The sequence below is a fragment of the Hyperoodon ampullatus genome (genome assembly GCF_949752795.1).
Source record: "Hyperoodon ampullatus genome assembly, chromosome: 19".
Taxonomy (NCBI): Eukaryota; Metazoa; Chordata; class Mammalia; order Artiodactyla; family Ziphiidae; genus Hyperoodon; species Hyperoodon ampullatus.
The window spans coordinates 23,729,073-23,865,276 of NC_136932.1; the positions used below are offsets into that span (position 1 = coordinate 23,729,073).

The 136,204-nt window shown below is 39.3% G+C and overlaps 1 protein-coding gene and 2 pseudogenes across 3 annotated transcripts; all 3 read left to right on the forward strand.

Moving 5' to 3' along the window:
• Window positions 1-35,806: 35,806 nt before the first annotated feature.
• ABCA5 (ATP binding cassette subfamily A member 5) lies at window positions 35,807-87,984 on the forward strand (the record flags this gene model as incomplete). Its single annotated transcript, XM_079726401.1, has 38 exons — window positions 35,807-35,911; window positions 36,987-37,191; window positions 38,982-39,143; window positions 40,041-40,129; window positions 41,883-42,112; window positions 44,030-44,171; window positions 45,509-45,697; window positions 47,125-47,272; window positions 49,162-49,330; window positions 50,694-50,752; window positions 51,957-52,067; window positions 53,453-53,628; window positions 54,149-54,268; window positions 55,327-55,465; window positions 56,660-56,750; window positions 56,939-57,078; window positions 58,023-58,142; window positions 60,897-61,098; window positions 63,554-63,723; window positions 66,046-66,173; window positions 66,567-66,704; window positions 69,378-69,491; window positions 70,848-71,018; window positions 71,995-72,108; window positions 72,495-72,629; window positions 74,048-74,122; window positions 74,896-74,987; window positions 80,634-80,760; window positions 81,067-81,196; window positions 81,286-81,377; window positions 82,165-82,340; window positions 82,711-82,786; window positions 83,373-83,467; window positions 84,191-84,310; window positions 85,403-85,552; window positions 85,942-86,021; window positions 87,298-87,353; window positions 87,877-87,984. Exons 1-38 carry the CDS (start codon window positions 35,810-35,812, stop codon window positions 87,982-87,984), a joined length of 4,941 nt encoding a protein of 1,646 aa, XP_079582527.1. The 5' UTR covers window positions 35,807-35,809.
• A 15,841-nt stretch (window positions 87,985-103,825) lies between these two features.
• On the forward strand, window positions 103,826-124,889 carry LOC307067887 (ATP-binding cassette sub-family A member 10-like; annotated as a pseudogene). The gene is made up of 17 exons: window positions 103,826-103,997; window positions 104,347-104,450; window positions 106,435-106,650; window positions 110,883-111,024; window positions 111,442-111,548; window positions 112,657-113,054; window positions 113,104-113,672; window positions 115,353-115,432; window positions 116,138-116,258; window positions 117,136-117,264; window positions 118,716-118,894; window positions 119,158-119,233; window positions 119,295-119,389; window positions 119,937-120,058; window positions 120,251-120,396; window positions 123,678-123,757; window positions 124,672-124,889. The product of its transcript is annotated as an ATP-binding cassette sub-family A member 10-like (transcript).
• Window positions 124,890-131,476: 6,587 nt separating this feature from the next.
• On the forward strand, window positions 131,477-133,010 carry LOC307067888 (SKA complex subunit 1-like; annotated as a pseudogene). Its single transcript has 3 exons — window positions 131,477-131,656; window positions 131,867-132,286; window positions 132,910-133,010. The product of its transcript is annotated as an SKA complex subunit 1-like (transcript).
• Window positions 133,011-136,204: the final 3,194 nt, after the last annotated feature.

A 136,204-nucleotide genomic window follows, 5' to 3' on the forward strand; every position in this document is an offset into this window, starting at 1 on the left:
TATCCAAAGACAATGATCAATTACATTTCCGTAGACACAATTTGCATGTGGACAAGACTCATTTGAATTACTATCAGTATTTTACATCTTGTGGAGTTACAAAATAGCTCAAGGAAATAACCTATATGGGAAAAGAGTCTGAAAAAGAATGGATATATGTGTGTGTATAACTGATTCACTTTGCTGTACACCTCAAACTAACACAACATTGTAAATCAACTATACTCCATAAAAAATAAAAATTAAATTTAAAAAAATAGCTCGAGGACAGTGAAAGTTAGAGATAACCCAGAAGGTTGTGCTAGACAGGTCACCCAATACTCTTCATCCATTTCAAAGCCTTTTACTATTGTTGTTTCAGTGTTTTCCTGCCAGCATGATTCCAACTTTGGAGGTTTTAGAACTCAATACATAGGAATAACAGATCAGTTTACTATAAATAAAATCTTCAAATTTTTGATAAACAAAAGATGATCTTTAAATAAAGCAAGTAATCACAGAATATTAGATCTGGATCAAACGTTGCAGATAAAACTTCACATTTTATACGTGAGAGAATCTGAGGTTAAATAATTTGCCTAAAGTCATAAAGTTGGGTGTTGGCAGGTCAAGAGAAGAACAGAGAAACCAGGACTTTCTCCTAGAGTATTATTAAAATAAAGAGAAACAAACAATTTTTAAAACCTTGTGTGTTAGAATTACCTTTAGATATATTACATTTAACAAATTACCCCTCAGGACTTCCCTGGTGGTGCAGTGGTTAAGACTCCACACTTCTACTGCAGGGGGCCCGGGTTCGATCCCTGGTCGGGGAGCTAAGATCCCACATGCTGCACCACACGGCCGAAAAAGAAAAATTACCCCCTCTATCATTACCAAGAGGAACTGGGGTCTGCTCGCCCATGGCACAGCAAAGCCAGTCTACTGACACTGGGCGGTGGTGAGTGAAAGTCCAGCGTTTATGGCAGGGCACCCAGAAAGGAGAACAGGCAGCTCATGCTCAAAAGACCCCAACTCCCTGATGGCTTTCACAGAAGGGTTTTTAAAGGCCATGTTTTCAGTTAGGGTTGCAGGGTGCATGACTTTCTTCTGACTGGTGGGTGGTGAGGTAACAGGGTGATGCTTCTGGAATCATCAACCTTCTGGTTCCACCCAGGGGGTCCATGTGCTTGTGGTCAGCATGCAGTCACCACCCTCCACCTGGGTAGGAGACTAATTTCTGCAGAACAACTCAAAGATAAGTGTCAGATTGTTATGTGTAGCCCTTGAGGGGTAAGTAGGGCTCTGCCTTATCACTGAACTGTTGTTTAAACCATCACTCCTTTTCTTGCTTGGCTGCTTTTCCTTTGTTTCTGCATTCCCTCACTTCCCTAATTAGTAACTGCTTGGGTCTGCTCTGTGGAACTCAGGGAAGGCCTAGAAGATTAAGCCTCTTTCTCCAAACAAGAAACAGGGGACATGGAGGACCTTTTGTACTCAGGAGGGCCCTGCAGGGTCCTGGTCAGTTTTAATCCCCCCTTTTCTCTGATATTCCTCAATCCTAGGGGGACCAGGGGTGGGACAAGAAAAGGAATACAGTTTTGGATAGAGAAGTTAATCATAAACGTGGCAGGGGAACTCGGTTTTAGGGGGACTCAGTTTCACTATGATAAAAATGAACTGAAGCAAATATCAGTTAGGAAAATTCCCTAAGGTCATAGTTCAGGATAAGATCAGGGACTGTGTTGGTATCAGAAAACCTATTTTCTCCCATCAGAGCAAAAGTGACAAACTCACACTGCCTGATGACACAAACGGTATGTTCATTTTAAGATTACAAATATTTTCTTTAACTGTAAGTTTTCACTGAACTGAGTCTTATTTCCTTGATTCAATATACCTGCCAGGAGACATTCTCTGAAAAGTCATGCTCATCAACTGACATTCTCTTTTTAATTAAGTCAAAGTATTCCCCTGCCTTAAGGACACATTATCAAAGAGATTACTTCAATTACAGACTTGAACACTGATTTAGTAAATTAAGGATGTACTTGACATTTAATCCAACAGAAAAGCAACCTGAGAGCTACAATATTTAAATTAAAAATCAAGTCATGTTCAGATTTTATTCATATATATGTACATATATATATATAAACAAATCAGTTTGTTACAGTGTTTCTTTGCTACTTAAGCTACTGAAATGCACATATAGGTAATCAATACAGCTTGATTTAACATACTTTCACAAGTGGGAAAGTCCTGGAGATCCATTGATCTGCTTATTCATATTGTAGTTGTCAAGACAGGCAGACCCTGTTCAGTTCCACTAAAATAAAGCGAATATTGGAATAAAACAAGTCACATGAATTTTTTTGGTTTCCAAGTACATATAAAAGTTATGTTTACACTATACTATAGTCTGTGAAGTATGCAATAAAATTATGTCTAAAAAGTAATATGGATAACAATTTAAAAATATTGCTGTTGGGTAAATGACACCAACAGATTTGATTGATGAAGGGTTGCCACAAACCTTCAATTTGTAAAAAAATACGTTATCTTTGAAGCGCAATAAAGCAAAGCACAATAAAACAAGCTCTGCCTGTATAATAGTAAGTAAACAGATGCAATAACTTTCTGTTGTGGGAAATAGGCAAAGGCTCCTGCATGGGAGTGAATCACATAACTGGTTTTTCTACTTAATCTATGTCCATTTTCCAAAACCATTCACTCTGACTTTGAGAAAGCAATCCTCTGACCAAAGTAGCAACTAATCAGTCAACATTAGTGTTGGAGAAAGATTGTTTAGGTCTTTTATGACCTAAAGGCTGGAGCACATCTGGTGAACAAGGAAAAAGTGTTGCAATCTCTTCTTTGGAATAGAGATCATCTGTCCTGGGCTAGTACATGCTTGGCTAAAAAAATGACTTGTGCTGGCAAAGGCATAAACGTTCCCAACATAATGAGATTTTCTCTTCAGGTACATCTTGCATTTGGAAAAATCAAAAATGTTGGAGGGACTGCTGTGAAATCTTTTCACTGTACTTGCAATTTTAATTGGTTCTCTTTCCAGCACCACGACGAGTTTTAGACACCATCATCTGAATGTTATATTGAACACTTTGGGTCTGTCGAAAACTTTATTAAAATTGCAAATTGGGATTTGAGTATACAGACTATAGAGGTTAAATGAAACTGGGATTTAATCTAGAGAAGAGAAAAATGATTTTTTTTTTTTTTTTTTTTTTTGCGGTATAGGGGCCTCTCACTGCTGTGGCCTCTCCCGTTGCGGAGCACAGGCTCCGGACGCGCAGGCTCAGCGGCCATGGCTCACGGGCCTAGCCGCTCCGCAGCATGTGTGATCCTCCCAGACCGGGGCACGAACCCATGTTCCCTGCATCGGCAGGCGGACTCTCAACCACTGCGCCACCAGGGAAGCCCAAGAAAAATGATTTTTAATCCTGAGTTAGTGATTCAGTAAATGCAGAGACCACCTGAGTTCCATGTTTAGTTGACGTAGACCGTACAGCCTCTCTTTTTCTCACGAACGCAGATCCAATTCATGAATAAATCTGTAGGCTCCACCTTCAACATTTATCCAGAAACGGACTTTTGTCATCACCTCCACCTCACCTTGGTCCAAGCCATTTTCCCACTAATTTATTACTATAACCAGTGATATCATAATGGAAGATACTGAATTTATCGGGGAACATTGAATTACTATTTCTTAAGAATTTTGGGACTTCCCTGGTGGCGCAGTGGTTAAGAATCCCCCACCAATGCAGGGGACACAGGTTCGAGCCCTGGTCCAGGAAGATCCCACATGCCATGGAGCAACAAAGACCGTGTGCCACAACTACTGAGCCTGCACTCTAGAGCCTGCAAGCTACAACTACTGAGCCCGTGTGCCACAACTACTGAAGCCCATGCCCTTAGAGCCTGTGCTCGGCAACAAGAGAAGCCACCGCAATGAGAAACCCACGCACCACAATAAAGAGTGGCCCCCGCTCGCTGCAACTAGAGAAAGCCCGTGCACAGCAACAAAGACCCAATGCAGCCAAAAATAAATAAATAAATAAATTTATTTTTAAAAAATGCATTTTGATTGTCTGTGTTCACTCTGAGTGTAAAACATTATCATCAGCAAAGGCATTAACGAATCTCCAGGCTTTTCTACCATATTTGATTTCTGAAATATTTATACTGATAACGGTTTACCTAGACATATTTAACCTAGGCTAGGCTGTGTGCACTTTCTACTTTGAAAAATATTCCTATGCAACTCTTACTATTGTAACACATCAAACAAACTTAACCGAATTATTTCTAGCATCTCTCTTTTCATAAAGTAAAAGCACAAACCTTTGTGCTTTTCCAGAGGCCCTCTAGGAAATCTCAGATGGTTTTATTATAAAAGATAGTCTGAAATTAAAAAGAAAATTCTATATAAAAAAATGTTATCAAAGGAAATTGGGGGACTTGATTAAGATAGGATAATGGGTGCCTGAGAAACTATTTAATCAAAGTGACAGTATAACACTTAAAAATAAGCATAGATGGGAATTCCTTGGCAGTCCAGTGGTTAGGACTTGGCACTACCACTGCACGGGGCATGGGTTTAATCCCTGGCTGGGGAACTAAAATCCCACATGCCACGTGATGTGGCTGAAAGAAAACAAAAATAAAAATAAGCATAGAAAATAAATGGCCATCTATGAACCAGGAAGTTGTCCCTCACCAAACGCAGAATCTGCCAGCACTCTGAACATGGGCTTCAGATCCAAGTCCCCAGAACTGTGAGAAATAAATTTCCATGGTTTATTAAATAATTATTTTTTTAAAAGCATAGAAATAGCATTATTGTACAGAACTTAGCTCTTTCATAAGCGAGGATCTTTGCTTTTCTTTTTCTTGAATAATCGAGTTCATAATAATGTCAATATAAAATGAAGAAAATTATTTAAGACACAGACTCTCTGCTTTGTAGGCAGATTACACATCAGGTAAACAATAAACTTTGATATCATAGGTGAAGGCAATAATTGGTAAACCAAGGAAGACAGCCCATCAGAATTGAGAAAATTTTGTTATAATTTTTAACATTTCATAGCTTTTATTGAGACTCAGGTATAATAAATCAAAGCAGATAAACTCAGTTTCAGAGTTTTGTGCTTAATTATGCTCTTTCATATTCTGGAACAAACTGACATTTTAGGACAATAGTTTCTTAGCGTATGATGTCAAAATTATACTAATATTAATACTAGGATGACATTAACTAAATATGCAGTATGTTCGTTATTCCTATCTTCAAACCAATCAAATAACTTTTCAGTTTTTCAATTTCCAAAACATTGCCTTGATATTTATAACTCACAGACAAAAGTTCTTTAGGATACTCAACAGGTCCTAAAAGTATAAAGTAACTCAGAGACTAAAAAGCCTAAAGATTGCTGCTTCAGAACAAAACTAGTCTTCCTTGAAAAGTGAAAGAACAGTGGTATTTCTCTGTCACTCTTTTTCTTGGTATAGTTTCAACCTCTTGTTTATAACCTTTAATGAAAGTGATGAGCTTCTGTCTCACAGAGAAAAGCAGGGAGTGGACAGTTGAGAACTATCAGACACAAGCCTTTTTTAACAGACTAGCAGCACTCATGAATACACATAACTTTCTGCAGCTGTATTATTATGGACTGAATGGTTGTGTCCCGCCACCCCAATCCACATATTGAAATCCTAACCCCCAATGTGATGATATTAGGAGATGGTACCTTTGGGAGGTGATTAGGTCATGAGGATGGAGCCCTCATGAATGGGATTAGTGCCCTTATAAAAGAGACCCCAGAGAGCTGTCTCACCCCATCACCCATGTGAGGACATGTCACTCATGTGAGGACACAGAGAGAAAATGCCCATCTATGATCCAGAAAGCAGGCTCTCTCCAGACAACAAATCTGCCGGCACCTTGATCCTAGGCTTCCTAGTCTCCAAAACTGTGAGAAATAAATGTTGTGGAACCCATCCAGTCCATGGTATTTTTGTTACATCAGCCTGAACAGGCTAAGACACACATACATCTCTTACATGGTCTTAAAATGGCAAAAAAAAAAAAAGAATACATTGATTAATATGACCCAAAGCTATAGCTTCTCTGTAGCACAGAAAAATAAAAAGCCAAAGTATATAATGATCATCTGTTATTTATAACTCAATTTAATGTCAACCCAAGGCTGAATGGGAAATGTGAGCTGGAGGAAGACCGGTGGATAAGACATAACAATCAAAGACAGCTTGGAGGTTCTGAATTTGGGTGGCTCCAGGGGCAGGAATGCGATGAAGAGAGATAAAGATCTCAGGGTGGTAAGCACCTTTCTCTGAAAGAGATGATTTCTGCTTGAGATGAAATGAGTTTGAGATGCCAAAACAATCAGAGGGAAATGAGCATCAAGCATTTGGCCATGCACCACTAGATTCACAAGATGTGTCAGGGCATTCATTTGCGCTGGGTCTTCAGGGTAACAGATTTGTGAATTGTCATTATTGAGGTCATGCAAATAGAGGAAATAGCCAAAGAGGAATTAAAGTTTTGATGAACACTTCAAGGAGGCTCAGAGAATTATGCCAGTTTCACCTTCCTTTTCCCTACTTGGAACTTCCTTCTGCATTGGTTTCCCTTTAGTTTGTGACTTACTTGAATTTTTAGCTCATTAATTTCTTGCTGTGCCTGACTTGAATTTTGCAACACTGTTCTGGTTTACATTGATGCCAACCTGGAAATCTAATGGGATTCTGCTTTTGCGACTAGCTCATGGTTTTTATTCAGGAGATGATATGCCCACCTTGCCTAGGTGCCCAGAGCACAACTGCCTGGTTTTCAACTCATGGTAAATCTAGTACAGCTTGTGGCTTGGTCACCACTATCTTTTCAAAATATTTCAGGAAATTTATAAACATTACAAAGTTATGTTATGAAAACCAATTGTATTTCTACCTTTTGCAATATACACATCAGTATTTAGGACAGTACGTGGCACACAATAGGTGCTCAATAAATAAATGTTGAATAAATGGGTGGGGGTCTTGGATAGGTAGTTAGGTAAGTTTGAGTTATTTACTGAGGTGGTTCTCATCCCCCGTAAGTTGCACTGTGAAATTTGAACTACTCATTATGCTGGGGGTAGAGATGGAACCATAAAATGTGTGGCATTTGACCTCGAAGATAAGCCCTTGAAATACACATGAGGAAATATTCTTGGAACTCTAGACTTTTCATCTTCAGAGCTGGGTTTTGGAAAGACGATAGTGTTTTGAGTTTCAAACATATGGACATTTAAAATTTAAGACTAATAAATGGGAGAGAGAGAGAATAGATAAACAGCCAAGGTATCCTTGTCCCCATCTTCAACTTGACCAAGTTTGCCCAAAGTGTGGAAGGAGTCTCTGTGGGTTGGGGGAGGAGGAGGGTCTGGTTTGAGTGAACTCTAAGGTCCTTTACCCTGTCTCCTCGTAACTGGTCCCAGAGGAGGTTATGAATGGTACAGTTCTGGGCTTGAACATCTGGGAGTAGAAAGGACCTACATGTCCTGCTTCCCAAGAAAGCCCAAGGATGTGGCAAGTCCATGAAAGAAGAATCTCCACCCAGCAGAGTTCAGTGGCAGTCAGGGAGGGGTGGTGCTGTGGCATCTCTGGACAGAGAAGGTCCAGTGTGGCTGTCTAAGTCTTACTTGACTCTGACATAGCCCAGGGGGCGTGGACTAAAATTTTCCATTCTCATTGATGGTCATCAAAATGGCAAAAGGAAGAAAGGTCGTGGAGCTGTCTGGGATGAAGATAACATGGGATGAACTTGAAGTCTGTAAGTGATGGGCCAGACTATGTGATGAGGTGATAGCAGGGGTGCAGCCCAAATCAATGACCTGAATTGACAAATTGCCTCTCTGTAGAGGCCAGTGGAAGAGAGAGGGTGATAGCAGACCCAAACTCTTCCCCTTCTGTAGGAGCCCCGCTAGCCTGCCACATCATTATACCCTGAGCCCTGAATCTGTGCTGGCGGTTAAGATGCCACGTCCTGAAGGGACTGACGGTGTTAAACCTGAATGCAGGGATAAACGACTGAAGTCTTTGACTTTATTTAGCAGCTATTAGATTGCCTTCTCAGCCAACAGACAAAATGGGGACTCTATAGGGATTAAGTATTCAGAAAAATAAATTATCATCACAAACACCTGCCTTTGGGGCTCTCTCCCCTGTGCTCTTCCTAATATGTGTATTTCTTTAAGAGTGAGCCCATGTACCTACTTGGTTACCAGACGACTTACAACTAAGTAATAAAGTAGCAAGACTTATTCTTAAATATTATAAGGGTAAAACATAAAATAGTTTGGAGGTATGTGCATTGATCACTTAGAGATGCAAATACTTATAAATTGTTTTTGAATGTGCTCCTCCAGAAAGACTCGAGGAGGTTGGGGGCAAAGGCAACCGATCCACAAGACCAAGAGTTGTATTTTTAGTGTCCAGCTGAAGTTTTTGTAATACTAATGAAAGTTTAATTTCGGAAGGGACTACATCCAACTGAAGGATAGGGAACAGGAAAGAGCTTTCTTCAGTAGCATAATGTCAGACGCGTTTTTGTTTCCACTGAAGCTTGAAATTCAACTGTGTTTAGAAAATTTCAGCACCCCAATGTTGGAAATAAGGCAAAGCATAAAGTGTTAGATGCAAAACAAAAAAATAAATGTTTGTGTGTTCCACTCAGCAGCCGCATCTGAGAGGAACATAAATTAGATTTACGTACTGTAATTTAAATAGTCCAATATGAGGGAATACATCAGATAGAGAAGCAGTTCTCCCTTATTTTCCTATCTGCAACATGTATACATGGGCAAAATGAGGAGGAAAATGCCCCTTTTGGGCTTACAAAAAAAGGGTAGACCCAAGTTATTTACATAAGATTTCATTATAAAATTCTTTAATTACTCTTATTAAGATAGTTGGTGAGCTTCCTAGATAATACACATTTAGCTCTCCTGTCTTTGCTTTACCCTACATTTACATATTTGTTGACTTTGAAAGAAGATTGTTATATTATCAGCAGTAATATATGCTTATTGTAGAAAATTTGAAAAGAATCGGCATAATCTTGCTACCCAGACATAATAACTTTTAATATTTTGTTATATATTCCTTAAGGATTTTCTCTATGCATCTATACATATATTTTCATAGTTGATATCATAGTACCTAAATAATTTTTCATCCTGTACTTTGTAAAATAAGTATTTTCTATGGATAGGAAAAACACTTTAACCCTTTCATTGACTGATTAATTTTCTGTCTTATGTTGTATCACAACATACTCAACTATTAATATTTTTTGAACAGTGTGTTTGTTTTCGTAGTCTAACATTATAAACAATACAAGGACTGTTTTTAAGTTTTCATATAGGGCTACATTCCAGTTACCATTCCCTGATCCACACCCTCACCTCACACGCAGTATAGGGTCCTGGAGTAAGTCTAACCCCACTGGACTATGGCTTTCTAAGAAAAGAAAGTGAGAGAAATCTTTCTCTCTCTCCACCACGTGTGCACATAGGGAGAGGGCAGCTGTCTGCAGGCCAGGAAGAGAGCTCTTACCGGAAACGGACCTGCTGTACCTTGATCTTGGACTTCTAGTCTCTGGACTGTGAAATATAAGTTTCTGTTATTTAAGTCACCCAGACTATGGTATTTTGTTATGGCAGGCTGAGCAGACTAACACATTTTAAAAGTTATTTATACATACTGATAAATTACTTTCCAGAAAGTTGTTACCAATATACATTTCTCCAGCAGTATGTAAGGAGCCCTATTGCCCTGTACTCTCACTAGCACATTCAAAACATTTTTAAATTTTATTCTTTCAAGATGTATCTATGTATCAGTCATTTATCTCTCTATCTATTCTTTCAAAGTTTTTTTTTTTTTTGGCCACGCCTCAGGTCTTGAGGGACCTTATTTTCCCAACCAGGGATCGAACCCGTGCCCTTGGCAGTGAAAGAGCAGAGTCCTAACCACTGGACCTCCAGGGAATTCCCTCTTTTAAAGTTTTCTGAAGCTTGTTCTTTTAAAGTTTTATTTCATCCAAATAGACGTAGCTTCTATGGCATTGCCCATGGATGTACCACTGTATTTTGAAGTTCTCGGTGTTAGTGGTATTTCATAGAGGTAAAAATGGCCACTCAGGAATCCTAAAGCAAACACATAAAAAAAAAAAAACTTTAAAAAAATTTCCATTATTTCATCATCTCCATTTTATATTCATGGAAAGGAAAAGCTAAGAACTAGGAACCTGAGATGGTTTCAGGGCAATTTGTTAATAGGATTGACAATCAAAGACCTGGGATGTAGGCTTTCTTCAATATGAAGGCCTCATCTAGCTTGCAATGAAAGATGTCATTTTTTTTTTCTTTTTGGCCGCGCCGTGGGGCATGTGCAATCTTAGTTCCCTGGCCAAGAGATCAAACCTTTGCCCCTGCAGTGGAAGCACGGATTCCTAACCACTGGACCACCAGGGAAGTCCCCAAAGACATCATTTTTGTTGGAAAACAGTAATGTAGAAAAATTGTCACATGCACAGAAAACATACTCTCCCTCAGTAACTTTTTATCATGCTCTTACATAAAGCCCTGGCTAGCAGAGCATTCTCCTTTCCTCACTATGCACCCTAGACTGTTTATGTTTCCTGAACGATAATTTTCTTTCCTTCGGCTTGCAATAGAAATCAGTAACTTAAGAGACAGCTTGGATCTGAGAGCTAAATTCCACTTTTCGTCTACTGTTATAGTAAGAACATCGTACCGTGCTCTGTGCAGAATGCAGATGTTCATAGCATAAATTAGTTTCCTATTAAACAGTAACAGAAATTTGCCAGTTATTGCCACTGACAGTTTATCTTGAGGATAAATTCACAATGGTGTGACTTGTGTCTGACTCACTTTTCCATTCTCCATTCTTAACTCACCTGTTCCATACAGTATTACTTTACAGTACACTGTGCACTGTTTTCCTAGCTTTGCCCTGAGCTGGCACCAAGTGAGTGGAGATGAAAATATCTTTCACGTCAGTCTGTCTTGCCTCATAACATTCTCAAGCTGTTTTCCCCATTGTACCATTTCAAGGGCAGTTCTGCCCTACTGGGTCCTCTTACAGCAGTTTGGATTTCCATGGAAGCGTTGCCTGCAGAGTTGATAATGGCACAGAGGAGAGAGAAAATTAAATTCACCTGGGTTGACCAAGTGGGCAAAAGAGAGCAATCCAAGGTCAAACAAAGGATATTTCAAGAGTCAATCTTAAGGGACTTTCATTTTATGGAAAACCCAGCCAGAAATGCCCTCAGCTCAGAAAGTTTTTCTTATGAGGTTTGAGTTTGCATCTTAATGTTATTTTTATAGCATCAGTACTGGTTTTCATCTACCATAAATAGAAACAACAACAACAATAACAACAAACCACTGAGTTGAGGAATTGAAATGATAATTTGAGCAGAGTGATGAATGGGTAGGGTACGGAGTAAAAATGCCAGTTCTTCATATAGAAAAATGTTCTATTTCAGAAAAAAAACCTCAAACTCTTGTGGTTCTTTAAAAAAGCCATTTCAGTGACGCTTGTTTTGTTCAACTTAGAAGTGCAGGTATAGCAATTCTAATTTCTTAAATATCGAATGCTCTTTAAATTGAACAGAAAAAGATGTAATTAAGTGTGTAATGTACTTGGAATGAAATTAGGCTCAAATTTAATTCTTCTTCTGTGCCCACTGTAGTGTGGGAGATGCCAGTTTTTTAACAGCCATATAGAAAAAGATGACTTTTTAATATTAGGATCTAATATAATTGAATGCATTCTGGAGAATAATACTCACATAGTTTCAATGGAGACTTTTAGAAAAGACTTGTGTCTAATTCAAAGAACATTTTGATTTTTGCAGAAAATCAGGTGGTGTTTCTCCTCTTTCTGTTGACATGCATGCCTCTGAGAGATGGGGTAACCAGGAGAGCTCAGCAATTCCACATCACTACAGTTCAGTTAAGATCCAGAGTTTTAAGTGTATTGGTATTCCCCCAGAAAAGGGAACTTTCTCTCATAATATACAAACATGCCATAAAATAGTAACTCATGGCTTTATCAAGACTGCCCCAAAATGGTATGTGGTCCTACACAAGTTTTAGACAAATTAGAAGTTACCAAGCCCTGATCTCAAAGAAAAAGAATAACCGTGTAGTGTGATTACTCTGTATGCTAAGTGTGTCACTTGTATTATATCATGTAATTCTCGTAGCAGTCCTCTGAAATAGTTACTATTATTATTCCCAAGTAACAGATGAAGAAACTGAGACTGAGACATGTCAAACTTATTCCCCCAAGACCCCACAGACAGTACGTGCTGGACCTGTGACCAGAATCTACATTTTGAAAAAAGCTACTTTACTCTGTTGCTCCTGATCCTACACAAAGTCTTCTTTTTAATTAATTAATTAATCAATTAATTTTTGGCTGTGTTGGGTCTTTGTTGCTGCGTGTCCACTTTCTCTAGTTGTGGCGAGTGGGGGCTACTCTTCGTTGCAGTGAGCAGGCTTCTCACTGCGGTGGCTTCTCTTATTGCGCAGCACGGGCTCTAGGCGCATGGGCTTCAGTAGTTGCAGCACATGGCTTCAGTAGTTGTGGCTTGCGGGCTCTAAAGCGCAGGCTCAGTAGTTGTGGCACATGGGCTTAGTTGCTCCGCGGCATGTGGGATCTTCCCAGACCAGAGCTCGAACCTGTGTCCCCTGCATTGGCAGGTGGACTCTTAACCACTGCGCCACCAGGGAAGCCCCTGATCCTACATAAAGTCTTGTAGGCCACAGGTGGTATGCTTGGGTTGGAGGATTTGGAATAAAATGTTTCTGCAACTACCACATTCTTAAAATGTTATGATAGTTTATGAACAAACTGGCTACAAATAAATTTTTAGCATTGCCTGTAAAGCAGCACAAAGTACACATTTGATATTTTGAAACCAGTACATGCTTAAGATTTCACAATACTTGATTTTTTAACTGGTAAGTGGTCTCATTTTCCCAAATGTAGCCCTGAATGGAAGGGCCCAGGGCCTCTCATTGTCTTTGAGCTAGTTTACAACTCAGAGTTGGAGTAATGCAGATGAATTTTGTGCAGAGGAATACAAAGGATCATTGCCCTGTAGATACCGCCCAATTTTGCATCCATGAGTAAATTTACTTCAGCATTCCTAATTGTGTGTGTGACTGTGTGTGTGTGTTTGAATTCTTCCTTGAACCAGTTGTAACGTCTGACTGACTTCCCCCATAATTTAATGAGTTAAATAAAATCTTTGATGTACGTTCACGTCGTATTTGTATATGACTCATGACTTCACCGTTACATTTGTTTTCTTTTTTTTTTTTTTTTGTGGTACGCGGGCCTCTTACTGCTGTGGCCTCTCCCGCCACGGAGCACAGGCTCCGGACGCGCAGGCCCAATGGCCATGGCCCACGGGCCCAGCCGCTCCATGGCACATGGGATCCTCCCGGACCGGGGCACGAACCCGTGTCCCCTGCATCGGCAGGTGGACTCTCAACCACTGTGCTACCAGGGAAGCCCTAAATTTTTTTTCTTTAACGCTTTATTTCTTCCTTCTATTTGAGCATCTATTACAGGGGCCAAATCTAACCCCAATCCTGTTTTTGTATAGCCTACTAGCCAAGAATGATGTTCACATTTTTAGCAATTTAAAAAAGAAAAAACAAAAGTAATATTTCGGGGCATGGGAAGATTGTACAAAATTCAAATTTTAGCATCCATAAATAAAGTTTGATTGGAGCACAGCCACGCTCATTTGTTTCTATATTGTCTATGGCTGCCTTCCTGCTACAACAGTTGCTCAGTTGCTACAGAGACCTGATCTAACCTTCTTGCCCTCTACCACCTTCCTTCTCGTTGCTGTATCTCATCGCAGCTCGTTCCTGGCCGCCACCCGCACCCCCCCTCCCCAACCAGACTCCCAGTGACTGGAAGGATTCCGATGCTACCTTAGTTCTCTGAGTACCGTGGAGCCCTTGAGAGCCCCTTTCGGGCTGCGGGTGTGGATGAGGCTCCCAGCGTCCGCTGCTGTGCGTTCCCTTGTTCTCTCCTCCCCCAAAGAACTGTCTCTGCTTCACTGATCCTCTGCTGGCCAAACCATTGCTGCCTGCCCGCTGCTGCCTCCTAATCCAGCCTGTAGTGTTACTAAAACATTGTATTCAGTTAGAATTCTTATATTTTGAACCCCATCAATTAAAAAATTGTGAAAATTTGTTTTCTCCCTGTTATAGAAGAGTCGATATAATATCCTAGATTTTGCCTCTTGGCCTGCAAGATAAAATACATATCTCTAGCCCTTTAAAGAAAAACTTTGCCTATCCCTGTTCTTTAATTGACAGGTACTCTCCTAGCCCCTGGGGATATTGCGGGGACCAAGAAAGAAGTAGTTCCTGCCCCTGTGGGGCTCATATTCTTAGAAGAAAGACTGAAGGTCAGCAAATTAATATGTCTGTATGTACAGGAGACTATCCTTGTTCTTAGGTAATACACACCATATTTAGGGGTAAAGGGGTTTGATGTGTGCAACTTACTCTCAGACGATTTGGATAATAACATCAATGTGTGTATCCACAGAGTTTTGAGGGGGAAAGAATGTTACCCAAGAATTCTGTGCCCAGCTAAATTATGATTCATGTGTTAAGGCAACAATATTGCATTATAAGCATCAAACTTGCTAAGAGACTAGATCTTAATTATTCCCACCAGAAAAAAAGAAATGATAATTATGGGATGGGATGTGAAGTGAAAGAGGTGCTAGCTAATGCTGCAATGGCAATTATACTGCAATATATAAATGTACCAAATCAACATGCTATACACCTTAAACTTACACAGTGTGTTAAATATATTTCGATTTAAAAAACAGGTTTTTGGATGACCATGATGCCAAGTTAGATTTAGTATCTACTGACATCATACTCTGTTTTACAGTTGGTTCTGTGCATGGATTTCTCCTTCACTATAATTAAGTTTCTTGAGGGCAGGAACTATGCTTTGCTATAGTAGAGTGCCTTGCACATGTCAGAGTAAGAACTCAGTGACCATTTGTAGAATTAAACTGAATAACGGCTGATATCTCTTGCCAGGTATAAGCATATCATTGTACCTTCTTTCCTATGCTGCAGCACTATACATACATACATATATATGTGTTACCTTATGATTTTGATGAGGTTGTGGATATTATAAATATTCATATTTAAGTTAATGGTATATAAGTTCACTTTTCTCCTAGCTAGATACAAGAATTGAGTGTAAGAGCACCACCTGAAAAAAAAAAACACACACACACACTAAAAGAAAATATAATTGAGTTGTTGAAAGCCCTAGGAATTGGTGGTGATATTTTTAAGCTTCAAAAACCTGGACCAGGAAAGGCAAATATGTGCTCCTCATATTATTTCTTCTCATTTCCAGTGGCTTTTAGCAGACTGCTAATAGATGAGGGTCCTCTTTCTTCACAAAGAGGATTGGGTTTAGACTCCTTCTTAACCTGGTGTCCTATTCAGCCACTACTGAGCCATGTGAGTCAGCATGTGAATGAAAAACTGGTTGTCCATTCTTGAAATAGAGGAGAAGGTAATCAAATCTAATTTTATAAATATCATTTCTTAATTCCCTTTAGTCCTTTCTTGCCTTCTGTTTGAGTGATTTTTTTCTTTCTCTTTTCCTCCCTTCTTTATTTGTGAGTTATATGTTTATCTCTATTTCTTAGTGGTATGTCAGTGGGGAATTATTGTGATGCAATGGTAGCTTCCAAGGCCACTACCAAGGGGTTAACTTGCAAAGGCTCACAGAACAAATTAAGATGCTGAAATCACACGGTAGCAAGAGACAAAGGAAAAGAGAGGGAGTAAGTTAATGGTGTTCTTAGGAAAGGCTGCAGTTGAGATGGAAGGACCAAGTTACCTGAATCCCGGAGAGGGAAACATTCATGTGTCCCAACCCCCGTTTTTCTGCACCAGCCTTTCTCTCTGACGCTGTGGCTGTGAGGACCAGCATTGAGGGTGAGCAGACAGAAGGTGTCTGGAGCCAGTTCATACTTTCTCTACCAGACTCAGGGACTGGGATGACTGGCTAGAGTTGTAACTCAACCCTGATAACTTGCCGAGCATCCATGGATTTTATCTAACTGGCTTGAGCAGAGGGCACACGGGGCCACAGTAAATCCTCATGAATTTTTGGTGTCTTGTATGTCTCATGAATGTACTAACCTGGTCTTCCCATCCCTTTCTGTCTGTATGTTCAGTATCCATATAGTCTGTTTTCTTTACCTATAGCAACATATCTGTGTATCTATTCATTGTTTCTTTCTTTCTTTTTCTATTACAGAATTGAATGTTCTTAAATGTTGCAGCAAACACACCACTGGTGATTACAAATTTTTAACATGCATACCTGATTTTACGATGTTCGAAATTAATCAATGATTGATTGTAGCCTCCTCTCAGAAAAACCATAATTTAGGAACACAAAATGTTTCAACTGTAACCTCTCCTTCTTTCATGTTACGATGTTTTAATTTTCTTGGTTAGAATGCATTATTATTACAACCAATACTCATTTAGTTTCCCCAAACATGTAAAATTGCACTCTCACAGACTAGGACTTTGAATTTCCATGGGAACCATTACCTTCCCTACTCAGCTGAGAGTGCTGAGCAGAGGATAAGCTTGGCAACTTCCTGAGCCTTCAGAAAGTGAAAATCTCTTCAGGGTCCTAATTTACACAGGGATTTCAGTTCAGCTTCTCATTAAGTGGCTCTAGGGCCACATCTTCATTGGGTTAAGACCTCAATTCCTGGGTCTTACTACTGTGACTTTGAATTTCACCTTTATTTCTGCCATCTGAAGCTTTTGCTTTCTCTATTTTGAGATCAGTTTTATATTTTAAAATAGTTACACAGTACCTGTCATTTCTATAAATTTGGAGTCTCATGCCACGACCGTCATTTCTAGGTAGAAAGACGATTTGGTTCCACAGTTCTTGCTAAACGAACTTCATCCAATTTATTCAAGAGACTATCAGGAAGAATCATCATCCCACTTCTGATTCTTAGAGTTTTTGGCAACAACGTATGGACATTATTCAAATCAACTCAATAAATAATATTGTGCTAAATATTTCAGGAAACATAAAGATGACTAAGATAGTCTCTGCACTCAAGAGGCAAACATTATACAGTACAGAGATGAAGAAATGTTCATAAATAATCATAAGGCAGAAAATCTTTACGTGCTAGAGAGATGCATATCGCTTTGCAATAATGCATGCTACATTTATTATTAAACAAAACAGTAAGCTCGTTAAAAGAAGGAAAAGGGAATGGAAAGAAAGCATTTTCTTGCAGTAACCGGAAGAGTTTCATGGGGGAGGTGCTAGTTGAAATGTGTCTTGAATAATGAGTGGGATTTCTAAAAGTATCAATAATAATGGAGGGGGAAGTATTGGAAGAGAGGAAGTGAGTCTTCCAGGTTGAGAGAAAAGCATCCGTTTAGATAAGGAGATGGGAGAGTGGAGGGCATAAATAAGGAACAGCAAGTAGTGCCATTTACCAGGTTAGGATGTTAGAAGAGAGTATTATTAGAATGTCAAAATAAAAGAAATGAAAATAAAGCTTGGGTCAGGATGAGGTGGGACAAGATGGGCACTAATTTAATTTAATTTAAAATTTCTTACCATCCTATTTATCTAAAAGGAAAGGAAGATGTTGGTTTTACCTTTTAAGGATAAACTTAAGGACCAGGATCACTTAAAATTTAGTTTGAGTGGTTTCCTCTTCTCAGTGTCCTGATAGCTTAGTTTCACTAGTTTCCGAGGTAAACTGAATCAGCATTTTTGTCTCTCAGGCATACAAGCTCCATCTAGTGGCCAAAGAAGGTAAGCACTGGAATGAAAATCGATATAGAAAACATTTATTTTTCACTTGTTTATATAATGATTAGCTAATAAAAGTGGGCCACACTCTAACTGGACAGGGAAATCAAGTGGTCTCAAACAACTTTCATCATTGATTTAAGAGAATATTGGATCAGATAAAAATGGATTATAGACCAAGGACTTCTTAAACGTGAAACCTTTGAAAATTTCCCATCAGGGACTTAACATCAAATTGTATTTTGGAATGAACCTTAAAGCAGGATCTAGTTGAGTTTCTAGAGAGAGTCAAGAAAAGGCAAGTCCATGTAAATGAGGAAGAGGCTGAAATACTGGAGGTAAAGGTATTCAACCAGAATATTCTCTTCTCCCCCGTGCCTAACTCCTACTTTGCCTTCAGATCTTAATTCAGATGTGACTTCCTCTGGACAGTGTTCCTTGACTTCTCAGGTCTGGATTAGATGAATCACTTAATGTCCTCCTAGCGACCACCATCTCCATGATGCCGTGACCACACTGCACTGTCACTTCCCGTTTTTGTCTATAGACCTCATTACAGTTTAAACTCCTCAACAGCTGGTACCATGCTATTGGTGTTTACTTTTCTATCCGTAATGCTTAGGGTAGTACCTGCCATCTAACAGGCACCCCACATATATTATTTACAAAATTAAGGGACAGATAAATGAAGAGAATAACTGTGATAGAAATGTCCAAGGAACACATATTGAAAGTTAATATCAGTAAAGCTTAAACGCAAAAAGAAAATATTTTCAGGAAAATTACTAGTAGAAGAAAAACATTTTTCTTCATTGTATGTTGATTCTGCGCATGAAGTCCATTTACTTATAATCTCTGGTGCTTTATCATTTTCAGAGTCCTTAGCTACTCTCTACCTTGGTGGGGGAAAAATAGTTTTTAAGATACTACTTGAAATAGTAAATACTTAAGTATTTTAAAAATAGTTAAGCACTAAATATTTTTAAATAGAGGAAAATAGCTCATGGTGTTACTGTAGAGATTAAACAAAAGGCTGCATATAAAGCCTATGGACCAGTGTGTAGCACATCATGTGTGTTTAATAGTTGGCACTTTTATTCTTTCACCACCTCATCTCATAAACTCCTTGAAGCCACCCAGAGAGTCAAAGGAGGCAGGTATTTCAAAAGTCTTTTTTAAAAATTTTTTTGCGGTACGCGGGCCTCTCACTGTTGTGGCCTCTCCCGTTGCGGAGCACAGGCTCCGGACACGCAGGCTCAGTGGCCATGGCTCACGGGCCCAGCCGCTCCGTGGCATGTGGGATCTTCCCGGACCGGGGCACAAACCCGTGTCCCCCGCATCAGCAGGCGGACTCTCAACCACTGCGCCACCAGGGAAGCCCCCTCAAAAGTCTTTTTTACAAATGAGAAAACTCATGATTATAGAGGCTAACCATATTATGGAGTTACATCAGTTATTACATTTTTGAATCCACACTAAGTAATATTCATCGTCCCTTCTTTGTCACCATGTTGCTTACCTAGAGGGAGAGAAGAAAATAAAGGAGGTTTGGATGCTACGTAATCACAGGGCCACCTTGCAGAGGATGAAACTAGCTTGTAAGGGGCGTATTATTTTTTTATTGCTGCTCTAACAAATTGCACAAACTTAGTGACTTAGAACAATACAAATGTATTAGCTTAGAGTCCTTGTAGGTCAGCAGTCCAACACAAAGTTTACTCTGGGATAAAACCACAGTGTTGGCAAGGCTGCGATCCCTTCTGGAGGCTCTGGGGGAGAATCAGCGTCCTGACCTTTTTCATTCCTTCTTGCCGCTTCACAGCCAGCAGTGGTGGGCAGACCTCAGGGTACAACCTGCTGACGACCTGTTCGCCCTCCTCTACTTTTAAGGGTCCTTGGGATTACTCTGGGCCCACCCGGATGATCCAGGAGAATCTCCCTGTCTTAAGGCCAGCTGATTAGCAAACGTAATCCTCTTTTTCCGTGTAAAGTAACATGTTCACAGGTTCCGGGGATCAGGATGTGGATATCTTTGGGCGCACGGTGGCATTATTCTGCCTATTCTAGAGGAACAGTGAATTCTGGCAAAGGGATCCCCAAAGGAAAGCAAGGGCTAGGTGACTGTGGGCATAGTGTTTTCAGATGGAAGGGTTAGAGGTATGACTGTCAGCTGCCTGAGTGGACTAGTAACTCCTATAGATCTGGGCAGACACTAAACCCTCTGCATGCTGTTTACATGGCTACCACCAGGACCTAGCCTATTTTGTATTTCTGCAGTTTTCTTTCCAACTTGAACAAATGTGGGGGTTGTTATATATTTCTGTTAAATTGTATCTTTTAGGTTTTAGCTCAGAGTTCAAATTGTTAAAATGAATTTTGTTTCCTGGTTCTGTCTTCAGTCATATTTTCTATGCTATATAGGTTTTATTTCATACTCTGATTTGACCAGAAAATGATTTCTATACCCTAACCTCTGTAAGTTATGAAAGATTATCAACAAAAATTTGGCTACAGTTACCCAGCTTTGAGTTTACCTAAGTATTATTATGTCAAGCCCTTATTTTAGAGTCTCATCCACAAACATCATAAAGGGCCAGATTAAATGCTTTGCTGAAATTAATTTCTATCATGACTATATAATTCCCATTTTTAATTCAAAGATTAAAAAAGAAGTATAGTATATAGCGTGACATCCTTAGTTTAGTGATTCTGGTTCTTAGTGACCACCAACCTCTCTTCTAAACGTTCATAAAATATATTGAATGATGGATTCTGGAGTTTTACTTTTCTGTTCTAAAGTTTTCAGTGTCTTTTAAACATTTTTTTAAAGCAGGTGATCTATTATCTTTTTCATTTTTTACAGTTTCTCTGAACTTACCAGCAATGCAGTAGGTCTTAGATTACCTATAAACAGCTGTGGGATGTAGTTTGTGCCCAGAAACATGAACTTATTTGAAATAGATAGGTGTTTGCGTACGGTCTCCTCAGCCATCTCAAGTTTCAGCTCTCTTCCTATGTTGTTTTGCCTTTACCACTTTCAAGTTCGTGTTCCTTAGTGAAGAAGGAAAGAACACACAGATTAAGCCGTCTCTTTTTTAGCCTATCTATTATTCTCTTAGGTAAATTAATAATCCTGTGTTTATAAAAACCCATGCAGGCTTATTTCTCTGTGCTCTCTGATACATTCTCCACTCTGGTTAAAGCATCCTCCCTGTCTTTCCCTCTTGAAGGTACCTGGTAACTCTAGACCTCAATGAATTCTCTGTGGTACTTTATAGTTTGCAGCACATAGTTTAACAGTGGAACAGGTATTATCTTCCATTAGATGCTCTTTAATTACTATTATTATTTTGTGGTCTTAGAGTAATTGTTGATTTCTTGACCTTTTTTTGGTTCCCCTGCACAGTGGGGCTTCTTGCTAAGCAAGACTACTAGGAACTCCATAGACATTTGTTGGTTGGTTGAGTTTTTAAGTATCAAATTTGGCTAGACATTCTTCAAATATTAATCTCCTTGAGTAATTTTTCCATTTGGGGAAACACAAAGAAAGAATATAATACTTGAAATTCTTTTTAGGGTAATGAAAACAGTAGTAATAATTAGTAGTAGTAACAGTATTAAATGCCAAACAAACTAAAAGTACCTTTGGAAGTCATTCCCTTCTCCAACCTTCCACCAATTATTAATCATTTCCCTAAGCCATTTGTTAACAATCTCAGCCACATTTGAGATGGTAGTTTGGAAATCTATTGTTAAAAACATGAGATTCTCTTTCAGCTTTGTTAGTCAAGGCTGTGTTTCTCGATTTGTCTTGCCTTATTCTAGAAAAAGGTACCAATTTGAACTTCTTTGAAGTTATAGCTCATTTAAACACTAAGTTTAGAAACCACATCACTCTCTTTGCACATTTTTTTAGCTTGTAGAAATGGTAAATGCTTAAAAACAAATAATAATAAATAGTGTTTAATAGTTATAGATTTTTTAAATGGTTTATATAATTTTCAGTGTATTGATAATCATGCAAAATAATGTACTGATTTGGCTGTAGAAAAACCATGCCCTAACAACTTAGCAATTTTGCTCTTAATTTTGGATAAAGTAGCATCAGAAAGCCATGAAGTAAGGCTTTGGTCTCTAGGAAGTAAAAAAGCAACACAAATAGAATCCATTGTTTGCCAGCAGGAGGTTAGGATGTAGGTTGGCGTTTAGAGTAGCAAGCAAGAAAAATTCTCTTTTTCTACGTTAAATACTGTGAAAATTCTGGTGCGTCCTCGTTTATTTTGTTCAACTAGGCAACTTGTTACATCTCAATCTACGACTTCTATGGTCTGTGTATTCCCATGTGATTTATTTGTCTAGAACTCTATTAATTGGATATGGGGATTTGGATTGCCACCATGACAACCAAGCAGTATAGCTTGTTTGCTTTTTCCTAGATACAGAAGCTTGGAAAGGAACATCTTTCCTGCAGCTGCTTATTTAGTACCGGGACCTGGTAACTATGGAAATTTAGATCGAGATTATGTGGCTAAATTGTTCACAAGGTACATGCAGTCTGCTAAGTAGCAGGCTCAAAGATACAGTAAAACATGTCATGGCCAGTTCATCACTTTGCAGCAGTCTTTTTATTAAAAAGGTCTTATTTAGTATTCTCTCTGTGATATGATTCCACAAACCATATTTTCATAACTTTGTCATCCATCCATAAGAAGAATTTAATATCTTTCTTTTATTAGGTAGATTTTGTTCAGTGCCTGGTGACCTCTTGGGGGGATAATAATGACAGTGTTTACATACTGTTGTACATGTGTTTTCTCATCAGCAGTGTATCCACAGCACTTACTGTGCACCATTATGATGCACAAGACCTGGACATTCAAATTGGTATAAGAAAAAGCACTTAATCTCAGACTCCTTACAATATGATTGAAGAGAGTATATAAGTAAAATCACGTGAACAAGATGGTAGTATGTGTGCAGTTGAGAGGAAAGTGAGATCATTTTGTCTGGGGTGATGAGGTTTTTTTTTTGGTTTTGGTCATGTTATCCTGAAGCAAGAGAAGTATAGGCAGACTGAATGACAGAGAACATTGCAAGGATAAGAAGCTCAGGAAACAAATGTCTAGAATAGTGGTAGAAATGATGCATAGACTTCTGAAGTTAAAGCGGCTGAGGCAACTAGTGAGAAGTACAATCGGAGAATTGGGGTGAATGTATATTTCAGTAACACATTTTCACAAGTAGATTTATTTTTGACCTCCATTTATTTACGTGCCCACAAATCCTAGGCCATTAAGAATGCATTCTTCTGAACTTGTAACTAAAATGTCTTAGATATTCCAAAAGAGAAAAAAATACATCATGTATAGTTTTCACTACTTGCCTTCTTCAGTTTTCTGATGTAATTCCTAGAACATTCTATCTCCCTTCCCCTGACTCTCACTGCCAGATTTTTAATCATCATGGATTCCGCTAAAGCTCTTTGAATTTCCTGTTTAATCCATATTCAGTAGGAGAAATAACACGTTTCCTTGTTTTTTTGTTTTTTGTTTATTTTGGTAGAACTTAGAGTGATTGTTGGAGAGATTTGGTTTAAATTTAAGAAGCAGAAAAACTAAGATAAGTAAAAAAAAAAACAATGTATACAGGATCAATGGAATTTTTAAGATCTTAAAATAGTTAAATTCCCCAAAAGTAAAAAAACTGTGCAAAGAAATGTGGCCATACAGAAATCTGGAGAGTAAAAATCTGTTGTGAGTTTTTCTTCCTTTGCAATAACTCTGACCACCATTTAGGTCACTTTGGGCAATAAAACTCAAAACACCAGTTTACATTTTTAGCAAGTATCAGTGAGGTATAGAATCTCCCACAGATGCGGTATGTCTCAGGCCATTTGGAAAATTCAGGATCTGCCACATCCCAGACTCTCAGGAGGACACTTCGGAATCTAAAGCATCTTTTAATGTCCACATGTCCTAGGTCAGGGTTTGACGGCACGAAGATACTGCACCCCACACGGGGCGGCGGGAAGGAGAAGGGGCTGCGGAATGCAGACCTGGGAGGGAACCGCTCAGAAGCCGAGAGGCAGAGAAGAAAGGATTCTTAGTAGGTATGACGCAGGAGGCAGATAAGGATGGGGCGGCGGACCAAGGTCACACTCCAGGATCCTGCAGACTTTGGACTCAAACCTGTGTCCCGGGGGGAGCTGGGAGAGGTCCCCACGAAGGAGGCAGATCCGAGGCGCCGGGGGCCCCGGGGGCTGAGCCACGAGGCCGCGCTGCAGAGACGGGCGACCAGGCGGACGCAGGGCTCCCGGACCTTGGTGCGCCCGCTCGCCCCGTCCCTAGCAGCCCCGCCCCTAGCAGCCCCGCCCCTAGCAGCCCCGCCCCTAACAGCCCCGTCCCTAACAGCCCCGTCCCTAACAGCCCCGCCCCCAGGGTCGCTCGCCGCGCCTGCGCCGGGATGCGCGGGGCCGAGCGGCGGGAGCGCGCCCGTCTGCGGGCTGCGTCCTCGGGGTGCCCCGCCCTCAGGTGCGTCCTGCGCGGGGCGGAGCGCGGCTTCCGGCGCCGCGCCCTCCCCTCTCCGCCCCTGCCCTGCCCTCTCCGCCCCTGCCCTCCCCGTCCTGAGGCGTCGGGGGCGCGCGCGCGCGCGCGCGCGGCCGCCCTCTCGGACACAGTTCCGATCTGTGGTGCCCGCAGACCCCGCGTGTCCCGGCCGGTCGGCGCTGCGGCCCGGCCCTGAGGTGACGCGGTCGCCCAGGGCTGCGGGGTGTGAGGCCCGCCGGGGTGGCTGTCACCCCTGGGAGGGGGTGAGGGGTCGAGGAGGGGCGGCCGGCGGGGGAGGGGTGGTGGGTGCGGCCGGGGGGTCTGGGGCGCGGAGTGCAGCGGGGCTCGGAGGGGGCCGAGCCGGCGGCCGGGGGGCAGGAGGGTCCCCGAGGTCCGGGGGAGCGCGGTTGCGGCGCGTCCTGTGGAGGAGGATACTGTTCGCGCCCGGGGTGTCGGGGTGCGGATGCCGGGGTCGTCGCGGGACCCCCGCCTTGGGTTGGCCGGGGTGGTCTCCATCCTCAGGGCGCCGTTGCGGAGGGCGGAGATTCCCTCTGAACACCTGGCCGCGAGCGCGGGTTCCCTTGGGGGCTTCGGGCTGCTCCTCACTCTGCACTAGGAAGAGTTCGGGAGAGATGCGCAGAGATCGGGGCACGGTTTGGGGGGAAATGCCCAGGTTCCTGAAACGCAAGGCTCCAGGCGTGGAAGTATTGATACTATAGCAGACGCGAAAGCTCAGGAGGCTGCCGGCGCTAATAGCTGCAGGAGGGTTGCTCCTGGGCTCCCAAGGCTTGGACAGACGTTTCTAAATTAATAAGTCGGAAAGAATAAAGGCAGTCACGTTTACTTTCCATCGAGGACGTTGTGCAGGAACGGAAGGGGAGAAAAGGAGTGTATGTTGGACTCCCAGCCGTGAGCCAGGTTCAGTATTATCTCGTTCAGCCTTGCCAGCATCCTTTGGAGGTCGGAGGAGTCTTATTCTATTGGGCAGATGTGGAAAACGCTTCCCAAAAAAGTTAAGTCACTTATTTCGGTCCCAACTAGCCAAAAGGGCTGAGCTTCCAACCCAGGGATGCCAGACTCTAAATTCTCGTCCGTGATGCCCTATATTTTGCTTCTATCCAGAGAGCGATGTTACATATTTTTAGGGAAGACTCCGTACAAGAGAACATTATTAGGGCAGTTAGGGCTCTTGGGGGTATTTGGGTTAAAAGCTAACTAGTAAGGCATTAATCCTGGAATATGTGCTGTTTAAGTGTATTTTCCTTCAAACAGGATTTAGTATAGGGAAATCTTGCATTCAGGGTCAAAGCAAGTTTATTAACACATTACAGGTTTATCTGAGTGTCTTATATTCTAGATGCTAAGCTATGTGCCAGGAATGCCAAGATGAATACGATTTGTAATCTCTGCCCTTGAGCTTGAGAAGATGATTGCATAAAAGAATTTCGTAGTATTCTCATAAATTGGAATCTTTGCTAGTGTGTGAATTAATCGTCCTAGACTAGTTTTAAGCACAAGTTTTTAGGAACCTGTTATATATAAGAAAAGGTATTGGATAACTTGTCATGTGGGTGCCGTTGCATTATTTTCCCATTCAGCAAGAAATACTGTCATAAAATTTAGGTTAAATCATATTGACAATTATTATTTTCTTTTATTATTATACTACCTTCAGTAAATTTTAAAACACTAGAGAAGAAGAGAACATTTGTAATTTATTCCCTGTTAAGTTAAAAGGCTTGATTTCTTTTTTTGACTGTGCTGCGCTGCTTGTGAGATCTTAGTTCCCCGACCAGGGATTGAACCTGGCCCTTGGCAGTGAGAGTGCTGAGTCCTAACCACTGGACCGCCATGGAATTCCTGTAAAAGGCTTGATTTTAATAGTGCCTTTAAAAAAAAAATTTATTTCTGGTTGTGCCAGGTCTTAGTTGAGGTAGGCAGGCTCCTTAGTTGCAGCTCACCAGCTCCTTTAGTTGCGGCACACATGCTCCTTAGTTGTGACATACGAACTCTTAGTTGTGGCATGCATGTGGGATCTAGTTCCCTGACCAGGGATTGAACCCGTATCCCCTGCATTGGGAGGTGGATTCTTAACCACTGCGCCACCAGGGAAGTCCCAATAGTGCTTTTGTTTTATTAGTTGAGAAGCCAGTGATGTGTGTAGCTGGGCAGGAGCTTCTTTCAAGTCATCTGCCAAAGATGTTCTTAACCTCTTCTTCTAAAAAATAAATCTTAAATTAAAGGTATAGTTGATACCAGATTCCATTTAGCTTTTATCTCTCAGAGTTCTAGTGGAAACAAAATCTTCGGTTTAGGCCGAAATGGCACCTTGTTGAAATGTATAACATTATCTCTGATGCGGCTGTAGGTAGGTGGCTAGAAGGGGTAGTGGAACGTTTTGGAAATTTCTCCTGATGGCTTCAGTTTCTCAGTGAAGTGGGGATCAAGGTCATCATTTGAGGGCGATGCTGTGGGTGGAAGCTTTGGGGGTTTGGGGATTAGGAGAGTGAAAGGACTAGTGAAATATGGGATTGCCAGGCAATTAAACAATTATTCTTAGGTATGAAAAGTGCAGTCAAGGAAGTATGGGTACACAAAATAAAGATGTCTAGTCTAATTTTGCATACAAGGTATTTGACAACCTGTTTCTAGGGCCTGTCCTAACAGTGTCATCTAGAGGGTACGCCTGCCCTTTTTGCCCCAATTCACTTTGCCCGAGCCTCTGCCTCATTGCAGGTTTCCCTGTTCTTTACACAAGTCAAGCCCCTTTGGGGAGTCTAGTTCTTCCATTCTTTTTCCCTGCCTGTAATTTGCATTCCACTCTTTCCCAGACTCTTTCCCCCAGTTGCACTTATCACATTATATTAAATTTTATCTATCTGCAAAGTCAGTGACAGTGTCTAACTCTGTTTTGTATTGTTTTTTAAAGTTTGGTGCATAAATCCCTCAGTAAATGTTTAATGACTATTCCACTTTTCTTCTTTCTTCCTCCTTTTGTCTGTAACGGTGGTCAGGAAGCTTTTTCTGTGAAGAGCCAGATAGTAAATGTTTTAGATTTTGTGGACCACATGGTCTCTGTCTTGATACTGAACTCTGCTGTTGTAGCACAAAGCAGTCACAGGCAGCACAAAAACAGCTGAGCCTGGCTCTGCTCCAAGAACACTTTATTTCTAGACTCGAGATTTGAATTTCCTATAATTTTTACATGTCACAAAATACTGTTATTCTTTGATTCCCCCCCCCCCATTTAAAAATGTGAAAAACATTCCTAACTACTGGGCTGTACAAAACAGGCTGTGGGCTGGATTTAACCCCCTCGGGCTCCGTTACAGACCTTTGATCTATAAAGACTCTCAGCAAATCTGGATAAAGGAACTTGCGGTAAGATGATACTGGTTTTATTATTACCATGGGTGGTAGAGAAGCAAAGATAAAGAAGGCAGTCTTTTTTTGTCACGGATTTCATGGTCAAGTTCAAGATTAAGATGTAAACAAATCATGATGACACAGTATGGTAACTGCAATTACAGTTTATATATTGGAACAAAGGAGGAATAATCAGCTCTGCTTGGGTGGATCAGAAGTCACCTCTAATAGTCGTCTGTTGAGGATACGTTCAGCTAAGATCCTTTCCAGGAATCTTTTCAAACTTGCTAAGGTGACTGACCACATCTTTTGCCAGGATGGCTGTGAACATTCGGATGGCTCAATTCCTTTGTTTTATAGGATATAATCTTAATTTGTTCCTCTCAGAACTAAAATTAATACATTCTAGATAATTTTTTCTGACAGTTATTTCTAAAGGTCATGCACATTTTTACTGCTTTGAGAAAGGTGAAATATATTTCATAGCACATATAATATAGTAATCAATGTTTCTTTAATACAGTAGTGAATTTCTGATACTGAATTTTGGGTTATGTAAATTTAGTCTTTAAGTCAACTATTAATACATTAGAAAAGGAAAATGGGCTTTAGTGGGCTTTCAGTTTTCTTGCAATTTATTAGATTTAATGTGAATTATTTTTATCTAGGAAAAGTATGGATATATGGCTGTTAGCATTACTGACGCCATCCTGGGCTCTTACAGTTTATCCTGTCCTTTCACCCACCCTACCCAGGACTGAACTGTGCAGTAAGTCACTTCTCTGTTGTCAAGGCTTTGCAGTTAATAGAAACTGTTTTAATAATCGTTAGGATCAGGTGGCCTCTATGCTCCGTTAGTCCCCAAACAATGATGATGTATATTCCCGGCGCCCACGAGACTAGTTACCCATTCATGAATTTTGACTTAGGAGTACACGTCCCGTTTCCAAGCACCTGCCTCCATACTCTAGGTTAACCATAAAGTCGTCCCAGTGGCCTCCGCCGGTGGGGAGTGCAGCTGCGGGAGTGCAGCTGCGGGTCGTTGTCCCCTGATCCCGAGCCCACCCTGTGAGTAAGTTACCCTGTAATAAACTGATCCATTGATTATGTGGAGATGCCTGCCTCGTTTGTTTTGTTTTTCGGTCTCAAGGTGCTTTCTCAGTTCAGGGAGCACTTTTCGTTCCCTCCTTCCTCCAGCAGAAAGTTAAATATTTAATTAAACCTTAAGTGATACTAGGTGTATAAAACTAATTATTATTTAAAGCTCTATAACAAGCTTAACACATTCCCCAGATATGCTGTGGAGCAATGGAAAGACACTTTAAAGATTCTTAAAAATAATTTTGTACCCTTACTTCTATGTCTTTGTCATAGTTCTTGAGCAGTTAAGAATTGGCTTTGTTAAAGAGTTTTAAAGGTACTGCCTTGGTAAGACTTTGGAACTGTATCAAGTATTATAAGTTTTCCAAAAAGTACAATTTGTTAAAAATATGCCGTTAGAAGTTTTATTGTACTTAAGTTGTTAACTTGTGCTTTCAAGGGTCCTCTTCTAATATACGTTGCAAAAGAGGTCTTACATGTGTTGTCTACTCAAAAAGCTGCTTTTTTCCGGTTGTCTGGTCGTCTCTATTTACAATGCCCTGGGCTTGTGTGAACTGTTACTTGTGAGTAAACTCCTGCTGGATGTTGACTGTATGATTCTTTTCCCACTTACAGCCGTTAAATGCGGGGCAGGCCAAGCATCCTTTACTGCCTTTTGCTTTTGTCCTTTTGAATCTCACCACATAAGGCTATAACGTTCGGGATAATTAAGGGGAATTACAGTGTAGAAAGAGGAAATTTAGAGCTTTATGCTAAATATGGGTTTTCTTTTGGTCCAGGAAAAGGCACAGGACAAGTTAAACTTTTTACAGATGTCCCCTTGCTGGCCGTGCCTCGTTGCTAACTTTGCAGCCCCGTTTTCAGCTGTGCACTTGAGTCAGAAGAGCCACTTTCATGTCACCTCTGCGGGGTGGATTTCCACCTTTCTTTCAGGAAACCTCACTGCCCCGCCCATAGGGCTCGGTTTCAGCTCAGACACCGTCTCTTTATCTTCGGCAGAGGTCTTCAGTATAGAAAGCACTGCCTTCCCATATCCTTCCTCCATCCCAAATCCCCCCTCCCTACCCTGCAAAGCAGTGTGGGGCGGGGGCAGCAGAGGGGACGTTATGATCACCCCACCAGTGGGAGGTGCAGGCTCCCCTCTTTTCTTTTTCCTTCTGTCTTCTCCCAAAGGACAAACATTAATTCTCAGAGACACTGTGGTCTCAGCACTTGAAGAAGCAGCACAATATTTCCCTCAGCACGTGTGGTTTGCAAGGAGCCTTTTACAGTAGTTACTGCTTCACATCATGATGCAGAGCCACCCTCGCCTGATTTATTCCCCACGACCCTCTTCAAATTGCACCTGCTTAGGCTCTGTGGGTTGTGGGTGCCCAGGTGGGCAAAGAGGTTCATTGTGGTCAGTTTATAAAAACCTGTCTACAGCTTTGAAGGTACTGGTTAGGTGAACATTAAACTAAAAGTTAATGAAGGATCAATGTTAAGAATGTTTCATTTTAGTTTTCAAACACCCAAACCAGGTGTTTACTTTCTCGAAGAAAACAAGCAGTCAATTGATTTTTCTTCTTTAAGATGTTTTGTTTTAATAATTTGAGTAGATGGAAGTTCAAGGTTATTGAAATTTAACATTTTTCACATGATTAGACTGGAGCTTATGAATATAAGAAACATCTGTTTGTGCAGGTGAGTCATAACACTGATTCATCTATATACTTCACAACAGAGTACTTTCTGGTCAGCATTTTCTTCCCTTTGTCCTTTGGCCATCCATTCTGGGGGAATCTCCTTGACTCCGTCTTCATTCTAACTCACCAATTTGGCATTCTCCCCAGCTAGCAAGAATTTTATTTCTATCTGTCTGTTCCATTTCCAAATTCTCTCGCAGCTTTCTCTTCATTGCTTTGTCCTTGTTTCATGAGTATGATATCCCTTGAGGATATTAGTTATACTACTTTTATAGACAGCAGTGATCAACATGTGTAATTACTTGCCATGTTCCAGGCACCATTTTCAGCTTTATGTGTATTTATTCTTTTGGTCATTCTGACAGGAACAGAGTAGGGACACAAAGTAGGTAATTAAATAGTTAATCCCACTAGGGGATCGTAAATCAAAAAGTATGGGAGACCCTGTAAGTTAACAGTCACGCAAGAAAGCAGGTTTGCTTAACAACAGAACCAAGCAGCAGAAGCACGAGACATGCCCCCAAACAATAAAACAATGGTGGCATGAGACCCACATCCTGCCGGCAAGTAAAGCCGGCAAGTTAATGATCCTTGAGAAGGGGCTTACATGTCTGCATGCACTAAGAGCAGAGATATCGGGGAAAGGTGACATTACACCAAAACCTGAAATAATTTACAATATCATAGTATGTGGAACAGTGCCGCCGTTTTGCTCCTTTCCATAGGGCCATGACGATCCCGGTTGGGCCATATGGGGTCAAAAACTCCCCCGCCCACCATGTAGGAGGAGTTAATAGTGGAAGACTTGAAGAATGAAAAGAAGGTGGTCTTTTGCCCCCTCCCCACTTTTCCTTTGCTTATAAAAATGTAGCCCGCTGAGTTCTCAGGGCGGCACTCCCTTGCCTGTGGGCTTGTATCTCTCACAAGCGTCACACACTCTTGCTTCCCTCTCACTCTGCCTCTCCCTGAATTCTTTCTGCGCTGAGACAGAAGATGTTCTGGCTGAGGAAAAATGATGAGGAAGAAAAATCTACCTAGAATAGAGCTCAGGGGCAAAAGGAAAACAGCATGAAAACACCTTTTGCTTCAGAAGGGATTTTGTGCTTTGGAAGAAAGGACAAAACTGAGGCTGAATAGACACTGAAGTGACTCCTTTGATTAGTCATTGTATATCATCTTCTGCAGAGACGTTTCCCTGTTAATATTACTTTAAAGCTACTTTAAAAACTACATCAGTGGTTCTCCACTTTTTATTGGGCCCTGCACGCTCACTCCCGTTAGCGTCAGTGGAATTGTACACTTAGTAGGCAGGGAGGCATGCGGGTCTTTAACATTTCCCTTTGTTCCTGACACGCTTCACTTTGAAAACCGCTGTTATCCTTTGGAGTTTTCTAACCATGGAGTTAAGAACACATTATACTGTTAACACTGGTTGAGTCCTTTGATGCGAGAAATAGAAACTGATCTGGCCAGCTTAAGTGAAAATAAAATATACTGGGTAGATAATAGGGCATTTCACATAGTCCAAGGAAGAAGAATCAGGTTTTGGACACAGTAGGTATCAAACCTTAGGGGAAAGCTTAGTACCGAGAATGTATGAACTTTCTTAAATGCCTCTATTAATCTAACTGTTTCCATGAGTCCCAGTCTCTGGATCTCTTAGTTAAAAATTCCTCTCTACCCGGAGAAAACTTAAGTGCTACCGCTCAGAGGTGGTCGTGGTGATGGTAGTCGTGGTGTGTCTGGTGGAATGGCGGGGTGTGTGCACAGGTTCATGGGCTTCAGGCAAGGCTGTTAAAGACTCAACCCTGAGTCCAGGGAGCAGTTCTCAAAGGAAGGAAGAATACTGTGAATCCATCAGCTGCTTTAGGAGGGGCCTGTTTTCTAAAAATGAAGCATCAAGTAGGCAGCGTTCAATTTGAATGAATAATTCAGTGGCTCCCACTAAATCAATGTGTTTTGGCAGATAACTTGAGAATGTTCTTGCTGCTAAATTGGTTAGTGTTTCTATGTTTCATAGTAAATCATCCTCGAATGAGTGTGATCCGTCTGCCTCTCTCTACCTTCCACCCTCCCTCCTTCCCTCCTTCCTCTCTTCCTTTCTTTCATCGGCCTAGAGATGATCACCAACTCATTGCAGGATCTGATCTAACAGGAATGAGGCTGTTGGAAGAATTTATTGAGTGTATCCTCCTTTCTTGGCTGCTGCAATTTTGCTCTTTTTAATTTACTCATTTAATATTTTTACAGTATGTCTAATTGTGTAATTACTTTTTTCCCCACCATATAAGGAACACATATTGATGGGAAAATTGAGAAAATAGAAAAAAACACAGAGGGAATAAAAGTTGTCTAAATCTCATCGCTAAATTTAAGACAAAGCTCTCTACTGTACATATAAAGAGGATGTTTATTTGATCCAAACTTTAATTATGTATATTGCCTTTTGGGGGGTAAGACAAGCTGCCTCTAAAAAGTTGCCTGCTTTTTTTATCCAGGTGGAGACAGCCAGCTTGGAACAGACTGTTCTTGTTGTAGAGGGGGTCACACCAGTGGCTGCCATCAAATAGCTTTATATAAAACAAAGAACAAATATCTCTCTGAAGAAGGCTTAGTGGGACTTTTTTGGTGTCTCCTCCAAGCTGCCCTCGCGATACCTTTTTAGGTGACGGGGCCGAGCCATTTGGAGTAGGGACCACGGAGAGTGCACTCGGCAGCCCGGCCAGGCTGGCTTCTGCTTGCATATAACCTCTTTGAAGACCTGCGATGTGGCTCCAACAGAGGTCCACTCGCAGAAGGGGCCCCAGGGGCCTCCAGAGGGTCAGCTTAGCCTGGAAGAGGGCTACTGGGCCTGTGATGCGGTGATTTAGGTCATACAGCTCAAAAAGTATACCGAGGTGAAACTTGTTTCCGTCACTCCAAAGTGAAACCCTGTACTCATTAAGCACTTTCTCCCCTTCTCCTCTGGCAACTACTGGTCTGCATTCCATTTCTGTGGATTTATGTATTCTGGAAATTTCATATAAGTGGAATCCTATTTGACCTTTTGTGTCTGGCTTCTTTCACTTAACGTAATGTTTTGGAGGTTCATCCACGTTGTAGCATGTATCAGTACTGCATTCCTCTTTACGGTAAATAGTAAATCATTGTGTGTATACACCACAATTTGTTTTTCCCTTCGTCTGTTGGTAGACATTTGGGCTGTTTCTACGTCTTGGCAGTTGTGACCCTGCGTGAACGTGCACTTGTTTGAGTCCCCATGGAATAGTGGGATCCTGTAGGAACTCTGTTTAACTTTTGGGGAACGGCCAAACTGTTCTCCTCAGCAGCTAAACCACTTTGCAGTTCCGCCAGCAGGGTGTGAGTACCCAGTTGAGCCATGGAGTTTCTTATGAGAAATTTGCTCTCATTCAAAGCAGTATTCCTGTGGGTGATGCAGTGGTTATTCTCTGGCTGCTCTCAAGATTTTTCACTGTCTTTAATTTTTAGCAGTTTAATCACGATGTGTTTGAATGTGGATTTCCTTCGATTTATCCTGTCTGGGTTTCATCAAGCTTCTTGAAACTCTTAGGTGTTTCATCTCTGGCCAAATCTGGGAAGTTTTCAGCCAGTAATTCTGTAAATATGTTTTGAAGCATTAACACACTTCTCTCTTTCTGGGTCTCTGATCGTTTGAATGTTAGACCGTTTGTTATTGTCTCACAGTTCTCTGAGGTACTGTTAATTGTTAAAACAACAACAGCAACAACAAAACCTCTTTTCTCTCTTTTGTTCAGATTGAGTAGCCTCTCTTGATCTATCAAGTTTACTGACTGTTTTTCTGTTGTCTCCATTCTGTTTTTGAGCCCATTCTATGGATTTTGTTTATTTGTTGCTGTGTTTTTCTGTTCTAAAGTTACTGTTTGGTGCTGCTTGATATCTTGTTTCTTTGCTGACACTTTCATTGTTTTCAAGAATGAAATGAATGTTTTCTTGCCATTGTTTGCTGGAGCACTTTTTAAATAGCTGCTTTAAAGTTTTAGTCAGATAATTTCAAAATCTGTGTCATCTTGGCAGTGGCACCTGTGGGTAGAGTTGACATTTTCAGGTGCTTCATTACCGGAGTCATTTTGGGTTGTGTGAGACTGCGGGTTTTGTTTTCATCCCGTAGAGAGCATCGATGTCTTCTTTTAGTGTGCTGTCCACCTGGTTAGGTTCAGGTCTTCAGTTTCTGCCCACATTCTCTGAACTGTGGTTCTAATTTCGGTTTAGTTTTCAGAAGCCTTTGCAGTGCAGTTTGGATCTGTCCGTGTGTGCCGCCCAGTGACCCATCTGGATCTGGGCAGTGGGTCTGTCTGTGAATTCAGTTCCTCAAGTGTTTGGTGCACAGAGCAGGATTAGATCCACGTTTACCCAGATTGGGTGTTAGTACAGGAGCTAATAAACAACTTCATTGCGTTACTTCCCTGAACTCCTCGTTTCATTTGCTCTCCCTGCTACTTTTTCATTCCCTGTGTCTCCTCTTTTCCATCTTCCAGCTGCCAAGATAGGGTTTTCCTGCCCCACTGGGCCACGCACTTCGGCGACTGCATGTGCCGCATTCAGGGCCCTGTGGCTGGAAGGAGGCGGCGGGCTTTGTTCCCCAACCCTTGTGGAAGAAGCTCCACTCAGAGGAGAGAGTTTGGCTGGGTTCATCTTTCATCACTGCAGTCTGACACTGCTGTAAACGGGGTTGCTTAGGGACAAGGGCACAGGAGAATGTAGAAAAGAATAAAAGACTGGGTGTTTCCTTGTTCTCCGTGAGCAGAAGACTTCCGTTTCCTACCGAGCCAGAACTAGAGAGCTTCCTCCGGAGCTTTCTCTGTGTCCCAGTGCCCACTTCCAGTGCGTTCAGTTTAGAGGACACTGGAAGAGAAAAAGTGGAATTCCGGTTCCCCCTTGTTTCACATGCTACTATTTACTTTTCAGGATCTTCACGTTACCGTTCCATGCATTCTGTCCGGGTAGGAGAGACAGTGTGGAGTGTGCTTAACTATCTAGCCTGAGGCTGAAGAATCTGTCTGTCTTTGACATTAGAAATGGCATATACTTGACTGTGTGGTTCCAATTTCTTTTTTTCCAATCTCCTGTCTTTAGTAAACTAATCCAGAAAACATGGCTACTGCAATTCGGGAAGTTGGAGTTTGGAGACAGACCAGAACACTCCTACTGAAGAATTACCTAGTTAAATGCAGGACTAAAAAAAGTAGCGTTCAGGTAAGTTAAATGACCATTATGTTTTATTGCAGTTTATTTTGCATTAATATGTTCCATCTTTAAAAGATAATTTGTTTTGCTGGATACATTTTTATTATAATTTTATATTCCTAGGTCCCTTTAACTTGCTTGTAAAAACTTGTTATGTTGGCCTCAGAAAAATATCTAAATTACCCCATGTTTTCTGAATGTCAAAAATTTTAATAACGATGTCTAAATTTAGTTAATTTCTAATATCAGTGCTTGATTTTGAACCTTGAGGCATGCATTTCCCGTTTCATGGAATGAAAAATAAATTCTGCAGACAACTTCATGGAACATTATTCCACAGTTTATTCCTTATGGCCAGCCATCTTTTGGACTCTGGATTGAATTGCCCATAATTACTAAAATTATGTCACATATTTGTTCCCACAAGCATACATTACTCTATTATTTATTTATTTAGCATACATTACTTTAAAAGGTGAAAGAAAGTAAGAACTCTGGCTAACCAGTTAATAGTGATTTTAAAGGATGGAATGGTATTGTTGATCTTCTCCTGAAGCCAGCAGAACAAGTAAACAGCAAGATGGAACAATGATGAGTTCATCCCTATTAAAGTTGACTACTGAATATAATTGAGTATAGTTTTAGTAGTAGAAGCTTAGCTATAATTAAAGCATGAGTTTTAATTCAGACTTGAATAAAGACATTTTTATGGTGATCCCTATTACAGATGTTTGGTAAGTTACTTTGAATAAAGTCAGGTATGAGTAAATTTATTATTATATTTTATATTAGTAATCTAAGATGTTTAAATGTTAGCTTTTATGTCATTTAAATGTATTATGGTGACTTGAATTTTAAAATATTTTAGTAAAATTGAATGTAAAGGAAAAATTCATATGCTGTTGGGTTAGGTTCAGCACAGTATTTCTTTTAGGATAGAATTGCTTTTATTTTTTGTACTTAAGAAAGGAGACCCAAGTTCCTCATGTTTTTTGTTAGTATTAGTTATATTCATAGAAATCTTGATGATTTTTGCTGCCATTGTTATATTTTGTAATCATTTTGTTTGTTTCCTTTATTATAGGAAATTATTTTTCCACTATTTTTTTTATTTTGGTTAATATTAGTTAGCATGATGCATCCAAATAAGAAATATGAAGAAGTGCCTGACATGGAACTTAACCCCATGGACAAATCTGTCCTCTCTAACGTAATTCTTGGATTTACACCAGTGACTAATATTACAAGAGACATCATGCAGAAGGTTTCTACTGATCACCTTCCTAACGGTATTGTGAGTTTACATGTGTATTCTGTCTCTTGCAGAAAGCCTCTTTGCTGTTTGCTTTATTGAGCAAATACCATTCTTAACATTTAGATAAATGTCCTTTCACCAAAACATAGTTTTATAGAAATACTAACATCATTTAATTCTGCTGCCTTATGATTCTTGTGAAACTTTAATTTGTAGCCTTGGTAATAGGAAGCATATTTTATGTTTTAATATTTTATATTTAATTCATAGACCGTTTATAAAATAAGCATATTTGTATAGTATATAAGATTTGAAGGAATATTTCATTTTGATTCTGACTCACATAACTATTAAGAAACTAGAAATACACGGTAAAGACAGTAATGCCGATGCCAGGATGATTGATTTAATGAAATGCTGAATTGTAGAAAATAAGAAAATAACCTGTTATCCTCCATCATATAGGATTGTTAGTTGTAATTGACTTCTAGTGTGTGTCACACATTATTGGATAATGTGTCACTGAATAGAAGGTGTTTATACAACCATGAGCCAGATAGCTTTCTCTCCAGTGGTTTCTTTCTGGTGAATTACTATTTAATATTTTTATCTTACTAGTATAGAATACACTTGTTGGTTTATCATATTAAGCATAAGCAGCATGATAGCCTTAAGAATTTAGCATGTCAGCTAAGAAGAACTCATCAGAAACGTTGAGAATGAAATTCATTGGTAATTCTGAGTAGGACCAAAGTATATATGCTAAAGAAATCCAAGTGAGTGTGTATTAAGTTATATGCCAGAATAGTAGAAATGTATGTAGATTTTTTTTTAAGTTCTGTCTTTTTAATGGCAGAACTCTGAACGTGAGATTGTACATACATACGTGGTAACTTAACTGGTAGGGTGTTGAATTAACACCCTCTTGCTTCAGATCAATCCTGGAGTTCCATGTACACCTTCAAGGGTCTGGAAAATCATGAGAATTAACATTTAAGTAATACTTAATAATTTACAAAGCATTTTCATGTCTGTAACTACATTTGATATTAACAACCCCTTGTGATCAGCTAGGTATTGTGGGTGAGGATACTAAAGTTCAGGGAATTAAATTGCTTACCTGTTCTCACACAGCTAATAAGTAGTAAAGTTAAGTACTGATCCTACGTTTTTTTCCCCATTTCATGGCATGTTCTGAACCTCCTGTAGTGAAGACTGCTTGCTTGTAAATAAAACTTCAAGAAAATGTTTAAAAATTAAGATTATTGATGTGAAAAGAGCTGAATGATGATTACAGTATTTTTTCATGGATCTTCCAAGAAAAGAACAAGCAGTATTGGGTTTAAATGGCAATTTTTATTCAAAGAAGAGTGTGTCATAGTTACTAAAATACATATTTAGTTTCTGAGGAAGGATTATGGAATTTTCTTCATAAGGAGGAATATTTGAAAATAAAATATCCACTCATTTGTCAAGGAGTTATTTGTATGGTTTTACTTTGACATAGATAAGTGATCTACATATATTGCATATAAAGTATATGATCTATTTTATTATGTTAATAACTTATGTGTTACATAACACATACATAATTTATGTAATCAAATGACAGCTAAGAAATAGTGTCTGTAAATTTGCACTATTTTAATATCCATTTTTTAGGTTTTTTTTAGAAGAGCTGTATTCATTTTCTAAGAAGTTAGAGCATCAAACAAGTGCTTATAAAATATTACATTCATCAAATATAATGTTAAATTTGGTGTATTGTATTACAATAAACTATTCAAATTTGTGAGCTAACTAAATTGTTATCATATTTTATAGTCATAATTACCGAAGAATATACAAGTGAAAAAGAATTGCTAGCATCCAGTCTTTCTAAATCCAGCAACTTTGTAGGTGTGGTTTTCAAAGACTTCATGTCCTATGAACTCCGTTTTTTTCCTGATATGATTCCAGTATCTTCTGTTTATATGGATTCAAGAGGTAAATGGCCCTAAATAATCAATGAAAATGAATTAAATTCCCATTTTTGCTGCTCTTAGTTCATATGCAAAATTTGATGGTGTCCACCATTGGCATTTTAAATAATAGTTATTCAGATAAGAAGACTGTCAACTGTAGCATAAAAATATGTGTATACTTATCTATCTACATCTATATATATAATATGAAGTATAATTTATGTAACATCCACTTTAATTTTAATACATTTATATTGTTTACAGTAACAAAACAAAATTTTATCTTGAATTATATGACATTCTAAGTCTGTTCTTTTCTCCATGTAATTGTTTTCATATGTGGTATGGCACATACCTTTAAAATCTCAAGGTCTTCCACCAATAAACTTCATTAGTTTTATGTTGGAAACATGGAAAACAGCCTTCACTGCCTAAACCTCTGAAAAGATAATTATCAACCACAAACATTTCTTGACTAATGTTAAAGTCACTGTTAAGTACTGTATTTGTGGCTTGATTCCGCAAAGCCCTTATAGAATTTTTCTTTTTTTCTATGCTGTTCACCTGGACTTGCCCTTGCATCTGGAAGAGCTTTAAAGCTGATAAGTCATTGTAGAATGGCTTGCCTTAAAACAGAAAACTGATTTATTTTAAATAACTATGTTTACCATTAATTTCTTTCCATTTGTATTCATTTACGATTCAGTATCCTAACACATGTAACTCTTTAATTTCAAAAATTAAAGTAAACAATAAGGAACGTGATAGATTTTGTTTGCCTTTGGAGGGCCATTGCTTATTTTCTTTGGTCCTGTAGAGATTGATTAACTATATTACTTTGGTAACCCCATGTGTGCTGCCTTTAAAGAAAACACGTGTATATTGCAGAATCTTATGTCTCACATTTTTTTCTCCATAGCTGGCTGTTCCAAATCATGTGAGGCTGTTCAGTACTGGTCCTCAGGGTTCACAGTTTTACAGGCCTCGATAGATACTGCCATTATACAGGTAAATATGAAAAAGGAAGAAAATAGAGTCAAACTGTATTTTACCAATCATCCCCTAAGTCTTTACCATAGGATTTCATTTGACTGCTGTCAAATGTACAAAATACAGAGGGGCTTCCCTGGTGGCGCAGTGATTGAGAGTCTGCCTGCTGATGCAAGGGACACGGGTTCATGCCCCGGGTCTGGGAAGATCCCGTGGAGCGGCTGGGCCTGTGAGCCATAGCCGCTGAGCCTGCGCGTCCGGAGCCTGTGCTCCGCAGCGGGAGGGGCCACAGCGGTGAGAGGCCTGCGTACCGCAAAAAAAAAAAAAAATAGTACAAAATACATAACTTAATACAATTCCTTTATGGAAGAAGATAAGGGAGAAGTCATATTTTCTGACCTCATTTTTTTGAAACCCACCTTATTTGATGGTTTCTAAGCATGTGATTCAGCATTCTGTATACCAGTATTATCATATCTGTGTTGACTGTAGATAATATTTATGAAAGGTCTACATTTGCAGACTTTTTCCCTTGAATAAGCATAACTTAGTTTAAAGAAGGTGAGTATCTTTATCTTAATCACAGTGGTAGATTTTATTTCTTACTTAACAAACATTTATCACTTGTTCGCCAAACATTATTTCTAAGAAGTTATGTACTAAGATCAACCCATTTAATCTTTAACACCCCTATGTTAAAGGGTGCTGTTATTGTCTGCATTTTATATGTGCACCTTAAGCACAGGAAGGTTAAAAGTGACTTTCCAAAACTCAGTTAATTAGTGGCAAAGCTAATTCAGACTATGGCTTTTGGGCTCCCAGTTCTGTATTTTAATACTGTACTGCCACTAAGATTGTGTATAAATGTTGCATTTACGTTCTAAAGACATGCTTAGACCTGATCCATTGTTTCACATTTTAGCAGAAATGAACAGGAGACCTTGAATAGGAGACCTGTCTCTGTTGGTTGTTAGACTGCTATGTAGTAAAATGACTACAAAAATAATGCTTTACTTGACTGCATTGTTGTTAGAACCATATGAGATGATATATATAGAATTGTCTTATAAACTCTCACAACATGGTATAATGTATTGTAGATACAGTATTCAGTAACACAGAAGATGAAGGTAGTGACAGTGAAATATAGGGCATATCACATTGACAGTGTTAAAAGTACTTATTTGTGTTTTGGCCAGAGACCTTAGCTGTCCACAACCCAGACCATACTGGATGAACAGGTAGAGCAGATCTCAGTTTAGCCATTCATTTGAATGTTAAGTAGAAGTGAATCGTATGGCATAACTAGTTTTGTTATTCTGTCTATATGCGTGCTGCATATATAGATTTTAAAACAATAGGACTTACTATCTAAAACAACATTTTAAAAAGAGTCATTCTTTCATAGTACTAGTAATCATTCCTTAATTCCTCAATTTTATAAATGCATGTTTTTATTAAGATGCATATAATTGTCAGCTAAAGGTGATAATGCGCAGTTTTATTTTCTTTGACAAATTATTTAATAAAAATTTATATACTTCCCAACTTCAGAGTTTAAACTTTATGACATGCTTCCAGAGTGAGTAAAAGCAGTTTTCTATAGGTATCACGATGCAGGGGTCAATCACTTTATTTCTGGTGTGTAGCTTTTTGAGAATGGTATTTGTACGAGGTTATTGATTAAATTTGGGGGTATAACTGTCACATTATTTTAGGGGCTACTATCAGAACTAAATAAATTGGATGTATTTACATTTTCTAATTACAGTTGAAGACCAATGTTTCTTTTTGGAAGGAGCTGGAGCCAACTAAGGCTGTCCTTATGGGAGAAACTGCTGTTGTGGAAATAGATACCTTTCCCCGAGGAGTAATTTTAATATACCTAGTTATAGCATTTTCACCTTTTGGATACTTTTTGGCAATTCATATCGTGGCAGAAAAAGAGAAGAAGTTAAAAGAGTTTTTAAAGATAATGGGACTGCATGACACTGCCTTTTGGTATGTTATTAAGACTTTGTTATTCAGTGTGATTAATAATCGTGTAAGTATATACGGATCTTCAGAATATTGTGATTTTGTCGTTCACCTGACTCGATGAGGTGCTGATCCTGTTTCCTCACAGTTACTGCCTTTGTCTCGGAGTTTGAGACCAATCAAAATGCTTCAGCAATTGATTGGCTTGTTTTAACATAAGGAAGGTGAGCTTTGGAAAGCTCATGTGGATATTATATATTTAAATTTTATTTCATATTTTGTTTGAATTGATGAGGCGTACTCCATGTATTTCAGTGTATATTTCAGTGTATAGAAAATAGGAGATTTTGGAAAGTTAGAAATTAATTGCCTGTTACAGTCCTCCTCAGGTATCATAGCATATACATGTTATTAAAATGTAATCAAAATGACGGAAGCTTGTGTATGTAGTATATGGGCTTTCTTTCCTCTGGAGAAAGTTACTTCTGTGAATTTTTTAAGATGATAATATGCAAATAATTTCTAGGGAAACAAATGAAAAAAGTTCACAAATGAGCACATTAGCATTTTTATACAATGATAATTTTATAGAGGCATGCATTTTTATAAATAATTCTAGGTGTATTTTTCTTACTTTTTCCACTATGTAATAACAACATTATTTTGACCTCTTCCGGGGGGGGGGATGTTAATACTGTTGCATGTGAGTTATTATTGTAGACCGTTTTATTCCATTTAGCTCAACGCAACAGTTAAAACACTTTATGTAATGGGGTCATTCTGTATGACATAGCATCTTTGCTCATTTTTTTTTCTCCTGTCGTTTTACTAGTGATTGTTTTTTTTTTTTAGATGTTGGGGGTAGGAGTTTATTAATTTATTTATTTTATTTTTGCTGTGTTTGGTCTTCGTTTCTGTGTGAGGGCTTTCTCTAGTTGTGGCAAGCAGAGGCCACGCTTCATCGCGGTGCACGGACCTCTCACTATCACGGCCTCTCTTTTTGCGGAGCACAGGCTCCAGACGCGCAGGCTCAGTAGTTGTGGCTCACGGGCCTCGTTGCTCCGCGGCATGTGGGATTCTCCCAGACCAGTGCTCGAGCCTGTGTCCCCTGCATTAGCAGGCAGATTCTCAACCACTGCGCCACCAGGGAAGCCCCTAGTGATTGTTTTTTGAGATACATTGGTTATTAAAGTATTCTGTGAGGAAACAGTAGCTGGAAGGCAAATCTGTTTCTCAGTGCCTCAGTTTTGCCTCTGTAAAATAATGGTTTTAGTTTTGGTAGTTCAGATATCTTTTAGCCCTATCTTGGTGATTTTATGATAGCATACATTAAATTATCTGCTAACTTGAAAAATGAAAATAAAATGAAACTAAATACTGTGGTGATTTCACTGAGCTCTGATTATGAGGAGAAATTTTGAGTCGTGTAGTGAATCCATTGTTGATCTTCCTGATCTCACATTGTGTTCCTGTAGTAATTATGTTGTTGATTAGCAAGGTAACCTCTACTGTCTAAAGTACCAAAAGCCATCAGTTTGTTGCATGTACCATAAAGAAAATTGTCAGTCATTAAACTCTTTCTTATTTTAAGAAAATCAGAAGTATTGTGCATTGTTGAACTTCTGAGGGTTTTAGATTTAAATTAATCATGAATTTCTATAAATCTGTATAGTTTTTTTTTTTGACTCTTGGAAAGATAGTCACCATTTTATCTCTGTGTCAGATGATACTTTTACTGACAACCAATACTGTATTTTTAATTACGTCTGAGAGCTTTAATTTTCAATAGATGAGCATACAAAGAAATGAAGAGATTGGCTTAATTTTAAGAGTAAAATGTCTAAAATAAAGCTGAAGCTTTGTTTAAAATGTTTCTGTTTTTTTTTTTAATTGTTAAAGCCTGTATCTTTAGCCATAAATGTATCTGTGTTCCCATTGCAGGCTCTCCTGGGTCCTTCTGTATACAAGTTTGATTTTTCTCATGTCCCTTCTCATGGCAGTCATTGCAACAGCTTCTTCTTTATTTCCTCAAAGTAGCTGCTTTGTGATATTTCTACTTTTTTTCCTGTATGGCTTATCATCTGTAAGTACTTTCACTTGAAATGGGAATAAAGAACTGTCAAAATATTTGATTAATAAAGTCTTACTGTTTGGTTTACTTACAGTCGATTTCCCGTGAAAGACAAGATTGTTACTAGGCTACTGATACATGAGTTGTATCGTTGTGCCTCCATATTTTTAGAAAGGTTACAGAATATTCTCAAGTTTAAATTTAAATTGTTTTCATATGATGTATTCCACATACAGTTCCTCTGTGTCTGTCTTTCACTATCTTCGTTTAATTGTGCTTATTATACACCATTAAGATTGTCTGGCACTAGACTTTTTATTCCTTTGTTTTTATGAGATCCTGACTGTTTCAAGTTAATTTATGTTACAGGATGATGTCGCGTAAAGATATATCTTTGTAAATGTAGCTCTTTGACAGTGTTGATTTCCATTCAGTAGTTTGGTTAAATGTTGGATGTTCATGACAAGCTTTTGTTTTAAGTGGTCCCAGTTTCCATTCTGATTGGCTTATGTGCCCATGCTGTATCCGTTGTTAAATATTTTGACTATCACCCCTGCTCTTTTTTTTTTTTTAAACATTTATTTATTTATTTATTTTTGGCTGCGTTGGGTCTTCGTTGCTGCGCACGGGCTTTCTCTAGTTGTGGTGAGCGGGGGCTACTCTTCGTTGTGGTGCGCGGGCTTCTCATTGCGGTGGCTTCTCTTGTTGCGGAGCATGGGCTCTAGGTGCGCGGGCTTCAGTAGCTGTGGTGTGTGGGCTCTGGAGCGCAGGCTCGGTAGTTGTGGCTCATGGGCTTAGCTGCTCTGCGGCACGTGGCACCTTCCCAGACCAAGGCTCAAACCCGTGTCCCTTGCATTGGCAGGGGGACTCCTAACCACTGCGCCACCAGGGAAGTCCCATTCCTGCTCTTTAACATGATAATTTACAAATAACTGATATGCTCCTCTGTATAATTGCCTGGTTTTTAACTGGCTCTGTTTCTTGTCAACACGTGAAGTTGAAAAGATGGGCTCTGTGTAAAAGCCTGTTGACATACTGTTTTGCTCATATTGTCCGTATCTAACTGCAGAAACACACGGTGGTTTATGGCTTCTACAGTGCTGAGGAGATCGTGTTTGCCTATTACCTAGATAAAATGCAGTGTTTACTATTTGTCGGTTTAAATTTTTAATGTAGAGCACTATTTGTATGAAAATTAAATATCTCACCATGGCCTTTAGAAATTAATTGTATTTTAATGAATGTATTTTCTAATGAAAATAACTTGTTCTTTCACAAGGAAAATTTAATTTTGTTTTCATACCAGTGTATATGAACAATGCTTTAACCTTAATATTTATATCTTACAGGTATTTTTTGCTTTAATGCTGACGCCTCTTTTTAAAAAATCAAAACATGTGGGAATAGTTGAATTTTTAGTGACTGTGGCTTTTGGATTTGTTGGCCTTTTGATAGTCCTCATGGAAAGTTTTCCCAAATCTTTAGTGTGGCTTCTAAGTCCCTTCTGCCAGTGTACTTTTTTGATTGGTATTGCACAGGTAGGTAATATACATATCTTGCTTTCACGAAATATTTTCTTTTCTCTCCACTTCCATACAGCATATTATACTACCATGAATACTGCCCTTAGATTGCAAAAAAAACTATTTAAAATTTTCAACATGAAAAAGGAGTGATATTTGAATATTGGAGTACATTTTATATTGGTTTCATTTATATTTTCTCCATTTTTAAAGTTTTTTATTTATATGACCTGTTTATAAATAAGTTCTCCACTTTTCACTTTAGTGTATCTCAATAATCTGTTTCACTGCAGTAACCCAGTTTGTTAGAAGTCATTGGTTTATGCGTCAGGTAATCTAGATTGCTCTGTGGCCTGGTTTTATTGCTCCCTATTGTAAATTTATCTCACATGTGTGCCTGGGAGAAAATTGTGTGTGAAGCAGAACAAATTTTTCTTGTAGTAGTGAAAGTAGTACCTTGTGGATTTTATACATCCAGCATTCATGAGATTATCTTTACCTAAATAGTATTTAGATTTATAAATTTGATTTTTATTAGTCTTTACGGGGCACTCAGGTTCTAAGGGGAAAATTCTTATAAGAAACTGCTTTATGTATTAGAACACAAATTTGGTTAATGTGTAAAGAAAAAATGTAATTACTTAATACAAGAGATTATTCATGTTGGCTGGATAGACTTCTGATTTGTGAGACTTTGCTTGTTTATGAGTATTGAGTTAAACGAATTTTAATTATTTGAGACCTAAGAGCTGTTATTACATGTTTTGAGAGTCCACTGAGTCCCCTTAGGAAGGGAGAATTATAGATTCATAGGTTTATGTTGAGTGGGAGGGACTTTGAATGTCATTTAATTCACCTTCATTTCACAGGTGAGGAGACTGAAATCCAGAACAGCATAATTAAAGTTTATTTACTTAATGGCAGGGCTGAGACCTAAACGAGGCCTCAGTCTCTATTGCTTTCCTTCTACTCTATCACATATAGCTACTATGAATAATTTAATAGCGGTGTTAATTAATTATAGTACCTTCTCCCTTTTCAGTGTTGAAAGGTGCTGACCATAAGTTTATCCTCTAATACTTAATTTGTCTGACTGCTCTGTGGACCATAACCCTTTTGTTTGCATTAGTTTTTATTTCATTTGATAATCATAGCATTAGAATTATTGTACATGCCCCAAGAATAGATGTATACTAGTTTTAGAAGCACAGCATTGAAAACATGGTTGAAAGGGGTTGCTGTAATAAACTCATGGTTTGGTCAAGTTTATTGTTTTCTTTATAAATTCATGTTACTAATTTGGTAGACTGTTTAATCTGTTAAAAGGCCCAGTTTACTGACTCTAGATATTATAAGAAACTCTAAATAGTGTTAGCTATTTTATAAAATAATAAAATATTTTATCATTTTTATATAATAAAGTTGGTGTTTCTGTTTTTCAGGTCATGCATTTAGAAGATTTTAATGAAGGTGCTTTATTTTCTAATTTGACTGAAGGGCCATATCCTCTAATTATTACTATTATCATGCTGGCCCTTAACAGCATATTCTATGTCCTTCTGGCTGTCTATCTTGATCAGGTCATTCCAGGTATGCAGGTAGTTATTGGATTTTATGGTAAAGATATTTAGGTTACTTTGCCCACATAAGGTTAACTTAATTAAAAACTTTTTCTTGTAACTAAGTCGTATTCACTGTTACAGCTTTTAATTTAATTTTAAATAAGTATATTTCGTACCTTATGCATTAACTGCTAGTGAATGTAAGGAGATTGTGGGTGAAAAGAGATCAGTTTGTTTTGAAAGCCTTCAGTCCCTAATTGAACTCCTTAACTCAGTCCTTCCCCACGTCCATCGATTTGGCTACAGTGTTTTGTTATTTTCCCCCATAAGCTCCTACGCCACGAGCAACCTTGTGACCCCTCCCATTCCCCACATCCCTCATCCTGCCCTGAAGCAAACTTGTGTGGATTCAAAATATCACTAAATAACCAACACCCCCTTTCCTTTCCCCCCTGAGTTCCTCATTCATTTTATCTGTGTGCTAGACCTGCAGTCTTATATGGAAAGACACATGTGGCTTTTAAAACTTGAATTACTTACAACTAAATAAACTAACAGTTCCTTCTCAGTATCGCAAGCCACATGCCAAGTGCTCGGTAGCCACGCCTGGCTGTTAGTCACCACACTGCAGAGCACAGATGAGGACATTTCTATTGTTGCAGGAAGGCATGGTGGGCTTTGCTGTGGCACGTCTGTCTAAGAACCTCACCATTCCCTCTAATCAAGCTAATCACCTGCTCAGACACCTTGCTGGGTGGGCACAGCCTGGTGAATCAAGTAGAAACTTGTTATATGTTAATTTCCTCCACACCACTTTTATGTATTTAGTCACTTCTTAGCCACTGTCCCCCTCTGTATTGTATTTTACATCCATCCACACGGTCCTATTTATCTATTTAAACACATCTGCAGTGTATCCGTTACATTATTTTTAGCTACCCATAACAGAGAACCTCTTTAATTGTCTTAAACAAGAAGGAAATCAAGCATTTTATTTAAAGTCCAAAGATAGGATGGACCCCAGGTCAGTTGGACTTGCTCCGCTGTGTCATCAGGGACCCACTTTCTCCGTGTTCTTGCCTCTTTGTCTCAATCTGGCAGGTTTGCTCTCCTCCTGGCTGCACGGGGTTGTGCTTCTTTGTTCCCGTCCAGAGGGAGAGGGAGAGGGAGAGGTTGCCTTTCCCCCAGTAAACCCTTCGCTCCTGTCTGGTTGGCACCTGCTTGTGGCTGCAGTGGTAGCAGCCACCAGAGCCTGCCAGGGGCTCATTAGGTCCACTGGCATCTCTCTGTAGTTGGGATCAGAGCCCTTTGAAACATACGCTCGTCTAGAGGAGGAGTGAATGTTAGAAAGGACGGGGAGGGTCGGTTCCTTGGGGAGAAAGGGAGAAAATACGTACATGCTGTGTGGGCAGTCAGAGCTAAGTCTCCTGTGTCAGTCCTGGTGGCTCTGTTATTCTCCTAGTTCTAAAAAGTCTTCTTTATGAACAATATCCACTTGTCTGAATACTGTCTGTTTTCAAAGACTAAGATGATACTCATTCAAGCCTTCAGACTATCCAGATGTAAACTTTTCCTCTTCTGAACTCTTATTAGCACTGTGTGTGGCATGCCTCATGCTGTATGTTGTGTTTTAGCCGTTTAGTATGTACATGTAGTCATAACAACGTAAGTTTCTGTAGGGAAGAAAATGTACTTTGCTTACATTTACATTCCCTACACTCTCAGCAACTCTGAAACTATTTATGGACAAGAGTTATTTGTCAGTAAAACTTTTATTTTTCACACACTATTACTTTAGTATTTTATGTCTAAACTTTACATCTAGATTGTCTTAGGTATCACAGACTGCCTTTATGATTTAATAACTAGTTTTCAGAAATAATTTGTTAGGATAACTTAGTTTTTTTTTTTTTTCAGGAGAATTTGGTTTACGGAGATCATCGTTTTATTTTTTGAAGCCATCATATTGGTCAAAGAGCAGAAGAAATTATAAGGAGTTATCAGAGGGCAATGTTAGTGGGACTATTAGTTTTAGTGAAATTGTTGAGCCTGTTTCTTCAGAATTTATAGGAAAAGAAGCCATAAGGTATGATTTAATCTTTGGCAGTTTAGGTCTAAGAACTGCTTATGGAACGTGCCACATTTAAATCCTATCTTTAAAATAATGCATGTAACTATGGTATCTTTGGAGATTTGGTGCACATTTCATGATTTTTTAAAAAACAGCATTAAGGGATAATTCTCTTTTAAATTTTTATTTTCTTTGCGGCCATTTAGAATAAGGTTGCTGCTAGGTTTGAAATTTTATGTTTGAATAGAAATTTTTAAAAGTAATAAAACCTAGTATTTATAAAATTAAGCTATTTTAAAGTTTCCTCATTATGTAGATTAAAACAGAATAAACATTAACTTTCTATTTTTATTCAGGCTACATTGTCTGAGATATACACCACACTAAATTGTGCTCTGTTAATTTCATAGACCCTTAGAAATTGTGACATAATTAACTTGTCACATCAACTTAATTTCTGAGAATGAAAGAAATTCATTACTGTTCCTTGCTAGTTCAGTCAAAACCAAGTTAAAAAAATAATGAGACCGAGAAAAGAAATAAAAGTGAAAGAAAAAGTGGAGTATAATTTGTGTTTTTTAAATTTAAGAAACATGTATAAAAGCAAGGGAGAGTTAGATATTTAAGATGCAGTCAGTGGGCTGGCGGTCTGCCTTCTTTTTTTTTTTTTTTTTTTTTTTTGTGGTACGCGGGCCTCTCACTGTTGTGGCCTCTCCCATTGCGGAGCACAGGCTCCAGACACGCAGGCTCAGCGGCCATGGCTCACGGGCCCAGCCGCTCCGCGGCATGTGGGATCCTCCCAGACCGGGGCACGAACCCGTGTCCCCTGCATCGGCAGGCGGACTCTCAACCACTGCGCCACTAGGGAAGCCCCGGTCTGCCTTCTTAAGAGTAAAATTTAAACTGGTGAACAAGACCATTCATTCCTTCAAAAATTATGTAAAACATTTAAAGTGGAAGGAGAGAATCACTTCACGTTTATAGACAAGTGCTGATGTGAAATAGCACTTGGTTTTTAATCTCCCTTACCTGATAAACAAATATTGATTGATTACAAACAGAAAAGAATCAACTGTGAAATAAGAAATCTATAAATTGCTTGAGTCAGATGTTTCAGTTTCTTTTTAGAAGTTGGCTTATCATGAAAAATGAATGAATAACACTTAAAATGGAGAGGAATACTATACTTTTCTCTTGTAGTTTCTTTAAAATACTTTTATTATTAGTGTCAGATTTCCTTGGTTTATTGTTTTAGTAGGAAGATACTTTATCATTATTCCCGTTAAATATGACAGCTTTGATTAAAAATATTATACATGGAAACACATACTTATAGATTGCTTTAAATACTTATAAAGTAGAAAATGGTGTTTTTCAGAATCAGTGGTATTCAGAAGACATACAGAAAGAAAGGTGAAAATGTGGAGGCTTTGAGAAGTAAGTAGCTTTCCTAGTGTTCAGTCCATAGTATTAAAGTACAAATGGAAAAACAACGTACGTAGTTTGTGGGAAATTTAAATTCTTTACCACAATTTTCTCTCTTTCCTTTAGGGATACTTCCACTTATTTATGTGATTAATGGTCATAATAAAACTTAACATCAAAGTAGTAAAAGAAAAAAGTAATATCTATCAAGATGAAAAATAGTCAACTCTTTGAACAAATCTGAGTCCTTTTTCATTTTATTATTAGCATGTGTATATATGTTAGTTCCTTTTTTTTTTTTTCTTTTGTCCTAACACAGGGTTTCTCAGCCTTGGCACTATTGATGTTTTGGGCCTGATAGTTCTTTGTCGTGGGGAGCTGTCCTGACAGTTGTGGCGTGTTTAGCAGTGTGTCCGTCAGGGTTCTTCAGGATTGTTAGAATATATATACACACATATACACAGAGAGTGAGAGCACTTATAGGAGGGGCGGGCAGGAAGCGGGGAGATGATTTTTGAGGAATTGGTTCACACGACTGTGGGGCTTGACAAGTCTGAAATCTGTAGGGCGGGCTGGCAGGCTGGACACTCAGGCAGGAGTTGAAGCTGTGTCTGGCCTGCAGGTCTTGGGATGCTATCAGCCTGAGATCACCTTCATCAGATCAGGGGTTATAGTTATTTGAAGCTGGGTTTTCAGCCCCCTTTCTGCTGTCTCCTTTCAAACACTGACACATCCATCCGGTGATATTCATTCTACTTTACTCCTGTTTAAATTAAACTTATAAAGCATTTACTTAGCCTTTTCCAAACTATTGGTTAATCTCTAGTTTTTTGCCCGTAGATTTAACATGCCTCTAAATACCCTTGGGAACAAATTTGTTTGTCCTTTTGTTTTAATTCCCTTGGAAGTTCCCCAAAGGGGGTACACAGAAATCCCCCCCACCATGTTTTGTGCCCCCTCTAAATCTGTTAGTGTAATAAAAAAAGAAAAAGCTTGTTTTGTACCATTTTTCTTATTGTTCATACCATTGACTATAACAAAGAATTATTATTGTGTTATAATATTAAATATTATGTTATTAAATATGCTGGTAACTTTAAATCTGTCTTTAAATTTATTGACTTCTTTCAAGGTTGCTCAAGTATTGTGTATTATCTTACATGGCTCAACAGAAATAAAAATCACATTTGAGACTTCTCCTTTTTCCCTGAACTAGGTTTATCCTTTGACATATATGAGGGTCAGATTACTGCGTTACTTGGCCACAGTGGAACAGGAAAGAGTACATTGATGAATATTCTTTGTGGACTGTGCCCACCTTCGGATGGTGAGTTTTTTGACTTAAAGAGAAAAATCCCTTACTTTGTTTTATTAGGGTTATTAACTAAGGTACCATGGTAATTATTTATCCTTGTGATATGTACCGATTGATTTTTTTTTTTTTTTTTGGTGGTACGCGGGCCTCTCACTGTTGTGGCCTCTCCCACTGCGGAGCACAGGCTCCGGATGTGCAGGCTCAGCAGCCATGGCTCACGGGCCCAGCCGCTCCGTGGCATGTGGGATCTTCCCGGACCGGGGCACGAACCCGCATCCCCTGCATCGGCAGGCGGACTCTCAACCACTGTGCCACCAGGGAAGCCCTGTACCGATTGATTTTTGTCACTGATTTGGGATCAACTTCTGTGTCTGTAAAGATATTTTTCTTTTTTTTTTGATTACACACATTTGTTTCTTCTTCAATAGAAAATAAAAGTGATTCAGTCATTTAATAAAGAGGATCTAATTTTGTACCTATTTTATCAGATATTTTACTTGTGTTTTTGTTTACTGTTCATTTTCAAGGAAGGATAAATCAGTAATTAATTGGAAATTAAATGAGGCCCATAGACATTTTGGTTGAGAAAATAAAAGGCTTCTAAATATCCAACCGTAGTTCAAAAGGAAAGAATGACGAGTGTCAGTACAATCTCCTAAAATAGATTTGTAAGAGCAGTACCTCAAACGTATAATTGTTACATGTGACTGCCCTGTAGGTGAGAATTCAGTACAGCAGCTCCACTTTTCCACAGTAACCAAACAGAGTGGCAGAACAATAAATATTTTAATTTAAGAAAGGGCCAAACTTCCGTGTATTGATTCTGCATCTTTTTAGATGTAGTTTCACTTCTAAAATTAGTTTGATTTTGTTGCTTATCTCTGTGTCACTCTTTGAAGGTAATTATAATACCTTTCATTCATATAAGGATTTATTATTTTTGTTAGTATTCAGTTTATAGAAGAAAAAAGCTTGAGTTTAGATTAAGTGATTTTCTCAAGGCCACACAGCTGGTTAGGGGTAAATCTTAAGTTCTTTGTTCTCTTTACTGTTGCATAATGCCTGGAAATGAGGGAAAATTGTTCCTGGAATATTAGTTAATGCACCAATAGATAATTTTGTTTAGTATTAAACTTATGGTTCTTTGCTCTTTCCACTCTGTAATATGCCGTGAAAATGAAGGAAAATGAGATTGGAATATACGTGGCAGCAAATCACCAGTATGATGGTGATTTCCACCAGTATGGAAATGAGGGTGCATTGTGTCCTCCAAATTTATATTGACTCTTATTTTATGTCTATTACATACAAATAACTAAATTATTAGTATATACTAAAACATATATACTTTTTGATACTTAATATATTTAATGTAAATACATATATTTTGCTTTTAGGGTTTGCATCTGTATATGGACACAGAGTGTCAGAAATAGATGAAATGTTTGAAGCAAGAAAAATGATTGGCATTTGTCCACAGTTAGATATACACTTTGATGTTTTGACAGTAGAAGAAAATTTATCCATTTTGGCTTCAATCAAAGGAGTACCAGCCAATAATGTAATACAAGAAGTACGTTATTTATATAGAAATCTTTACTTTTATTTGCTGTAAATTAGTAACCTTGTGCAATAACTTCTGTAATAAAAATATGCTTGAAAATCTAAATATAAAACCTGTTCTGAGCCAGTAAACAGAAAGTCATTATAAAGAATTAGAAATTGGAGCAAAGGTTTTAGCACATAGAAAATAGTCCTTGTTTCATCTGGAGGATTCTAGTCTCTCAATATAGATGTTTCTTTTCTTTTCTTTTCGCCTCCACCCCCTTCCCCTGCCACACAGACACACACGGAGCCTTTGCACTGATCCCCTCCCACCACCCAGGGGTCACAAAAGTACAGCAGACCTTCCCATCAGGAATCCTTTTAGTTGTTATTTCAAAATTATACATGGATATATGTCAAAATTAAGTTCTGGACTAAAAGAACATTTTAAAAGTTGTTATTAAAATTGGAACACTTAAAAACTAATATTGATAATTATGTAAATGATGTGATTTAAAAAAACGTTTATTGACACTTTACTTTCATAGGTGCAGAAGGTTTTACTGGATTTAGACATGCAGGCTATCAAAGATAATCAGGCTAAAAAGTTAAGTGGTGGTCAGAAAAGAAGACTGTCTGTAGGAATCGCTGTTCTTGGGAATCCAAAGGTAAGCAGATATTAGTGTCATTGATGAGATCATTTTAAATTATGTTGAATAAAGAAGTGGTTGTAGAAAGATATACATACACACACTGTATAACTTTTAAACATACATAAAATACTATATGTTATTATGGATGTAATTATAGTAATAAGGTTTTAAAACTGAAGTCAGAAAGATGTATAGCATCTTTAATTTAGTGGTCATCTCTCGGAAGGGGAATGGATAGGACTGACTTTCTTTATATCTGCAGTGTTTTATTTCTCTGAAAGAACATCTGAAGTAAAATAACATTTGTTAAAATTCAGTGGTGACTATAAAGTATTGTTATATTTATTATTCTCTTCAGTTTTCTATACATTTGTAATGGTTATAATAAAAATTTAAAAATAAGAACAAAATCAAATGAATAGTTCCATTTTTCACTGTTCTGTTGATTTGATTTTTTGGTCTGTTTTGTGCTCTTCTCTGTCTGGCAGAAACAGAGAGCCAGCTGGTCACTGCTTTGCACAGTGTTAGAAAGCTGCCAGGTGCACACCTGTGGCCAGGAGCCCCCTGGGTCCCCACCATTCTGCCACACGCCCTGCTGCTGGAGCTTGGGGAGGACTGTGGTTCAGGCTTTGTGTTAATTTATCTTCCTCCCAATCCCCACCACCGTATTTTCAAAATTAAAAATAGCCTTAAAATAAATTTCTTTCCCTGAACTAATACAGAACATAATTCTCTAACAAGCAGTTGTTACATCTACAAAATGTAATTGTTCAGGTAAAAGCGAAATACTCGGTGTTTTGTTTTTTAGTTTGTCTATCTGATTGTTATTATACTTATGTCTTATACATTACAGACATTAGTATTTTAAAATTAAACCAAAGAAAGTATTCATATGCCAAACCGATAGTTTTTTAAATTTATGCTAACTCACATATGAGTGGAAAACTCAGACCTAATACATTTCTGATTGGATAGAGTAACTTTAAGTGGGGAAGGTTTGCAGGATCTGCATGAATTTTATATATTTTAGTTTTCCTGAGGATTCCCTGCCTTGCCCACCCCTTTGCACACAGGTACTGTTGCTGGATGAACCGACAGCTGGAATGGACCCTTGTTCGCGTCATATTGTTTGGAATCTTCTTAAATACAGAAAAGCTAATCGGGTGACAGTGTTTAGTACTCATTTCATGGATGAAGCTGACATTCTTGCTGGTGAGATTTTAACTTTATTTTTAAAGGTTAAGGTCATGGGGCCAAATGGGAGATTAGACATAGAAATGCTAAATTCTGAGGAATAAATAAAGAAGCTGTGCGTTTTCACAAAAAGAGGTAATACAGTTTTTTAAACTTACATGTTTTTGTGTTGTGTTGGGGGGTCCCCCTGACCACCCGAGGTCCAATAATCTGCCACGAAAGCTCACAGGACTCAGCACAGCCACACCCCTGGGTGTGAGTTATTACAGTGAAATGGAAGGGATACAGGGCAGAGTCAGCAAAGGGCAGAGGCACATGAGACAAAGTCCGGGAGAAACAGGCAAGCTTCCAAGAATCCCATCCGCGCGGAGTCAGCCAGGGTGCGCTCCATCTATCCAGCAGCGAGTTGTTCTCTCGCCCAGGGTTGTTCTTTTTTGTTCTTGGGGCTGGCCGTGTGGCACCCTCTGCCTCACACGGGCCACCTGCCGGCCGCCCAGCAGGAAGCAGGTGTCAGCCATGACCTGCGTTGCCTGTGCAGCGCATGTGCCGGGGGCCAGCCTTACCTGCTCAAAGCCGGGTCTCCAGATGCGGGTCAGGAGCCAGCCTCGTAAGAGGCCTTCCTAAGCTTAACGGCCTCAGGCCAGTGCTAAACACATTCACACACAGAAGAATCCAGGTTGAAACCAGCACATGACTTTAGTAGCTGCGACAAGGTCCAAGGCTCCGAGGTTCCCGAGCAACCTCTTTCTGTTCATAATACAATCTAATAAATTGGGCGTGTCATTCATTTTCTCAGTGGTATCTTTGTTTAAAAAAAAACCTAACGTTTTGTTTGTGTTGCTTTCTTGTCGTTTTCACATTTGGCTATTAAGGAAGTTGTGAAAGCGCTTCTGTTAGTAACCTTATAGGAAGAGTCCGAGACATTTGGGGCATGTTAGGAAAGTGGACTGTAGACTTACACTCCCTGGGTGGAACCCCTGGCTTTGTCACTTAATAGCCACGTGAAACGTGGGCCAACTGTCCATGTTCTTATTGCCTTCCTGTTCTCATCGAAAAAGCAGGTGATGATAATCTATACCTTCCTCATAAGGCTGTTGTGATAATTTAATGAGCTCATACACTGGTGTCTCATAGGATAATCCAGAAAATATAAATGCCAATTATTAATGCTGTTACTAACTCTGAAATTGAAACGCACATCTCTTTTTGCAGATAGGAAAGCTGTCATATCACAAGGAATGTTAAAATGTGTTGGTTCTTCAATTTTTCTCAAAAGTAAATGGGGGATTGGCTACCGCCTGAGGTATCGTTCATTCTTTATTGACTTGTTCCTTATTATATTCTTGACCTATTGTTACTTATGTTTAAGGTTTGCCATGATGTACTTTGGCCATTTTTTTATGGCACTAACTTTAACTTAAAGCATTCAGAATTTACTTTGGGCTGTTGACTGAGTAATCATAAAAAATTATGGTTTTTGGTTTTCTCTAGCATGTACATTGACAGATACTGTGCCACGGAATCTCTTTCTTCTCTGGTTAAACAACATATACCTGCAGCTACTTTATTACAACAGAGTGACCAGCAGCTTGTGTATAGCTTGCCTTTCAAGGACATGGACAAATTTTCAGGTATTCCTTACTTTCAGTTTCTTGACTGCTGAACCAGGTTCTTGCGTTGGGGATGAGTTTTCTTAATTTACTTGGTTTATTTTTCTGTATAATATTTACGCGCTCGCAGGTCGCCAGAGTTAATATTCCGTTTCTGCTTTATTTTCCTTTTGAAAATCAGACATGCTGTAAGCTAACATTTCTTTTTTTTATAAACGGCATGCAAGAAACTCCAACTAGTGTGTTAACTTACGTAAATAATTGTTTGTTTTATTGTCAAGAAAGAAAGAAATTGTTCCCTTTTTTTGTACTGGGAATAAGAATATAGATATACATATACACAAATATATACATACGTACACACACAAATGTGTATACACACACAGTTGTTTGTATAAGTCCTAAGCTCTTTTCCAGTTTCATGATTTCATAATGAATTACATTATTATACGGTAAACCCTTGAGTTATTTGTGACATTTAGTTTTCTGCTTTTTGATGAGGAACTCAAACTCAGTATCCTTTATCTGTTGACAGATGACTTAAACAAAAGGATATTTCTTACTGTTGAAGATATGTTATGCAAAATTCCCATAGCATTCCTATAATTAGATAGAAATTTTCTATGCAGTTTTCTGTGGTTTCCTTTTGAGAATAAGGAATCATTAATTAACTGAATTGAAGTACATGTGTCAATGTAATGTACTCTGCCCATCATTCTATAAAGTATTTCTTAGTTTTAATTTATATTATGATGCATGTCTAATAGATATATATCTCCCTAAACAAACATTCCTTGGGGTCCTTAGCAATTTCTAAGAATGTTGAAGGGGTGCTGAGACCAAACAGTTTGAGAACACTGTGCCAGCACAGTAAATTCAGTCGTGTGCTATTTTAAAACGACATTTTAGAATAATTCATGATAGTGTGCTTAATGACACAGCGCTCTTTCATTTTTCTCCTTTAGGTTTATTCGCTGCTCTAGACACTCATTCAGATTTGGGTGTTATTTCTTATGGTGTTTCCATGACGACTTTGGAAGATGTATTCTTAAAGCTAGAAGTTGAAGCCGAAATTGACCAAGCAGGTAAAAACAAAACTAACGGCAGATTTTAGGCAATGAGCCAGACAGGTAGTGATCAAGACAAATAATTGTAGAAGCATGTGGAATTTATATTTTGGGAAAGAAAGGGTAGAAATAAACAGGTAAATAGATATTTACAGAGAGTGATAGGAGTTATGAAGGGATTAGTGGGGTGGTCTCAGGAGGCAGGTAGCTTAGATGGCATCTCAGGGCGGACTGGGTTGGGATGATATTTAAAGTGAGGCCTGAATGGCAAGAAAAGTGAGATTTCATTGCAGAGCCTTCCAGATAAAGGGACTCGCTACTGCAGAGGTGTTGGTTGAGGGATGGGTTGGATGTTTCTGATGACAAAGAAAGCCCACCGTGGAGAGCCAAGGAGAAGGTAGCACGTAGTGAGCTCAGAGCTGGAGGCTAGGGGCCACATCATATTTAGTCTTTGAACATGTTTAGTCTGGAAAAGCATTTTGTTTGTTTTCTTAGTGTGATATGAAGCTACCAGAGAGTTTGAAAGCAAAGGGGTAGCGTGATCTGATTTGCATTTTTAGAAACTGCATTCTGGTTGTTGAATGATGAGTGGATTTAAGGGAAGTTTGGAAGCAGAAGAGCAGCTAGGAAGCTATTGCAGTTCGTCTTAGTTTGAACTAGGATGGTTGTGACAATAGGGAAACACGCACAGCGCGGGCTTCTCCTAGAGGCGCTGCGGTAACTTGCTGATGATGGGTTAGGAGCTGAGGAACGGGAGGTCAAGAATAGTGTCTAAGCTTCTGGCTTGAGAACTGGAAATGGAATTGCCCTTTCCTGAGAAAGGGGGAGCAGCAGGTTTGTGGAAAGAAGGACTCCAGGTGTGAATTTTGGTTATACTGTTGAGAGGTTTAGTAGACATCCCAGTGGAGAGGATACCTGTGGGCTGTTTGATTCACACACTTGGAGCTAAAGGAGGGCGTTGGGCTCAAGATACAAACGCTGGATCCGCCTGTGTACGGATGGCCCTGTGGGACTGGATGAGGTGCTTCGGTGGCGAGCGCGGACGCAGTGGAGGGAAGCCCCGAGGGTGAGCAGTAAAGGGCCAGGGAGGGCTGACCGGGAGGGCACCAGTGGCGCTCTTTCTGTCTTCATGAAAGGAGATGCGGGGGCTGGGGCAGCGTGGTGTTTGAGGGAAGAGCGAGTGGGCGGTTCTCTGCTGACTGCTGTGAAGAGGAAGATGGCGGCAGAAAAGGGGGGTTTGGTAGCTTAGAAGATGGGGAGTGTGGACGGGTGGGAGCCGGTCATGACCTTGACACGAGTGATTTTAGTGGTACGGTCGAGATCCGTGTGGTTTAAGCTGAGAATGGGTTGAAGAGTAGCAAGACTGGTGTGGTGCTGGGTCCTGAGAGTGAAGGGAAAGGGATGTTTCTCTCAAACGTGGAGGAAGAAAGGCCAGTTTACAATGAGGACGTAGGGGCGGATTGCAGCTAGAGAAGGGAAGTTCACGTGGAAATGTTGGGTCAGTTGGAGCGAGAGCAAGACCTTAAATTTGGGCATCCGTCAGTTTGATGAAACTGAGTAGAGATAAAGGTATGGCAATGGAAGAAACAAAGGGAGCTAGAGGTCAGGATGTAGAGTGAGTTAACAGTGCATAGGTCTGTGATACCGAGGATGGTGGACAGAGCTAGAGGAAGAAGGTGCTTGTGTGTGTGGTGCTCAGTACTTCGAGGCATACGAAGTAGTTTCTAGAAACGTCTGGGAAGTGGGAATAAGAATGAGAAAGGTGAGCTCTGTTCAGGTATTATTCACTTTTCTCTATAGTACCTTTAAGCCCGTTATGCAAAATAAATTTACCTCTAACATCAGCTTGCTTTCAGTTTGGTCGATTTTAATTGTTTTATTTTTTAAACATTAGTGTATATCAAATTCTGTAGAAGGCCAGTTGGAGCCCACTGAGCACTATGATTGTGATATGCAGTATCTCAGGACCTGCTTTTAGTTTGATTAGCCGCTGTGTCAGGGGAGGACAGGGCCTGGACTTGTCCATCTACTGAGTCATCGTTCAGACTGCTGAGTCGGTAAGATGCCAAGACAGCCAGGTTGTGCTTAAATATTATTTTATACATTATTCTGCTCCACTCTTAAAATTTTTAATGTTTACTCATTTCTTAAACTTAGCCTAAGTCCTTCTTCATACCGAAACCAGTATTCGTCTCTTTTTATTATTTTTCATCTCTTTTAAGTTGAATCACTGTTGTGAAAGTAATGTATCTTGATTTCTATCCCCATCCAGTAGTTTTGTCAGGTTTTGGTCTAATGGAATCAGTCATATAGCATGTCTCTTTTGCTTATATTTATTCTGGTTTCTTTTACTTAATGTAATGTTTGTAAGATCAAGCTACTATGGTTATACAATAGTTTGTTCACGTTCATTGTTTTACACTCTTCTATTACAGGAATATTTCATGACTTATTCTTTCACCTGTTGATAGACATTTGGGTTCTTTCCAGCATGTGGCTATTGCATAGGGTACTAGCTAAGGATATTCTTGTACATGTGTTTCAGTGAGCCTCTGTACATAATTCTGTTGGATTTATACCTGAGAGAGAATGTCCTGGGTCATAAGCTGTGCACATGTTCAGTTTTGATAATATTGCCAAAGTATATGACTGTCCCCTTTGTCCTGTATCACTGCCAGGTGTGTGCTGCTTTGAAATTTACATGCTTCAGAAAGATTTTCATCTTTTTAAGGAATATAACATAAGTGTCTATCGTTTTGTTTTGGCAAATAGATTATAGTGTATTTGCTCAGCAGCCACCAGAGGAAGAATCGCATTCAAAACCCTTTGATGAAATGGAACAGAGCTTGCTTATTCTTTCTGAAACCAAGGCTTCTCTGGTGAGCACCATGAGTGTTTGGAAACAGCAGGTGTTTAAAATTGCAAAGTTTCACTTCCTTACCTTGAAACGTGAAAGCAAATCAGTGAGATCAGTGTAAGTATAATCGCTCTTCCATCACATAGCCTCCACCAACTCCATCCTCTCTACTGCCCTCCAAATTGTCTTTCTAAATTACAGATCTGAATCTTGGCAAATACCTGCTTAAAAACCTTTATTGCAGAGAAGATGAAGCCCAAGCTCCTTAGCAGGGCAACAAGGTCACTCTCACAAGAAAACCGTCTCATCTATGTCCCCATGCACTTTGTACATACCTCTATTATGGCCCTTGGCATCTGATGAGTTGTTTTTTTACGGATACAAACTAGATTTACCATCTTAGTCTTTAACATGTAGACATATGTAAATAATCTGTGTAGTTTTGAAAGATTAAAATGGTAATTTCACAATGTCAGAGAAAAAAATTATACCTCTAGTAATTTCATTGGATATCATTAGAGCCTTAACTCTTTTTTAAAACTAGCATTTTTTGGGTCTCATCTATAAAATGAGGGAGTGACAAATAATTTTCTCTAATTGTGTAATTTTTGAATTACTGTCATTGTATTTAAATTTTATTTTGCATTTACATTTTTCACAATTGTTTTGCCTCTATTACTAATATTTATGACCTTTTTTTGGTAAACATCAGGAAGAATAAGTTTTATCCTTATCATGTGAAGAAACGGAAATATAAAAAAGGGCTTATAGCTGGTAGAACTGGGATCAAAATGACGTCTTTTCCACTTAGCCTTGTCTCTGTCAGTTAGGTTCCCATGGGCTGCTAGATGTTGAATTATTTAGAAGTAACGTTAAGTACTTTTATACACCACGCTGTCTTGTTAGATCCAGAATGGCGGTAGAAATAAAACTTAATAATCAAGAATAAGAGTGTTGTTATATGTTTGAAATATGCTGAATTCATTTGCTTTTTGCCCAGACTTATTTAATATCAAAGAAATGTCAATCACGTATCATTGTCATTATAAATCATTTATCATCATAAATCATCATGATTTATTCCTGTGTCAGCATTAGTGAGAGAAAAACCTTTGTTTAAATCAGCATGTGTCCGTTTATTTAATTGAACACTACTCTCATAAAATACTCCCTAAAAAACAATGAAAGAATCTCGGCTCCAGCTGCCATAACAAAATAACAAAGTGTGGGTGGCTTGAACAGCAGAAGTTTATTTTCCCACAGTTCCCGAGACTGGGAGTGAGGTCAGGGTCCACGTGGTCGGGTTCTGTTGAGGACTTTTCCTGGCTTGCAGCTCACTCGCTGTGTGTGCACACAGGGAAAGAGCCAAAGAGCAAGCTCTCTGGGGCCTCTTCTTCTAAGGGCACCAATCCCGTCATGAGGCCATGCCCTCGTGACCCTGATGCCCTCCCGGAGGACTCATCTTCAGATGCCATCGCTTTGGGGGTTAGGGCTTCTGCGTATAAATTTGGGAGGAGAGTGACAGACATTCAGCCTACTACAAGAAGTGTTCCATGGTCAAATCTGCATTGACCGTGCATGTAGAAAATATTGTAACTTACACTTCCTCTCTTAAAGAGTTGTCCATTAGCATATAAAAACACATGAGCCATTCTATGGTAAAGAAATTATTTCAACTTTGTTTAACTTGGAGTTTCCAAATATTTTTTAATCATGAATTTTGTTTTTAACCTAAAACACCCATTAACTTATTATGGAACTAGAGTTAAACGCAGTATGCTTCTGGCAGTGCTGATATAGGTCTACTTACAACAATTTAAGAATGACTTAAAATTATAGGGTTTCTGAAAATTATAAAATGCCGATGTGTGATAACCTAAGCTCTCTCTACCCACTGTTGTGACACCTGTCACACACACTGTAGAGATATTTTGCAGGCTGAGATGAAAAGTTACCTGTCTCTCAGGTGGAAGGGTATTTTGAGTGGTTAGTAGAATTATGTGCTGGGCCAGCTGCCCATGATGGCCCTTATAACTCACTGTAGAGGAGAAATGGAAATTGATGTGGTTAGGATGACATTTCAAAGATACCAGTCATCCGAAGTTTTCACTGTATTTTTATTTTCTTCACTGTATCTAAAATATTTTTGTATCATATATTTTCTAAAATATTTGGAGAGTACATAGGATAGAGGTAGGGCAGGGAATGGTTCCTTCAGGAGAATAGAGATATAAATGTGACATAATGTGTTTTTTTTTTTAAGTTATAACTACAGGTTTACATGCCCTATAAAAATTTCAGCGTGGCTCTGATCTAAAATATACTTTTATAACTTTTAATTTTATCATTGAATATTGGCTTTCTTTCCAATATTGTCATGAGACCATTTTGGAGAGTAGAATTTCTACTCCCAAGTGTGAATTTTTCAAGTTTTTTTTTTCCTTTTCTTTTCTTTCTTTTCTTTTTTTTTTTCTTTTTTAAATGAGTACCTTTTAACTGTCATGTGAAGGAAGACTGTTTTGTAGATTTACATATTAATGTGCCTTGAACTGTGTATTTTTTTTCCTTTCAGGTTGCTTCTGCTTTTAATTTTTTTCGCAGTTCAGATTTTTATGTTTTTGGTGCATCACTCTTTTAAAAATGCTGTTGTTCCTATCAAACTTGTTCCAGACTTATACTTCCTAAAACCTGGAGATAAACCTGATAAATACAGAACAAGTCTGCTTCTTCAAAATTCTACCGGTGAGAGTATGTGCAGGTTTGTGAATGTGTGTTGTTGGGGCCTGGGGTGAGGGGTAGATATAGGTCAGAGATTTGGATTTTAGAAATATATATATGGTAAAGGCGTAGTCTGTGTGCATGAACCTAAATTAAGTAAAACTCCTCACTGATGCTGAGTAATATATTACAGAAATGAAATTTTGATTTAAGTGTAGATGACAGTTTTTAAAATATTCTGATTTATACTGTATATAATCATAAAATTTCCTTTTTTAAGAGTAGCGACATTATTCTCAGAGCAGCATGTTTCACCTCAGAGTTTATGATGCGCAGAATAAACTTCAGAAGTTGAAAACCCCTCTTTAGAAAGAGTTACGGCATGTAATATTTATGCAGTTATATATCTAAATAGAAGTGTTTAAACAATTTTTAAGGACTATCTGAAAAACTAGAACTAAGGACAATTGTCTTAGAAATCTCTATGATCAAATACATTAAATTTGTAATGGATATTTTTGGATTTGCTATTGATTCTTTTTATTACATAATTAAATCAAATATGAAAGAAATTTTAAAACATACGGCTTTGCGCAAACCTCAGAATAAATTTTTAAAAACCTGATATAGGACTTCGATTTTCAAAATATTAAAACCTAATTCAGAATTTGACGTGAATTAGATGTTTCTACACCATCTCCCATCTGTGTGGATAGTTTATAGTCCCAAGGTTCTTGAAGAGGAAAGTGAGCTAACTCTGTAGTTTACAGTAAAACAGAAGCAGCTTCATTTGCTTATCTTGCTGAAATATGTTGGAAAGTTGCATTTCGTATACCCTTTCTACACGCACAAATTCTTTGGCGTTTAACATTTCCCAACACTTCACCTGTATTCTAGTATCTTTCCTTTTTGATTCACTATTAACTGAAAAGCTTTACCTGGTGTTAAAATAATAGTCACAGTTAGGGACAGTTACAGATGGCCGTTACAATCATCACTCTTCAATTCTAGCTCTCTGTTTGTGATGTAACCTTTATTCTTTTGGAGGAAGAAGGTATTTAGTGATAGAAAATACTCTTGAATAGAAAATGTTATGTTTCTCAATTTATTGCTCCCATTAGAATTCTTATTTTGGTTTTAATATACATTTCACATTGCTGAAAGATAGTACTACATGGAGCCTTACACTCTGATATTGTGACTTTTTTTGTGTGTTTGGGGAATTGTACATTATCTCAAGTATTTCTGCTTGGCGTTCACTCTCACTGATCTGCAGAAATTATAGTATTTTCAAAGTTTTGTCCCCTCTGTTAATTTTAAGTATTTCTAGAGTTGCTTACATCCGTCTGTCTGTCTTTCTGTCTATCTCACATTTTCCTAGACCTTGTTGTTGGTCCTAAAGCCACATTTCCTTTAGGGTTCACTGGTCTCTGTGTGTATGTATTGGGTGGTATCTTATCCTCCTGGCAAAGCTTTCTGTTATCACAGGTGATACAGTTCCTTCAGTTATAATAGAGCCCTCTTCTCGAGAGGACACAGCCTCTCTGGCATCTGGAAATGAGAGATCAGTTAAGGCACTAGGTTAAGAGTAGATGTCTTATCACTAAAAGCACCTCTCTCTCTGACACTCAGGTTTGTTGCTGAGTCTGAGCCACTGGCCATGCTACTCACTTACTGCTAGTGTTTTCCTTTGTTTGGTTTTGATTTCTCTCAAAGCCACACTTGTCTGTCCTTGAATCCTGGCTTTTGTGATTATGGACAGAGAACTGTTTCCACTCAACAGGCATGTTGGTATAGATTTAGACCTCGGACAGGATTCAGAATCTCCCCCTTAGCTCCAGGCTATTTAGAGAATATAGATGGAGACCTGGTTATGGGTTTTACTATTTTAAAGTAGTAACACACTTGACATTTGTACAGTTTGTCTGTTCAAATCATGCAGCAGTCCTCCAGGAGTGATGCCACCTAACTCCACACCCTGGCTCCCACCTCTCTGTGCGTGGCAGGTTACCTTGTTACATAAAATTGCCAGATAGATTTTTACTCTTACTGTTTAACCAGATCTCACATGTTATAGGTAAACTCTGAATGCGAGTAATATCAGTAGCAGCAGCAGCAGCTGAAATGGGCACAGTTGCTGTGTGTCAGGCTCTGTTCTGAGGTCTGTGTGTCTGGACCTGGATTTGAATTCATGCTGACTGGTCCCAGAGCCAATGTTCTTAATCATGTTTTAGCTAGTGGAGAGAAAATACTTCTTCAAAAAGAGAGCTCTAAATGTTACTAAAAGCCTGTGTCTGTTTCTCATTTAAACTGAATCTTTGTTATTTGCTTATCTTCTAATACCAGACTCAGATATCAGTGATCTTCTTAGCTTTTTCACCAACCAGAACATAATGGTGACGATGTTTAATGACAGTGACTACGTGTCTGCCGCTCCGCACAGCGCAGCTTTAAATGTGATGCAGTCAGAAAAGGTAAGAGTAGTGTGTGGGATTAAGATATTTCCTCTAAAATCAGTTGTTTGCTGATTTGACCTTATTAGTTGGAAATTAAAATTTACTTTTGGAAATAGCTGGCTGTGTTTACTTAGGATATATTTTATGCCCTGATGGAGGACCAATAAATAAAGCTCTGAAGAATTTAATTATTTTTATGTTATTTTTTTGTTTAAAATATCAAAATATCTAGATTCCAAACCAGGTTATTTTTATCTATCATTGAGTATTATTTCTATGATTTGTTGAACCAGTTTTCAGTACAGTTAGTGAGAGTTAACTTAGCTGGTGAGAAAAGCTTGGTACGTAGCAATCATATATTCATTTATATTTATGTATACTGTATAATAACTCTATTTTTTTGAATTGTAGGATTATGTTTTTACTGCTGTTTTCAACAGTACTATGGTTTATTCTTTGCCTGTGTTGATGAATATCATTAGCAACTACTATCTTTATCATTCAAATGTGACTGAAAGCATCCAGATCTGGAATACCCCATTCGTTCAAGTAAGCAAACTTAAAAATATTTATTCGTGTGTGCATAAAATAACTATTAAAAGCCAAGTGATAATAACAGATGAAATCTGTAGAAATTCACCTTGTGACATCTCCTAGTCTTAAAACTTGAGCTGGGGATGGTTCACATCCTGGGTTTAGGAGTCTCTAGTATGAGTTCGCTTCATGGTCAAGGAGGTTCTGTCTTGGTACTGATATTTTTGTAAAGCATGAGTAGCTTTTATATTAGTCAGAGAAGAAAAATTTAGATAATTAAAAATTAATATTGTTCATCTGAAATCTAGATGCTGGGTATTGAACCTTGAGAAGTCACCCAGTCATTTTTCCTCTAGGACAGACAGTTGGATTATAGAAATGAAAAGCCACTTAAGTCTCCAGGAAAATAGTCAACATTTTTCTCTGAATACTGGTATTGTTTTTCATATGTTGAAAAATAAATGGACAAATATCTTTCGGTAATAGCATTTTCTGCTTTCTGTTGCCATACTGTTTTTCAAAAGCTTTACTGAGATGTACTTCAAACACCATCTGATTTACCCATATGAATGTACAATTTAGTGGTTTTTATTATGTTCATAGAGTTTTGCAAATCCATGTTAAAAAACGTGACATATGGGCTTCCCTGGTGGCACAGTGGTTGAGAGTCCACCTACCGATGCAGGGGACACGGGTTCGTGCCCTGGTCCGGGAAGGCCCCACATGCCACGGAGCGGCTAGGCCCGTGAGCCATGGCTGCTGAGCCTGCGCGTCCGGAGCCTGTGCTCCGCAAAGGGAGAGGCCGCAACAGTGAGAGGCCCGTGTACCGCAAAAAAAAAAAAAAAAAAGTGACATACTCTATCACTCTTGCTTTTGTGAGGCATCGTATTTCTTACATTTTGGGGGTAAAGCGGTACATAGTAGTAGTATCAGTCACCAATTTTGAAAATATAGGCAGAAGAGAGATTTTGGCCTCGTTTTGGTAGAATGGAGATACTGATTTCAGCTTTTTTTAAAAAATTTATTTATTTATTTATTTATGGCTGTGTTGGGTCTTCGTTTCTGTGCGAGGGCTTTCTCTAGTTGTGGCAAGTGGGGGCCACTCCTCATCGTGGTGCGTGGGCCTCTCACTATCGCGGCCTCTCTTGTTGCGGAGCACAGGCTCCAGACGCGCAGGCTCAGCAATTGTGGCTCACGGGGCCAGCTGCTCCATGGCATGTGGGATCTTCCCAGACCAGGGCTCAAACCCATGTGTCCTGCATTGGCAGGCGAACTCTCAACCACTGCGCCACCAGGGAAGCCCCTGATTTCAGCTCTGAGCCTGTGGAGGGATTGGTTATCCTGGTGGCATTTGAAGGTATGAATCTGGAGAGATTTCTGGGCAGGAAATAAATATTTGTGAGTCAGCAGTGCATAGGTGATATAGAAATCATCATCGAAGTTGTAGATCATCCCTTGTGATTTTTGTTGCTGTTGTTGTGAAATATTTCAATCCTACAGAAAATAAACAACTGTGTGTCTAGTACCCACATATTTCAAATGTTAGTATCTTGGTTTTTCTTATTTATTAAATCGTTAAAGACACAGGTGAAACCTCCAGTGCATCCCTCCCCAGTCTTGTCTTCTTTCCTCCACAGTTCAAAATGTTTAATTCCCGTGCACGTCTTTATGATGTTACGACATTTGTGTGTGTCTGTAACTATTACAGAAGATCTTGCTTCTTAACATTTTCCATCAAACACTGACATACAACCATACCGTTGTTTAAAACCAGAGGGAAAGGGTGAGACTTTTTAAAGTTCCCTATTCCCAGATATAATCTTGTTCACGTTCCACATTTTTCCCCTTCGATGACGAGATTCTGTGTAATTGAGTCCAACTGTCATCTCATTAATCTCCACTTCTTGTGCTACTCAGCTTACACATTTGTCGGTTCTGTCTGGGTCTTCCACTGTAAGGTACCAGAATTTGGGACAAATTCTACAACGTCATATGGCATGAATTAAGGAACTGGCTTTATTGCTAGAAACTCGGGAGGCCGGGGCCGACAGAATGCAGCCTCTTTCCACATCACCCCGTGGCATTGAGAGTGGTTCTGGGTAGTTTGCATTTGGGGCACCAGCTGTTTACTAGGTTGTCTGGAAACATTTGCTGTCCGCACCTGGATCCGCAGGCCTATCAGAGTTACAGTCCCCCCTGCTGGGAATAAGAAGCTCCTGGTTCCATAGGAAGCTGAGCTTGGGTATGACTTTTCCCAGTGGAGAAAAGGAGGGTTCCTAGATCCCAGCTGGCTCATAGTCCAGTCCAAGCACCGGTGAAGGCATCAAGGTCATTCTCAGAGAGTCACGTTCGTTGCGTAGAACCACTGGTAGACAGGTTAACTGCGCTCATGTACAGTATTATTTTTAACTAAATGGTGAACCTTAATTAATATGCTGTATTATTCTGTGTACTTCCGTAAGAAAATGGAAGGACAGTAATTTGCTCAGGATCCTATAGCTATTTAATGTGTCAAATTGGTACTATAGCCCGCTGTGTTAACTCTGCCACCTGTTGCTTCATGTCGACTGTTGTCTAGGGTAGGTATCCTAACATGTTTCTTTGGAGGTTTTGATAGTCTTTTAGAAAGTAGTAACATGATATAAAGTGATTCCCAGTTCTATTTCTTATTCTGTGGTTGTCTTTCAGGAAATTACAGACATAGTTTTTAAAATTGAGCTGTATTTTCAAGCAGCTTTACTTGGGGTTATTGTTACCGCAATGCCACCTTACTTTGCCATGGAGAATGCAGAGAATCATAAGGTAATGACTCAGTTAAAAAATTACAGGTGCAGTTGACCAATAAGAAATCTTAGACAAAAAGTTAACCTGCCTTGTGTGAGTGCAAGACTTCTGTGCAATTATTATTTCAAGAAGAAGTAAATGGAGTATAAATACATTTATTACGGTAATAGTAATAACTCTCACTTATTATTTGAGTACTCGTCATGTGCTTTAAAAGTTTTATTGCTGGGTTGTATTGCATGGTGTGGATCTGGATTGTTTCCAGTTTTAACTATTATAAATTAAGATGTTATGGACATTTGCTCCAGGTTTTTCTGTGAATGTAAGTTTTCATTTCTCTGGGATAAATGCCTGAGAGTATACTTGCTGTGTCGTATGGTGATTGCATGTTTAGTTTTATAAGAAATTGTTGAGCTGTTTTTCAGGGTGGATGAACCATTTTGCATTCCTACCAGCAATGTGTGAATGACAAAAGCATGGATTATCCAAAATCATTGCATTTGATGTGGTCTATGTTTTTATACTTATATTAAAATTTATATTTTCCTTCTTCTAATTCATTGAACATGAAAGTTGTCCATTTTTTAAATCATTTCTCTTCTTTGTCTTAACTAATATTTATAGCCCACTCTTCTCTTACCTCCTCTATGGCTAGCTCTTTCTTATAACACATTTAATTATTATGAACAGATGTTTCATAGATGACAAAAATCAACTGAATAAGATTGTTAGATATTTGGATTTATGAAAGATTCTTAAAATTTCAAATTAAATAACGAGAGGGTTAGGAAAACAATGATCATTTAAGTTTACTGTTTGTACACTTGCAAATGCTATTCCCTTGTGGTAATAAGAAACAGCTAACATTTTTTATACACAGGAGTGTGTAAATGGCTTTCAAATGCATCACCAGTACTTAAGCTGAAAGCCCTGTGTAAATCAGCGGGTACTTGGCCATTTATTAGTGCTTTCATGAAAGGTCAATATTTAAAAGTGAGAATCCTTTTTCTTAAACCTGTTTTTCTCTCTATTTCCACAGAATTTCAAAAGCAGTTATGTTTTGGCTGCTTACTATTTGCACAGCTATAATCCCCATGACACCTTTTACTTTATTTTAGTTTTGTGTTTCTTAGCAGCACTGCTGTAGCCTGATGCTGAAAAATTTTGTTGAAATGTTTACACCTCAGAAATAATGAGCCAGATTACAGGCTAAATGGAATTTATATTTAGCTGTAGGAGGGCTTTTATTACCTATTGACAGAATGTGACCTTTTTTGTTGATGTAAAATTAAAAGTTCTACAATCATTTGCTAGAGGTTTTCGTTTGCAAGATGTTTAAAATTACAATCAATTTTTGCTTTTTTTGTTCTTTAGATCAAAGCTTACACTCAACTTAAACTTTCGGGTCTTCTGCCTTCTGCATACTGGATTGGACAGGCTCTTGTTGACGTTCCCTTATTCTCTGTGGTTCTTACTTTGATGTTAGGCAGTTTATTTTCATTTCATTATGGATTACATTTTTATGCTGTCAAGTTCCTTTCTGTGGTAAGTTAACATCAGTTGTATTCATGCTATTTATAAATAAAATGTTATTTTAAAAAGCTAGATCTTTATAAATGTGATAATTGTCTGATTGAGTAATTGTGACGTTCCAGAAAACAGAACCGACATCTATTTAATTTTTGTATACGATACCTATAATCAATGCAGTTTATATTGCCCTAAGTGATTTTTAAAAACAATAACTTTACCATTATGAAATAATTCCTTGAAACTGAGGTGGTCTTTCATGTAGACTGCCTACTTGTATGTAATCAGGAATACTTAAACAGTCCTTCCTTTAAATGTCTTCTTTGTCTCTGTGCCTGAAAATAATTTCACAAAGCAGAAGCTCTTTTATTCCATAATTTAAAGTATGGCTTAAAATGCTAAGGAAGAGTGTGATTTGTATTCATATTCATATTCGTATGTCAATGACTGACACTAGATCCTTTCCTATGAATTATATTAGAAAAAAGTGAAAACAGAGCTTGGTAGGTTGGGGTTGCTGAAAGTCAACTTAGGAGCTTTGCCAGAGGCCATCCTAACCTTACAGATTAATTTCCACCTTATAACTTAATAAATGTTTTTCTTAAAAATTTACAAAGTGCATTGAGTGCTGTACAGTAAAATGGAAGCTAATAGTTGATGGAGATTGATAAATCCGTAACAAGCTATGCTTGCTTTTCATAATAAAATGGTAAGAGACAGTATTTTACTTGACATAAAAAAAGAGCTATAAATAGTATTTAGTTTAAATGGCTTATTCAAGATTGTGTTAGCAGTTAAAAACATGAGTTTTATTGATTTAGGAGTAACTCCTCAAGGAGCTACAGTTTCTGTTTTTTTTGGAGATATTTGTTGAGCAATAAAACTTGAAGAATAATTATTCCCTAGTGATTTAATGTGACTGGTATTTTACATCATATGTACGGTTAGCTACTCATATTTTTAAATAAAAATACACATTTCTGTCTTCCAGGTTTTTTGCCTTATTGGTTATGTTCCATCAGTTATTCTGTTTACCTATATTACTTCTTTCACTTTTAAAAACATTGTAAATACCAAAGAATTTTGGTCATTTATCTATTCTGTGGTAAGTCACATTTTATATTATTTTGTCTCAGCTTTTCCTAGCAGGTTATTTGAAAGTCATGAACTCTTTTCATGATTATACTGAAAGGGTTACTGTGTCTTTTCTAAGTTCAGAACTTAGCTAGCTAGCAGCGTCTGTTAGTGTATTCGTCTTCAGCCCCATCCACTCCATGAAGGGATGATATTTTGTTGCATTTAACAACTAGCATGACAAGGATGCCAGCTACAAAAAACTGGTATCCGCGCTCTGACACTTTCTGGCTAAGTATCTGCTGGGGTTCCAGGTTTTATTAGAAGATTAAAGACATAGTTAATGCTGAGGCACCCAGTAAGTTTGTCTGAAATTGCTAAACATCTTTTCATTTGTTTTCTCATTTTTTTCTTTAGACAGCAATGGCTTGCATTGCAGTCACCGAAATAACTTACTTTATGGGATATACAGTTACAGCTATCCTTCATTATGCCTTGTGCATAGCCATTCCAATCTATCCACTTCTAGGTTGCCTGATTTGTTTCGTAAAGGTAGGCCTGTTAGGTGTTCTAATATTTTTTTAAAGGGGTAAATAATTACTGCCTAATCTTTGGGATCTTAGCTCTTGTACTGAAGTAGTAAAAAAAAAAATCATGTTGGCTGCTAGTACTTGATTTAAATATTATTAATGTAGCAGTAAATGTAAAATTACTGTGGAATCTTTTCAAGCATGTTTCTAAACTCCAGATTCTCAAAGGAGAAGGACTGTGTTCATTACATGGTCTTTCATGCCCAAAACGATGTACATAAATTAGAAGTATGATCTGACTGCAGACCATATGTGTTGGACTGGGGAGTTTGTGGGGAGTGTTTTGGGGGAGTTTTTCAAGTGTATTGTACTATACAGGGACGAGGAAAAATAAAGTTTGAGCGATTTTTTTTCGAGAAAAAAATAGAGGAACAAATTAATTTTATTAAGCCTGGTTAATTGAAAACAATTTCTGTGGTTAGAAAAAAAATTAAGTGATGAATTATTAATTTAGGACGATTGCTGATTAATTCTACTGACACACCTCCTTACCTATCTCCCCTCCTTTTTTTTGGCTTAAGTTTATAATTTAATTTATACCTACTCTGATAGGCATATTTTGGGGTGAGGAAGATTTTAATCTAACTACAAAACATGGCTATAAATATTAACAGGTAGCTAATTTATAAAGAAGACGTGTTTGCTGTTAAATATATTTTTTTCATTTTAATCGAGCGTTTCTACACGTCGCAGCTAAAAGAAAATTGGTTCCTCTGCGCACAGCGCTTCCAACACCAAATGTGTGGGTTTTCCCTGACATTCAGCAGTTCTGACACTGACCAGAGTTAGCGCAGGCCCCACGGGTTCAGGGGTCAGTCCCTCAGGCAGCCCCCCGCTTCAGATTCCAGTCACGGGTCGTGGGTCCCCAGGCCACCCACATTCTGTCTGACTTGGACCCCTTGTCGGGGGTCAGTACTTTGCTCTAGAACTAGCTGGCAGGGTCCAGAAGGGTCCCAAGGGCAGAGCTCCTGTCCCTGTGCAGTTCGGAGTGAGTCATCCTCTCAGCCTGAGGATGCTCTCTGAGCCCCGTGTTAGAGGCTTTGTGGAGGTCCCATGACTTGGGCAGGATGAGCTAATCAGTCTCCACGCTCTTCTCCCCTCCCTGGTGGTGGCACCTGGAGCCAGAAGTTCCAGCTCTCTAGTCTGGCTGGTCCTCTGTCAGTCAGCCTCCATCCTCCTCTGAGAGTCCCCTCATTAGCATAGACTCAGCTGAGGTTGAGAGGGGCTTGTTTTATACGATGAGACACACTCCTATCCCCTCTGTCACTCAGGAAATTCCAAGGGTTTTAGAAGTTCTGTGCCAGGAACTGTGGTCAAAGACCACATTTCATTATATCACAGTATCACAGCCACATAAATTTTCAAAACTTTTTGTCTTAGATTTCTTGGAAGAATATTCAAAGAAAAGAAGACACCTACAACCCATGGGATAGTCTTTTGGTGGCTGTTATATCGGTAAGAAATAACTGTGTTAGCATGTTACCTTATGAGTGGTTTGGTCATATGGTTTTAACTCTCTTTTTAGTTTTTATTCCGTTGCATAAAAATGAAGGTGCATAAGAAGTCAAGTGTGTTAGTTAATGCTAGCTAATGTGCATTTCACTTACTGAATACATCCACTTTAATGTACTTGTTTTTTTCATGTCATTAATTCTATTTAATGATAATTCTGGCTTCCATAGAAGCAAAAACAAAGCTTTTTAAAAATTATAATTTATGAAGCTGACAACAGATGAACTTTACAGAGGTAGAAAAGTATGTGAAGGATCATTTTACTAAAAATCAACCTTGGTTTGTATTAACATTTATTCTTTTTTTTTTAACATCTTTATTGGAGTATAATTGATTTACAATGTCGAGTTAGTTTCTGCTGTATAACAGAATGAATCAGCTATATGTACACATATATCCCCATATCTCCTCCCTCTTGCATCTCCCTCCCTCCCTCCCTATCCCACCCCTCTAGGTGGTCACAAAGCACCGAGCTGACCTCCCTGTGCTATGCGGCTGCTTCCCACTAGCTATCTATTTTACATTTGGTAGTGTATATATGTCCATCCATTGACATTTATTCTTAACTCATTGTATGACATGCAAAAAAAAATTGTGATGAAGTGTTTCAGTGATGGTAAGGAACCTGATGTATGTGGTTTTGGTTCTGTTGGTACACGGGGAAAAAAAAAACCCAAAATGATTCAGTCACAAGCTGTAACCTGTTTTTCTTTTAGCCTTACCTGCAGTGTGTGCTGTGGATTTTCCTCTTACAGTACTACGAGAAAAAATATGGAGGCAGATCATTAAGAAAGGATCCCTTTTTCAGGTCAGTTTTTTAAATTTCAGGTTTAATTTTTTTTAATTTTAATTTTTTTTTTTTAGTATATTGACAGAGTTGTGCAGCCATCACCATAATCTGATTGTAGGTCATTTCCATCACCCCCAAAAAGAAACCTTGTGTCCGCTGGTCACGTCCTTTCCCCGCTCAGCTGGCCCCCAGCCCTGTGTAACCACTAATCTACCTTCTGTCTCCATAGATCTGCGTATTTTACACATTCATTTAAATGGAATTATGCAAGATGGGGTCTTTTCTTGTCTGGCTTCTTTTACTTCGGCATAATGTTCTGGAAGTTCATCCACGTTGTAGCATGTAGCAGTACCTCATTACCTTTTTGTTTGTTTGTTTTTGCTGAGTAATATTACATTGTATGTATATACCACATTTGATCTATTCATCGGTTGGTTGGCATTTGAGCTGTTGCCACTTTTTGGCTATTGTGAGTCATGCTACGATGCACATTTAGGTGCGAGTATTTGTGTGGACATATATTTTCATTTCTCTGGGGAGGATTCCTAGGAGTGGAATTGATGGGTCATTGTGGTAGCTTTATGTTTAACCTTTTCAAGAACTGCCAGACTGTTTTCCACAGTGACTGCACCATTTTACTCCTAGGAATGGATGAGGGTTCTGTTTTCTTCACGTTGTTGCCCATACGTGTTATTGTCTTTTTGATTTTAGCTATTCTCGTGGGTGCACATTAGTGTCTCATTGTGGCTTTTATTTGCACTTCCCTGATGATTCATGATGTGAATCATGAATGTCTTTTCATGTGCTTATTGTTCATTTTTATATCTACTTCGGAGACATGTCAATATGAATCCTTTGCCCATTTAAAAAATTGGGTTGTCTTTATATTATTGAATTTTGAGTTTTTTTAATATATTCATTCTGGTTACAAATCTCTTATCAGATATATTTTAAAATATTTTCTCCAAGTCTGTGCATTTTTTTTCAAAGGATGTTTTAAATTTGAAGAAGAGTTAATATGGCCATTGGTACTAAATTGGTTCTGAATTTCTTTTTTATATTTCTCACGTATTTGTTTATTTGCTGAATATTCACATTCTGGAGAAAACTGGAAAGTATTGGAAAATGTGTAGTGGTTATTCACTAGCCACTGGACCCGCCCCTCATCCATTGAGGCACAGTGTCTGGCTCTCCTTCTGCGTCTTTGCCTTTATTCCTGCTCTCGTTTTGGGGGAGATTTCAGCAAACACACAGGTAACCCTTCCAACACCGTAGCCCCTCAGTTTCTGATTTTCTCCAAGCCAGTGATTTTCGTCTCTGTTCCACTTCACCCTCTGTTTACATCAGAGCCATTACATGTAGCCATGCTACATACTCATCCCATAGAAACTCAGCTCTGTTTTAACGCTGTTTGGCAACCCTACGCCTTTACCTACTCAGCACCTTCCTATCTTTTTCTTTCTTTTTTTTTTTATTTACCTATTTATTTTTTGGCTGAGTTGGGTCTTCGTTGCTGTGCGCGGGTTTTCCCTAGTTGTGGCAAGCAGGGGCTACTCTTTGTTGTGGTGCGCAGGCTTCTCATTGCGGTGGCTTCTCTTTGTTGTAGAGCATAGGCTCTAGAAACACGGGCTGCAGTAGTTGTGGCACATGGGCTCTAGAGTGCAGGCTCAGTAATTGTGGCACACAGGCTTAGTTGCTCCGCAGCATGTGGGATCTTCCCGGACCAAGGCTCGAACCCATGTTGTCTGCATTGGCAGGCGGATTCTTAACCACTGTGCCACCAGGGAAGTCCCCTCCTATCTTTTTCTTTTCCGTAGTTCTTGCAGGCCTTCTTTGTATCCCTCAGATTCTCAGAGTCACCTCAGCTCACCTCACTTCTTACTTCTCAGTGGATGATCTTGCCATACGTCTCAGGAAACAGAAGCACCTGATTATAAATTATAAAATGTGTACACACTTGTCCACATCTTTCGTCACTTTTGCTTTTTCCCAGCCCCAGAGGAAGGTGTCCCCCTTGTTATCCAAGTCTTCCTGTGTTCTGTCTGCTTAAGGATGTTGCTCAGTCAGCTCTCACTTTCTGTGTCTTTCCCTTTTGGATCTTATTAGGGCATATTTCCCTTTGGGAGGGAGTCGCCTTCCTCCCATATAAAACAAAGTACTCATCAATCGCATTGAAACCTGAGTCCCTCTCTAGCTCTTATCCCCTCTCTTTCCTTTTTTTTTTTTTTTTTTGATCATACGGATATTTTTTATTTTTTTAGCGTTTTTATTGGAGTATAATTGCTTTACAATGGTATGTTAGTTTCTGCTGTATAACAGAGTGAATCAGTTATACAGATACATATATCCCCATATCTCTTCCCTCTTGCATCTCCCTCCCACCCTTCCTCCCTATTCCACCCTTCTAACTGGTCACAAAGCACTGAGCTGATCTTCCTGTGCTATGTGACTGCTTCCCACTAGCTATCTATTTTACATTTGGTAGTGTATATATGTCCGTGCCACTCTCTCACTTTGTCCCAGCTTACCCTCCCCCTCCCCGTGTCCTCAAGTCCATTCTCTACGTCTGCGTCTTTATTCCAGTCTTGCCCCTAGGTTCTTCATGCCCTTTTTTTTTTTTTAAGATTCCATATACATGTGTTAGCATACGGTATTTGTTTTTCTTTTCTGACTTACTTCACTCTGTATGACAGACTCTAGATCCATCCACCTCTCTACAAATAACTCAATTTCATTTCTTTTTATGGCTGAGTAATATTCCATTGTATATACGTGCCACATCTTCTTTATCCATTCATCTGTCGATGGACACTTAGGTTGCTTCCATGCCCTGGCTATTGTAAATAGAGCTGCAATGAACATTGTGGTACATGACTCCCTTTGAATTATGGTTTTCTCAGGGTATATGCCCAGTAGTGGAATTGCTGGGTCATATGGTAGTTCTATTTTTAGTTTTTTAAGGAACCTCCATACTGTTCTCCATAGTGGCTGTATCAATTTACATTCCCACCAACAGTGTATGAGGGTTCCCTTTTCTCCACACCCTCTCCAGCATTTGTTGTTTGTAGATTTTTTGATGATGGCCATTCTGACCAGTGTGAGATGATACCACATTGTAGTTTTGATTTGCACATTTCTCTGATGATTAGTGATGTTGAGCATTCTTTTATGTGTTTGTTGGCAATCTGTATATCTTCTTTGGAGAAATGTCTGTTTAGGTCTTCTGCCCATTTTTGGATTGGGTTGTTTGTTTTTTTGATATTGAGCTGCATGAGCTGCTTGTAAATTTTGGAGATTAATCCTTTTTCAGTTGCTTCATTTGCAAATAATTTCTCCCATTCTGAGGGTTGTCTTTTTGTCTTGTTTATGGTTTCCTTTGCTGTGCAAAGCTTTTAAGTTTCATTAGGTCCTATTTGTTTACTTTTGTTTTTATTTCCATTTCTCTAGGAGGTGGGTCAAAATGGATCTTGCTGTGATTTATGTCATAGAGTGTTCTGCCTATGTTTTCCTCTAAGAGTTTGATAGTGTCTGGCCTTACATTTAGGTCTTTAATCCATTTTGAGTTTATTTTTGTGTGTGATGTTAGGGAGTGTTCTAATTTCATTCTTTTACATGTAGCTGTCCAGTTTTTCTAGCACCACTTATTGAAGAGGCTGTCTTTTCTCCATTGTGTATGGGCAGAACACTCCCAAACTCGTTCTACGAGGCCACCATCACCCTGATACCAAAACCAGACAAAGATGTCACAAAAAAAGAAAACTACAGACCAATATCACTGATGAGCATAGATGCAAAAATCCTCAACAAAATTACTAGCAAACAGGATCCGACAGCACATTAAAAGGATCATACACCATGATCAAGTGGGGTTTATTCCAGGAATGCAAGGATTCTTCAATATATGCAAATCAATCAATGTGATACACCATATTAACAAATTGAAGGAGAAAAACATGATCATCGCAATAGATGCAGAGAAAGCTTTCGACAAAATTCAACACCCATTTATGATAAAAGCCCTCCAGAAAGTAGGCATAGAGGGAACTTACCTCAAGATGATAAAGGCCATATATGACAAACCCACAGCCAACATCGTCCTCAATGGTGAAAAACTAAAACCATTTCCACTAAGATCAGGAGCAAGACAAGGTTGCCCACTCTCACCACTATTATTCAACATAGTTTTGGAAGTTTTAGCCACAGCAATCAGAGAAGAAAAAGAAATAAAAGGAATCCAAAACGGAAAAGAAGTTAAACTGTCACTCTTTGCAGATGACATGATACTATACATAGAGAATCCTAAAGACGCTACCAGAAAACTACTAGAGCTAATCAATGAATTTGGTAAAGTAGCAGGATGCAAAAGTAATGCACAGAAATCTCTTGCATTCCTATACACTAATGATGAAAAATCTGAAATTGAAATTAAGAAAACACTCCCGTTTACCATTGCAACAAAAAGAATAAAATACCTAGGAATAAACCTACCTAAGGAGACAAAAGACCTGTATGCAGAAAATTATAAGACACTGATGAAAGAAATTAAAGATGATACAAACAGATGGAGAGATATACCATGTTCTTGGATTGGAAGAATCAACATTGTGAAAATGACTATACTACTCAAAGCAATCTACAGATTCAATGCAATCCCTATCAAACTACCACTGGCATCTTTCACAGAGCTAGAACAAAAAATTTCACAATTTGTATGGACACACAAAAGACCCCGAATAGCCAAAGCAATCTTGAGAAAGAAAAACAGAGCTGGAGGAGCCAGTCTCCCGGACTTCAGACTATACTACAAAGCTACAGTAATCAAGACACTATGGTACTGGCACAGAAACAGACATATAGATCAATGGAACAGGATAGAAAGCCCAGAGATAAACCCACGCACATATGGTCACCTTATCTTTGATAAAGGAGGCAAGAATATACAATGGAGAAAAGACAGACTCTTTCCTTTTATAGCCAGAAAGCTTCCACCTCCAGTTTGTCACCTCCTTTCTCATGTCCCTTTCACTCCCTAACTCCTGCCATCTGGCTCCTGCCCTCCCCTCTTGACTGCTCCTGTTTGCAGTAAGGTAACTAACGGCTCCTCTCTGTCTGGTAAAGTAGGCTCACCCTCTTTAATTGATCTACAGCCTTAAATGTGAATAACTTCTTTCCTTAAACTTTTCTCCTTTCTTTCTTTTTTTTTTTCCCCATAATGTCAACTTCTATTTGCCTCTTTACCTCTCTTAATAGTACTTCAGAATTTCCTTTGGAACCACTCTTTCCTCTGCCCACCTTTATGGTGTTGCTATGGATGCTGACTTCAGCCTCTCTGTCCACGCTGCCTGGGTCATCTCATGTACACCCAAGACGTAAATTCTTTGAGAGCAGGGTCTGTGTTGTTTTTTTTAAAATCTTTTTTATCTTTCTGTGAACTAATGCTTGACACATACTGGTTATAAATAATTGTTGAATAAATGAATGAATTTAGATACTATCATCCAAATGATGTCAGTGAGTGAAAAATAGCTCTGTAATTTCTACCTTTAAGAGATAACTGATCTCCGACAACAGATCTCATGTTGCTATATTTTTTTCAGTCTTTTCTCTATGTAGTGCTTCAATTTCTTACCATTTAATTATTTGAAAATCTATTTATACTTTCAGGACCCTTACAACAAAGTCCAAAAGTAAGAAGTTTCCAGAACCACCAAACAATGAGGATGAAGATGAAGATGTCAGAGCTGAAAGGGTGAAGGTCAAAGAATTGCTGAGCTGCCAGCGCCACGAGGAGGTAACTCAGTCTCTCTTGCTGAGCCACGTGTGGTGAGCAGTGAGCAGCCCCTCTGCACAGGGTTAGCCTCGAAAATTGTCCCCTTATATGAATTGATCTCCAAGAAGTCTGTCTTTGAAAAAATATGTTTGTCCACTTTCTTTTGAACAAGCCATTATTCCCGTCATAAATGGATAGTTATCTATGCAGTACCCCTTATTAGCAAATATAGTTCTTACGATATGGCCATGAGCTGTGTACGGCCTGTCATTGAATGATGGATATCTGAGTTATAACTCTTTTTTTAAATCCTATTTCCCTTATTAGAAGCCAGCCATTATGGTCAACAATTTGCATAAAGAATATGAAGAAAAGAAAGATTTTCTTCCTACAAGAAAATTAAAGAAAGTGGCAAATAAATATGTCTCCTTCTGTGTGAAAAAAGGCTGGTATTTAAGTATTTTTTCTTGAATAACTTTTCTGGAAGAGTAATTTTCATTTTTTAGTTTGATTTACATATGACAATTTTTCTTTTAATTCCTTTAGGAGAGATCTTGGGACTATTAGGTCCAAATGGTGCAGGCAAAAGTACGATTATTAATATTCTGGTTGGTGATATAGAACCAACTTCAGGCCAGGTATGGTATAATGGTGTGAGATATATTGAATATGATTTATATGTTTAATTAAAATAAATTTCTTAGTGACAAATGGGATTTTGATGCTCAAATTTCATGTTTTTAGTATTAATTTTTTAAGATAGCTTGATCAAATTATGATCTTTTTGGTTATCTGTGAGAATAATGTACATAGTCAAATTTGCATGCACACATGCAGAACACACACATGTACAGTATTTCTGCTTTTATGCTGATTACAAGCATGGGTGATTTGTCCACTGACTTAATAGGAGCCCGTTGTATTAACTTCAGGAAATAGAGGAGCTAATCTTGACCTTGCCGTCAGCTAGCCTTTGATTACAGGAACCTGCTTCCTTCATACCAGCCACGCTGGTTCATTGCTTTGCTGGAAAATGCCAGGCATACTTTACTCTTTTCCTTTTACCTTAGGTATTCCTTATGTTGGCTATTCCTTACCCCAGAGAAAACCAGATGATCAAATTCACTTGTTCCCTTGGCTCAAAAATCACCTTTCCGTGGGGCCCCCTGATCCTCCTGGTTAAAATGGACCTTGCCTTCCCACCCAACCCGGCATCCCTGGCCACCTTTTCTGGCCATGTCACTCATCTCTGACGCAGCCATGTGTGTCGTTTCTTCATCAGAAAGGGGTGAGAATCTGACCTGCTGTGACCCTGACTTTAGGAAGTCAGGAGTTTGGAAGGAGTTTGAATTAACCCACTTGCCACTTCCTTTACGATGTAAGTTAAGCAAAAATAGTCATTACACTTGGTTTATATTTCTGCAGGTATTTCTAGGAGACTATTCTTCAGACCCAGCTGGAGATGATGATTCCGTAAAGTGTATGGGCTACTGTCCTCAGATAAACCCACTGTGGCCAGAGATTACATTACAGGAACATTTTGAGATTTATGGAGCTGTGAAAGGAATGAGTGCCAGTGACATGAAAGAGGTCATAATTCGGTAAGATAGTTGTCTTTAGAACCCTTTTGTTACCTGGAGAAAGGTTTACATGCCACGGCTTTAAAATTTCATAACAGGCCTTTCCGTGGATCATAATTTTCATAGAAGAAGATCATTAATTTTTCATATATTCTTTACCAAATGATGACAGCCATGAAAATGAAACATTTTTATTTATAAATACAGAATGAATGTACCTATAAATGTCATGAAACATATTTTAAAGTGAACCTTTTAATCAAGATATTAATTTATTTAAAGTGAGCTTCAACAGAGTAATTGTTCTAGGAAAAACACAGTGTCAGTGATCACTTTATATTTGTATTTATGTGCATCATGGTACACTCATTTTGTATTGTGTACTTTGCAGAATAACAAATGCACTTGATTTAAAAGAACATCTCCAGAAAACGGTAAAGAAACTACCTGCAGGAATCAAGCGAAAGGTACTTTTGTTAAACGACAAGTGTGTGTGTAGTCTGGTGCCTGGTAGAGTTTCTTTTTTCTTTTCTTTTTTCAGATTCTATTTTTTTTTTAACATCTGTTTTGGAGTATAATTACTTTACATTGTTGTGTTAGTTGCGGCTGTATAACAAAGTGAATCAACTATTCGTATACATATATCCCCATATCCCCTCCCTCTTGCGTCTCCCTCCCACCTTCCTTATCCCACCCCTCTAGGTGGTCACAAAGCACCGAGCGGATCTCCCTGTGCTATGTACAGCTGCTTCCCACTAGCTATCTGTTTTACTTTTGGTAGTGATATATGTCCATGCCACTCTCTCACTTCGTCCCAGCTTACCCTTCCCCCTCCCCCGTCCTCAAGTCCATTCTCTACGTTTGCATCTTTATTCCTGTCCTGCCCCTACGTTCTTCAGAACCTTTTTTTTTTTTTTTAGATTCCATATATATGTGTTAGCATACGATATTTGTTTTTCTCTTTCTGACTTACTTCACTCTGTATGACAGACTCTAGGTCCACCTGATAGAGTTTCTTATAGCCTCCCCATGCTCCGTTTTCTTTCCGTCCAGCTGTGTTTTGCTCTGAGTATGCTGGGGAACCCTCCCGTTATTCTGCTAGACGAACCATCCACAGGTATGGACCCTAAAGCCAAACAGCACATGTGGTAAGTATGACGTCAGGGACACTTGAGACCCATTGTGCTGTAGCAGCATCATGGGTGGTTTTGTGTTAGTTATATACACGTATCAATTAAACATCCTGCACAAAAGGAGAAATCGTAATTAAAAATTTCTCGAGATCCCCTTAAACTTTTTAAACCTGATCATATTTTTCATCAGCTGTTAACAGTATATTATATATGCCAGGACAAAAATGAGAGTACTGTTGTCTGAATAGTTTTTTAAAGGTTTTTTTCCTGTATAAAGTAACATATGTAAGTAAACATCTCATAACAGTATTGTCCTAAATGTCCATTGGAACTCTCTTTCCAGGCACTCATCATTGTTTGACCAACTCTTTGAGCCTAGATTTCCATGTCTATAAAATGTGAGGTTTGGTTCAGACGCATGTTAAGATTTCCCTATGATTCTGTGGCTATTTTTGTTATAACATGAAAAGCCATCGGTTTCTGTAATCGGTTGGTTAGCATACTTTTAACCCATAGAAATGCTTGAAATTGTGAACTTTCTTTCCATTTGACAAGCTTTCAAAAATAAGGTAAAATGAGTTGGGATAGAAGAATCACAGTTGGGCAGAATATACTAATTATAGCAATGATATTTGATAAATTTAAATTAACCAAAAAGTTGGATTTTTAAAACTCAGGTATTTTCATGAAAGTTCAGGTGCCACCTTTCCTTCTTTTCATTTTATTTATATTTTGTAGGAGAGCAATTAGAGCTGCGTTTAACAACAAAATGCGGGCAGCTATCCTGGCCACTCATTGCATGGAGGAGGTGGAGGCTGTCTGTGACCGAGTAGCTATCCTGGTGTCTGGGCAGTTAAGGTGGCTGTTTGCCGCGGAGAGGGGAGGGGCGCAGGGCGGGGCACGCGTCTGGATTTTGAACGCCGTCATTTCAGAAACTTATAATAATACACATTAGCTTAAATGTTAAAAAATGCTCCCTTGTTTTATCAGCTTTCTGTAGAATCACTTGGAAATATGTTACTTTTTCCCAAAAATTGGCCAGCCACTCTGCATTTGGAATTGGCTTAATTATTCAACAACTGAGAGTGTTATTTTCAGGCATGATATTTGCTATTTTAAAAAATTGGTCGGCATTGTATGGGATTGTAACCCAGCGTATAAAATAAATATACGAGTTCATACTCATATAGGTAAGCGATGGAGTAAGTAAATAAATGTGGGAGTAGAGACACATCTCTTTATAGAAAGATGCCACATTGTGTAGTATCTCCCAAGCATCGCCTGGACTTAGCCAGTCTGTATTCTAAAGTATGGGAAGGGGTGGATAGTAACTTTACAGCAAAGAAATGGGACAAATACCACCCTAACCAGGCAGGGCCACGTGGTCATCACATGCCCCCTGAGACGTGATGAGAAAGTACTTCAGCTCTGTGTTCTTTGCTCCAAAAACCCACACCCCAGTCTAATCATGAGAAAAACATCAGACTACCCCAAATTGAGGGACATTCTACAAAAACAGTTCTCAAAACTGTCCAAGTCATGACCAAGACCAAGAAGGATAGAATAAGAAAGTGTCCCCGAGCAGTGGAGACTGAGGAGGCGTGGCCACACAGCACAGTGGGATCCTGGGTGGACCCTGGGGCAGAAGGAGGACATTAGTGGAGAAACCGGTGAAGTCCAAGTAAAGGCAGTAAACTCAGTAATAATATACCAGTGTTGGTTTCTTAATTTTGACAAATGTGTCATGGCAATACAAGATGACAGTATTAGGGAAACAAATTGGGGGAGGGGTATATGAAGACTTGTATTATCCCTTATATTTGCAACTTTTATATAAATTGACAAGTATTCCAACGTAGGAATTTTATTTAAATCATTCTTAAGTGAGAAATTATCTTCAAAACTGCCAGGTTATCTTATATCTGTACTTCCTTTTAAAAATTACTACAGGTGTATTGGGACCGTCCAACATCTAAAGAGTAAATTTGGAAAAGGATACTTTTTGGAAATCAAATTAAAGGACTGGATAGAAAATCTAGAAGTAGACCGTCTTCAAAGAGAAATTCAGCGTATTTTCCCAAATGCAAGTCGTCAGGAAAGGTAGAGGTTTAAAAATTTTAGTTACATTTCTTTGTACAGCAATAATCGTAAAAATTGGTTATTGTATTAAGGATTAATGAAAAATGTAGTATAACCAATATTGGACTAATGTAGTTTGATGAATGGAGTTTTATGAAGCTGACTTATTTTTAATGTTAGATCTTTCAACATGTAATAGTATTTAAAGTTTTCAAAGTTCTTTTCCAGGAGTAATGAGAGAGTTATTTTATTGTGCATGGAAATATTTTAAGATTTCAAATAAGTTTTATCTAAATAAGTATCAAAATAAGTTATTGGGGTTTTATTTTGAACTTTCAAAATGTTGAACTTTAGCTTCAGAATGCATAGTAGTTATTTTGAATTTACCTGTATTTTATCTTTGCTTTCAGTTTTTCTTCTATTTTGGCTTATAAAATTCCTAAGGAAGATGTTCAGTCCCTTTCACAATCTTTTTCTAAGCTGGAAGAAGGTAAGTAGTATTTGAAAAACATTGTGAGGTGGCTTTCGAATTACTAAAGAATTTTATTTAAAAGTTTAGAAGTTGGGACTCAAGTTTACTGTAGAAACTATGGTAAGTAGGAAGATGACCTTTTACTAATTTAATGTAAACTGTAGGTAAATACTCACACGCTAGGGATTTTGTAGATTAACTGTATAGTAGTGTAAACCTTTCACTCTGGACATCACCGTGGTTTTTCACGTTGCATCTCTGAGAAAGTTCATCTTAATTAGCCCTCACTAGTTCAGTCCAGAAGTGGGAGCACTGAATTTCGTGAATCCTTACTTCATATTAGACCAGAGAGGTAGCAATAGTAGCAAGACGCCAGTGGCAGGCAGAGAAGGGAGAGGAGAATTCATAGTGCAAGAGGGTAGGCATTTCTAAATCTAAACTTTAAAGAAGTTTATTGGATCTTGGCATTTTAAAAATAAATGGTAGGTGGGATAAAGATACCTCACCAGCAGAGAGAGGCAGTCTCCTGGATGGGGCACGTATTCATGTACAGGTTATTTTACGGCATTTGTAAACTATGAAACTTCCTGGTGCTTTCTTTTTAAAAGAAAAAAAAAGTGTTACTTCATTAAATATACTTTTTTTTTGGTTTTTGACTGCGCCTCGCGGCTTGTGGGATCTTAGTTCCCCGACCAGGGATTGAACCCGTGCCCTCCACAGTGAGAGCACAGAGTCCTGACCACTGGACCACCAGGGAATTCCCTCCTAGTGTTTTCTCTATGATTAAAGAGAACATTTGAAGTAATTAGGGAGAATTAAAGGAATGAATAGAAAACCAGAAATTTGATATTGGGACAGAATACAAAGGGACCCAAAATAAATACAGAAAAGCATATGGACGCGTGGCCAATAATATCCAGAATCTAGTGCAAGAAGTCCAGAATGGACTGTACTGGAACTGGGGGATGGGAGAGAGAGAGCAGGAGCAACAGAAACATGAAAACAGGAGTCATGAGGAAGAAGGAAAAAGGAGGGGAAAGAGGGGCTGCTTGGAAAAGGTGAATAAGACAAGTCCGTCCCATGAAATATGGGCCGTAGAGAATTGGGCGGCTGGGAGAGAAAGGAAGCAGATAGAGGAAAGTGACCTGTATTGGCAGCTTTAAATTGAAATGAGTTGATTATAGAGATTAAAACAACAACAAAAAAAAAACAGATTGTTAGCCACTCAGTAGTTATTGCCATTTTATTACTTAAAAATATTAATAAGTGAAATATTATTTTTATATGTTAACAGCGAAACATACTTTTGCCATTGAAGAATACAGCTTTTCTCAAGCGACATTGGAACAGGTACTATAAAGTTAAATTTTAAAGATTCTTCTGTAGAAGAAAGTGTCCAGTATCTAATTGTTTAGGTATATATTGGACAGGGAAGGAGATTGTGAGCCAGAGACCAATCGCTATAGAATATTCCTAAACTTTGTAAATTTTAAACAACTTGAGGTTCTCCATCTGCTTATTTTGAATAGCTCAGTATTTTTTCTTCAGTTTGAAGAAAATGAGTCATGATGGGTGGTATTTCATATTAGCACATCTGAAATTACATTGCTTAAATATTTATAATTTTTTATGATGCTACTTTAATATATTAATCAAAAAACAAATAATCTATTAATCCTCTAAAGTAACATTCATCTTTTTGTGGGATTAGTGGAGATTATTCTGTTTAAATAATATTAATGGCAGTATATCTCTTGATACTTGAATCGTTAATGTAATTAGGTATTGCCTTATGCCATTGCTGATTTAGTTTAAATTTTTGTAAGATAATTGCACAACAGAATATTGTATTCGTTAATTTATTTTCATTTAGGTTTTTGTAGAACTCATTAAAGAACAAGAGGAAGAGGATAACACTTGTGGTACTCCGAACAGCACACTTTGGTGGGAAAGAGCACAGGAAGACAGAGTAGTATTTTGAATTTGTGTTGCTCAGTCTCTTACTGCCTTCTTTCTTTTTCACTTTATTTTAACTTTGGTTTAAACGTTTATTGCTTGAACGGTAATTGGAGAACCATGAAAGCACGTGGGATTTTCCTGACTTCGTTAATTGAAATGCTGTTGGTTGTGTGTTTTGCTTTTCTTCAAATAAAACATGTGTATAATGCATTGAAACTGCATGTTTGTATCTGAAGTATACTGCACTGTAGTCTGTATGTGAAGTTGAATATGTACTTTTTCACTTTTCAGAAACAGTGCTTGTGATTTTATGATTTGAAGCAATAGTGATAGAATCATTTTATTTTGAACAGTTATCTTTTAAGTTTATACCATCTTGTTACATAAGTATGTAATACCCCAATCTAAATAAAAAACGAATACATAAATAACACATAGAACAGAGACATAAAGCAAAAGTTTACTTCTCCTTTTTAATTTCTAAAAGAAACTGAATGGAAGTTGGCGTCCTAAAAACCTGAACGCTGGACAGTCTCAGTGCACATAGAGGTCTGCAGGAAGTGACATTCACTGGGTGGCACTCATCAGCCAGAATAACTGAAACGAGACCTTGTTCTGTTAGATGATTTTAGACATAAGTAACTCAGGTACAGTGCTCTTGTTACAGTTCTTTTGCTTACGGTAAAATTCAGAGGTGTTTCCATTATTGTGGAAGACTATGTGTAGAATCTTATTATGTAATAGTCTGATTTTTTACTGTTTGTGGCTAGAATGACAGACATCTATAGAGCTACAAGAATTAAGCCATACCTTCTCCTCCACCCCTCGTGGAAGATAGAAATTTTTTTGTCATCTTCCTTCCAAAGGACACATCTTCTTTTATTCTAGAAATAAACTATATTATTTGAATATCTCTCTCCTTTATAGAGTTTTAACTATATCACTATGTAGATTTATTTAGTTACTCATCTCAGATTCACTTTGGAACGTGGTGGAATGTAAATAAGCTTTTGGGCCTTAAATTAAGGATAAGTAAACTATACATAATTCCCTTTAATAAGAAACCAGAATTTCACTCTCTGACAGAGTTGAAGTAAGATTATGGTCAAGATAGTCTTAGAAATATTTCCTTGTAGATCCCACGTGTGGACTATAGGTATAATATAATATAAATCCTACTAGTGGACATTATATTTCAACCAGATGAGTGAAAGTTATTAACTTTGTGAAAACAAATATATTAGGGGTGTGTTTATTGCTTTACGAAGAGTCTTAAAGAACAGCAGCCACAGCAGAAAGATTTGGTACTGAGCTACTCTAAAGATCCAAACCCTTTAATGAAGCTGTTAACTAACGTAGGTGAAACTTAAGTTTTCGCCGTCCCGTGTAATAAGACAGCTGTGCTTTTAGGCTCCAGCAGCTGATGTACAATAGTGTACCTTTCTCAGCCTCCGTACAAGGTACATGACTGATATCTTCCTCTGTTGCTTTGGCCACATTGCTAACAGTGCAGGTACGTTACCTGCCGTCTCAGAGGTCTGTCTTCTAACTAATCTAAATGAGCTGTTTTACAGCCTCTGGTTGGATTCCACAACCTGCAGCGAAGTTACTTCCCCTCGTAGGATTCAGTTGGCCTAGTATGTTTAATCTTTTATTATCAAGGCACCTGCCTCATGATACCTACCTTTTGGTTCTTCAACTGAGAATCTCGCTTTTCCATCTTTAGTAAAAGTTGTAACTTTTAAACTATAGTACTACACGATGAAGACAAGGAAACCTTGGAAAGAAAATCTTTACCTTTGTAGATAAATTAGTAAATAGCTCATTGTATTTTCTAAGCAAGTCATTGCTAACCAGTGCCGTAAAGAGATATCTTTTAGTGTCTAATATTCATGTAAATACCCAGGGTTTCTCTTTGGGGGGGGGTGTTTTTGTAGCTCTGCTGACCAATCATAATCACGTTTCCTATCTATTAAGTTCATTCAGTTACTTCACTATTATTGTGCTCTTGTAAGCATTTTTTTTTTAAAAAGGACTTTTTAAAAAGTTTTTACACAGTGAGAGGCCCGCGTACCACAAAAAAAAAAAAAAAAGAAAAAAGTTTTTACATACTTAGAGTGAATATATTTTGGTCATGAATTAAATTATTTTAATTTAATTAAAATTAAAATGTAGGAGTGTTCTGTTCCCATTTTTTCACAGTAAGAGAATTTTTTCTATTCAGAAGTATAATTTAACTACTACTTAGGAAAACAAGGGTAAGTGGGGTGGGAAGAAAAGGACACAGCAGGTCAAATATGAAATTTATCTTTATTGACAGTGTACAGTTCAAAATGTCTTAAATTATAATCCCAAAACTTTTTTCTGTACCAATACAAATAAATATAAATACATATATTAGGAAAAATTAGAAAAATCCGCATCACCTGCCTTCTATTTTCCACCCACAATCAAATCTTAAAAGTGAACACCCGGACTTCACGGAGCGACCGTGGTTCATGACTAATAAAGCAAACATCTGTCTGCAGCGTTAGGAACAAGGCCTGAAAAACACAATGATGAGCATCCTTTACATTTCTCTTTGTAAGCTCTTAATCTTTCTTCCAGTTTGTTCTCAGTAAAAGGCTGTGGGTTTTCTTTAAAGCCGTTTTTTCCTTTAAATTGGCCCAAACTATCTAAAACCAATATTTTTATCATTAAAACGTTTTTAGAGTAATTTTATTCAACAGACATCTTAGTGATCAAGTTTCAAGCAATGGCTTCTTTGGATAGAACAATAACTATCCACTTTGGCCATGTAAGATCTTACAGTCTAGTAAGAAGAGGTTAGATACTTATGTACTTTAATATAATATGACAGATGCTTTGCTAGTGGTAGTAACACTATTTTATAGGGGCACAATTCTATTTAGGGTAAGTGTTGTCATGCTTTTATGGTTCTGTTGGTCACACAACATTTTCTTCTAAATGTGCTCTGAATTTGAGGAAAAATCATGCTGTATTTTTATGTAACATAAATACACATTAATTTTTTTAAATAGAAATGCTTACCCCTCATGTGTTTTTAATATTCCTGACATTGATTTTTCATTTTCCTTCCTGAAAGAACATGTTACATAAAATCAAAAAATCTATTCTCAGGTGAATAATTTTTATATCAGCTATTCTTATAAGGTAAAAGTTTACTTATTTTTCATTCATAATGTGTTATATGTAAGTAATTCTCTATGCTGCCATTTAAGAAAAATAAATATGATTATGTTATTAGTAATAAGCTTTAAGAACTGAAAACTTAAGACAACCCTTCATTTTGTATGAAATGGATTCTTTGTTATTTAGTGTCGATAAATGAATAATGAGTGTCTCATATTAAAAATGAAGAAAAAACCTGGCACTAGAATTGTTAGTAATTTATTTTTAGTATCTGTCTGGTTTTTACAAGAATGTTCAAGGAGGAACATTGACAGTTACTTGTGTTTTAATTCACATTCATATTTTAATCTTAAACTAGATATTCTTATAGATCTTTTTATCTCAAATCTATTTTGTGAAAATATAAAGCAATCATTTTTACTTACATTTTATTACATTTAACAGATTAAATTATTCCCAAATATTTAATACATATTTATCATTTTCCTTAGAATGTTTGAATAAATTGATTCTCTTAACACTTAGATAAGATTTTAATTTTTTTTTTTTTTTTTTTTTTGCGGTACGCGGGCCTCTCACTGTTGTGGCCTCTCCCGTTGCGGAGCACAGGCTCCGGACATGCAGGCTCAGCGGCCATGGCTCACAGGCCCAGCCGCTCCGCGGCATATGGGATCTTCCCGGCCCGGGGCACAAACCCGTGTCCCCTGCATTGGCAGGCGGACTCTCAACCACTGCGTCACCAGGGAAGCCCCAGATTTTAAATTTAATGAACCAATTTTTCTCAAGCACCTAAAGCAGCTCTTGCAAATCTAATTCATCAGATTAAGCAACTTAATAATTTTAAGCACCTTAAAAATAGCATACACAAAACTACATGATTAGAAAGCTTTGCTACCACACTTGCATAAATACAGAATTCCAAAAAAATCAGTAATTTTTTTTTATTGGAATATAATTGCTTTACAATGTTGTGTTAGTTTCTGGTGTACAACCATATGAATCAGCTATATGTATACATATATCCCCTCCCTCTGGGACCTCCCTCCCCCCTCCCCCCTTCCCACCCATCTAGGTCATCACAGAGCACCGAGCTGAGCTCCCTGTGCTCTACAGCAGGTTCCCACTAGCTATCTGTTTTACACATAGTAGTGCATATATGTCAATCCCAATCTCCCAGTTCATCCCATGTCTACACACAGACCTTCCCAGGGTCACAACAGTTGCCAATAAAAGGGCCATCTTGGGTCACCGAAGTTCACCTCTTGATAACTTGAGACTAAGAGATGGGTGATGCTAGTGAGGTTGCCCAGGTAAAGACTGGAACTGCTCAAGGGCGTAATTACAGTAAATGCTAACATAAGCATAAAACCTGGATCTACCCTCAAAGAGTAAGCTGGCAACTGTTAAGGTGACTGCTTTTTTATGCTCAAGCTTTGACTTTTTGAGCTTCTAGCTGTGACTTAACAGTTTCAGGTTTTTGCAACCCAGTGCTTTTTCCTAAGACAAGATATCACTTAAGTTTTATTGTCAGGTTGCATCTAAATTCATGGTAATAGGATTTTCCAAGTTCTGTGTTGTAACTATAGTGTAACCTTCTTAGTTGAAGACTGGCTAAATGAATCCCTCACTTGGATTGCAGTTTTATTTCCCTTTTTATTTGTAATTCTTCTATGTCTCATTAACCACAATACTGTAGTCATTTTATTAACAGTGTGTATCATTATTGTTCTGCATCACATTATCTAATTCTTATTGTAGGAAAAGATATTGAATGCTAATTCTCTTGTTTATGTATTGGCTCGTAATTTCTTTGGCCACATTATACTGTTGACATTATTAAAGTAATTATTATGTAATTGATACTTGTTTTCCATTGACTACATCCAAACACGTCAAAAGTATGTGAAATCAAGTCTGTGACTGAATGAGATCACAAGTGTTCTTGGTCCAGCTTTACAAATTGAGAAACCCTTAATTCTAATGTCAACTATATTTCTTAATTTTTAAAGGCATTTTGCTTTAATTTTTTAGTGTTTATAAATTTATTTATTTTTGGCTGTGTTGGGTCTCCGTTGCTGTGCACAGGCTTTCTCTAGTTGCGGCGAGCAGGGGCTACTCTTCGTTGCGGTGCGCGGGCTTCTCATTGCGGTGGCTTCTCTTGTTGCGGAGCACGGGCTCTAGGTGCGCGGGCTTCAGTAATCGTGGCACGTGGGCTTAGTAATTGTGGCTTGCGGGCTCTAGAGCGTAGGCTCAGTAGTTGTGGCGCACGGGCTTAGTTGCTCCGCGGCATGTGGGATCTTCCCAGGGCTCAAACCCGTGTCCCCTGCACTGGCAGGCAGATTCTTAACCACTGCGCCACCAGGGAAGTCCCTGCTTTAATTTTTAATGAATAGGCAATATACACAACATGATTCAAAATTTAAAAGTAAAAAGTAAAGACTAAAAAAGTCAGTCATCCTTGCTCTTCTGCTCTTTAAGGTAAGAATAAATCTTCCTACAAACTAAAAAATGGGAGTTCTGGTCTTCAAATATATGCAAGTCTAGCTTTTATTTGGCTGGTTAAAGAAATACAACTTTAAAAGGGTGGTTGTAACCACTAAGTATGCATGCTTCAGAATTTACCTTCCTCAAACCAAGGCATTAGGTAGTCCTTGAGAACTGTGACAGTGTCCAAAATCTTTAAGGTTTAAACGAAGATTGCTTTTCGTGTATCATTCGTGTATTCACAAATATTTTATTGCATGCCTCTTTTGAATCAGCACTTACAAACACTGGGAATACATAGCTGAAATATAGAATCTCTGCCCTCACTGAACTTTCAATATAGCAGAATGAGACAAAGTACTAAAAAATATATATGTATATAATGCATTAGATGCTGAAAAAAGAAGATAAGGAATGTTGGAGTGGAGTGGATGTTGCAGGTGAGTGACAGTAACATCACACTGAGACAGCGAGCTGGTGAGTGAGCAGTGTAGACAGAGGGACGGCACATGCCAAGGCTCCGAGGCAGAGTGTGTGGCTTGTTTGAGAGCAGCAGGAGTTGTGAGGCTTGAGTGGACCGATCAAGCTGGGGGCACTAGTAAAAGTTGGGCTCAGAGAGAGACCCCAGGGGCTGTGATGGACATTGTGTGGACTTTGTGTGCGACCAGACGTCACGGGAGGGTTTTGAGTAGAGGAGGGACATCATCTGATATATTTGAACAGGAGCAACTTAGCTGCTGTGTTGAACGTAAAAGGGATGCAGTGGTGGGGAGGGGAAGGGGGAGAAAGAAAGACATGGTAGGAGGCAACTACATCTGATGAGGCAAGAGGTTCAGATGAGTTGAGTCAGGAAGTGGTGAGAAATGGTTGGATTCTCAACGTTTTGAAGGTAGAGCTAGGATGGCACTGTGGGAAAGAGAGTCACCGGCCTCAAGTTTTTGTTTTTTTTTTGTCTGAGCTACTGGAAGGGTGGAATTGTCCTCAGTTATTATCTCTTTGACCTCATGTTCTTTTAATGTCAGATGGGATGAAGAGCATGAAAGTTCAGGTTTAAGGATGTGGGGGAAAGATTGGGAATAAGTTTTAAAGTTTGAGATGCTCGTTAGACGTCTGAGTGGAGGTGTCCAGTAAGTAAAGGAAATAAACATCTGAAGCAGTGTTGGTTTCGGCACCGGCTCCTAAGCTGAGAATCACAGTGGCGTAAAAAGTGCAGGATGTCTTAGCAGTAGTAAAATGGATAACATTCAGGTACGATGCTAGAAGTCAAGGATCCCATCCTGAGAAAGGAAATTCCGAGAACACATTTGAGACCCAGTGTTCTCATGTCTGCAATGTTCTGGGCTTTCTGTCTGCAGTCCCTGAACTTATGATCAGAATAAACGCACTTGGGAGTTGGCATAACCTGCTTTGTCAGATGTCCCCTCAGGAGAAAATATCCCTCTTTGAGAACACCGATTTAATGCATAGATTTGAGTTGAAAATAGATTCATTTACCCAAAGGTTTCCATGGCAAAGTTATCTCTAACACATTTCTGTGGTTTTTGCATACACAGGTAATGTTCCATATTCTGCTCGAGGGCGGTGGGTTCCTGGTTCTGGTCCACTCGGATTGAGGTAGAAGACACATCTTTTAAATTCTGATTTTTAAAATATAGATGTTATATCAGAGTTTGATAGAATCCGTCTGCAAACTTATTCTGAAGGTCTTTGTGTGCATATTGGAAGGCTTCTCTTAGTGCTGTTTTGAGTTAATCTTGGATTATCTTTTGGTTACTTTGTGACCTATCTTCTTGTTACATGTCAAGTTATTTATCTGCTCCTCTTAAGCCATTTCTTAATGAGGTTCCCAATTTGGGACTGTTCTTTTTTTGGGGGGGGTCACTATTTACAAGCCTTCATTATGAATATTAGAAGTGTGTGCCCCAGATAAACATAACTGTCTATACAGACCCACACGTCTGTATATCTTTGCTTACATCTTGAAGTTCAAGGTAAGAATCTTAAAAAAATCCTACTGGCTCTATTTGACTTACAGTCATTTAAATCAACACATATATTGTTACTGCAAGATGCAAACCCTAGGATCTTGGGCTTCCTGGATATTCTCATGCAGTAGGAGATACATAAGCCTATCCAGCAGACTACTGAGCAAATAAAATTGAGGATTGAATTGTATTAAAAAGCCACTGCAAGTTTCTCGGTCATTTTAGTGTAATTGAAAGTCAAAAGAAATTAGAATAACAGCTTACAGTTTAAATTCAAAGCTGGAGGGGAATGAATCTCACACTGGAAATGTGGCAATGCCAGGGAGTTTTTTATTCAAAAACGTTTTATCTCAAACTTCATAATTAAGGTCCTGTCTCTCCCCGCCCACCTCCGCAGAGATGGTTAGAGGCACAGTTTCCGCACAGTTTCCAATCCTGCCAGGTGTGAAAGCAACACAGTACAGGCTGCAAGTGTCTCGTGAAGACACGGCAAAATGGGAAGCCTCCGGCCACCAGATGGCAGCAGAGGGCTGTGCTGCAGGGGCCCCGTCCGCATCCAGAAAGGGGTGGATGGAGGCAGCGCGAGCCGTGGCCCAAGAAGAGTCCAAGTTGGAGCCAGCAAGTCAGCCTGGGAAGCCGGAGCCTAAACTCCACGGAGCAGAAGGGTCATCCTTGTGCTAGTTCATTTGGGAAATAGGAGACAGCAGGGTTCAGAATGTCAGAACAAAGAACAAGTGATGAGGAGCGAGCCAGAGAAGTCCCCGCAGGACAGCCAGAGGTTGGAAAGGACTGGAGCTGTGTGCAGCAAGCGCTTGAGGCTGGGTTTTCAATCATCAGTGTTAAATCTCTCCTTTGGTCCCTTTAAGGAGCCACAAAAAGTAAACCTTTCAGGGACTCTCGAAAAGGCAGGCAAGGAGCCCTCTGTTATCTCTCATCCCTGAAGTAGATGTTATCGACAACCGGGATGGGCAGAGACGGTGACACAGAACCTCCAGGAAACAGGTTCTCAGGGGGTCACTGGCAATAAAGATATAATCACAGTCTGATTTTTACTGCTTCAAATAGTAAAACTAGTGATACCCACACATTTAAGAAAATTCAGTTTATCTTTTTCCCATATAAATGAGGACTTAAGAATGTCCATGATAATTTTCAGGCGGGAGAAAGCATCAAGATGAGTCAAAAGTGTCATTTTATTGGAATATTTTAAAAGCAGACTCGATGTATAACAACTAAGATTTAGAAAGAGCAATTGCTGACATTTATCAAGGATGCACTCTGTGCAGGGCGTTGTTGCATTGTTCTATGCACTTCTGTAGGCTCATGATTCCCTGCCAGACACATCAGAATCAGCTGGGGATTTGTTAGGCGTGTGAATTCTCAGATCCTCCCCAGATCTACGGAATCAGAAACCCCAGGAGTGGGATCCAGCCATCTGTGTTTTAACAAACCGTCCGGGTGATTCTGATGCGGCTCAAGTCTGAGAGCCACTGGTGTTGACTATCACATTTCATCCTTACATCAACCCCGAGAAAGAAGGACGTTTATTTTCACCTTCCACTTTACAGCTGGAAACTCTGAGGCCAGAGAAGTTAAGTGATTTACCCAGTGACCCTGAGTTCCTAAGTGGCTGAGCTGGGATTTGAACCCAGGCAGTGTGACTTCAGGGCTTATATTCTCCATCCCTTCCTTCCATAAAGTGACACTTAGCCCTGTCATGTCATCTGGCTTCTGTCTTGCGATACTTGCAGAATACTGAATTCACTAGTGGGAGCCCCACACGTGATAGGCAGACCTCTCGGGGTGTTCACGCACTCCCACACACAGGTGGGGTGCACGTCGCCAACGGTGGCCAGTGGTGGCTGAAGTCCCACAATGTGTCTTGTCTTCCTGCCAAGTCAGCTGAAGATAATCAGTCAGCAGTGGTCGGTTGTGAAATGCACATTAGAATAAGGATCAGCATTAGCTAAAACGGTGATTTTCAGACTTGAATGTATCCAAATTGCCTGCTTTGAGAAGATCCTGATTCAAGCAAAACCAGAGGGGTCTGGACAAAAGTTGTGAAAGGCCTGAAGAAGGAAACCGTTCTCTGGAGTTTTTAGCAACTTCCCCTGGGAGGCTCCTGAAAATTAACTGTACCTGACTTAAATGCTATTTGGTTACCTCAATGATATAAGACACATTTGTGAGGAATCCATAATCAGAAGATTCTTTTACCGTGGTAAAGAAGTCTTTTTTTTTTTTGTAAACCCCACATTTGTTTATTTATTTATTTTTGGCTGTGTTGGGTCTTCGTGTCTGTGCGAGGGCTTTCTCTAGTTGCGGCGAGCGGGTGCCACTCTTCATCACGGTGTGCGGGCCTCTCACTGTCGCGGCCTCTCTTGTTGCGGAGCACAAGCTCCAGGCGCACAGGCTCAGTAGTTGTGGCTCACGGGCCCAGTTGCTCTGCAGCATGTGGGATCTTCCCAGACCAGGGATCAAACCCGTGTCCCCTGCATTAACAGGCAGATTCTCAACCACTGCACCACCAGGGAAGCCCCAAGAAGTCTTACATCACTCTGAGGTGTTTGAGTGTCTGGAGTATAGTGAATGGCTCCCAGGCTGGACTGAAATTCAGTCACAAGCTTTGCAGTGGGTCAGTCTGTCAATGATTACATTCATTTTCTTTTGTTCTTAAATTCCTACATTGGGCCAGACACTAGCTTAGGAGCTGGGGAAACGGAGGTTAACGATACAGAGTCTTGACTTTACAGGGCTTAGAGTGTTTTGGGGAGTTACACAGAAGTAACTGGTGTATTCCTTATCCATTTTTGCATAACAAATCATCCCCAAATGTAGCATCTTAAAACAATGTACATTAATCAACTCACAGTTTCTCTAGGTCAGAAATCTGAGCATAGCTTGCTGTGTACTTTTAAAATTAATGAGCAAACAGGGAGAAAAAAAGGCAATTTGGAAGAAGCAGAGACTGTCAAAGGAAATACCAACTACGAAAGATACAATTCATACAGCATCGTGAAAAGAAACAGGATATTATAAAAGAGTCAGAGGGTGAGACTACATCAGGAACAATCGGATTTATCCCAGGAGTTCAACTTCAGAGAATCGTGAGAATTGCTAGAAACCAGAAATCGTAAAACTGTCCATCTACGCAGACTAACGTTTGGTTTAGAAAATTCTGAAGTTTTCCAATCAGAATAAACAAGAGAGCTCCGCAGAGCTCAAAACTAACGTGCAAAATGAACCCTGCTCTTCCAGGCAAGCAACAATTAACTAGAAAATGTTAAAAAATAGATCCTATCACGTTAATAACGGAAACTCTGTGCTACGTAGGAACGCATCTTGCAAATGACACGGAAGACTTTGAGGGCAAAACATGTGACTTTTCTTGAAAGACGTAAAAGTGACCCAAATACACGAGTTTCATCACGTTGCGGGGAGGGCGGGATTCACGGTGATACAGAAGTGAATTCTCTTAAACTTCAGCTGTGAGGGCCAACAGCCCCTCCCCACCCTAGAGGGTGCCTTCTGCCCGCGGGCCCCGCCCGGCGGGACTCCCAAGGGTGCGGCCCTGCGAGCGAACAGAACGCGTGGTGTGTCGTTGAGGCCGTGAGGACGCGACTGAGGCCCCTGCGCAGGCCTGGAAGACTCTGGCGGTGGAGGCCCCGCCCCTTGCCCCTTCCCCGCCCCGCGCGTGCCCGCCCCGCGCTCTGGTGATTCTCGAATATTCCAGACCCTCGTCCAGCAAAAGGTTACGAATCCCCCCCAGAGGCTCAGCGGCTGGCTGGCATGTTTCAGCAGTCAAGTGCTTTCTGCTGAGATGGAGCCTCTGACTGGGGGAGGACGGACGGGCCGATCGTCTCTGGACGTTTCCGTGAAGCCAAGACGGAGGGTGCTGAGCTGCCCCTCCCCCGGGGGCTTGGGTTTGCAGGGGAGACGGTAGATGCACCTGCCGGGAGCAAAGGGTCAGACCTCGGGCCCAGGACCCAGAGGGAGGAAGAAGGCTAAGGAGACGATTGAGAACAGAGAGCTGGGAAGGGGGGCCTCCTGCACGGTTGGTGGGGATGCAGACGGGTGCAGCCGCTGTGGACACCAGCGCAGAGGCCCTTAGAAACTAAAGACAGAGCCGCTATGTGATCGTGCAGTGCCACTCCCGGGCGTACCTCTGGAGAAGACTCTAATTCGAAAAGATGCGCGCACCCCAGTGTTCATGGCGCGTGGTGCTGTTTGCAGTAGCCAAGACGTGGAAGCCGCCTAAGTGTCCATCGACAGAGGACTGGATCAAGAAGGTGTGGTAGTCACCTGAATAGTCTCTGAGTGCTTCACCCTCTCTCTGTCCTTCACTTTCATGAGTGGTTATTAACTTGTGTGCACATCCCAAGAAATGTATTGATTACGGTTCAAATCATGTAAGGAAATGTTCAGGGTTGATAAACAGGGGTTATTTAATTCTGGGAACGTCCAGCATTTGTAGCTAAATATATATATATATATATTCTGCCCATCAAGTCTAAACTATTAAGCTATTTAAACGAATGTTAGATATCGTTGTTTTTATTAGCGTAATTTTCACAGTGGTAGCTAAGAGTGTGTGGGTTTGGAGTCCAGACACTGCTCTGGACTCACATATTGGCTCTGCCTTTATTTGAGCATCTGCAAATTACTTCGACTTTCAGTCTCGCATTTCGAATCTGTGAACTGTGTACAAATATAGTACCAACTTCACAGCTTTGCTTTGAGGGTAAATAAAATAATTCCTTTTAAACCCTTAGCATACCTTCTAGCACATAGGAATCAGTCAGTACAAAGAACCACTTAACTGAACTGCAGTGAAGTCTTCGGTAAAGTTTTCTCGTGTTAAATTACTCTGATTTCTGAGATCCTCACTTTCTTTCTCTGTTCAACGTCCTTTCTTTTGAATCTGCTCTTTCTTGTCATGGCTGTTGAATTTTTAATCATTCAAAGTTAATATAGACTTACTCAGAACTGGGGGTTTTGTTCTCCTTTTTTGAATCTGATCACTTTTTTGCATATGCCAGAAAGGTAGAGTAATAAACAAATACCACATGACACACACTTAGGGACCAATCCACAGCTGCATCCTTCCTGTGGCACAACTGGACTAGAAGAAAGACCTGGGAAAAAGAACAACTTATCAAGTAAAAATGTGTTTGGCAGGCTTTTTGCACACAGACCATGGCCTGTTTTCAGAAGCCAAACTGAATGAAAACAGCTTTAAAAGAGGCAAACATTTGTGGAAAAGTCCTTGAAGGATTCTTAACTGTTCTTCTGGACAAAAAGAAACCAGTGAATCAAAGGTGCTTCTCAGTTCCTCACTCCTATTTTCCTGACAGTAAGTCAAACTTGTTGTTTTTACCTTTTACTCTGTATAAGGTAATTAAGGCACAAAGGGCATAGCCAGTGCCAAGCATCTTGACGGACATTGTTAAGTTATTATCTTGTTCTGATATTTCTAAATTATTCTGTATTTTATATTGTAGACCTAAGGAGTGATTTAATTTTTTAAACTCAGTAAAATAGTATTTTAGCATGATAGTAAAATGGAAGGTAGACTCAGAAGTGTGTGTAAATATAATTAATACTGTTGAGTGTCAGATTTACACTTCTCAGGTTGGCCGTCTGAGAATTTGCACAGTTTAACTTCTTGGGAATGTGTGTGCGTTAGGGCAAGTTGCTTCTCCCTGTGGGTTCTTTTTCATGAAGATGGGTGTTTTTCCTTAGACACTTTCTCACGTTAGAATTTAGAGATGATTTTTTTTTTATCAAAAAAAGGAAATCCAGCAAGTTCTCTAAACATTGTAATTTGTATATAACATCAACATTTATTCAAATGCGTTTAAGTCACCAGAGCTGTGATACCAAATGATCATCTCTGGAATTTTAAATTGAAAACACAGAAGGATCCCTGTTACCCATCATGATTCTACGCATATCATATACTCCAATCATACTAGCTAACCGATGTTTCTGCTTTTCATCTGTATGTATCTGACATACTTACTTCTTTTTTTTTTTTTTTTTTTTTTTTGCTGTACGCGGGCCTCTCGCTGCTGTGGCCTCTCCCGTTGCGGAGCACAGACACCGGACGCAGGCTCAGCGGCCATGGCTCATGGGCCCAGCCGCTCCGCGGCACGCAGGATCTTCCCGGACCGGGGCACGAACCCGTGTGCCCTGCATCGGCAGGCGGACTCTCAACCACTGCGCCACTAGGGAAGCCCGTGAGTCATTATTATTGTGTGTATGTTGCATGCTCCAAAAAGTAAGGTTGGAGCAGGAAAACAAGGTTGGACCCTATGCAAGATGACTGCACACTTTACCCCTGGCCACTTTGCCCCGTTCTTTTTTTCTTCATTGCAGCTTCTGGAACCCTGACTTCTGCACGCCTCGCTTACCCACGCTGGGCACGGGCTCTCCTGCCCAGTGTGGATTCTGCCCAGACCTGGCGCTCCGTGCATTCTCCGTGTGGTCCCTGACTTCATCTCTTTGTAACTCCGGAAGCATTTACAAGAGCCTCAGGGACTAGTCTCTGCTGCACGCAGCAAGCCATCTGCTGCTTCCAGCCCCGAGTCTCAGGGCTCATCGGACTCTCTCCTTTTCTTATAGAAACACCCAATGCCAGCTACCAGGCCAGCGCAGCCTGGTCACAGCGCCTCTTTCACCGTCTCGGTCTGTATTCTTCTAACTCTTGCTGTTCTGACCTTGACAGGATTTGTATAACCTCTAGAGAAAAATCAGTGAAATTTGCATTGTCCTCATAAAAGTTTCACAGCCTTTTACTCTATGTTGGGAAGGCGGAGTAGTTTTGAAAGATGCAGCTGCCCTGTGAAAATGAGTATCTGTTTCTTCACGTAGACATCACCCTGCATGAGATTTAAACACTGTGCTAAAAGGAGTAAAAATGTTAGGACATAAAACATGCAAATATAAAAAAGTATTAAAAAGGAGGCCATAAATTGGACTTCGTAAATTATTAGCGGACTTAATAACCACCTGTTGGGCGGATTGCTTCTGCAGATTGTAAACTCATTCATTGTAAATGTTGTATGAGCTTAATTCTTAAGTTAGTGTCCTTGACTCTAAAAAATCTCTGTGGGTTCTAACTTTACTTCTGATTTTTGTACTCTGGTTCTTTGCATGCAATTTATTTCTACTGGCACACTATTTTCACATGATAGAAGTCAGTTTCTAATCTTGGCAGGGAAAAACCCCACCAAATTCTCAAGTATTTTTATTGGTTATTTAAAATACTTTTTCTTTCTAATTTTAAAATTATTTTAATTACCAAAGTAATAGCCAGCCTAAAAAAGTTAAGCAATATAAACTTGTATGAAGCAAAAAATGAGAGCTTTTGCCTTCATCCTAGCCACCACTTCCTTCCCTATAAATTTGTGTGTATCTTTTTTGGATAGTATGCACACAAACATACACATGGTCACATATATAGACATATATTACTCTATGCACATAGGCACACAAACTCAGTTTTTATTTACTTAAATGGGGATTATGATTACACTAAAAAATACGCTGCCAGTTGGTTTTTTAAAAACAATACAGTTGACCCATGAACAACAGGGGGTTTAGGGGAGCCCACCCTCCAGGAAGTCGAAAATCCAAGCAATTTATAGTCGGCCCCCTGTATCTGTGTTTCCTCAGCATCTGAGGTTCCTCCACCCCCCGTTCTGCCTCCTCAGATTCAACTGATTCCTGGGTAGTGTAGTAATGCAGTTACTTTTGAAAAAAATGCACGTATCAGGGGACCCGTGCAGTTGAAACCTCCACCGTTGAGGGTCAATGGTGTATCATTAACAGCTTCTCACGTATTCACACTGAACTTAAAATAATAGGAAGGGGCTTCCCTGGTGGTGCAGTGGTTGAGAGTCCGCCTGCCGATGCAGGGGACACGGGTTCGTGCCCCGGTCCGGAAGGATCCCACATGCCGCAGAGCGGCTGGGCCCGTGAGCCATGGCCGCTGAGCCTGCGCGTCTGGAGCCTGTGCTCCACAACGGGAGAAGCCACAACAGTGAGAGGCCCGCGTACCGCAAAAAAAAACAAAACAAACAAACAAAAACAATAGGAAAGACTTTCAGCCCTTAACTTAGAGGCACCTTTTTGGGATAGTATATAACACCAATAATTTTATGGGAAACCTAAACAATTGCAACTTGGTTTTCTGTCCTCTAGTAATAAGTTCATATGATTAATTATATTTTTTTACACATGGCAGGAAGAACAATCGTTGGGACCCCTGATGAAGAAACCATGGACATAGTACTTGCAAAAAACTACTCTAAAATGGTGGGAAGTGTGTTTAATGATACTTACTCATATTGGCCGAAGTTCAGTTGGGGACATAGAATCCCAGTTATGAGAGAACACTTTGAATACTCAGGTAACTACATGAGAATTGATTCCAATCTTTTTTGCTACTTCATCGAATCCCCTATTGGGAATGACTGATAGAAAAATTAATAAAATCAAGAAAGGAAGTAATGTACTTTTTGTTCCTGAACTTAATGGTAAGTTTTTGTTACAGAATGAGTCTCACTACTGTGGCAACCATTTAATAATATTCTTCTTTCTTCCAGTTTTGCAGAGTGCTTTAGAAATGCTCTAGATTGTGTAACCATGGACTTGGAGCAGACATTTAGATGTTTCACTTTAGAGCCAAAGTTAATGTTTTAATTCCATTAATTGTTTCCAGTGCATAATGATGGGAATGTTTTTCTTCCTCTTTAAAGAACATTGTTGGGCTATGCGTGATGAAATTTTTTGTTCCTTGACAACATACTGGCAAAGAGGGTTTGTGGCTTTTCAAACCGCAATTAATGCTGCAATTATAGAAGTAACTGCCTATTTTAAATCTTCTGTATCCTTTCCCTCACTTGTAGTCTCTCCCTCCTCTCCCACCCTCTACCCCTACACTCTTAGGAGATGATGCTTTGCCTCTCATTCTCACAGGAAATAGAACCTGTAAGATGGGAACACTCCCCAACTTCCCAACACAAACCCTGACAAACTATGGCCGTACTCCTCTCTACACTCACCCTTTTCCTCAGTTCAAAGGCTGGAAACATTATCCCTTCAACTCTATCAGGAAAGTTGCACAACAGATTTTCCCTTTTGTGTCATCTTTCTTCAGCTTCCCCCTTTCAACTAGATACTTCTCTTCAGTATTTAAAATTATCCGTTTCTTCCCTTATTACCAAAACCTTCTCTCATCCATGTTTCCTCCTCAAGCAAATACTCTCCTTCCCTGTAACATCTCCACTTCTTGAAAGGATTGCCTTCACTTAAGGCTCGACTCAACTCATTATCATTTCTATTCCCACCACACCACCAAAAGGAATTTTTCTGAGGTCAGTAACAACTCTCATGTCAATCAACAAGTGACAGTTTCCTTCCTTGTCTTACTTGATCTTTTAACTAAATATCAGCATTCACCTGGCTTTCTTTCACTTTTCTAGCCATTCCTTCTCAGTCTTCTTGCAATCTTATCCATCGTTACACTCCCACCTCTTTCAATCTGTAGTTCCACAAGGTTCTATCCAAGGCATATTTCTCCACCCTATATACTTTCTCTACACAATGTCATCCATTTACATAAAGTTAATTACAATTCACATGATGGTAACTCCAGGAACCCTGCTTCAACTTGTTGACCAGCAGACTTTTCCTGTAAAGGACCAGATAGCAAATATTCTAGGCTCTGGGGGCCAGACGGTCTCTGTTGCAAATACTCAGCTCTGCTGTTGTAATGTGAAAGCAGCCATAAACCAATGTGCTTGACTGGTTCCAATAAAACTTTATTTGCAAACACGGGTGGTGGACAAGGTTTGTTCTACTGTAGTCCCAAGTAGCTGACTGTTTACTCTGATGCCCCATAAGCAATTCAAGCTAGTATGTTCCAAACTGAATGTGGGTGTTTTTCTCTAAATGTGACTGAGTCTTTAAAATTTTTTTCTCTATCTCAGTGAATGCCAAAGCCATGCACTTAACTGGGGAATTATCAGAGATCACTTCCTCTGCTTCACCCATCACATCCCGTCTCTCATCCAGCCCTGTTAATTCTAAGCTCAAATCTACATACTTCTCTTCAGCTCTGCCACCAGCACTTGTCCAAGACGTTAGCATCTCTTGCCTGAACTGTGAGAGTAATTTATTCCTCCAGCCTCATCCATCTATCTATCTATCTGTCTAACACACCATATTTTTAAAAAAATTTTTAACATTTAAAATTAATTTTTTATTGGAGTATAGTTACTTTACAATGTTGTGTTACTTTCTCCTATACAGCAAAGTGAATCAGTTATATGTATACATATATCCCCTCTTTTGTGGATTTCCTTCCCATTTAGGGAAGCACTGAGCACTGAGTAGAGTTCCCTGTGCTATACAGTAGGTTCTCATTAGTTATCTATTTTATATATAGTAGTGGATATATGTCAATCCCAAGCTCCCAATTTGTCCCACCTCTCCTTCCCCCCTTAGTAACCATAAGTTTGTTCTCTACATTTGTGACTGTATTTCTGCTTTGCAAATAAGTTCATCTGTACCATTTTTCTAGATTCCACATGTAAGCAATATTATATGATATTTGTTTTTCTTCTTCTGACTTACTTCACTGTCTATGACTATCTCTAGGTCCATCCACATCTCTGCAAATGTCACCATTTCATTCCTTTTTATGAATCTCACCATATTTTTAAAAAGCTGATAGAAATATGTAAATGCTTCTATATGAAAATGGAAAGAAACAAAATATGGTTTTCTTGTGTATTTCTTCTGTAGTTAACATAATGCATTTGTTTGTTAACAACCCAATTTAGGTCACAACAAATCGTTCTGTGATGGAAGAGTTGACATCAGTTATTGGAATAAATATGAGGATACCCCCTTTCATTTCTAAGGAAGAAACTACAATTGAATGGTTTATTTTTATTTGTGTAGTTTATTTCTCCCCTTTTGTATACATCATTAAACATTACAGAGGAATGAAAAAAATTTAAGATGACAGTGATGGGTCTCCCAGAGTCGTCCTTCTGGTAAGTTACCTGTGTATTACACATTAATACATTGGGAAACTCATTAGGTTATAAAGAAATGAGATACATTTACGAGTTGTTTTTGCATGCGTTCAATTTAATGACCTCACTTGTTTAAGATTTTTTTTAAATTAATTAATTAATTTGTTTGTTTTGGCTGCACCACGTGGCATGTGGGATCTTAGTTCCCTGACCAGGGATCGAACCTGTGCCCCCTGCAGTGGAGGCGTGGAGTCTTAACCACTGGACCACCAGGGAATTCCCTGTATTAGATTTTTTTTTTTTTTTTCGGTATGCGGGCCTCTCACTGTTGTGGCCTCTCCCGTTGCGGAGCACAGGCTCCGGACGCGCAGGCTCAGCGGCCATGGCTCACGGGCCCAGACGCTCCACGGCACGTGGGATCTTCCCGGACCGGGGCACGAACCCGTGTCCCCTGCATCGGCAGGCGGACTCTCAACCACTGCGCCACCAGGGAAGCCCCCCCTGTATTAGATTTTAATAGCAGTAGAAAATAAGTAAGGATTGTGCTTATGCTTCCCCGAGTTGAAGAAAAAAAAAATGTGATGCATGTATCAGTTAGCAGCAGAAAGTTTTCCTGATACAGAACTGTCCAAGGTAGCAGGGTTTGCACTGGCTAGAGATTTTTAAAATTCAGTTAATATTGCATTAGTTACTGGGGAGGGTGTTTGCGTAAATATGCTCTTTACCCCTCTTTCTCTTCAAAGACAAGAAATAGAGATTTTAAAAATAAGCAATATGCATAAAAAGTGTGGCTTTGACAATTTAACTTCCAAGAGAACCCCATTACCAGATGCAGGCATCCTAGGTATTAAGGTAAAACTGATATATTTCTTTCTTTTGTGTGCATATATATAAATTTATTTATTTATCTTTGGTCACGTTGGGTCTTCGTTGCTGAGCGTGGGCTTTCTCTAGTTGCGGTGAGCGGGGGCTACTCTTCGTTGCGGTGCACGGGCTTCTCAATGCAGTGGCTTCTCTTGTTGCGGAGCACGGGCTCTAGGCACGTGGGCTCAGTAGTTGTGGCTCACGGTCTCAGTAGTTGTGGCTCACGGGCTCTAGAGCACAGGCTCAGTAGTTGTGGCGCACGGGCTTAGTTGCTCCGCGGCACGTGGAATCTTCCTGGACCAGGGCTCAAACCCGTATCTGCTGCATTGGCATGCGGATTCTTAACCACTGTGTCACCAGGGAAGTCCCATGATATATTTCTTATAAAATTCTTATACGTTTTAACTTCTTCCACATTCTTCCTGATCAGGCATAAATTTTGCTATAATATATTTAATCCAAAGAATGCAGAACTCCCAAAGAATCTTGAGAGTAATTTCTTGTATAAAACATTGTGAATAGATCATGAAATTATTTATAGTAATCCCTTTGCAACTGTACATTTCTCTTATATGAAATTCTAGTACTTTCAGTTCTATGAACCTTAACAATTGAGAGAATTTGGTTTGAATATACATGAATTAAGATTAGCTCCTATTGGGGCTAATTTTTTTTTAAAAGAGGGTGGAATAGGGAAAAAATGATAAAACAAGGGTTAAAAACAAATTTTTTGCTCCATTTTCCCCTGTATTAGTTTTTAAGATAATTAACTGTTTCCCTAAAATCCTTGAAAGATGAACAAGTTTTAAACATTAGGTTTCAATCCACTGTAATTATTCTTATTGAAACTCCAGTTGTTCCATCTTTGGCCAAAGGGAGCTGCTTCAGGTTGGTTTCTGAGTTTGTTTGTTTGTTTTCTTTTATTTTGAGAGTTTCCTTGCTATTTTGTGTGACAAGATGCCCCAGTTTCTTATAGTTGGAAAACATTTCAAGACCACTGTGTGAATGAAATATTCTTTGCTGTGAGATTGGTCATTGTTTCTAGGCTTCTCAGCAGACAGACAGAGACTAACTGTGTATTCTAAATTTTATATATAGACTAACACACACACATTAAAGATGTCTTATAAATTCATACTGACACAGTTCAAACATAGTACTATAGGGTTTTTACTTAACTTCCTCCATATTAGAACTGTATCTTTTTTTAGATGCACTGAGAATTCTGGTTCTCCAGGAGAAATACAGAGAATATTAAAATTAAAATATCCCTAATTATTCATTTGTTTTATCCAGAAATACACATACAACAGTCTCACAACATTAATAGTATTACTTCAATATAATAACAAAAAAATACTTTTTTTACCTATGCTCTCTCCAATCCCTCAGTTTTTTATAGTTGTACTGTATCTATAGTGACAAGGTACATATTATACTTTTTTCTTTTTAAACACGATTTAGCCATCATTCTACAAGTAACTACAGTATTTTCCAGTTAAACACTTTTATTTTGAGCAGATTCATGTTCAGTTGTAAGAAATAATTAGAGAGACTCCATGTGCCCTTTACCAGATTTCCCCCAAAGATACTATCTAGTAAAAGCATTGTAGTCATGGCCACATTATGGACATCTGTACAGTTAGATACAGAACGGTCCTGTGAGTACAGCCACATTCCACTCTCTCTTCCCTGCCCCCGATCCCCTGGCAACCACTGATCTGTTCCCCGCTTCTATAATTTCAGTATTTCAAGAATGCTTTATAAATGGGGTCATGTAGTACGTAACCTTTGGGGGCTGGTTTTTTCACTCAGCACAATTCCCTGGCAATTGATCCAAGTTGCTGCATTTATCAGTGGTTTGTTGCTTTTTATTGCTGAATACTGTTCCATGGGATGACTGACTGTCAGTTTGTTTAACCCTTCAACCTTTGAAGGAGATGTGGGTTGTTTCCAGTTTGGGGCTATTACAAATAAAGCTCCTATGGATGTTCTCATCCAGGTATTTATATGAACAGAAGTTTTCATTTCTCTGGGATAAATGTCTACCCGTATGATTGCTGGGTTGTAAGGTAGTTTAGTTTCATAAAAAACTGCAGAACTGTTTTCCAGAATGGACATGCCATTTTGTATGGATTATAGAAAATAATTGTGTTTGACTTGGTTTATGCCTTTATTTATATATTTACATATACCTGATGTTCTTATAAATTCAGTGAACATGAAATTTGTCCACTTTTTCTCATTTCTTTTCTTCTTAACTAATCTTTATATTCCACGCTCTTTTTACCTCAATCTGTGGCTCACTTTTTCAAAAAATACCTTTAATTAATAGGAATAGATATCTTCATAGATGAAAGATTTACCTTATCTTCAAAATCAACTGAATAAGATTGTTATGTATTTGGATTTGTAAAAGATTTTTTAAATTTCAAATTAAGTACTGAGAACTTGGGAGAGTTAGGAAAACTGTGATCCTTTAAGCTTACTGTTAGTGCACAGAAAAATGCTGTTTACTTGTGATAGTAATAACAACTTACTTTTCTGTGCTACCCAAAAGTTTATAAAAGACTTCCAAATGCATTATCTGTATAAAGTTTCACACTTACGCTGAAAACCCTATATAAATCCAGAGGGAACTTTGCAGTTTATCAGTGTTTTCATGGAAGGTCAGTTTTTAAAAGTGAAGTCATTGTCCTGTTTAAAACATCTCTTTCCATCTATTTCCACAGATTGTCAGAAACAACCAGCCTTGACTACTGTGATATAGAATCACTGCTGTACACCTTTAACCCCCATGACACCTTTTGCTTTATTATAGTTTTGTGCGTCTTAGCAGCACTGCTGTATTCTGATTCTTAAAAACATATGCTGAGTGGCTAATGTCCAAAGCCATATAAGGATAAAAAAAATGAAAATGGGCTTTACTTAAACCGGAGAGATTTCAATTAAATGTTCAGAACAATTATATAAGGAAGTTTAGTTAAAGGGAGTTTAAAGGTGAGATTATTATTTTTCCCTTGACATTTATATAGTCACTTGACTAAAACCAAATTATATGTAATTATATTAATTTTAAAATTTATTCTGTATTTGTAAAAATAATGATAATAATTGCTAGGCTGAAGTCTTCATGTGCATTATTTCCTTGAATCCTTGAAACAACCATAGGAGATAGCTATCACAATTAACCCCATTTTACAAATGAGGTGAGAAAAGATAAAAAACTTGCCCCTGATCACATAGCTAGAATGTACGTAGCCACATTTTATAGTAAATTTGACTCTAGTCTATTGGTTTGCAGAATGTGTACACTGAAATATTTTGCAATATATACTCTGAACTATTGTGCGACATTCTGAATTAATCCTTTGTTTCTACCATAGGCTCTCCTGGGCATTGATGTATGCTGGCTTCATCTTCATCATGTCCATTTTTATGGCTCTGGTTGTAACATTTATCCAAATTGTAGTCATTACTGGCTTCATGGTGATATGCATACTTTTTATCCTGTATGGCCTGTCTTTGGTGAGTTGTCAAAAACATGTATCTCTCATCCTGTTTCAGGTCTCAGATATATGAGCAAAAAATAGTATTTCTTCAGGATACTGGTAGTCTAGAGCTACTTGTTTTGTATTCTGGTTTCTCTATGTTTTGAGAAAGTTTTTGTCAATGTGAGAAATGGATGAATATTCCTATTCAAGATTCTCAAAGGAAAAAATATACCCACTGGAACTTTTCTCTCTTCCTTCAGATAGCCCTGGTTTTCTGAAGGGTGTCAGCTCACAACAGACTTTAGTGTCATAGAACAAGTCTTATCCCATTTCACGGAATATTCCCTAGTGACCCATGGACCATCAAGGACAATATAGGCATATTTAATGTAAAAATGTTATATTCATAATGCAAAGAAACTTTCACATAACCCTTGTTTTTCTTCAACAGTTGTCCTCTATGTATAAGGGAAACTCCGAAAGTCAGGACAATGGAAAAAGTGTAATTGATGAAATCATTCTCCTAACAATCTCAATAGTAAGAAAATATTTCTACCTGTATATATAGGATTTATAACCATGTGATATGCTTGCTCTTATTCAAAGAATGGGAAATTTAAATATCCCCCCAATACTTGCTCTTACTGTATTCTACAATCAAATGTAATGGTCGTAAAACCTGAAGGTATATTTCTATATAGAGTAATTGACAGTATAATATATACCAGAAATTCTAAAGACTAGATTGCTATTATTATCACTATTACTATACATTGCTGATATATGTATCCCAAGACAATTTGAGGTGGTTTATAAGAAATATCAAAGGTGCTATGTGACCAAAAATCTTTTAAATATGGATTAAAGAAATAAGATAACTTGAATAATGAAGAATAAAGAGAAAAAAGTAAGTGGAATTTTATACTGGGAAAAGATGCTGAAACAAAATATAAATATTATTTCCGTGCATTATAGTAAATGAGGCAGAACGGGGATACACAATGGATTACAGACTTCTTGTTTTCTCTTAATGGCAGAAAAGTTTAAGAAGGGAGAAAATTTCCAAAATTTTTATAAATTCATAAATTTATAAAATTATATACATTTTCACACGGGTGTTTGTATATTGAATGTGTGTTCTTCCTATTTTGTCAGTATATGCAAAGACGTTCCATATGTCGTCATTTGTTACTGACCATTAATAAATGCTCAAGTTATACAGCTGTTTGATTGGGACGTATATTCATTAAAATGTAAAACTCTGGCTAACACAACAGACAAACCCCTTGCTGTCCATGATCGTGTGATTTCCATTATTCTATCTTCCAGTTCATTTATTCTTTCTCTGTGCCATTTAGTTGGCTATTCATTGCTTCTAGATTGCTTTTTGTCTCAGAAGTTGAATTATCTATCTTTTGATTGCTTCATCCTTATAGTTTCTAGTTCCTGGTTACAGAGGTTTCTGTTTCTACAGAGAATCTTTCTTAATTCAGTTTGCATTTTTATTCCCACCTTTTTGAACCCCGGGTCTGGCAGACTGGGGAGCTCCGTTTCATCATGTGTTCTTTCAGGGGATTTCTCTTGCTCTTTTGATTGGGAGTAGTTCCTCCGCCTTTCTCTGTCTCTATGAATTTAGGGGAAACCCTTGCCTGTTGTGGTCTTGAAGGGCTGTTTCGCCGTGGGAGCGCCCCTGTGTAGGCCGTGTGCCCGGCGTCTCTGGTGCGAGGGCAGTTTTCGCTTTGGACACGAGCCACGTCTTCCTCGGAGTGTCCTGGCCTCTGCCACCTTCGCAGGGGGTGTGCTTGGAGTCAGGGGCTCTGCCTGTGCAGGACGTGAGACGGGACCTCCTCTCCGCTCGGTGGCTCTTGCCACCCTGTCAGGGATGGGGTCTGTCCCCCGGCTGCGGCGGCTGCAGCCCTGAGGGTGGGCTCAGTCGGGCTCCGCTCCCCTTCGGTGCGCCCCCTGCCCCAGAGCGGGGCTCGCCGCAGCAGGTGAGGCGCCCGCGCTCGCGGAGGGCTGATGTGCCGCCGCGCGCGCGCGCGGCCGCGGCGCTGCCGGGATGCGGCCCGAGGTTGCGTCCTCCACGCCCCCTCCCACCCCGGTCTGGGGCAAGGCTGGGCCGTGGAGCGGCTGGGGCCCGCGCGTTCCTGGGCTGGGGCTGCCGGATCCGCACCTCTCCTCCCGGGGCGCGCCTTCCCTGCGTGCGCGCTGGTGCCCGGGCGCCCGGCTGTCTCTGCGCCGGCAGCCGCGGCTTGTTCCAAGGGCCCGGCTGGCCCAGCTGCGGTGTGGAGCGACGGGGGCCGCGGGGCTGGCTCCGTCGGGAGTGAGGGCGGCGGGGAGGCGGCAGCTGCGGGCGCGAAGCTCCCTTGGCCCTGGCTGTGGGCGGGCCCGCGCGCGGCCCTCCTTGTGAGTGGAGTCAGGCGTCCCTGCCCCTCTGTCTGTGCCTGCGGTTCCCCCAGCAGCCGAGGGGGCCTGTCTCCTCTGCGGAGGACCCCAGGACCCCAGCCTGTGGCTGGACCCACTCGCTCCCCCGGGCCAGGGACCCCGGTGCGAGCCTTCTCTGCACATCACGCCCTGCGGGGGCGGAGGTGCCGACCGTGCGCCTGTCCTCGGCCCTGCTCAGCTGTGTGGACGTCTCCCCTGCAGCTCTGGTTGTACACGAGTTCCTCTTCCGATTTCCAGGTGCTTTTCCGTGAGAGCGGCTCCCCAGGTAGGTGTGATGTGATGTGTTTGTGGGGCAGGAGCTCCACATCCTCGTGCTCTGCCGCTGTGAACTCTCACTTTTTCTTCATGCTTCCGCTTAAAGATTTCTCAATTTCATCTCTCTTTTCTAAGAACCAGCTCTTACTCTCCTTGATCTTTTTCTGTTTTTAGCAGTCTCTATTTCATTTATTTCTGCTCTGATCTTTATGATTTGTCTCCTTCTACTAATTTTGGGTTTTGTTTGTTCTTTCTCTAGCTCCTTTTGGTGTACGACTAAGTTTTTTATTTGAGAGTTTTCTTGTTTCCTTAGGTAAGCTAGTATCCCTATAAACTTACCTCCTAGAACTGGTTTTGCTGTGTCCCATAGATTTTGGATCGTTGTGTTTTTGTTTTCATTTCTTTGATTTTCTCCACGTATTTTTTCATTTTCTCTTTGATTTCTTCAGTAACCCAGTGGTTGTTTAGTAGCATTTTGTTTAGCTTCCACATGTTTGTGCTTTTTGCAGTTTTTTTCTTATAGTTGATTTCTAGTCTCATAGAGTTGTGGCTGGAAAAGATGCTTGATATGATTTTCTTAAATTTACCAAGGCTTGTTTTTTGGCCTGACATGAGCTCTATTCCGAGAATGTTCCATGTGCACTTGAAAAGAATGTATTCTGCTGCTTTGGGATGGAATTTTTTTACACATATCTATTAAGTCCATCTGGTCTACTATGTCATTTAAGACCAGTGTTTCCTTATTGATTTTATGCCTGGATGATCTGTCCATTGATATAAGTGTGACATTAAATTCTCCTACTGTTATTTTTATTTTTTTAAAAAATAATTTATTTATTTATTTATTTATGTCTGCATTGGGTCTTCATTGCTGCGCGCGGGCTTTCCCTAGTTGCAGCGAGTGGGGTCTATTCTTTGTTGCGGTGCGCAGGCGTCTCATTGCAGTGGCTTCTCTTGTTGCGGAGCACGGGCTCTAGGCGCGTGGGCTTCAGTAGTTGTAGCACTTGGGCTCAGTAGTTGTGGCTTGCGGGCTCTAGAACTCAGGTTTAGTAGTTGTGGTGCACGGGCTTAGTTGCTCCGTGGCATGTGGGGACCAGGCTCGAACCCGTGTCCCCTGCATTGGCAGGCGGATTCTTAACCACTGAACCACCAGGGGAGCCCCCCCGCATACTATTATTGTATTACTGTCAATTTCTCCTTTTATGTCTGTTAATATTTACTTTATGTATTGAGGTGCTCCTATGTTGGATGCATATATATTTACAATTGTTATATCTTCTTATTGGATCAGTCCGTTTATCATGATGTAATGTCCTTCTTTGTCTCCTATTACAGTCTTTGTTTTAAAGTCTATTTTGTCTGATATAAGTAGTGCTACCCCAGCTTTCTTTTCATTTCCATTTGCATGGAATACCTTTTTCCATCCCCTTACTTACAGTTTGTGTGTGTCTTTAGATCTGAAGTGAGTCTCTTGTAGGCAGCACATATATGGGTTGGTTTGAATAAACGTCTCCATGTGAGAAGTATTTTTTAAGATTTGTATCAAATTTATAAGAAAATGATAAAATCTTCTATGGCAGAAGGCATATATTACCCATGGAGTTTGAGTCCCATAACGACGCTAATTCTATTTTTTTTCTTTGCCTTTAGCCGTACCTTTAGAGCATCAGTTTCCTTTTTGTTATAAGGTGTCTGGAAATGAAGTATGGAAAAGAAACAATGAGGAAAGATCCAGTTTTCAGGTTGGGAGAACATTAACATCTGAATATAATTTAAATATTTAATGTTTACAGCAGTACATTGAACATCATTTTATTAGGATGGATTTACTATCCACCTCTTGGCTAAGCCCACTGGACAGTGTTATTCTGAAAAAACAAAACAAAAATAAAAACAAAAAAATGGGGATTACACTGAATGCAGTGATACATAGTTTCTAAGTCATGGATCTTACTGATTTTAGGCAAGTTGAGTATTTATCTTGTGAACTATATATGCAGTGGTTAAGCATCAAAGCTTGTTTTTCTCCTGCTTGTGGCAAGTATAGGTCTCTGAGTAGAAGACACAATAATGAAAAATGAGTTTGTTGTGAAATGTTTTGAAAAGGCAAGAGAAGCCAGTTAAGGTGATCATTTATGATGTAGTGTGATGATGATCTGGATGCAAACAGACTAAAAAGACTGATAAGTCTGTATTTGAGAGAATTTAGAGAGCTGGTTGACCGATGGGATAAAAGGTTTTAAAGAGAATAAATGGTCAAAGAGTATTTCACGGGACTTGGCTACTTGAGTGGGTTATTACTGTCCAGGGGAACCTTGTAGGTAATAAATTAATCATTTATATTCTCTTAAAGCAAAGAATAATGAGTTAATAATGGAAGCAACATTCTCTTGGTAGCTACTCTACAGATAGAATTTCATTTTAATGTTATTTGATTTTCTCTGTAGAATCTCTCCAAGAAGAAGTGAAAATTATCCAAATCCAGAAGAGCCAGAAGAAGAAGATGAAGATGTTCAAACTGAACGAGTGAAAACTGCAAGTGCACTCGCTACTTCCCACTTGGATGAGGTGAAAACAAGTGACTCAACCCCTGATGAAATAATGGGATAGTTAGCTTGTCCTGTAGAGTGGATAAACTGTTTGGTTTTTTTTTTTTTGTTTTTTTTTACGGTACGCGGGCCTCTCACTGTTGTGGCCTCTCCCGTTGCAGAGCACAGGCTCCGGACATGCAGGCTTAGCGGCCATGGCTCACGGGCCCAGCCGCTCTGCGGCATGTGGGATCTTCCCGGACCGGGGCATGAACCCGTGTCCCCTGCATCAGCAGGCGGACTCTCAACCACTGCGCCACCAGGGAAACCCAAACTGTTGGTTTTAGCGTGAAAATTTGCTTTTGTTTCTGTAATACTTCCATGTGTAGGTCATATTCAAATCATTATCTTTGGGAGTATTTACCCTGTCATCACTCCTTTAATTTTCTCTTCTTCCATTACTTTGTGGGTTTTAATCCTCATTCATCAGTACAATTCAAGAATTCTTATATTTTTTATCAGCTTTTAACAAAATCCCACATCTTTTTCAAGAGTTTCAATTTCATTTTGCAATATATTGAAATGTCAACAACTCTAAATAACGTATGAAAAAGAGCAAGTGAATTTACCCTGTATGAAAATCAATAACAAATGGGCTAGACATGGAGTTAATGCAAAAGGCAAGGTTAGCATAACAAAAAGGGAATATATTTGATTAGGAATTACTTTTAGAAGGAGTTGACAGAGAAGTCCTCGTTCATAAACATACATTTGGGTGTTTTATTTGAAAAAAGAGGCTGAATTACTATTAGCACAAAATCTGGTTAAATTCATAGCCTAGGAAATGAAAGATAAAACATGAGTGCACAAAATATGTGACACTTAACAGGAAAATCATGCTTTCTCATGTTTTTCAGAAACCAGTAATAATGGCAAGCTGTTTACACAAGGAATACAAAGAGAAAAAGAAAAGTTGCTTTTCAACAAGAAGGAAGAAAAGAGCCGTTTGGAATGTTTCCTTCTGTGTTGACAAAGGTTTCAATAATGTTTCCTCTATTAGAATGTTCTTTATTCTCTTTACTTAGGACTATGAAGGAAATAATTTTCCCTTCTTTGAGTCTGTTCATATATCTTGGTTAACATGTGATTAGAAAACCACTTGACATGTCAGCAGAGAAACGTTTTTACTTCCAAATCCTGTCTCAAATCAAATGGCAAGAAAACCAACCGATTTTGGATCCAGAAGACCAAATTCTCTGGTGTAAATCCAAAGTCTTTCCGTAATATAGAAAATGATGAAGGTGTACTTTGAAATGTTATTTTGTTTCAAAACGTTCCTGAGCTAAGTGATTTTAGGTTAGTTGACCTCTACAGTACAAATAGTGATGGGGAACCTTTCCCCACGTGAAGCGTTGGGCTTGCTGGGACACAATGGAGCTGGGAGAAGTACATCTATTAAAATGATAGCTGGAGAAACAAAGCCCACCGTGGGAGGGGTACATGGCATGGGAGGGGGCCAAGCTCATGGCCAGGGGAGATGTCCTCTTAAATATCAGTGTTCCGAGCAGTCAGTCAAATGATTTTCTTTTATTGAAGTATAGTTGATGTGCAGTGTTGTGCTGGTTTCTGCTGTACAGCAGTGACTCAGTGTTACACCTACAGACGCTCTTTTTTAAATATTCTTCTCCATTATGGTTTATCCCAGGAGATTGGATATAGTTCCCTGTGCTCTACAGTAGGACCTTGTTGTTTATCCATCCTAAATGTAATAGTTTGCACCTGCCAACCCCAAACTCCCAGTCCACCCCTCTCCATGCCCTGCTACCCCTTGGCAACTACATGTCTGTTCTCTATGTCTATGAGTCTGTTTCTATTTTGTAGATAAGTTCATTTGTAGCCTTTTTGTAGATTCCACATATAAGCAATATCATATATTTGTCTTTCTCTGTCTGACTGCACTCAATATGAGAATCTCTAGGTCCATCCATGTTGCTGCAGATAGCATTATTTCGTTCTTTTTATGGCTGAGTAATACTCCTTTGTATAAATATACCACACCTTCCTTATCCATTCATCTGTCAATGGACATTTAGGCTGCTTCCATGTGCTGGCTATTGTAAATAGTGCTGCAGTGAACACTGGGATGCATGTATCTTTTTGAATTAGAGTTTTCTCCAGACATACACTCAGGAGTGGGATTGCAGGATCATATGGTAGCTCTATTTTTCATTTTCTGAGGAACCTCCAAACTTCTCCACAGTGGCTGCACCAACTTGCATCCCCACAAACAGTGCAGGAGGGTTCCCTTTTCTCCACACCCTCTCCAGCATGAAATGATTTTTTTTAAATAAGAAGGATAAACAGATGAAAGAATTTATAAAATATCTCTTGCATGCTCAAAAAAGATTGCAGCTGAATGGCCGTTTTTATCTCCCTTAGAAGGAGGAGGATTGGAGTGAAAGCCAGATGTGAATCTGACATTCAGTGTTCGATGTAGGTGGTTTTAAATGGCAGCAGAACACCTCGGAAGCAACAGGAAGATGATGTCATCAGGTGTTTGGGGTACTGTCCCCAGGAGAACTCCTTGTGGCCCCATCTTACAGTCAAAGAACACCTGGAGTTGTGTTCGGCAGTGAAAGGACTGGGCGAAGAGAATGCTGCTCTTAGTATTTCAAGGTACAGAGAGAAGCCTCCTCCACACTATTTGTAGCTGGAGGAAGGGAGGGATATAGAACTTGCTCATTAAATATGGAAAGGAGCTGATGAACAATGTCTTTACTTTTCAGGCACATAAAGTGGTTGAAAATCTGAATAAGAACCCAATCATAAGATTTATTATTTGGGACAATGTGAATGGGGCTTAGTGTACTCTTTTCAGATTGAAAATGCTAGGGTTACCTGCAGTGTGTTAGGTAGGGACATATCAGTGTTTCCTGCAGGTTGGTGGACACACTGAAGCTGCAGGACTATAGCTGAAGCTCCCCTCAAGGCCTTTCCGTGGGAGTGAAGGGAAAGGTAGGACGGGGCTTGGGGTCCACCCCCAGGTCGGTGCCAGACGTGGTTCCTCTCGTTCCAGCTGTGCTTCGCGCTGAGCATCCTGGGGAGCCCAGCGGTGGCGCTTCAGGACGAGCCATCGACAGGGATGGACCCTGAGGGGCAGCTGCACATGTGGTGAGGGGCTTCATGTGAAGTGCCCAAGTCGATAGTATAAGTCTACAGTGATGACTCATTTAGTTTTTAGTCTTGCTCCATTAACCTTTAAGGCCCACACCCTCTATTACTTGATTCAGTGAAACTTGATACAGTATTCAGAATTCTCAGGGGAGGAAAAATAGACATTTTAAGAACCACGTGGCCTCTGGAATGTATTCGACTGAATTTTCTTTCTCTTGCTGCTCTTCCCCCTGCCTCATTCTTCTTCTGTTTTATTTTTCAGTTATTGAAAATCCTACAATGTGGTGTTTCTCTGTACTTCAACTTTTTTTTTTTAACAAACACTATTTTACTCAATTTTCAGGCATCTACTTTTCATTCTGTGAGGCCTATTGATGTGATGATATAATTACGTAATGTGGTACAATTTTTCTTCTTTCTCTCTAGAGCAAAGATTTCTTTTTTCTTGTAACCAAATCAAACATTTTCTGTTTAGGCTTCTTTTTCATTCCCATTCATCTATTTTTCCCAAATTACTTTCAAACAATCCCTACTTCATCTTTAGGCTGGCGATTCGGGCCATTGTTAAACACACTGAGAGGGGGATGCCCTCCTGACCACCCACTACGCGGCCAAGGCCGAGGCCATGTGTGACTTCGTGGTTGTCGTGGTATCCGGAAGGCTGAGGTGGGTGCCCGTCCAGAGCCAGCACTCGACCCCCAAGTTCCTGTAGAGAGAGTGTCTGTTCACTGTGAACAGCTGATGCTTCTTAGCTCCTTGATCTATGATCAGACACCTTCCTCTGCATCTGCAATTGAGGGAGAAATGAAGAGCCACGTATTTTTTTCTTTCAGCTCTTCTTTCTCTTCCCTGGACTAGTTGTATTGGTTCCATTCAACATCTGAAAAGCAAAGCAAGTTTGGTAAAGATTATTTACTAGAAGTAAAAGTAAAGGAACTCACCCAGGTGGGGCCTCTCCACACAGAGATTCTGAAGCTTTTTCCACAGGCTGCTCGGCAGGAAAGGTGAGGATGCTTTTGGCTTGGGTGACAGGTGTAAGGACTTTCCAGCACGCATGGCTTAGTCTTACACTGGTCCGGACAGGAAGAAAGCCTCAGCTGCTTGTTTATTATGAAACAAGTTGTTTGGGGGTCACTAGGAAGTACAGAAGAAAGACAGCAATTGAAAAGTTATTTTCAGTGAGTGTTTCATACTGAGAATAGATGCATGGAGTATGTGTGTGTGTGTGTGTGTGTGTGTGTGTGTGTGTGTGTGTGTGTAAATGGTGGAATGACAGAGTTAGGAAGTACAAACAAATATACCCATCAATTTAATGGTGTTTTAAATAGACAATGAAAATTCTGTATCAGCCTATAGCATTTTATCAAATATAAAATTGCACCAAGAGTTCAAATAGCCTCGCATGCTTCAGAAAGATTGACTCTATCCTAAATTAATTGATTATAAATTATTTGATCCTCCCAACGGTTCCTTTAAAGTTGTATGAGGTCAGCTATGAGTTACAAGTAAGGATAACCAAATCCACGTGAATAGCAGAATAAGGTTGAATTTAACTGAAAGATGTACAGTTTTCTTATATACTACTTCTACTCATTTTTGAAAACAATATTTACCGAGCACCCACCATGTGCTGGAGACTGTGTATAGAGTAGTCAGTAAATAGACAAGGTTCTTATGGTGCTTGCTTTCTTTGTGAGGCAAGGGTGTTAAGCAAATGAAGATGCAAATGAGGAAATGACATTAAGGTAGGACTTTAAGACTGAGCAGGGTTTGGCCAGTCGAAGAATGGGGATAAGAGTCACTCTTTTGAGAAAACGTCACGTGTAAAGAATCTAAATCAGGGCTTCCCTGGTGGCGCAGTGGTTGAGAGTCTGCCTGCCAGTGCAGGGGACACGGGTTCGAGCCCTGGGCTGGGAAGATCCCACATGCGGCGGAGCAGCTAGGCCCGTGAGCCACAACTACTGAGCCTGCGTGTCTGGAGCTTGTGCTCCACAACAAGAGAGGCCGCGACAGTGAGAGGCCTGCGCACCGCAATGAAGAGTGGCCCCCGCTTGCCACAACTAGAGAAAGCCCTCGCACAGAAACTAAGACCCAACACAGCCATAAATAAATTAATTAATTACTTAATTAAAAAAAAAAGAATCTAAGTCAAGAATGAGCTCTACATGCATTGGATGGAAAGAAAGCTTATATCCATGATGTATAAAGAGATATCCAAATGGAGATGCCAATATACAAAGATGTAGGCCTATAGCTCAGAAGAGAAGGGAAAGGTCATTGAGAGATCAGGTCTGTCAATAAACAAAGTGGGGCATCTTTAACACACAGATATAAGCCCATTAAGCTAGGAGAATGGATAAGGTCAAAAAAGAGATGGAAAGGGGAGAGGGTCTAGCATGGACCCCAGGAACTCTCAGTATTGAGAGTGGATTGAAGGGGAAACTGCCACCACCTCAGCAGCAACCATAAGGACAAATACTAAAGTGTGCAAAGCATGTCTGGAACAGCCCTGAACAAGAGAATTTCTGTGATGATGGAAATGTCCTATATCTGTGCTGTCCAGTATGGCAGCCAATACCCACATGTGGCTAGTGAGCACTTCAGATTTTAAATTTTATTTATTTTAGCGAGTTTAGATGTAAATAACCATGTGTAGCTATTAGCTAACATATTAAACAGAGCTGGTCTAGAAAGTTAGAAGGAAAATTATAAAAGAAGCTCTGAGAGAGAGAGAGAGGAAGAGAGAGAGTTTTAAGGAGGGTGTGTACAATTTTATTTAATTCTTTTGAGAAGTCTAAAAAATAAGGACCAAAGAATGTTCATTGAATTGTGCAACATGGTGGTCCTGGATGAGCTTATTTGGAGGGGGGAGGGCTAGAGGTCAAGAAAGAATTTTTTTAATAGGAGAGAGTTCAACAGGTTTTAATTCTTGTATAAGAGATTGAAAATTAAATGCAGAGAAAATAATTTGATAAAAAGGTCCCAGGGAGCATAGAAAGATGGGCTTTTGAGAGTAAGAACTATAACACAAAAGAAAGATACCACAGGCTGAGTAAGAAAGATTATCAGAGCTATTTTTAAGAATTTATCTTGGACATTAAATTTGGGACAATCAGATTTTTGTTGTAATCAAATTTTTATGACTAAAGACAAATATTTTGGCTCAGATTCATGCTTTATCAAATTTAAACTATTTACCTTTTTATTTAAAGGAGACTTTTTTATTTATTTGGCTGTGCTGGGTCTTAGTTGCAGCATGCAGGATCTTCGTAGTGACATTCGGGATCTTCAGTTGCAGCATGCGAACTCTTAGTTGCAGCATGTGGGATCTAGTTCCCTGACCAGGGATCGAACTCAGACCCCCTGCATCGGGAGCATGGAGTCTTAGCCACTGGACCACCAGGGAAGTCCCTAAAGGAAACTTTTTGAAAAATTTGGTTATTTTAGCTGTCAAGTTCTTTCCAATATTGTAACATTAAAGCACAGTAGGAATGTGAATTGGTACAGCCACTATGGAGAACAGTATGGAGGTTCCTTAAAAAACTACAAATAGAATTACCATATGACCCAGCAATCCCACTACTGGGCATATACCCTGAGAAAACCATAATTCAAAAAGAGTCATGTACCAAAATGTTCACTGCAGCACTATTTACAATAGCCAGGACATGGAAGCAACCTAAGTGTCTATCGACAGATGAATGGATAAAGAAGATGTGGCACATATATACAATGGAATATTACTCAGCCATAAAAAGAAACGAAATTGAGCTATTTGTAATGAGGTGGATGGACCTAGAGTCTGTCATACAGAGTGAAGTAAGTCAGAAAGAGAAAGACAAATACCATATGCTAACACATATATATGGAATTTAAGAAAAAAAAATGTCATGAAGAACCTAGGGGTAAGACAGGAATAAAGACACAGACCTACTAGAGAATGGACTTGAGGATATGGGGAGGGGGAAGGGTAAGCTGTGACAAAGTGAGAGAGTGGCATGAACATATATACACTACCAAATGTAAAATAGCTAGTGGGAAGCAGCTGCATAGCACAGGGAGATCAGCTCGGTGCTTTGTGACCACCTAGAGGGGTGGGATAGGGAGGGAGGGAGGGAGGGAGATGCAAGAGGGAAGAGATATGGGGACATATGTACATGTATAACTGATTCACTTTGTTATAAAACAGAAACTAACACACCATTGTAAAGCAATTATACCCCAATAAAGATGTAAAAAAACAAACAAAAAAAACACAGTAACCCTCACTCTCTCCTCCTCCCAGGTATTCCTCCATGATGGCATATAAATTACCTGTCGAGGATGTTCACCCTCTATCTCAGGCCTTTTCCAAATTAGAGGCAGGTAAGTTTAGACATATTAAGACTTAATGTACGGTGCATATTTTCACGTGGAATACATATTAGATAACTTCAAGTAGAAAACTTACAACATCAATCAAACCTTGGAAAATTTCCAGTGGAATAGTCTTAAAAATTTTGAAGGGAATGTATTGGTGCCCCTTGACTTGGCTTTCCTCCAACTGATTTTCCCTCTGCTAATGAGGAAACCCAGCTGCAAATAAGTCAGAATATTCTGTCCTGCTTCCATTGCATACTGTTGGAGCATAATTATCAGCGTGATAGCCCAAAGAACACCAAGGAGAGCTTCTGGCATCTCCATGTTTGTCAAAGTCAGAGGCTCAAGGAGCAAGACTATGGACCATGGACTCAATCTGTCAATACTCTCTTTTACCCCATTGATCCATTTGTTTATATTAGTGCTGGAACTACATGGAAAATACAGAGGGATTAGAAGTCAGGATTGATGAGGGGGTTCTGAACTAGTTCCAGAGACATTGACTAGAGTGCACGCTAGATACTTACGAGGTCTTGACATGTAAGAAGCATGGGATTCATTAAAAGGGGACCAGCATGGAGTATACTCCATGGTTTTATAAATGTAGACTAAAGCAATACCCAACAATTGATCTGGAGTCCAAAACATACATGTGCAGAGAATCAAAAGGCTAAATACTGAAATAATAGGACACAAGGTACTCCTTAACAAGAAAGCTTACAGGTAATTTATACATGAATGTATTGCTATCTTTTGATTATCCGTATCAGCATTCTAATTTATCCTTCAAGAAAATTTAATTAGTTGGCCTATATCTTAAAGTACCTCATGGATTTGAAGTCACCGTTTATGTTGCCTACTTTGAAAATACTTTTGGTGAAAAATTTGTGAGCCACTAATGTCAGTCCCATTAAATGCAGTGAAACAGACCTTTGACCTGGAAGAATACAGCCTCTCTCAGGCTACCTGGGAACAGGTGAGTTTTTAAACCAGAGAGCATCAATCCAGGTAAACTTTGTGTGAATCTCTGGGTGCAACCATCTTTCAGAAACACCTTGACATTTTCGTTTCCTTATTTATTTTCTCCTACTTAGGTATTCTTAGAACTCTCCAAAGAGCAGGAGCTGGGAAATTTTGATGATGAAGTTGATACAAGAGTTAGATGGAAACTTCTCCTGCAGGAAGAGCCTTAAAACCCTGAATCTCCTAATATTAGATTTTAGGTCTTACTACATTCTTAGTTTCCATAATTCTAGAATAATCTTTCGTTATTACTGCAATTAACAAAACATTCAGTAGTTTAAACATCCAATAGTGATTAAGGTTTTAAGTGGTTTTTAAAATTTTAGAATGGAGGGAAGAGGCAAAGATAGGAAAAGGTAGCAGACAAAATTAACGTAACCAGACATTATATTAATCACTAATATAGGCCTATTTTGTGCTTAACATTCATTCAAAAATCACATAATGTTAGACAAGTTTTTTGTTATTATCAGTAAGACTGACCGCCGAGCACATTTTACAAATAAAACACTGTAGGCTTTTTTAAACCTAAACTTTAAGTATATCATCTTTTTAAAGCATGATTTGCTTAAAGACCAACTTAATGTGACATGGACTGTCAGAAGATCTAATAAGCTGATAGATGAAATTACACAGTATAACCTTTAGATATAATTATTATGTTTTTTGTTGTTGTTGTTTTTGTTGTTGTTGTTGTTTTTTGCGATACGCGGGCCTCTCACTGTTGCGGCCCCTCCCGTTGTGGAGCACAGGCTCTGGACGCGCAGGCACAGCGGCCATGGCTCACGGGCCCAGCCGCTCTGCGGCATGTGGGATCCTCCCGGACCCATGTCCCCTGCATCCGCAGGCGGACTCTCAACCACTGCGCCACCAGGGAAGCCCAATTATTATGTATTCTGTTGATAAAATAAATATTTGCTAATTTCAGGATATATAGAAATTATACGGATGAAGATAACAGTAATCTGTAGTAAAACACCACAGTAAATATTTTGGCTGACCTATATTCAACGTGCTTTTTGTGAGTACTTTTTCAAAGTTGACATCAGTGAGCACAGTAGTTTTTTATATTTTTTCACTTAATAGTTCATGAACTTTCCCTTGTCATTATAGCCTTTCTGTATTCTGTAATGGCTCCATGGCGTTCCTCTGATGTACTACTGTGGTTTTTGCTTAACCTTTTTACTGTTGCCTGACATTTGGTTACATGAACATTTATCTCTTATAAATAAAGCAGTGATGAGATTCTCCTATGTCTTCTTTGTTAGAGTCTTATGGTAAGTAGCTCGGATATCAACTACTGGCTTGCTGCTCTATGAAATTTTGCTAACTTTGTCCTCTGACCCATAGAAAAATTCAGTGTCCATCCTAAGCTTCTCAATCCCCCCAGGAACTTTTCATCTCAGGCTCGTTCTTGACTCTGACTTTGCTCATCAGCTGAACTCTGTTATCTGCTCTGTGGTCAGTTCCTTTACCTCCACCTTGGCATTGATTTAAAGGTAAGACTTGGCCCCTTACCTTGATTCTTACAAATGACTCTTTCCACAGGTAGCAGGGAGAGGGTTTGTTTCATAGTTGTGATGGATTATCACAGTCAGTCAAAAAGAGGAGCTCAGTGAAAAGTAACACCTTCCATTTGTCTTTTTTAATATTTTATTATTAATTTATTTATTTGTTTATTTTTGGCTGTGTTGGGTCTTTGTTGTTGCGCGCGGGCTTTCTCTAGTTGCGGCGAGCAGGGGCTACTCTTTGCTGAGGTGCCGGCTTCTCATTGCTGTGGCTTCTCTTGTTGCAGAGCGTGGGCTCTAGGCACAAGGGCTTCAGTAGGTGTGGCACACGGGCTCAGTAATTGTGGCTCCCGGGCTGTAGAGTGCAGGCTCAGTAGTTGTGGTGCATGGGCTTAGTTGCTCCATGGCATGTGGGATCTTCCCAGATCAGGGCTGGAACCCGTGTCCCCTGCATTGGCAGGCGGATTCTTAACCACTCCTCTACCAGGGAAGTCCCAACACCTTCCACTTTAAAAACACAAGTCCTCCTAACTTATAAGAATGCTTAAAATGTGCATAAAAATTTGACTTATATTTCAAGCCAAATATTATTTTATATACATTATATGTTTTCTCATGGATAACATATGTCCTTGAAGATACAAAGAGTGAAGACATTGTCCTTAGTAGCCCTTGAAGTATGGGACAAAGTCATATACCGAGAACATCAATGAACAGAAATGAAAATAAAGCATTTAGCATTTACAGTTAACTCCACGTTAACACAAATTAATGTGGATGGGGGCAGAGATGGGTGGGAGGACACTAGGGGGAGGGTTTGCTTCATACTTGTGATGGATTCTCATAACTGGTTAAAATGAGGGGCTCCGTGAAAAGTAACACCTTCCACTTTCCACAAATGTTCTCATTCCTGTCAAACAGGAAATGGCCAAGAAAGGTGCAACAGGTTTTGTGATTTCTTCTGATACAGCTAGCTATTTGCCAATGAACACAGTCGGCTGCCGGATAAAAGCACTTCCTTTAACAGATTTCTTTAGCTGCTTTGAGTAGGGCACCCTGGACTTTAACTTTGTAAATTTCCTACTGCTATAGATGAAAAGCACGTAACTCTGCTCGGTTTCTTTCCTTACACCCTTAAAATTGTCACTTTGCAGCTCTTGCCCATGGCCGCAAAGAAGTCATGGTATGACTACCAAGAAGACACAGTTTTGGAATAGGTAGAACATTCTCAGTGCTTTCAGCCATTATGTCTTAACTAATTACAAAATCTCCACATTCTTGGTGATTTCCTATTTCACAAATCTCTATATTCCTGGTAGTATTTTCTGGGCTCCCAGGGTGTCTCCAGTTGCAAGGAATAGACTCACACATGTTAGCTCAGGGAAGGAGGGGCTTGTTGTAATCCCAGGCTTATCTAAGAATAAGAACAGGACTGAAAGAGCCAGCTTGAAGGTCCTTGTAGATTCAAGATGCACCAGGAATGTCCGTGACCCGGACGTTGTGCAACCTCACTGGTGTCCTCAACCCGGCTGTGCTTCGTGACAGGCTTACTTCTCCTCCCAGCTAACTGGCTGCGGCGCGCGTTGCTCGCTACGTCTTTGCTCAGCCTGCTCCTCCTGCTTTTACTGAAAGTTTTTGTTTACTTCCAGTATTAACTTACCCCTTGGCCTCCTTCGTCCCTCCCGCCTCCTTGCCTCTGCGGGCATCTTTAATCTTCCTCTGCATTTTCCAGTTCAAATCCCAGAGAGCCAAGGTTGTGACTGCCTTTGCCTCTATTTGAGCTGAGGTTTTTACAACGAACAACATATAGGCTAAGCGTGCTGTGGTCTTGGGCCCACGATACAAATGACGGTCAGCCTTCCATTAAGAACAACCCTGGCCTCATCCGTCAGGAGGGCAGGTTCCCATGAAGCAGCCATGCAGCTGGGAAGCACCATGCTTGTCATATTCAATAAAACCCTTGTGGAGTTTAAATCCTACATAGAGTTTTATCCTTTCACACAGACCTTCCTCTCATTGCAAATGCATGAAATTCCGGGTAAAATAAGACAAAGCCACTTAAATACCATGAGAGCAAAAAGCTTCAGTTTCTGTTGCAGTGGCCCAGTATTGTGTTGTACCTGGATGGCAACCATCAAGACTGAGGCTGGGATTTGTGTGCCCACATGAGGAGCCGTGGTTTGGCGTTGAGGACTTAGAACAATGATTGCTGCATGAAACCAGCTTCTACGAAAGGCTGCCCAGGCTGGGACAGGGGATATGAGAGGCAGTGCCTACCGCCTGGAGAAGCTGTTCCAGACACCGGCTGTAAAAAAGAAAAGTCTGAGCTATGCTTAAGCAGCAGGGCAAGAATTTATACTATCCATGTGGTCCGGGAATCCCAACTGAAAAAGTCAGCCTATATCATCAGAAAGACAAGAGGTGACAAGTTTTGGCGAGGATGTGGAGAGAAGGGAACACTGTGCACTGCTGGTGGGAGTGTAAGTTGGTGCAGCCACTGTGGAAAACAGTACGGAGGTTCCTTAAAAAGTTGAAAACAGAATAATTATATGATGCGGTAACCCTACTAGGGGGTGTGTATCCAAAGGAACTGAAAACAGGATATTGAAGAGCTATCTGCCCTTCCATGTTCTTTGCAGCATTATTCACAATAGCCAAGATGTGGAAACCACCTAAGCGTCCTTTGGCAAGTGAATGGATAAAGGTCATACACACACACACACATAGACACACATACTCACTTACACAGGAATATTTTTCAACCACAAGAAAGCAGGAAATCCTGCCATTTGTGACAACATAGATGGACCTTGAGGGCATTATCCTAAGTGAAATAAGTCAGAGAGAGACAGACAAAAGCTGCATGATCTCACTTAAATGTAGAGTCAAAAAAAGCTGAACTCACAGAAACAGAGTAGAGTGGTGGTTTCCAGTGGGTGGGAGAAATGTGGAGATATTGGCCAAAGGGTATAAACTTCAAGTTATAGGATGAATAGTTCTGGGGATCTAATATACAGCACAATGATTGTAGTTAACAGTACTGTATTATATACTTGAAAGTTGCTAGGACAGTAGATCCTAAATCTTCTCACCACAGAGAAGAAACAGTTACGTGACGTGATGGAGGTGTCAGCTAACACACAGTAATCATTTTGCCATATAGGAGTGTATCAGATCAACACTTTGTATACCTTAAACTTACAATAAAGCTGGGGAAAAAGTCAGCCTAAAAGTGATCTGTGGAGCACCGAGGAGGAACAGGAGCTCAGGCAAACAAGATCTTTGCAAAATGTGGCTTGTCCCCGACGTGGCAGGAGAACCAACTGATGCAGAAGCCACCCTGAAAGGAGTGAGAAGCAGCAGTGAGATGCCGGGCTGGAAGCAGAGCCCAAAGGCAGTTTCTGATGCCTGAATGCCTGCAACATGTGGGCGTTTGAAGCACAGCAGTGCACGATGCAGATGGGATGAATACAAAAGCCAGTGCCTCAGAAGACCTAGTGGGATGGCTCCGGATTGGATTAAAAATACTCATGGTTACAAACAAAATCAATGGGCATTTATTGCCCAGAAATTCTCAATGTCTCAATCTATTTGATTTTTTTAAATTGTTGTAAATATACATATAATATGATTTTCTTGAAATAAACTAAACATAGGTGTTGTCTGAATAGGGACACTTATATGAAATATCTAGAATAGGCAAATTCATGGAAGTGGAAAGAAAAATAGAGGCTATAATGGGCTGGGGGAGGGGAGAATGGGGAGTTATTGCTTAATAGTCACAGATTTCCTGTTTTGGATAATGAAAAAGTTTTGGAACCAGATAGTGATGATGGTTGCACAATATTGGGAATGTAATTAATGTCACTGAATTGTACACTTAAAAATAGTTACAATGGCAAATTTAATCCTTTTGATTTTTAAAAAGATAATTTAAAATAATTCTGACTTAATGCATGATTGCTATAAAAAATCGTACAAAGTTAAACCGGTCTGAAGTATGAAAATTCTCTTGCTTAGCTAATACATTTTTCTATCCTATACATGCAGGATAATAGCATATCTACTGTTTCGTAATTGTCTTATTTAACAGCATACTGTGAACATCACACCTTACCAGTTGATTATATATCTATGTCATTTTTTGTGATGCTTGTGTATTATTTCAGTGTTTGGATGTACCCAACATTTTTTAGTTGAAAATTGATTGAAAGATATATAGGTTCTTTCTAAACATCCCTTTTGTAAACAATGCTGCAACTAAGAATGTTGCACGTAGGTCTTTGGCAATTCTCTACCTAATCACTTGGAGTACATTCCTAGAATGACTGGGTCAAAGGTTCTGTACATGCCTAGGCTTTCAACACAGGAATCTCCAAGGAGTTTCCCGGTACACTGCAGCCAGGTCCCTGACTCTACGTGAAAGTCAGCTCCTCTAAAGCAGGAATCTCCCAAGAAAGGAAGGAATTAGAGACTGTTGGACATCAGTACAAGTCAAGTGCCCATTTCCAGAGTACCCTTACTCTATTTACTAAAATGAAAAAAACAAAAAAACCCAAAAAAGATGGCAGAAATATACATCTATAATGGGACTACAAAAGGTCCCAGACTCTCATTATAAACCCCAAATAATTTTGTTAGCAACCCAAACATCCTTTACTGAACTAAAAGGAAGATACCAGGAGTCAGCACACATACACTTCTCCAATGGATGAGCAAGGAGATTAGTAAAAAGTGAAGCAGAATTTGAAAGCCCCTATTCTGTTCTCCCTCCTCAGTGGGGTGGGGGGAGTCCTAGAAGCACGATCAAGCTAAAGGAAAGTCTCATCTAGCACTGAAGAGATGGCAGAGGTTAGTCTGAGGACGAAAATGTTCATTCTACCGGGGACCACCATGTTGTTGTATTTTTCCCTCCTCAGAGCCAGCTTGAGGATCACATAGAGTGAAAAAAAAATACTAGGAAGGAATTGGATACTCAGCTAAAGCCATCCCCAGGCTGTGGTTGCAATTTAAGTGAAGTGCAATTTAATTCTGTTTTGAGGAATCTTGTATTTACTCATTTTACAGAGAGAAAGGGAGGGGAAGGCAAAGAGAGGGGTTAGCTTACCAACCTCCGAAAAAAGGAAAAAAGGAAAAATGTTTTTTAAAAAATAACATTGGCCTTTGCTACTAGACTTTATGAGAAGCGTAAAGGATGACCTCAGATCTGAAACAATTATGCTCGCATATTAATGATAAGATTGGCAATATGTTTTTTAAAAACTGTCATTAAGAAACTGTGGCCAAGAACCTACCTTAAAGACTATATGAAGTAATATGGAGATGAGATCATTATAGCAAATGAACTTCTAAATAAATTAGAATGGGAAATTCAGTATGAAAAACTAATAATTCGGACTTCCCTGGTGGCGCAGTGGTTGAGAGTCCGCCTGCCGATGCAGGGGACACGGGTTCGTGCCCCAGTCCGGGAAGATCCTACATACCATGGAGCGGCTGGGCCCGTGAGCCATGGCCGCTGAGCCTGCGCATCTGGAGCCTGTGCTCTGCAACGGGAGAGGCCACAACAGTGAGAGGCCTGCGTACCGCAAAAAAAAAAAACTAACAATTCACTCAAGGACCACTATGAATCTCTTGAAGAAGATTATAAAAATGTGGAACATCTGAAAGAAAAGAGTCCTCCCTGTTTGCCTCAAGTAAGAGTAACCTAAAGCTTTATTAGGGACATGATCTTGACACAGAAGAACCAAAATCGAAGAATCTACACTCACAAAGAAGTTCCCCAAAGAACAAAGGAGTGCTGTGAATACTGTGTTAAAGAACGCCATTTATAACTTCTGCAGTGGTATTCCTGCATGTATGAAATCTCGCTTATCCTATTATCAAATTAATGATGTTAGTAAAGAAACCAACAAGGCAGTAGTTAGTAAATATAAGAGCCTACATCAACCAACAAAGTCTATGAGTTCTGTGGCCAGAAATCCCTATCACATATTTACTGATAAAGGTTACCGGGGCCTCCCTGGTGGCTCAGTGGTTGAGAGTCCGCCTGCCGATGCAGGGGACACGGGTTCGTGTCCCGGTCCGGGAAGATCCCACATGCCGCAGAGCAGCTAGGCCCGTGAGCCATGGCCACTGAGCCTGCGCGTCCGGAGCCTGTGCTCCGCAATGGGGGAGGCCACAACAGTGCGAGGCCCGCGTACCGCAAAAAAAAAAAAAAGAAAGGTTACCGAAGGTCATTATTTTATAATGGAAGCTGACATACAGGACTTCACAGCTTTGAAAATTGACAAGAGGTTTCATCTGATAGTGAATATTTTATGACACTGAAAGAGGCTATCAGAGATCCGAGGGGGGCAGGGGGGACTACCTATTATGTTATAACCTAAAGCCCTTGTGAGCTTTTGAACTGATCAGCAATAGAGTTTAGAGGCTGTTCCTATAATTTCCTTTTTAATACAATTTTAAAGATTTTTTCCTGTGTCTTATAAAAATAAAATACTTTCTGATGAAGCAGATATATTTTAAAATTTACTTCATTTCACCATATATTTAACCACCTACCCTATGAGCCTCTGTGCTAGGCACATAATGCAGCTAAAAATGTTCATGTCTAGTTTTTGTGCTTAGTGGGCAATGCCGCAGACTTCAATAAGATGAGTACAGTGGTAGTACTGGAAGAAAAAGATCAAAAAGTTAAGGTCAAGGATACCCAGGCACTTTGGAATTAAACGTCATTAGTGTCTAACTTCCATCAGTTACATTTCAGTCCGCAGGCCAGCCCTAGAAGTTGGATCTGGAAGCAGCTTATGCATCTGATTATTCTGCTTTTCCATACGTCATTAGGGAAGAACTTACCTGAAATGCATTCAGTGTAAACCAGACTGTAAACTTCAACCTATAAAGAATTGTAATGAAAGTACTAGGTTTCTCTTTTGCGCCTGGGGAGACTGGTCTGTCTACGGTCTATCTGTGCTACATCATTGGCTTGGCAGGGCTTATCCCTGTAGCAGAGAAAAATGTGTCTCACCAGATAACACCATCACGGTGATGACCACGTAGTACATTATGAACGCTGCACAAAAAAGAAAAAGAAAGAAAAAAGAAGAGTAATGTTGACCTAATCAGTTGCCAAGAGTGTCCACAACAACTGACCATCATGCTGGGCAATCTAGACCTCTGTAATATGGGCCATTAATGGAAAAAATTATTGCCCAGATGAGGAGAATTCAACTATAGAAAGATTGAACCTTAGTAGAATAATCAGCAAGGTGCTCTAAAAAAGTAACACAGTTAACTGCAGAAACAGGGAAGTTCTTAAAAAGTACTACTATTTAGAATTCTATATGAGTCACATTTCGAAGTGCTTGCCAAGCTCACAACAATTTCCCCTTTTCTGGGGACAGCTTTATCTCTTTTTGGCAGACTCACGGGGTGGACCTCTAACAGCTGCACCTACATCATGTGCCTCCAAACTAAGGATAACAACAGATTGGAGCCAGAGCAGTGCCAAACCCAGACGAGCTCGTTCGCGCTCTGTCCCAGAGGTCTGAGTGAGCACTGACATGCTGGCAGCTGGGGCAGCTCTACAGAGATATCTACAAACCCCTGGGGCTGACATTTTGTCCTAGGGCAATGCTGGTATAATCCTGATATCTAATCCTGGTCATTCTGGCCACAGATGGATATCTGTATATGTTCTTCATAAAGCAGATAAGCAAAATATAGAAGCTTGTAAGAGAAAAACATGCAAAAGAAGAAATAGACCGCTGAAGATCCTGCTGCAGCTAAAATTCCAGGAAACTTGTGGCTAGCTCTGATATGCTGCTAAACTGCTAAGTTCTAGTTTACTTGAAAGTTTCATTATTTAGAAGGTGAATCATGACCACATATTTTGTTTTACCTCATTAAAGCTTGCATGTAACCTTGGACAGCCAAGCCACCCAAAGTTCACCATCTTTCCAGACACAGGGAGAACACACTCTTACCATGGACTTGAAAACATAATCTAGGAGCCAGTGGACCAAATCAAGTTGGCAAGAAAGAAGAGGTATCTACCATCTCCACTTAGGGGTCCTCATCCAGGAGCCCCTCCATCATGTGTACATTCAATGCTTGACCCTCTCACCCTTCATCGTAATTGCCTGGGAAGACCCCAACTTTCATTAAACCTGTATTAGGGAGATCAACACTGGTAGAAGACACACATGAACAAAATGAACGGAAAGTCTCACTTTACATGAATGAACACTGGCTTCAAGTGGAGCCATGGTTTTCTGCCTGCCAACTCCACTATGTCTCCCTAATATATTCACTCTTTCACTGGATTGAATAACTAATTAAATGACAGTCAAGTATATTGCTTCTCACACTTGGACACCTCATTCTTTTCTTTCACTCTCAGGAGAAGACATTGCTTTCCACTTGACTGTGAAATTGAAGCAATTAAAAGAGAATGTCTTCATAAGCTTTCACAACTTCGGCAACCAACCAGGTTTCATTGGACCCATAGACTCTGACTTTCTTCCCATTAATGTGAATTTAATTCCCGTTAGTGTGAATGAATAACATTCTTCTCTATAAGGCCAAAATCCACACCTGTGCTCCTGATTCTACCACCATCCCCCCACCCCACTCAAGGATACGCTCTGTCAAACGCCTGCCCTCCCACAGGGGCTCACAAGGGCTGCTTTTTAGGTGAAATGGGAGATTTCTAGTGACAAATAGATGAAGACAGTAATCCAGATAACTTTGAGCCCCTTACAACAAACTCTGAGGAAAACAGTGGCATAATACACATGTGAAAACCCTAATATTATCCATTCCCATGCCAAGTCCATCTGTGTTCTCAACTAGCAATTAAAGCTCTACAAAATCATAGAAATCTCGAAGATTCATCAGCAGAGACTGAAGAAACGTGTAGGATGACGGGAAGTTCTTCCTCTTCCACAAAATTGTTTACAGTAAATGAATACCTAGTTTTGGCAATTTATCTGTCAAACCCTCTGACACTCAGCTTTTTCTGTCTGAGTTCAATTTACTTTTAAAAAACTATGATTTTATCTTAAACTACAGTATCTCCTTTAGCATTCTTTCAGCCTGCTGCACAGGATAAATGAGCTATAAAGATATCTTTATTTCATGCATATTTAGCTGGGTATAGAATTTGAGGTTAACGGTTCATTTTCTCTCAGCTCTTTGAGGGTATTTATTGTTTTATGACATCTTTTGGCTGTTGATCCTGGGTTGATAATCTGTCTTTTTCTATTTTATTATTTTTTAATATTTCCCCTTCTCCTCTTTCTTTCTATCCCATATTTTGAAATCTTACTGCAACATAGTTGTTGGATTTTTGTTTGTTTTTAACTCTGCACAGGATACATTGATTTTCTAATCTGAGGACTCATGTCTTCAATTCCTCAAAAATCTCATACATTTTATCTCTGAACAATTCCTCTTATTTATTCCCTTTATTTTCCTTATTATAAAATGCCTATTAGATGTGCTGGACACCCTCATTCTGTCTTTCATGTCTTTTAATCTCTCTTCAATATTTTTCCATCTTGTCCTGTCTTTGCACTAAATTTCATATGATTTCTTCAGTGGTATTTCTGGTTTATTAATTTTCTGTTTAGCTGTTTCTAATCTGCTATAAAACTTATCTGTAAGTTTTTAATCTTAACTGTTATTAATCACTGTAAGTGTCTTTAAATTATAATGGGTTGTTTTCCTATTAGTCTTCGTTTTCATTGTCTCCTATTTTAACTAACCTATATTACTTCTTTAACCTTTTAGTTATATATTTTATAGTCTCTATCATAATTTTTATTATCTTCAGTACTTGAGATTGCTAATAGTCCCCCCCCTTTTTTTTTTTTTTTTGGTCTGCTGATTCTCTTTCATGGTGGATTTTGATGGTGAGTTT